Genomic DNA, 144,179 nt, shown 5'->3' with positions numbered 1-144,179 from the left:
GAAGCCAGACTATTGAAGATCCCGATGGAGGCTGGTAAGTACCCTATCCCATCCCTCTCCCCCCCTAACCCAAACCCTCCCTTAGTGGTGCCTAACCTAAACCTTCTGGGGATTGCATAACCCTAACCTGCTCCCTAGGTGCCTAAACCCTCCTTCCTGCACAGTAAACCTAACCCTCCCGGGGGGGTGCCTAACCCTTACCTTCCCCCGGGGGTGCTTAACCCTAACTCCCCCCCTCCCCGACATCGGCATTTTGCCGGACGGCAGGATTCTGCAGTTGGTATTTCGACTGCTGGCATCCCGTCCACCGGCATGTAAACTACATCCCATGTGGAAGATTAAAGAACTGCCACATGTGATGAAGGGGTTAACCTTCAGGAGATAGAATTACCGCTTTCTCATATAGAGCAAAATTGAGCCTATTTAAGGCCTCAAGCTCAGTTCTTTGTTGGCTATTGTTTGGCAAGGTTGTGATGACCTCCACTTCTGCACAAAAGAGCCTCTATATTCTTTGTACAATATATACTAAAGGTTGAGTCTCCCATATCCAAATATTCCGAAATACAGAATTTTTTTAGCATGACTGAGATAGTGAAACCTTTGCTTTGTGATATTTCAAAGTACACAAACTTTATTTAAGGCACAAAATTATTAAAAATATTATATAAAATAACCTGCAGGCTGTGTATAAGGTGTATATGACACATAAATGCATTCTGTGTTTAGATTTGGATCCCTTTCCCAAGATATTTTATAATGGAATGCAAATATTCCAAAAAACTGAATGGTATTCCAATATCCAAAATACCCCTGGTCCCAAGCATTTTGGATATGAGAGACTCAACCTGTACTACACTTCTAATACTGTGTGCTATGCTGTGGTGTGCTTTTCAATAATAAAGCTCTTTTTTTGAATAAAGATTCCCGTCTTGGTGACTTGAAACTAACCTTCAACATAGTACAGGACAAATCAAATTTGTCATGCTCCTTCCCCACGAGGCCACATCCCTTTTACAGGTATGTGCCTTATGCAGGGCCGCCATCAGGGACCTGGAGTCCCGAGCCCGGACACTCCGGGGGCCCGCCCGCTCCTCCTACCGTCTATCCACTATTTCTACCCTGCTAAACTTACTTTCACGAACAGGCTCAACCGGGAGTCCGCGGCCGCCCGCACCCACTCCTACAGTATATCCTCTCATTATCTCTCCAAACGCCCGTCGCTGCTGCTATGTATATGGCTGGCTGAGGGAGGCAGGCAGAGTGGATGCTCCCAGCCTGCTCTGTGCTGCTAGCCAATAACACAATCGAGCAGCCAGGAGCATCCTCTCTGCCTGCCTCCCACAGGCAGCCATAAACACCACAGAAGCGGCGGGCGGTTGGAGAGGTAGGGAGATGATATAGTATTGGGCGCAGGTGGCTGCGTGTTGGTAAAAGCGGACCCCCGGCCGAGCCTGTCAGTGAAAGTAAATTTAGCAGGGAAAAGTAGTGGGTGGACAGGCCCCGGGCCCCTCGATGTGCGGAGGGGGGAGGGAGGGAGATTACTCGGGGAAGGGGGGGGCCCTGGCTATTTGGCCCATCCCGGGCCCCACGATATCTGAAGGCGGCCCTGGCCTTATGTCCCATTTGAAAAATGGAAGGGCACCAATGCTCTGGCCCAGGGCACCAAAAAGCCTAGTTACGGCTCTGCTCACAAGCCAGCTCTTGTCTAGATGTTACCCTCTGTACCTCAGAGGTGAGTACATTTAGCTGCAATTTAATGGTGTGTTGGGCATATATGTTAGTGTAGGAACTTGCAGAGAATTGGGATCCCTTGACGATGGGCTGCCTGCTTAAATGTTATGATCAAATCATGAACAAAATCCCCATGCTTTTATTTGCTAGATACATACAGATTTGCAGTATATTCCATCTATCTATCTATCTATCTATCTCACTCTTACATTCGGGGGAAAAATGTGGGACCTGGTAAATCTTGTAATGAGGCTATGCCTTCTAGTAACATAATGCCATAATTCATGGTTGTATGAGACAGGGCAGAGCCAAAATTACTCCTGTGTATCAAGGCATTACGCTTCTGGGACAGGACTCCGATTATGGGCAGTCAGGGGGTGTTTCTAGGTGCCACTGCATATTGCACCAACCAATTTTTCCAAGAGATTTATTTATTTATTAATTTAATGTTGAGGTACTGGGAGAGCTGGGTTGGGTCTATGGTAAGGTGCATGAGCTGGCTGAGTGAAAAAAGCTGAACATTACCCTGGTATCCACATTAGAATACTCAAAAGAAGTTATATTAAACAACAAACTTGTAAAATTTAAGGCAGTGGAAAGTAATCCCATAAAGATACAGCATCTTCTAAATTTAGTTTTATGAATCATTTTATATCTAAATTGTTTGAAGAAATACCAGCATTACCTGTGTCTAAACTGGATTATTGGCTGAGACAAGATAAGTTTAAAATTGAATCGCAGCGACACCATCTTGCGACTGGCCGCAAGACGCCATTTTGCGAAATGGCCGCCTAAGCGCCATTTTAGATAAACTCACATTTTAGTACATGTGGCGATAATACTATTAGCATCATGCGAATGCATCTGTGACCATCACCATAAGTTACGGCGATTCACCAAAAGCCCATTTCATGACTTTACTTATTATAAAGTATATATTTCAGAAATGGCTTTACAGTATGTCAAAATTGGATTGCATTAGCTGAACAGAGCAAATGGCCATGTGACAACTAGCTTGTGTAGATAAGCTTCCAGGATAACGTCTGCTCTCACTCCAGGTGGCCCGGCTAGAATACACACCTTACTTTACTTTAGGTCTGGGTCTTGTAACTGGGCTAATTTGCATTCACACAAGAGTCTGGGAGAATAAAGGGCCTTTTCTTTTGAGCCTGGGAAAGGTGGGGGCTGCTGAGAGAAGGGGCATGTAGAACTATAAGGCTCAGCATTCAACACTGCTAGGTGTTCACTTAGTAAGTGAGATTTAAGTGCACCATTCCTCATACACACATTAATACACACAATTGCGCTGTTAACTAGTCGCATATTAGCGAATGCATAAGACCTTGTGTGAAAACACTGTTTTATTAGCTTCATGCGCACGCATCTGCCCCAAGTTAACTAGTGTCTTTACATCACACCCCGCATACTTACACATTACATATTCACATAAAAGGTTTAATAAGGTTTAAAGGTATAAGACTTAAGTTGGTTCAGTTAGTATAAATGCTGTGAAATAAAGATATTTGATAACTAAGGTTTTATACATGCTAAGAGAGCCATGTTTGGTTTCGTATTGATGCGTACTCTTTCAACAGAATTCCGGTATTATCGGTGTGGAGATCGCATCATGCATTCTCAACTTATGGACCGCAGAGACTTCAAGCAACAAAATGTATATTATGAACAACTGTTAGGATGTTGCATGGGGGCGGGAGGGCAGAGACCCCCAGTTCTTAGAGGCTGGGATGAGTCTATTTGAACCAGCCTGTTAAACACTCTGTAACAGATGCTTCCCCCCTGGGAACCAATGGCATAAGCAAGAAACTTCTCTATTGTCCTGTCTATTCTGGGGGGGTATAAATATGTGTGCTCAAGCACTGGGTTTTTAGTCTTCTTGCTGAATGCTGATGGACGAGGGCTTTCTTGCTGATGCCTAACATCTGGACCAAAAAGCGCTGCGTATGTATACTGTACTTGGGTTTGTGTAATTCCTTTGCACCGAATTGTGTCTGGATCAATAGCGTGTAACTGACTGTACTTTTACCTGAATAATACTTGTGCTTTGGAACCACAGTTTCCAGGTCTTAAGTCTTTATATACTGTATGACTGCGTACGCAAATTAGCATCATCCTTAGAGGTTTATAGGTAGGATATTAGAAGGTATAGGCAGGGGTATATAGAGGTTCATTTCAATATCATCAGATGGGGCTCATCGAGTGAAGTCACTTACCTACTCACACGGCACATACGGCTATCGATATCTCAGCAAAGGGTGGAGTGGCCACATGCAGGGTTTTCCTGCAACCGCTTTGTGCTGAAAAAACGCTATCTGTTTTTGTGTGAGCAAAGGAAGCTGACTAGAATCCAGGGACAAGAGAGGAAAAAGTTTGTTTTCCTTTGTTGATAGAACCTAATGTTTAAAAGGGTACCGCAGTATTGAGTACGTGGCTGAGTCGCAGTTTTGTGCACAGTAAAGACGCACTTTTGCGTATGCAGCTAAAAAGTTGTCATACGGTTGTGTGGTAGTCGCATTATTTTGTATGTGACTGGTCACACAATAGCGTATACGTACTTCCGGTTGTGCTGCCACGGTGTTTAAACAAAGCCGTTGAGGTTTACATTTTTCAATTGTTATCAATATCTGGGTTAACGTGTATTTTTCTGCGCAGGAAAAAGTGTGTAACAGTGAGTATTTGTTGGACAGTTAAGGGTATCGTATGATCCTTAAGGGCTAGGTGCAAGGGTTAGTCTAGCCACTCGGTAATTAGCTTTACCATTCTATACACAGTAGCAGGTGTACATGTTGTCTTTGTTGTAGAGAGGTGCGTGGAAGTGGCCGACATATAAACTTCCATAGGTGTGGAAGTTGCCTTACTAAATCTTATCCGGGTGTGGAAGTTGCCTTTTTCAAATCTTATCCAGGTGTGTGGGCACCGCCGACTTAAATCGTCCACAGGTAAGTGAAAGTATCTTGATTGTCTTTCACCAGTTTAAATCTTTATTGAAAAGCGTAGGATTTTGTCTCAGAATGGGAGCCATGCAAACAGTAGAGATGTTAGACAATGATGTGCTGCTAATGGAGGCGCCGATCGGATCGGTCCGTCGTATTATGCATACTAAGTACGGTACTTATGCAAGAAGGTATTGTGATGTATGGTTTCAAATGACGATGAAGAGTGTTAGACCGTTTCCCAGAATTGCTAGTTTTGATAAGGATGTATTAGATAATGTCCGGGATCACATCAGTTTGATGCGCTCCCGAGAGGAAAAGGTCAAATATTGTGAATGTTTAAAATTGTGGCAGCATGAAGGGGATACGTGGCTTAAAAATGTGCAAGCGATGCAAACTAGCGTCGCGAGCGCATTGCCAGAAAATACATCCGCGACGCAAAATTGCAATATGGGTGAGCCGCAAAATGGCGCACACGTGTGGCAAGGTAGCATTGTGGAGAGTATTGCCAGCAGTTCACGCTCACCTCCCCCACCTTATGTGGATGGAGGTGCAAGTACAGTTACCAAAAATACCCATAAAAATTTAACAAACAATTTGTACCCTCTCTTAAGCAACCATAAAGAAAATGTTTATGATGTGGATGATGAGCCTATTGTAATGTCTGCCATTTCCCATGCTGTGCAAATGATAGATGCTGCATCACCACAGTCACGAGTGGTGCCGCCATCTCCATCAGTAACAGCAAGGGAAGTGTTAACACACTCTGCACCCGTAGAGGAAGTTGTTAATACCATACGTAGCAGCAGCAGAATAAACCCCCAGCCAGGTAACCAGGTCAGAGGTAGCAACGCTACTGGTCTCCATCCCATTCGGACGATAACTGTTCCGAATGGAAATGCAGATGCGAACGGTATAGTGCCCACGAGGGATGTGGTAATGCATTGTCCTTGGACAAGAGCAGAACTAAATTCCATCGTAAATGATTTCCCCGTTTAAAAAAGGAACTAGCCAAATGTCAAAGATTTTTGAGAAATTTGGGTAGTTCTCATGAACCAACTAATAAAGATTGGCGAGTGATGTTATGGGCCTGTCTGCCACGCAATACCAATATGACAAAAGTTATCATGGAATGTGTATTGGATGGTGACGTTCCCTTAACAAACCAAGTAAACCAAGGTAACATTTCCCGCATTAGAACTCAATTGGGTATATATTTTCCAGTAGTAGTTAACTGGAACAAAATTTTCACCATTAAGCAAAAGGAGAGTGAATCTGCAGAAGGTTATTGTGACTGGGCTCTGCAGGCTATCACCCAGTACACTGGGTTAGAAGATATTAAAGATAGCACTCACCACAGGGGAATGATAGTCACGGTACTCATGGACGGTCTGAAAGACGACTTAAAGACTCGGGTTCAGACCTCACAACCTGGCTGGAGGGGAGTCACAATAGATCCACTCATAGAATCTGCCATAGAGCATGATAAAAATATCACAAAGAAGAGAGAGACCCAGAGCGAAAAACTAATGGCTGTCAGTATCCAAGCTCTGGAAGGAATGACAATAACATCACAGCCAACCGACACACCTGCACCCACACACACACCTGCACCTGAACAATTACACGTCCTCACCAATCTCACACCACAGAAAACACATCCTTACCCCACATATCATACACAACCACAGGCCTCATATTACCCACAAACTTCATACCTCCCACTATACCCTTATCCTTCACATCCTTACCCATACCCACCATCTTTTCCTCTTGCTCAACTCCCACAACAATCCTTTCATCCAACCCGTTCAAAAATATGTTTTAACTATCACCAAGTGGGACACGTAAGTAAGAACTGCAAAGTGAAGAACACCACACAGGAACACGGGTTTCCCATGGGTTCATAGGCAACCCCAGTATCTTCTCCCAGGCCTTATATGACTGTTTACAATCATTTCAATTTGCCAATGGATCTGTTCTAATGTAAAATGTGGACGATTTATTGTTGTATTTTAGGTCATGTTTAAGTGATATTAAACTGTTGTGCTTTATCTCCCACTCACAGGACACAAGGTTGATAAGGATAAACGGCAGCCATGCCAGGCTAAGGTCGACTACTCGGTATACTATCCATCCCAGTGGCCCAGGCATTATTTAGAGCAGTAGCTATTAATAACAAGATTTAATTGCAGGAACCTGTATGCAGATACTATGGACCTCACTCAGAGTTGGTCGTTGCGGCCGCATGGTCGTACGCCACCGATGTTCGCTAAACTGCGCATGCATAAAGTTTGCAATGTGCGTGCGCAAACTAGCTGCTACGATCAGAAATTTCTCTCTCCTTGAACACAGCCAGGTCGGTAGTTTGAGTGACAGAATGAGGCGTTTGTGGGTGGTAACAGGGGAAGGTGCTTGAAAACGGGGGAGTGGAGATCCGAACGCAGACGTGCCTAATTATGCGAACAGCGTTTTATGGGAGTGCATAATTAACAAAGTAGTGTCATGGCACACGTGACATGGGTGGTTTGTACACTGACCTGATCGTAGTGCTTAAGAGAGGGTATGGCCAACCTTAAGCTCTACGACCAGCTCCGATGGTTACCGATGGTCTCGATTAATCCTTATATGGCTGGAGATGACGTGTAATGTGTACGAGAAGGGGGCGTATTTTTTGTCTTACTGCCGCATCCTCTCCTTGGTCGGCCAGCTAACAATCTGATCTTAAGGATGCAACTTGCGAGTGCATCATTTGCATATCCGGCCCCTCTTCCCTTACGACCGTGCGGCCGCAACGACCGACTCTGAATAAGGTCCTATATCCCTAGAATTATTAAAAATGAGGGGGGGACTTATTTTACAGGTGACGTTTCCAAGAACATGTGTAAGGTGATGGGTAACAACACTAAGATTATCCCAGACTGTCTTTTCCTTTATTTGCCCCCCCTTGGAGATACTGTTCGAACAGGCAGCCTCATGTGAAAATATGATAATGAGGTTACTGTACAGGGTCTCACGAAGATGAATGCAAATAACAGAAATTGAAAGTGTTATTAACTAACATATTTAATGCAAGCTGTCATGATGTCAAACCTGGAGAATTTGTTATGATCCAAATTTTATTTAGCTCAGGTTGTTTGACTGATTGGTGGAAAGGTCCGTATCTGACGATACAACATCCTCAAAGGGTGGCCGAGGAAGATACGTGGGTCCATTCCACTCACTATAGGGAGGTTAACAAAATGGTGGAGATACAAGGCGGAGACAAGGTCGATAACGTGGACCTGTCGATTGCGAGCTTGTGCCAGAAGGATTAAAAATGTGACAGTGAGATATCTGAGCTAAGGAAATGTGTAGATCAGTGCTTCCAGCAATGGAGTGGTCTGCTGTGGTCATCCTAGTTCTTTTTTTTTTCCAGAGTTTTTGTCGTGATGATCTGTTTGGGGATACTCAGTGTCTGTGATGGAGGACCGATTGTGGAAATGGGAGCTGATGGCAGTGCTGATGGAGTGGAGTCAGGAGGAGTGCAATGCCAATCAAGGGAGTGTCTGACCAATCTTAGTATTGTAATTGTTATGTTATTTGGGAAGAATACTTCCAGAAGTTATGACCCTCACACATGCTGAAATGCTTAGTATACATAAAACATACCATCACCATATCTTCACACGCAATATGAACATAGAGGCAAAAGAAATATGATACCTGGTGACGTGCATAAAGCCACTCAGTTAATTAGTGAGACAACTGGCTTTCAAGTTTTAGTCGCACTGGATCCCACCAGAATTGCTTGGGGTACATAAAATTTTAGATATATTCAGGAATTTGCTAAATTGATAGATAATATCACCGAGCTGTACGATGACACATTCAGGTATACAGGGAGAGAATTGCGAGCGTACAAGAAAGAACTGGTGCAACACAGGCTAGTGTTGAATTATTTAACTGCTGTTACTGGAGGGTATTGCGTAACTTTAGACACCCAATTTGGAGTAAAATGTTGCACCTATGTGACCAATGATACCAGCGACCCTAAGGAGGTGATAGACCGGAGGATGGATGAAATTCTGCAGCTAAAATGGGAGTTTCGTAAGAACCATAATGCTTCAGTGGCTGAAGTAGGGGAAAAGATAGAAGGATGGGAGTCTTGGCTGAACCCAGTGAAATGGTTCTCAGGTCTAGGGGAATAGGTCCAGGAAGTGATCGCCAGCATAGGCAAATTCTTGATCCTTATACTAATTGTCATCATAATAATTGGCATATGCATCCGGTGTGTTCCTATTGTGTTGAAGTGTGGAAAATTAAAAAAATAGAGTAAAACGAAAGAACGAAATTATGATGGTGGTCAATATGAATACAGAGGTAAATATAGAACTGCATTACAACCCTGAGCTAGGAAATACCATCATTTAATGTATTATATTTAGCCATGCATAAAAATGTATTATTGAAATATTATTTTTAAAACACCTCAGATAATGTAAAGTCTCAATTCCCCTTCAAGACTGCTTTTATAAGACTGTTGCATTCCCACACCTTTCACATGATCTTCCAAAATCCGTGGTGTGCGTATAATAGTAGTTTTATGTCCCCACTCAGAGACACATTATTGATGGATTAAGAACCACCTTGTGCCATCCCATAATAACACTAAATAATATGTAACTGTAAGCCTAAATAAAATTCTAATAGCAGATTACGATAGCATGTTGTTTGCTATCAAAGGGTGGACTGTCAAAACTGGATTATTGGCTGAGACAAGATCAGTTTAAAATAGAATCGCAGCAACACCATCTTGCGACTGGCCGCAAGACGCCATTTTGCGAAATGGCCGCCTAAGTGCCATTTTAGATAAACTCACACTTTAGTACATAATACTAAATACTATTACATAGCGATAATACTATTAGCATCATGCGAATGCATCTGTGACCATCGCCATAAGTTACAGCGATTCACCAAAAGCCCATTTCATGACTTTACGTATTATAAAGGATATATTTCAGAAATGGCTTTACAGTATGTCAAAATTGGATTGCATTAGCTGAATAGAGCAAATGGCCACGTGACAACTAGCTTGTGTAGATAAGCTTCCTGGATAACGTCTGCTCTCACTCCAGGTGGCCCGGCTAGAATACACACCTTACCTTAGCAGGCTTCCTGTAATGAAATAACTTCAAAGCCAAGAGTGTTATCTTAGGTCTGGGTCTTGTAGCTAGGCTAATTTGCATTCACACAAGAGTCTTGGAGAATAAAGGGCCTTTTATTTTGAGCCTGGGAAAGGTGGGGGCTGCTGAGAGAAGGCATGTGGAACTATAAGGCTCAGCATTCAACACTGCTAGGTGTTGAATGCTGAGATTTAAATACACCATTCCTCATACACACATTAATACACACAATTGCACTGTTAACTAGTCGTATATTAGCGAATGCATAAGACCTTGTGAGAAAACACTGTTTTATTAGCTTCATGCGCACGCATCTGCCCCAAGTTAACTAGTGTCTTTACATCACACCCCGCATACTTACACATTACATATTCACATAAAAGGTTTAATAAGCTTTAAAGGTATAAGATTTAAGTTGATTCAGTTAGTATAAATGCTGTGAAATAAAGATATTTGATAACTAAGGTTTTATACATGCTAAGAAAGCCGTGTTTGGTTTCGTATTGATGCGTACTCTTTCAACAGAATTCTGGTATTATCGGTGTGGAGATCGCATCTTGCATTCTCAAATTACTGTATGGACCGCAGAGACTTCAAGCAACAAAATGTATATTATGAACAACTGTTAGGATGTTGCATGGGGGCAGGAGGGCAGAGACCTCCAGTTGTTAGAGGCTGGGATGAGTCTATTTGAACCAGCCTGTTAAACGCTCTGTAACAGATGCTTCCCCCCTGGGAACCAATGGCATAGGCAAGAAACTTCTCTATTGTCCTGTCTATTCTGGGGGGGTATAAATATGTGTGCTCAAGCACTGGGTTTTTAGTCTTCTTGCTGAACGCTGAGGGACGAGGGCTTTCTTGCTGATGCCTAACATCTGGACCAGAAAGCGCTGCGTATGTATACTGTACTTGGGTCTGTATAATTCCTTTGCGCCGAATTGTGTCTGGATCAATAGCGTGTAACTGACTGTACTTTTACCTGAATAATACTTGTGCTTTGGAACCACAGATTCCAGGTCTTAAGTCTTTATTTACTGTATGACTGCGTACGCAAATTAGCGTCATCCTTAGAGGTTTATAGAGGTTCATTTCAATATCGTCACCTGCTTCCTTATCCAATACCATATGAGTAATTGATGATAAAGTTTTCCCTTTGAGTTTGAGTTAGTCATTTTTTCTTCAAACTGGCAACAGGCCATTTTTGTCTATTTTGAATAGGAGACATAAATATACAATCAGTGTTTGAACAAGACAGTAGAGGGCACCATAGTAGAAGTTATAATTTTTGCTATCAGTGCCCCAAACAGTGAAACAGCACTGCCCCTCATACTATAACTAGCAGTTCCCTAGAACAGTATGTCTTTAGTCCCACAGGCATTATGCCAGCATATTATACTGTACAAGCCAAGAACACACCAGCAATGAAATGTTATAGCAGCAAGCCAAAACAAATGAATTCATTATTGACCTCACACTACAGTACAGGGAGACACAGGGCCTGATCCGTGATGTTCACGTGGTTGAGCAATAACTTGTCACTGCGCATGTGCGCAAAGTTTAGAAAGCCCCTGCGATGCATACGATACACAGAGTGTACGCACAAAGCTGCTGTTGTGATCGTGACAGATGGTATCAGATATGGGGCAGCAAAGTTATGGGCTCTACTGGGTGATGACTGGGACGTGGCCTGTAGAGGATGCGAAAAGGGTCAGTCTCATGGACGTGTTATGGGAGTGTCACGTGTGCGTAAGTGAAAGCGGCTTCGATCTCAGGTGCAGAGCTGCAGCCACAGGGGCCATGTTCAGACTGAGAAATTGTGTCTGCCATAGGGCTATTGCAAGTGTCAGTAGTGCACTCGATGGTGGTGTGTGGAGAATCACAGGCCGTGTTACAGCATGTAGAGGACCTGAAAGAGGGCTTCTCAGTCCTTGCTCATTCAGTCACAGGCTACTACACCAGGGAAGGCTGAGACTAGCATTTGCATGTTATCGCTCCCGCTACACTGGCACCAGACGTAAGTGAGGACTCAGCAGTGTCTGCCACTGACCAGGCCCACTAAGTCTTCTCTCTGTAAGCAGAATACTCTTTTTACCATGGGATTTTTATTTGAATTTCTGACATACATTATTAATAGGGACTTTGGTGAATGATGGAAGCTTTACGTACATTTGCTATTAAAAAAAGCACTGTGTAAGTGTATATTGACATGGTATACATGATCTCTACATGTATTCTTATAGTTCCCTAAACGTAATTTACTGCCAATTTGTAATAATTTACTGAAAGACATCATTACTGATACCTAAACCAAATCAGTCAGTGAAAGGAGTCACATCTTTTCAATGGTGAATGCTAGGCTAATAGTGTCATAATTTTGTCCAATTTTTCCTCATACTACTAACTTTGTTACTGATTATTTGTATATTTTCAGATGGATGCCAGCAAAATATGCATGATCAGAATGTATAGTCATGTTATTCTAATACCAATATTTGAAACCTTTAAAGACCTGTTATTTCATCTCCCTGTTGGTCATCAAAGGAAGACAGCTTGAATCAAAAAGTAGAAATAAATATTAACTTCAAATGTAACCTTTATTTTTGTACTGTTCTTTTGAAAAAGGCTCAATAAGCTTTGCTTTTTGGATACAATTGTGAGTTATCCCTCATGTTTTAAAAAAAACTGGCTATATGTATGGGTGCACTAATATTATCTTTGCCTTGAATATTCTAGTACGTTAAAGTGAACTTGCCAGTGTGTTTCTGGTAAAACTTTACTGTCATATACATTGCTGTACAGTGCCATTCATTTATTCCAGTGGTTTTCAGCTCCAGTCCTCAAGTACCACCAACAGGTCCCGTTTTGAGGATTTCTGTAATCATGCACAGGTGGGTTAAACTATTTTGCTGTGTCAGTACTTATCCCACCTGCTTCCGGAGACAAAAATCCTCAAAACATGATACGCTTCTCTGTGCCAAGGGCCCCTTCCCTCCCCCACTCCTTCCCCTGAACGTATACCAATAACATTGGTTTCGCAGACTTGCAAGGCATTATGTATGTGAGTAAGGGGAAGTAGGCGTCCTTACGTTGGGCTGCGACGACATTGTGATTGCAAACATTAGCATATTTTCGCAGCACACCTGCGTGCATAATCGCAGCTGAGACCGCAATAGCGATCCTTGCTGAATCAGGCCCTCAGTTGCTGAACCTATGTTCCTGAGTGTGTTTCTTATTTTTGACCCAGACTGACATTATATTTCACTGCTTTCTCCTGCCCTGATCTTAGTTCAGATTCTGAATTCTACCTTGCTACCCATGCTGACCTTAGATTTTATACTGACCTTGCTTTAACTGCTGCCAGCCCTGACCTCACATAGTTCTGTATTGTGCAATTATAGCCATGACTTTGGCCTGATCACTGCACTTTGCTATTTCCTTCTGCCTATACTCAGTACACCAGTATCCTGCACCTGGTGTACTCAATCTTACGCCGCATGGACAGGGCCAGATTAACAATGGAGCAGATGGAGCTGCAGCTCCAGGCCCCCCCATCAAAATAGGCCCACACTGGTGTTCTGCTGGAGACAGGAAAATTGGCTGCCTGTAGGTCCGCCCACTACAAGCTTGCCACCAGAAACACCCCCTTGCCGTCTGTCCAGACTGGGTGTAAATAAGTGGCGCAGTGGAAGGCTTTGCAAACCCTCACTGCACCCAATAGTGTTTCAGAATCTCCCCCACGCTGAGTGCCCCAGAGACGGATGGCAGCAGGGCACCAGCCAGTGGGTAGCTGCTGCCAAGTGATCATTTAAATTGAAGGGTGATGTTAATCAATCATCATCACCCTTCAGCAGTGCTGCGTGCTGCGGGCCATGAACCGTGTCTCTCTGTCTTCTGCCTCAGCTAGCTCTGCTTCACAGCGCAGCCACTGGCTCAGTCAGTGTGTCTGTGTGACTGACCACAGCACACACACTCGCACAGTATGAAGATGTGCTGAATGTGCTGTTTAACCATACATTCTTCTGGTGAGGAGCCTGACTGGAGCCAGTGCTTCCTAAACACTAATGGTGCGTGAGGCAAGTGACTGACCAGAGAGAGACCACTGGTATAATATGCACATCTAAATTTTAATGTACAGTAATTAAATGGTATGCATAAACTACCTGTTAAATCTAAATAATATTATATAATGAGCTTCATTAATTTAGCACTTATATATATGTATATATATGCTGCCTCCATGTGACTGTTTATCTATCTATCTATCTATCTAAATCTCTGCCAGTAGCTTGCTGTCTGACATCCCATTCCAGGGGCCGTGATGAGCGACTGCGATGTCCTCTGAATTTTATGGCAGTCACTTGGTGCATTGAAAGGTGGTTACTGATGCTTTCTGTATTTTATGGTGGTCACTGTAATACTCTCTGCATTATATGGAGGTCACTGATGCTCTCTGTATTATATGTGGGTCCCTGTGATGTTCTCTGCATTATATTGTGGTCAGTGCAATGCTCTATTATATTGTGGTCACTATGATTTTTTTACTGTATTATATGGCAGACAACTAAGTAGGGGACTACTCTCTACTGGGAAGGGCGGAAGTGGGCAACGAGTGGAGTCATTGCCCCATGGATGTGGATATAATGCACTATGGAGACCATTTGTTAATTATTTGGTTTTAGACACGATAATTCTAATTTCTTATCACTGCTTACCACGGCAATAAAAATCATGTACTTACAGTATGTACCAAGAATCACATGCAGGGACAGGGGTTCTGATAGGAGCCCAGCCCAACAATGTGTAAAAGTAAAGTGATTGCATAAGCAAACTCTTTACTTTAAGTTTCTTTGGCTGGACACACTGCAGCTCATGTATAAATGGAGAGTGTCAGATTCCTCTACCAGTACTTTTTATGGACTGTAGCCTATAGGCTATAATGACTAGTGCCATCTTTAGATGGCATTAGCTTCCGGAAGCTTAGTAACTTTGGCAATAAGCAAACCCCATAGTAACCTATGGGGGCTGCTTTTATGATCGGAAATGGGAGACTACAGCAGATACATCTGATATCTGCTGCGGACCCCTGTAGATACCTTTGAGGGATACTTAATATTTGTGGGTACCCTCTCCTGCTCTTTTGTTTTATATAAAATAACAGGTGGTGCATTCTTCATATGAGTGAAGAGGGAAGGAAGACTGATGTGGTTGAAGGTAGGTGGTAGATATGTCCTCCATGGTGCTAGCACAACGCATGACACAGGCCACACACCTATTTCACTTTTCACACCCCCGTGGCATCGGACACACCCTCTGCAGAGGCACACAATAGACTCTTCAGAAATTTCAGCTCCAAGCCCATATGGACCTTAATCTGGTACTGCAAATGGACTTTCTTCAGTTTTTGTCCATCTAAGTATCACTGCCATAATCTGAGTTAATAATATCATACTGTCAGGAGCATCCAAGCATCATTAAACATATTAAGCTTTATGGGCTTACTGTAGATGAGTATCTTGAGAAATGGTTCTAGGAAACGTATTACCCCTATACAAGTATTACCCAGACACCGTAGTTCTAAAATCACTTCAGCTATTTATAAAGTTCCTTAATACTTACTATAATTCTTCAGAATATGTTGGAGTCACTTCATAATTTATTTTTATCAAAATATGAGTCATATCAAGATGTTACATGATGCTTTGGGTCAACCACCTCAGTCAGATATGTCTTGGCACCTGCTCAGACAACCAACCACATAATTGTTATGATATTGCTAGTTATCCTGTCCATTTAAACATGAATTTCTATTACTCTATTTTCCCCTGCTTTAAGCAGGAGCAACAAAGATAACATCTTTGTATTCGTTATGAGGTCAAAATAGTTTTTTACTGATTATGAATAGATTAGAGATTGATACATGAAAAGGCTCACGCATAAATGAGTTCTCAAGAAAACAATTACAAAACTTACTTATCTAGTCCTTATTGACATTTTTGGAAACAGCGTAAACCACAGACCATCTGGTATTAGAAGATCCTGTAACAACATTAATAATACTAGCATTTTTCTTATTATTAATGATCCATTTGATTTCAGTACATTCAGATCTGTGATCATTTTACAGGGTCCATCCCTCCTCCAATGTAGCACATTGGGGCCCTTTCACCAGGGCCGGCAGCAGAAAGTTTGAGGCTGGCTTACTACTCCCCTATCCAACTGCAGAATGGTTATTGCAGTCTCTTCTCATTATATTGTTCCTGGCCAATGCCGACACACTAATAATACCCTACTACTGCCACTTGCTACCACTGGGTGTTTTGGGGTCACGGAAATATTGAGGCCGCTTGGTACCTCGGGGCCCTTGTACACATGTCCCCCTAGTCGCCACTGTCACGGAGCCAGCTTTTCAACCCCAAAATTCACTTTCATGTTATAGCAGCCATCACTTAGGGGGAGATTTATCAAATATTGGGAAGAGAGAAAATGTTGAAGTTGTTCATAGCAACTGTTCAGCTTGTCTTTTTCTCTAGCACAGTCTTCAAAATGACAGTTAGGAGCTGATTGGTTGGTACATTGGGGTCTATTCACTAAAAGGGCATACACACTAGATGATTCACTCTATGAGCGGCATTGTTTAGTGTGTCCCCAGCAGGGGTGTGCACAATATCGTTAACGACATTGAGCACACACACTGAACGATATAATTCACGGTATCGTTCAGTGCCGGGCACCCGCCCTCATCCCTGAGCATGCAACAACCTGACAATATCGTCAGGCTGGCCTGCATGTTCGGGCGATGAATGACAAAGACCAACGACCTGCAGGAGCACGCATCATTGGTCGTTATCGTTCATCGTTTTTGCGTACAAACTGGCCAATATAGTAAAAGAGTCGACTGAACGATAACTATATCGTTATCGTTCAGTTGTCCAAAATATTGGCAAATGTGTACGCACCCATAGCCTTGGAGAGAGATATCAGTTAGAAGCTGATTGGCTGGGACTTATCTTTCTCCATTTTATCTCTCTCCAAGGATTAGTGAAAAGACCCATTTATCTCACTACAGTTTATCTATCTCCAAAATTTTACAAATATCCCCCTTAAATCCAAAGAAGAGGAGGAGAAGCAAAGACATTTGAGTGCTGAAAGACATTTTCTATTCTAGGCATTTACGCCTCTAATATGGGATGTGTGTACAGAATGGGGTCTTTTTTGGATGGTCATGACTCCCACTTTCAATATACATTTTCCATTCTATACAGATTGAGGGGCCTATTTATTAAAGAACATTTGCAGTCAATCCTACAAAAATGAGGATTTTCAGATAATATATAAACATAAATATAAGTATATGTGATATTTATTATATGGGTACCATCACTGTGGCTGTCCCACAGAAGTAGTGCCCATAGCTTTCTATGTGGGCTGCAAAAATTTACCTAGCTCCAAAAAGTTCAGCTTTTAATACATCAAGATAAGTTATTTCTGTACATGAATATAAGTAAAGATCAGCTAAACTGTAGTGTGTGGTTGTGTATAACTTTATAACATTGCGCATACATTTCAAGAGTGCTGCAACTAACTATGCTGTGAGCTCCTAACGCAGGAACAAGGCTGCCGAAAAGGGATCAGCGACTAGTGCCACTGCCCAGGCAGCAAGGCTGAGGGGGCAGTACGGACATCTGTTTTGTAGCTTGTAGACTGCTTCTGGCACCAGGCAATTGCTGTATAATCTCATGATATTGTGTGCACCTTTGATGGAGGGTTGGCTCAGGGTGCCTATGTTCCCTGCTATGTATGGCAATGGACACAAATCTCTGTATTAAATAGTGCAAATGCCAATGTATGCAAGTGTAAGACTTGTATTTCACACCTGCAATTCGTAAAAAAACCTGTTGCCCTTCATGTCGCCAGTAATTGCAGTGAAATAACAAGTTTGTGAAGTAAGCATTGCATTGTGGTTAGTGAGGGGGGTTTTACTTATATTTCCAGCCTTCCACATTTTATGCTGATAACTGATAAGATACGGCTCTCCTGAGGTAAACGGTGTACTTGTGTGCTAAGCTCTTTCGTGTCCAGAGATTTGTGCCATTTTCTGCAGTTCTGGGGGCCTATTTATCCAATGTTTTTTCATAAAATTATATATAAACTGCAGTTTCTGCATAATTTTATGTACTGTTACTATGTACAAACAGCATGATGCAGGATATGTCACATAAATTTCCTGCAAAAGGCTCATTAGCGCTGCAGATTGCAGTCCCCATTATTACTAGTTAGTTAGCAGCCCGCCAAAATGATGGGACATTGTCACGCCCGTGAAAAGTCCTGTTTGAGCACTCAAATGGGTCACTTTTCGGTCATTTCTGCTCGCCAGCTCGGGGGGCAGCGAGTAGAAATGTCAGTGCCAATGGCTGTGCTGCCCGAATGGTGAATCTCGAGGTCTACATATGGGTGGAAAGATGCTGTTTTTTTCCTATTATAAATTACGCTCATTTTGTCCCCAACTGTGCATCATATGGTGCAAAAGTATATGTTTGAACTCGAGATGAGCGGTTTGGTTCTGCTGAAAACTGAACACACCCGAACTTTGGGATTTTGAGTCAAACCAAGTCACGGCTCGGGTCTTCTCGCAAGTTAGATCTCGAATCTAAAAACCGGATGTTGCGTGTTTTTGATTGCATGTAAGTCCCTCCCTCGTGATTTCAGGTGCCAAAATTGGTCAAAATTGACTGGAAATTACTGGAAATGAATTTTATTGATGTTAATAATACTATAGGAACATAAACAGGTCCAAGTTACATTTTTTTTTTACAGAAATTCAAAACCAAAACTGAACAAAAACACTTGAGGGTGGTGTTGCCAAAACACGACGATAATTTAGTTCCACAACCAAAACATGGGGTCTGCACACGTCTTTGGCTTAAATGTGACATCAGAGCTGAAGGGGAGCACAGGGTGTTATATTCAAGGTTAATTTTATTACAATTGAGGGCTAGGGGGTGTCATATTTCTTTCTTGCCTCCGGCTCCAAAATATTAAGTTACAACTCCATGCCAGGAAACGCAACATGGAGGTCTAAGATGTGTTCCATTAAAAATATAGCATGAGAACTGATCACATCTGACTTGCGTAAAATTCACGTATTTATGCAGACGGCTGTGCAAACTCTGCACAGGAAAGTAACAGTCCTAAAAATGAGCTCACAACATTCCATTATGTCATCACTACAATTTTGTTTCAAAAATGAAATCTTATTTTGCAGTGAGTCACAATACAAGGATCAATGTTGCAACTATATCGGTACATCCTCAATCTGCCAAATCCCTCCCTTCTGCATGCGTCCAGATCACAGCGGATCCAAAGCTGCTTTTACCCTGTGAACTAGCACTTCATAATGAAACTCCATTATTGGGCACAATTCAATCCACCCTCTCCCACTCCCTCAGTGCCTGAAGGTCCCAATACATCAGGCGTCCGATCTCGTGATCCTGTGATCAAATTGGAAACGGCGATCTGCCGTCCATCAATGTTCCACGACTCGATGTGTCAAGCACAATATTTTTTTGATTGTGATCGGCATATATGAGAAATCCAACATGTTGGATTTCGCCTATCTTGCGATGCCGGGTTGCAGGATCGCAGTAAAGCAGCGATGCGTCGCTGATGTATGGGGGCCTTAGGCCCCCATACATCAGGCATACGATCTTGTGGTCGGATTGGAAATGCCGATTCACCGGTCAGAAATGGCTACTGGTGGCCAACGCTGTTCCGCGAACCAGGATCAGTGAAATTCTGCATGTTAAATTTCAGTGATGTATCCAATCACGATCATTATTTGATTGTGATCGGCATATCTGTGAAATCGAAAATGTTGGATTTCACCGATCCTGTGATGCCGGGTAGCAGGAACGCAGCGATTACAGTCCAGGTTTTAAGATTGTCCATGATTTAGCCAAGTTGGTTTAATCAAATAGAAGTGCTAATTATGTCACCTGTGCTGAAGCATGGATAGCCTTAAAACCTGGACTGTAAAGGCAAAGTTGGGAATCTCTGGCCCAGGTAATACTACAATATATTAGAGCAGAGTTTTTCGTTCATGGGCACTACCATTAGAGGTTTTGGTGCAAAGACAGAACAATTGTCCACACCACTACTTCTCTTTTTCTGATATAAGTTCATTTAACTGCTGAGCCGTCAGGTGACAGTCTACACAGTTACCTACTTTTGTCTCACATACATTCCAGAGAGTAGGCATATATTGCTAAGCACACTAAAGGGGGGCATCCACTACACGATTTTAGCAGGCGATTGAACGATAACGACGTCGTTATCGTTCAATCGTTTAAAAATCGTTTATAAATCATGCAGTGTTTGGGCATTAACGATCAACGATGCGCGCTCCCGCTGGTCGTTTGATCGTCTCGTCAGTCGACTGAACATGCAGGTCAATTTCACTTGATCTATTAAAGATAGTTTGCAAATCGTTTGCAAATCGTTTGCAAATCGTTCAGACTGAAAGATAAAATTTCAAGGGAAAAAATCAAGGGAAAATCATTTACAGATTGGACAGGGAGTAGATCATCTAGTGGATGTGCACCTTAAGGAGTTGATTAATTTATGTGCAAGTTGGGTCCTGTGAGCCGAATTATTCAGTGCAAAAGAATAGGAATGATTTATACCTGAAACATTCCTATTCTTTGCACTGAATAATTTATATTTTTAACCAGTGACTATTTAGTACGTTTAATAGGTTTTATTCCCTTTTATTATGGTAATTTGGTAATTTTATGCTGTGTTTCTGTTATATGTCTTTTATTCCCTTCCATAAGGGTATTTTTATGTCTAATTGAGATTTAAATAGTTCCCTTTTTAGAGGGAATTTATGCACATTAATAAAAAGCCTTGTTTGCCGGATTGTTATATTTGCCCTTTGTCATCCATATTATTTTACCAAATTATTTTTATCGTATACAGTTGTTGAGCACCATAATATCACTCACCTTTTACATTTTTCTGTTGATCTTGGTCCTGTTTGGTGAAGAGACCTAGTGGTTTTAGGCTGCTAGATACACCTATATCCTTTATCCCTAGGAGTTCCACACCTCGAACCCTCCTATATTTATTTTATGTATGAAGAGGTGTTGTGTTAATGGGAGAGGGGTTACAGACCTTGCAGATGGGACCTAAAAGCATGTTTTCCAACTTTTTACAAACTTGTCACTATATAGAATTTTTTCATTAACCCAAAATCCTGGAAATACTTTGAAATGATGAAAAACACTTGTTTGCTATCACTTTGCCACATCCAGTACTTCCCTTATGGTCACTATTAGCATTCTTTATGGTCCTGCTCTCTTAAATGCCACTTTTTTGGTTTCCCCAGTTTTTCATGTACTTCTCCCAATTTGCTTTTTGTAGATAAGTCGCGTAACTTCTCTGCAAGTCCTGCAAATTGACATTTCTAATTGAATCTAGCATTTCTCGGGTGTGTGCATTCACATAATGTATGCCAGTTTCCTGATACAAACTCGTTTTCACAAACTCGCACCTAATTGAATTGACCCCTAAGGATTTTTTGCAATATGTATATTGATTCTAATTTTAATGATTAAAATCATAATGCTATTATGTTGTTTTTTGATATTTAATTTCAACAGTCCATTAACAGTTACTTGTTGAAGCTGTATATTTGGTTAGCGGAGGAATTTTTTCATTTGACTGTTTTTTTTTTTTAAATCTGATGGAGTTGATGACGCAGTTACAAAAATGTACACATAGTAAATACCTTAATCTCAAAGAAGATCTTTATTGTATGAATAAGCCAGTGGGAAATGTTGGAGGTGTAGTTCCTTGTTTCTTTTCAGTAGTACATACACAGTGTTGAATCACCTGCCATGGTGAAATACTTTTGAAACATTTGATTTTAGTAAAGAAACAGCCTATATATTTACAGAGGTAAGTGCCATTATTGCTTGTGTACAATAATGTAGCACTAGCAATACAGATATTCAGCTTTAGCAACAAAAAAAACGGCAAAACTACTGTCATTAATTAGCCAGACCATCAAATGTTACTGTAAGTAACAATTTGTCTAGCTGGCAAAATGAACTATTATAATAATCATTACTATTCACTCCATAAAGCAAACTGGTTGGGACACTACCAGCACTACCAGCAGTTAATCTACTGTTCTACTCTTATCATAATAAAGCCAATGACATTAGGGAGGAAACACCAGCAGGATGTAAGAAGAAATACACAATAAGTAAATAACCAATGAATGTATATTAAATGGAATGAGCATGCTGGAGACTTCCTGTCCACACACACGTAGTGATCATGTGTATGACCCTGCTAGAACAATGTGATAGGAGAAAAGTAGCTGGTATCCCAATACTGAGTAAGGTGGCAGTTTTCACACATATGAATGTACTTGAGGAGAGACAATGCAATGAGAAAAATAAATAATTGACATTGGGCCTGATTCATTACGGATCACTATTGCGATTGCAGCTGCTATTACGCACACAGGTCTGTTGCTAAAATATGGTAATGACTGCAATTGCAAAGCTATTCTAGAGACGCCCAAAGCCAGCATAGAGGTGCCCACTAACGCTTTCGTACATCCGTACATACCTTGCAATCCTGCATATACATTGGGAACATCGAATAACATCGGCCCCTCACACACAAATACAATAGGTCTGACATTGCTTAGAAATTGCTAACCGCATTGCACGCAGTGAGTACTCCAGCTGCGTATGCCGTCGCAGTGGCTAATTTATGCACGCCCATGCAACCGCGTTCAAATGGACAGGTACACCTGTGTCTCTCCTACCACTCCCATCACCACCCCAAACGCTGACGTCCTGTGCCTCTGTCTGCGATGGCTTTGTATCTGCGTAGGTGAACACAGAGCGATTTCAATGCTAACTCACGCACACACACACACTGTGATGCATACGCATGCGCAGTATACAACAATCGTCCGTCTGCGTAAGCTTTCGCAATAGCCAGGGGCGGATTAGGCCACCGGGAATTTGGGAGAGTTCCTGCTGGGCTGGATCCCTGCGGCTTGGCCCCAGGCTGCCCCACGCTGTTGCGGAGCCGGCTGCTTTGATCGGAGCTCGGCACAGATCAGGCAGCATTGGCAGTTTGGAGGAGCCCTGTCTGTAATCTCTATTAGCCGTTGCAATAAATTTTATTGCGTGACATCATGACGTCATGTGTGCCACACTGCTGAGACGCAGAGACTGCCGGAGAGGACCGCGGACAGAATAGGAGCAGGAGCACCAGGAGAAACGCTGATTACAGTGAGGCTGCAGAGGCTGCTGCATGGTGTGCTGCTTGGCTGAAGTGTGTGTGAGCTCTCTGGGGGACTTTCAAAGGCTCAGACACGCCCTCTAACTCACTCTGTATAAGAACAAGTTGTGAGGGGGGCTGGGGGGACGAGTTACAGCATCAGCTACAGTACAGTATATATAGTGAGTTCCGGCTGCCAACTTCCTCCTTCCACCAGAGCTGAATTCAGGACTGTGCCCTGCTCCTGTCACCCCTGTCCCCTCTGTCCTGGTACCTCTGTCCTGGCCCTGCCCCTGTCACCCCTGTCCCCTCTGTCCTGGTACCTCTGTCCTGGTACCTCTGTCCTGGCCCTGGCCCTGTCACCCCTGTCCCCTCTGTCCTGGTACCTCTGTCCTGGTACCTCTGTCCTGGTACCTCTGTCCTGGCCCTGGCCCTGTCACCCCTGTCCCCTCTGTCCTTGTACCTCTGTCCTGGCCCTGGCCCTGTCACCCCTGTCCCCTCTGTCCTGGTACCTCTGTCCTGGTACTTCTGTCCTGGCCCTGGCCTTGTCACCTCTGTCCTTGTCCTGTTAATGCTGTCCTGGACCTGTCACCTCAGCAAGGAATTGAGAGGGGGAAGTGTGAAAATAAAGAGGAGTCCATTTATTATAGGTCATCTCTCTGCCTTGAAGTGTTACTGCCAGCAATATACCCCGCCAGAGCAACTATTTACAAATGATTCTCTGGATGATGATAGCAGGGGCAGCTCACAGAGGGAAATGCTTTATTCATTCATTTATTTAAAATCCTTATATTTTTAATTCTATTCTTACACTTTTTTTTAACAATATACCATACCTCCCAACATTTGCTGGGATGGAGTCGGGACCTGCGCGTACCGAAGGCGCGTGCGCCGAGAAGGGGGCGTGGCCTAATCGTAACGGGGCGTGGTCAGATGACGCCCCCGTTTACGTCACTAATGGGGCGTGCCCAGCATCTCCAAGATGCAGGACAGCCCCCGGGCTTCCTCCCGTACTCTCAATAGATGCTGTACGCATGCGCACAGCGTCTATTCTACCACTGCATACACACTTCTCTGCATAGCAGAGCAGCGTGTAAGCTTCCCCCAACTTCCCCCCCACCGCGGCACACTGCAGCACACCGGCGGGACAGTCCCAGAAAAACGGGACTGTTCCGCTAAATGCGGGACAGTCGGGAGGTATGAATATACTCCCTTGTGTCAGTAACTGGTTGCTCTCTGTCAGTATACCAGATGGATGGTGAATCAATTTAGCAGATAGAAAGAGGTAGACTAATAAGCAATGCACATTGCACTTTGACTTGGCAGGGACTCAGCAAAGAATGGAAAGCTTTGCTGAATCTGGAAAGGGTTTTGTTGAGTCCCTATGGGGACTATACCGCTAACACCATCTATAGATGGCGTAAGCAATATAGTTACAAACAGTGGTAAGCTAAGCTTATTGCTGTTTGCTAAATACATGACACAGGCAACACCCCCTGTGTAGGCCACACACCCACAGAACTGGTCATACCAAAATGACGGGACATTGTTGCGCCCATGAAAAGTCCTGTTTGAGCACTCAATTGGGTCACTTTTCGGTCACTTCTGCTTGCCAGCTCGGGGGGCAGCGAGTAGAAATGTCAGCGCCAACGGCTGTGCTGCCCGAATGGAACAACAATTGAAGTGTTCCGTCGGACGCCATCTAGTGGCCGCCGACGTGCAACACACCTGAATTCCCCCCATAGAGGTGAGGAGCAGCGTTAGCCTTTTATATATATAGATGGGAACTACGTTCTGACCCTTATGTACCAAACTCCAAAAAGCGAATCTCAAAACTAGAATATCGAGGTCTACATATGGGTGGAAAAATGCTATTTTTTTCCTATTATAAATTACGCTCATTTTGTCCCCAACTGTGCATCGAACGGTGCAAAAGTATATGTTTGAACTCGAGATGAGCGGTTTGGTTCTGCTGAAAACTGAACGCACCCGAACTTTGGGGTTTTGAGTCTAATCGAGTCACGGCTCGGGTCTTCTCGCAAGGTAGATCTCGAATTTAAAAACCGGATCTTGCATGTTTTTGATTGCATGTAAGTCCCTCCCTCATGATTTCAGGTGCCAAAATTGGTCAAAAATGACTGGAAATTACTGGAAATTAATGATATTGATGTTAATAATACTATAGGAACATAAACAGGTCCAAGTTACATAAGGGTGGTGTTGCCAAAACACGACGATGATTTAGTTCCACAACCAAAACATGGGGTCTGCACACGTCTTTGGCTTAAATGTGACATCAGAGCTGAAGGGGAGCACAGGGTGTTATATTCAAGGTTAATTTTAATACAATTGAGGGCTAGGGGGTGTCATATTTCTTTCTTGCCTCCGGCTCCAAAATATTAAGGCCCTCATTCAGACCCACTCGCAAGCGGGCGCACGTACGTTAGGCGTACGTACAAAAATATTTAAATTCAATGGCTCGCTCGTATTTTCGTTCGCATCTAAAATTCCTCCCTAAACTCAGGCGACCCCTCCTCTAACTAACGAGCGTGCGAAATAGCGAGCGTACATCCCCGAAATGGCTTGAAGGGAACGCACGCACAAGTGAAACCGGAAGTGGCCTTGTCAGATGTCGATTACCTGCTCCTTTATTCAGCCTACCTCCCTCAATCGTATCATGCCAATCAATGTATCAATTAGCTTAATTTTTATTTTTTTTTCAACACAATGCAAGAAACTTTACTCTTGTCCGTGTTTGTGTTTACCCGCAGAATACGTACGGATGGAACATTCGCTTTTATTGTTCAAAAAACATGTGAACCACAATTAAACAATTGTTCTATTGCTGTGGATCCCCGCATATTTTCCGGGGTTCATTTCTTTATTTAAATTTGCAAACGCATGTCACTGCATCAAGCCTATCATAACTCTCCAGAGATTTCTGGCCCTGTTGAACACATGACTCATACACTAACCAATAAAATTGCTCCTGTTAATTTCCAAAATACATTAGCCAATCAGAAATTTTTGCCACACTTTATCAAAAATGTTTTGTATGAAAAACTCCATTGCCATCATGAGAGCCTCCGCATTCACCAGGCGCGAGCTGCTGGTGCTTACGGAGGTGATGGATAGGCGGATCACCAGCCAGCCTCCACCCATCACCAACCGGCAGAAGCGCTCCGCGTATGCGGAGGCACGGTCCCGCCTGCGGTCGATGGGTTCACGCCGCAACATCGGGCAGCTTGAGCGCAGGTGGTCAGACCTGCAACGGCGAACGCCCCGCTTGCTGGCATGCTTTCGCATGCAAATCGTTGAAAGTAAGTGTTATGTATTGTGGTTTTCATGTTTGTGTTTGTGGGGCAAACTGCGTGTGCATGTTTTCCTGTCTGTCCTATTAATTATTTGTCCTCATATCTGCGTGTGCATGTTTTCCTGTCTGGCCTATTAATTATTTGTCCTCATATCTGCGTGTGCATGTTTTCCTGTCTGGCCTATTAATTATTTGTCCTCATATCTGCGTGTGCTTGTTTTCCCTCTATTTCTGTTTTTGTCATTCTACTCCTTTTTGCATGTTTTTTGTGGCTGTTTTTTTTTAATTAATTTGTGCCCCGGATTTGCCCAGAAACTAACCTCAATTTGTTTGACATATTTTAGGAGGACAGCCAAGACTACGCCGTCACCGTCCGGCCAGACGGCGTTCCCGGCCACTATCCCCAACCCCCAGCCAACACTCCACCCCAAATATTTCCCCTATACCCCACTCCTCCCCAGCCTTCCCAGACCCTCTCCCGGAACTGTCGGGCCTCCTTCCCTTCGTCCCACTTCCCCCTCTCCTCCACCCACCCCTCTTCCAATTACCCCCTCCCCGGAGTCCATCATTACCCCTCCCCGTTCTTTGGGCAATGAAGGCTCCTCCGAGGAGGAACATGGAGGGACTTCCGGAGCTCCCGTTTTGGCTCCCGGTATGTTTTTCTTTCTCATTTTTTTTAACCACAAACTGTTTGTATGTAATCATGTGTCGTGCCTTTATTCGTGCTTGTTTGGTTTACTTTTGGTGATTTAGCAGTTTGCCTTTACCTCTTCCTGCTGATTTCAACATACACATATCACACCTGTGTGAATTTGTACATAGGCCTTGTATTTTTGCCAGCACCCCGTTTTTGTTTTGGTTTTTCTTTTTTCGGTTTAGGAGTGATTTCGTTGTGTTTTTGTTTTTTTAATGTGGATTCCCTATTGTTTTATTAATCCACACACTTTTCTCACCCACAGAGGAACAGAGGCGTCGTCAAGAGGTGGAGGATTGTGTTGGCCAGATGCGCCAACATGTAATTGGCCTTCTTGTGGCCCTTGACCGGCTGTCTGGCATCCTTCGCCAGTAGTTTTTTTTGTTTTTTTTTCGTTTTGTAAATACATTTTGTAGTTCTAATATACGTTCTGGCTCATTCTTTTTTTCTAAAACACAAATAGTTTTCCCTGACATAAGTAGACTGTTCCTGCAAGGATTTCCCTTTTTTAAAAGTTAGATTGTATTTGGTATTTGTATGTTAAACAGCCACAAGAAACACATAACAGTAACAATGTCATTTCCCTTTTTGGGTGTAGTGTCAATTAGATATTTCGCCATTTTACAGGTTCCTAGTTGGTGTGCAAGCTGCTTAGGCCAATCTTCAAAATCCAAAGGTTTGGACAGGCTTCCTTTTGGTGTGGGTTGGGAACCTGCAAACATATTTCAGTTTACATCAACTGGTGTCAGTACTGGATTACCCCTTAGTCAATTGTAAGGTGTGTTAACCTGGTTCCACTTGCTGTTAACGTCCAAAAAAAGGAAGACCATTTCACTCTCCAAACATTTATTCACAACATAAATGAGAAATCAAAGTGGTCAGTCCCAAAACAAAAAAACAGTGATAATCTCAAATACAACACATACAAATAAAATATTTAATTAAAAAAAACAATCAAGAACTGGTTGACGAAGGACCATGCCAACATGATTCCACAAACATGGCGTTGCGATATGGGTTCCAGAATATATGGACAAAATCACCAGATCCAGGTTTGGTAAGGGTAGCAGGAAGTAGTGAGCGTTGGAGTGGCAAAGATTATGTGAACAAACAGAAGATGGTGAAAAAAAATAAATAAATTAGATGTTCGCAAACAAACACAAACACATTAGGTATAAACACTGTAGTTTGGGTCAAACTTACCTAAAAAATCTGGCCACCACATCATCGCGTATGGCCCCCCCCACATACTGACCTCCGACCAACCTCGGGGGGGCCATCCTCAGGTAAGGCATCCTCTGGCTGCATTGGGACACCACTCCTTATGGCGATGTTGTGAAATATCCCACACAGGACCACAATTTTCGACACCATATCCGGCAAATACATGAGCTCGCCACCAGAGCGGTGGAGGCATCTGAATCGGCCTTTTAAAAGGCCGATAAAGCGCTCCACCACTTGCCTGGTGGCTGTAAGTGCGGAATTATACTCACTTTGTGGGCCTGGTGTGGGAGCCAAATAAGGAGTGAGCAGCCAGGACATGCAAGGGTATCCACTGTCTCCTGTGAAAAATAAGAGACAACATCAGGAACACTGTGTATCAAGCTTAACATTGTTATGTACTAAAGGTCTCCACTTACCCAGAAGCCACGCATCACCAGCTTGTAGGTTGGTTAATTTCTGCCATATCCCTGATTGCCGGATGACGAAGGAGTCATGTGCACTTCCTGGTAACTTAGCATTCAGGGACAGGATCTGGAGGGAGGCATCACATACCACCATTACATTCAGGGAGTGATAGTGTTTCCTGTTTCTAAATATTGCCTCCAGCCGTGCTGGAGGCTGAAGTGGTATGTGAGTACCATCCACAACCCCTATGATGTGTGGGAAGCCAGCTATTTGGTAAAAATTGGCCTTGGCCACACTAAGGGCACCCATATCCAAAGGCATTTGAATAAAATGATGGAGGTGCTTGAAAAGTGCCTCCATCACTGCCCTCAGGATCCGGGAAAAGGAGGATTGGGAGATGCCCGCCACTATTCCCACCGTTGTTTGAAACGATCCTGAGGCACAGAAATGTAACACCGCCATAAATTGCGTCAGTGGTGGTATTGCTGTTGGACTGTCAATTTGCCGCTCAAGATCACTTTCTATTAATGAGAGAGTGTCTATGATGATTTTGGGAGGTAGACGGTAGCGTCTTAAAACCTCATCATTGGGCATTCCAAAAAGGGTGACACGTGTTCGAAATATCTGGGGCCTTGCATGCCTACGATGCCTACGCCTGGGATGAGATTGAGGTTGGTCGGCTTCCGGGAGCATGGCCAGAACAATCCTCCCCAGATCAACCTGAAATTCCAAAATTTAAAAGTAAGTCTTTTGACCCACCCCAAAACTATATTAAAACAACTTAGCTTGATGATACCATCCATTGCTGCTTACATGCCGGGGTATTGTCATGATACGTCCAAACTGAAAATAAACAACAAAATTACTTGACACATTTCACTCTGTGCATTTTTGTGGATACATTTTGTGCTAGACCAAAGTTCAAATATGCCAAACACCCATTTAGCAAAACCGCAAAGCAACATTTAACACAGTATATCAAAACGGGTCGAAATGTTGGCTCAAAACGCGAAAGCTAAACCATCAAAAAGTTAGAATGATTATTAAGCTGTTTAAAATGTGCTAATTAGTTCGCTAATACAAGTCACAAGAGTAACTACTAAAAATGCGCTAATTAGTTCGCTAATACAAGTCACAAGAGTAACTACTAAAAATGCGCTAATTAGTTCGCTAATACAAGTCACAAGAGTAACTACTAAAAATGCGCTAATTAGTTCGCTAATACAGTCACAAGAGTAACTACTAAAAATGCGCTAATTAGTTCGCTAATACAAGATAAAAAATGGACTTACCAAGAGCAAATATCTAAGATGCAAAATCAAAAGGTCTTTGGGGTCGAAAATAAACAAAATCTAAAATAGAATAAATTAGGTATCCAAAAATTACAAAATATACGAAACACAATGAAACAACAATTGAACAAAAGTTAGACTTCACAAAACTTACCAAATCAACAAACGAGGTCCCAAAAATATAAACCAACAAAGATAACGGAAAAAAAAACGCAAATCTAACCAACAAATGATTCTCCAACCTCCAACTCCTTTCTACACAATCAATAAACTCCAGCCAAGATAACCTCCAACAATCCAAAAACGCCACCTCGACTTGAGACACACCAAGCCATAAATAGTGTTTGCATCCAGCTGGGCCCAAGTTTTGGACCCAAAGAAAGTGTATTTTTTTTGTGTAATATATATTTGTCTGTGTGCATGTTAGGCTTAACCGCACAAAATACAGCAAGTCAGTAACGCAAGCTAGTGCTGCCCGGCTCCAGTCGTCATCAATCTGTGCTCTGGGCCCAAAGTTCTGGAGCTGAAAAAAATGTTAAAGAACTTGTCTTTTTTTTCTAATAATTGTCTGTGTATCTGTGCGTGTTAGGCTTAGCCGCACACGATCTAGCAAGTCGGCAACGCAACCTAGTGCTGCCTGACTCCAGTCGTCATCAATCTGTGCTCTGGGCCCAAAGTTCTGGAGCTGAAAAAAAAAAACTTGTCTTTTTTTTCTAATAATCGTCTGTGTGTCTGTGCGTGTTAGGCTTAGCCGCACAAGATCTAGCAAGTCGGCAACGCAACCTAGTGCTGCCCGACTCCAGTCATCATCAATCTGTGCTCTGGGCCCAAGTTCTGGAGCTGAAAAAAAAAAAAATATTGTCTTTTTTTTCTAATAATTGTCTGTGTATCTGTGCGTGTTAGGCTTAGCCGCACAAGATCTAGTAAGTCGGCAATGCAACCTAGTGCTGCTCGACTCCAGTCGTCATCAATCTGTGCTCTGGGCCCAAATTCTGGAGCTGAAAAAAAAAAAAAAATCTTGTCTTTTTTTTCTAATAATTGTCTGTGTCTGTACGTGTTAAGCTGGCCACACACATGGCGATCTGCACATGATCAGCCGATGTGTACGATTTGTGTACGATTTCCCTTGAAGCTCTCCCCAGCAGCTCTACACATGATCTCCACACAATCTGCACACAATTTGGTGTCCAATCTTCAAACGATCACTCCTGCAGTCAGATTTTTTACAGTGCATCGCCTCCTAAATTGTCAGATCTGCCCTATTGCACAGCAGATCTGATGATGCGATGTGCAACCAGCGGGGACACGCATCACATCGTGATCGTGAGTGGGGACTCATGATTCACTCAGGATTTGGCCATATTTTTCACGATCTGTCATTCCAATGTGTCGGAATCGTCCAGATCGGGTAAAAAATCGCCATGTGTGTGGCCAGCATTAGGGTTAGCCGCACAAGATCTAGCAAGTCGGCAACGCAACCTAGTGCTGCCTGACTCCAGTCATCATCAATCTGTGATCTGGGCCCAAGTTCTGGAGCTGAAAAAAAAAAAAAATAACTTGTCTTTTTTTTCTAATAATTGTCTGTGTGCCTGTGCGTATTAGGCTTAGCCGCACAAGATCTAGCAAGTCGGCAATGCAAGCTAGTGCTGCCCGACTCCAGTTGTCATCAATCTGTGCTCTGGGCCCAAAGTTCTGGAGCTGAAAAAAATAAAAAAATATTGTCTTTTTTTTGTCAAATTTTTTTTGTGTGCGTGTCAGCCACACCTGGCTGTCACTTTCATCGGCGTAGGTGCGCAGGGGTGCTGTGCTCCTGTCTGTCGAGGGGCTGCTGCCCAAAATAATAACTAAACCATTTTATTGTGTGCGTGTCAGCCACACCTGGCTGTCACTGTCATCAGCGTAGGTGCGCAGGGGTGCTGTGCTCCTGTCTGTCGAGGGGCTGCTGCCCAAAATAATAACTAAACCATTTTATTGTGTGCGTGTCAGCCACACCTGGCTGTCACTGTCATCAGCGTAGGTGCGCAGGGGTGCTGTGCTCCTGTCTGTCGAGGGGCTCCTGCCCAAAATAATAAATAAACTATTTTTATTGTGTGCATGTCAGCCACACCTGGCTGTCACTGTCATTGGTGTAGCTGTGCAGGGGTGCTGTGCTGCTGTATGTCAAGGGGCTGCATGAATATTGCAATGAAAACTTTTTATTTTAAGTTATTGGGTTACAAAAAGTTTTTTTTTTAATCTTAAACATAGCAGAAATGTTATCCTAACAGCTTATAAAGTTATATGCTCTAAAAAACTAAAACCTAGATTTATTTACAAACCTATATAGAGTAGACATCCTAAATTCTAAAACTGTTCTATTCAAAAACGTAAACAAAAGCAAATATTATAAGTATAGTGTGTTATAGTTTGTTATTATGATGTTAGAAATGAATGCAGAAGGCCAAAAATTGGGTGGGCCACACATGGCTGATTGATCAACCATGGCGACTGGATTAGTGTCATTAGGAAGAGGAGGCAGCAAACTGGGTGCCATGTTATGAGTTGGCCATATGAGGTATGTTGCTGTTAAGGGATCAGGCTTGTTATCATTATCAGTGGACACATTATTGTTATTATTATTATAATTGTTGTTATTTTGGGTTGCCATATCCTGAAGGGTGTTTACCAACAGACAGAGACTACCTATCAGCTCAGGCATAGACACTTCCTGAGGAACAGAGCTCTGTTCTCTGGAGGGTAGCCAAATAGGTGGGAGCCCCTGTTCCAACATCTGAAGCTCTTCTCTCTCCACATCATCTAACTGCTTTATAGAAAACATGTGACTGAAACCTCCACACTGCAGAACATGATGGAGAAATCCCTTGAAGTTCAGCACCTAGAGTATCTTTTTTCATGTTCTCTGAGGCCTCTCCTGACTGTGAAGAAAGATTCTCCACACTGTAGTCTTCCATTGTGACTTTTTAATGGTGATTTCAATGTTGTTCATTGGCTGAGATCCATCTAATCTGAGGGTTGAGTTTTCCCCATGCAAATGGGACAATTCACATCTAGAAGGTGACTCTTATGTTTAGCCATGGTGTCAGTCTCTCTCAAACCTTTGTGCGCGAGTTTAGTCATCTGCCGCTTGTGGTGGAGCTCTTTTTCTGCTTTCTAAATGATCTCCAGACACAACGTAAAACTTAAACCTTAAACTTAAATGTTGCATTTAATGCTCTGTTCCACTTGTTCACATATCTAAGAAGTGGACAGTGGGAACAATAGCAATTTGAAGGCCACTAACTAACTTTTTTTTTTAATGTCCCTTTACAGGTTGGGAAATTCCTTTACAGAACAGAAGGTTTGCAAAGGTTTATTTAAGGCAATTGTTTATCTATTTATGGAGAGCACACTTTCTGTTTCTGGTCCCCTTCTGGGATGAAAAAAATCCACTCCCAGCAAGCAGGCATGGCGGTCAAGAAATAATTCCCAACAAAGACACAACGTAAGACTTAAACCTTAAATCTGAAATGTTGCATTTAATGCTCTGTTCCGCTTGTTCACATATCTCATATGGTTAAGTGGACAGTGGGAACAACGGCAGTTTGAAGGCCACTAACTAAATCTGTTTTTTTAGTGTCCCTGTACAGGTTGGAAAATGCCTTTACAGAAGGTTTGCAAATGATTATTTAAGTCAATTGTTTTTTGGAAGCACTCTTCATGGTCCCCTTCTGGGATGAAAATCCACTCCTAGCCGCAGAAGCAGGCACAGGATTCTCAAGAAAGACAGAACATAAGGTCTTAAATCAGGGGTAGCCAACCTTAGTCCTCGAGAGCTCACGTTTTCCAGACGACCTAGCTGGTGCACAGGTGTATTCATTACTCACGTAAACATTTAGAAAGATCCACAGGTGGAGTTAATTATTATAGTTTTAATTCTGTGAGGAGACCTGGAAAACATGCACTGTTGGTAGCTCTCGAGGACCAGGGTTGGCTACCCCTGCCCTTAAATCATAGATCTTATGCTTGTCCACATATCTGTGCTGGTTAAGTGGCACTTTGAGGCCACTAACTAACTATGTTTTTTTTATGCCCCTGTACAGGTTCTTTGGAATCAAAAAACTAAATTAAATTTACTACCAATGAACCATTCCTATCCCTGCCCTACCTTCAACTACATACATACTCCAACTCCCTCAGGCCTCTCTTGAATAAAACCAAAGTGTTTCCTGATGTGCCATGTTTGAAGTTGAACTGCTATGTGTTTGTGCCGCCCACTGCTGCAGTTTAGCTTAGTCAGCCAGCTATCCTGGTGCAAATTTTGGACCTATACTAGATGAACAAATCAATATTGTGAGCTGTGAGTTGGTCAAAATTGACTGGAAACGAGTGGAAATATATGTTATTGAGGTTAATACTGTAGGAACAAAAAAAGGCCCATTATTTGTGATTTTAGCTGTTTTTTTTTTATTTTTTAAGAAAAAATCCAGATCCAAAAACCTAAGCACGAAAACAAAACATGGAGGTGAGGTTTTCGCAAAACCAATCCAGATCCAAAACCAAGTGAGATCTAGAACCAAAAACACGGGGGTCAGCGCACATCTCTAATATTAATTCTAATTTTAATGATAAAAATCATAATGCTATTTTGTTGTTTTTTGGTATTTCATTTTCACAGTTACTTGTTGAGGCTGTATATTTGGTGAGCGGAGGAATTATTATTTTTTTTTTAATCTGGTGGAGTTGATGACGCAGTTACAAAAATGTACACAAAGTAAATACCTTAATCTCAAAGATGATCTTTATTGTATGAATAAGCCAATGGGAAATTTTGGTGGTGTAGTTCCTTGTTCCTTTTCAGTAGTACATACACAGTGTTGAATCACCTGGCATGGTGAAATACTTTTGAGTCAATTGATTTTATGAAACAAACAGCCTATATATTTACAGAGGTAAGCACCATTATTGGTTGTGTACAATAATGTAGCAATACAGATATTCGGCTTTAGCAAAAAAACAAACAAAAAAACTGACCATCAAATGTTACTATAAGTAACGATTTGTCTAGCTGGCAAAAGGAACTATTATAATAATCATTATTATTCACTCCATAAAGCAAACTGGTTGGGTCACTACCAGCAAGATGTTAATCTACTGTTCTACTCTTTCATCATTTTAAAGCCAATGACATTAGGGAGGAAATACCAGCAGGATGTAAGAAGAAATACACAATAAGTAAATGACCAATGAAAGTATAATTTTTAAATGGAATGAGCATGCTGGAGACTTCCTGTCCACACACACGTAGTGATCATGTGTATGACCCTGCTAGAACAATGTGATATGAGAAAAGTAGCTGCTATCCAAATACTGAGTAAGGTGGCAGTTTTCACACATATGAATGCACTTGACAATGCAATGAGAAAATAAATAATTGACATTGGGCCTGATTCATTACGATCGCTATTGCGATCGCAGCTGCGATTACGCACACAGGTCTGTTGCGAAAATATAGTAATGACTGAAATCGCAAAGCTATTATAGAGATGCCCAAAGCCAGCATAGCGATGCCCTTACTCAGAAATTGCTAACCGCGTTGCACGCAGTGAGTACTCAAGCTGCGTATGCTGTCGCAGTGGCTAATTTATGCAACCCCATGCAATGGCATTCAAAAGGACTGTCATGTCTGCGTTTTTCTGACCCCCATCACCACCCCCAAATGCTGACGTCCCGTCACTCTGTCTGCGATGGCTTTGTATCTGCATAGGTGAACGCAGAGCGATCGCAATGCTAACTCATGCACGCACACTGTGGTGCATACGCATGCGCAACAAATGGCAATCTGTGGAAGCTATCACAATGGCCAGGGGCGGATTGGGCCACTTCGAAGAGTTCCTGCAGGTTGCCTCCGGGCTGCCCCATATTGTTGCGGGTCCGGCTGCTTTGATCGGAGCTCGGCTCAGATCAGGCAGCATTGGCAGTTTGAAGGAGCCCTATCTGTAATCTCTATTAGCCGTTGCAATAAAGTTTATTTTGTATATTGCAGCAGCGCGCGTGACATCATGTGTGCTGCACTGCTGAGACGCAGAGACTGCCGTAGAGGACCGCGGACAGATTAGGAGCAGGAGCACCAGGAGAAACGCTGATTACAGTGAGGCTGCAGAGGCTGCTGCACGGTGTGCTGCTTGCCTGAAGTGTGTGTGAGCTCTCTGGGGGACTTTCAAAGGCTCAGACATGCCCTCTAACTCACTCTGTTTAAGAACAAGTTGTGAGGGGGGCTGGAGGGGCTGGCAGAGGCGCAGAGAGGGGGGGAGTGGGTACAATTTCCACGGGCCCGGGCTTCCATAGGGGCCCGGCGGGGGCCCGGGTCCAGCGCCACAACCCCCCTCCCTCCTCCCTCCCAGCAGCCCAGCACACAGCTTGTGCTGGGATGCAGTGGCAGATTGCTCGCAGCTGCTAAGCAGAATTCACAGCAATCTCCTATGCCTGAGGGGGGAGCGATCACACTGATCGCGCCCCCCCCTGGCTTTGCACCGGGCTGAGGGGCTCACAGCGCCTCCTCCCCGGCGCGTGCACTGCAAAAGTATGTTTTTTTTTCAAGGGGTGTGGCCACGCCTCCCGTGATTAGGCCACACCTCCTCTTTCCCGGGGGCGCTCTCTACACCCCTGGGGATGGGTTAACGGTCGCCAAGGTGCGGTGCCTATACTGAATGGCTTTCACTGAACGTCATTCAGTGCAGGAGCCCAAACTCCTATCTCTGAGCGTCGTCAGGTTTACGGGCATGTTCAGTAGATAGTCGTGGTTGGCAAGGGCCCAGTCCTTGCCGGCTATCCATTACACGACTTTGTGAACAATGTAACCAAAACCTCCTGGTTTTGGTTGGAATGTTCACAAAGTCGTGTAATGGATAGGCCCCTTAAGGAAGACTCTCACTTATGCTGGGCATATACTATACAATTATCTGTCAGATATCTGTCCAGTCTGGCTGGTTGGAATGAAAATCTGGTACTGTATGGGAGCCAATGCCAATCGACCATTTGCTCACAAACACTGAAAAACAGACAAAAATGGTCATCCAGACAAATTGGTTAAGCTAAATGAATTTAACCAATTTGACCAATCATTTTTGACAATTTTCCAGTGTTTAAGACCATATGGTTGATTGTCATTGGCTCCCACACATTACCAGATTTTCATTCCAACCAGCCAGATTGGACAGATATCTGACAGATATGCTGGCCATATACCTGCATGACCAGCATCAGATCCGATTCACCATCCGACTCCGTGGAGCTCCCTGGCAGTCCCGGCAGCATATTTGTTGTATGATCAATCCTGTGCCTCACACGCTCATTAGGGAAACAGTCATTAAAATGACTTGAACTGCCGCACGATGGATCGCATAAACAAAATAAATGGCACGATCTGCACATGATAGGATGGAACATATGGGCTGCACATCTGATCATAAGATCAGATTTCAGGAGCTGCGGGAGCGCGCATCGGATCGTATCTTACTAAAAAAATACACGATTTTCACAAGATCCATCATATGACTTGTCGAAAATCGGGCAGGTGTATGGCCAGCTATAATTGTATAGTGTATGCCCAGCATTAGGATAAATCATATAAATATCAGAAAAGTTAAAAGCTGGCATATAAAGGTCAGACAAGGCTGGTAGTAGACAGCGTGTCCAGAGGAAATCGGAAGCTTGTTTATAAGTTGAGCCACAGCACTTTCTACTCACAGGCTTGTTTGCCCCTGATATGCCAGTAATATAGCTGCATTAGCATAAAGTCACAGACGCAACTGCAGCAAAAGACGCAAGGAAGGCCACAGCTGCCTCCAACTCAGAATCAGGCCCTATGATAAGGGAGTATCCCAAAACCCCTCCACAGACCCCGCCCCTCAACAGCGCTGCCCCCATTAGGGTTGCTTCCATAAATTTCCCTGGCTGGTTTTCCATCCCAATCCGCCCCTGGCAGTAGCGATCCATGCTGAATCAGGCCCATTGGAGGATATGTGGAGATCATGCTGATAACAGGACTTTAATAATTTCTTATCAATCACTAAGCACATAGACTTCTTAGTTTAATTATGACAGCTTGAGCTGGTTGTTTATTAGATTTGTTCATCTAATTTTACTACCATCATAACAATAGTATGCAATTGGAGGCCTTTACTTCCACTCTTGTCACTATACAACTCTATACTCTGTGCTTTGGTGAAGCAGGCAAAAGCAGAGGGCCTGATTCAGACCTGCTCGCATGTTGCTGCAGCTCGCATCCTGCGTATGCCAATTTTTAAAATTGACGTCATGGGATGCGATCGCTCGCCAAGACACAAGCACACCAACTTTGGTTGTGCAGGCGATCACTCTGCGTATGCAGCCGCCCATCAGAGTATGCAGAGCCGCCCACTAGCGCACATCATCTCCTGGAAGTGTCTTAAAACATTGGTACATCGAGCACCATCGGAAGCTAACGCAGCACTTGCGGTTGCCTTACCCTACCGCAATCACTGCGAGGACTTCAATGTAAAAAACAGACAAAGTGACGTGAACTATGACGCCTGTTAATTATGCACTCCTTTAAAATGGCATTGAAACACTCAGGCACGCCTGCGTTCGCACCTTCACTCCCCCGTTTTTAATGGACTGTCCATGTTACCACCCACAAGGCCTCTCCTGTCACTCACTCTGCTGGGCTGTCTTTGCTGGGCGAGCGGGCGGTATGCGATCGCAATGTGTAGTTTGCGCACGCGCACTGCGATGCGTGTGCATGCATGTACGCAGACCATCAGGCCGCTTGCGAGAGCAAGCATATAGCAACCGGGTCTGAATCAGGCCCAGATAACACTGCGATTACCAATCTCTGTAAGTAAGTAAAGATGATTATTTTCATAGGTAAGTTGTTTTGAGCCACATAGTTGAATATGGGCCTGATTCAGACCCACTCGCAAGCGGGCGCACGTACGTTAGGCGTACGTACAAAATTATTTAAATTCAATGGCTCGCTCGTATTTTCGTTCGCATCTAAAATTCCTCCCTAAACTCAGGCGACCCCTCCTCTAACTAACGAGCGTGCGAAATAGCGAGCGTACATCCCCGAAATGGCTTGAAGGGAACGCACGCACAAGTGAACCCGGAAGTGGCCTTGTCAGATGTCGATTACCTGCTCCTTTATTCTGCCTACCTCCCTCAATCGTATCATGCCAATCAATGTGTCAATTAGCTTAATTGTTTTGTTTTTTTCAACACAATGCAAGAAACTTTACTCTTGTCCGTGTTTGTGTTTACCCGCAGAATACGTATGGATGGAACATTCGCTTTTATTGTTCAAAAAACATGTGAACCACAATTAAACAATTGTTCTATTGCTGTGGATCCCCGCATATTTTCCGGGGTTCATTTCTTTATTTAAATTTGCAAACGCATGTCACTGCATCAAGCCTATCATAACTCTCCAGAGATTTCTGGCCCTGTTGAACACATGACTCATACACTAACCAATAAAATTGCTCCTGTTAATTTCCAAAATACATTAGCCAATCAGAAATTTTTGCCACACTTTATCAAAAATGTTTTGTATGAAAAACTCCATTGCCATCATGAGAGCCTCCGCATTCACCAGGCGCGAGCTGCTGGTGCTTACGGAGGTGATGGATAGGCGGATCACCAGCCAGCCTCCACCCATCACCAACCGGCAGAAGCGCTCCGTGTATGCGGAGGCACGGTCCCGCCTGCGGTCGATGGGTTCACGCCGCAACATCGGGCAGCTTGAGTGCAGGTGGTCAGACCTGCAACGGCGAACGCCCTGCTTGCTGGCATGCTTTCGCATGCAGATCCTTGAAAGTAAGTGTTATGTATTGTGGTTTTCATGTTTGTGTTTGTGGGGCAAACTGCGTGTGCATGTTTTCCTGTCTGTCCTATTAATTATTTGTCCTCATATCTGCGTGTGCATGTTTTCCTGTCTGTCCTATTAATTATTTGTCTTCATATCTGCGTGTGCATGTTTTCCTGTCTGTCCTATTAATTATTTGTCCTCATATCTGCGTGTGCATGTTTTCCTGTCTGTCCTATTAATTATTTGTCCTCATATCTGCATGTGCATGTTTTCCTGTCTGTCCTATTAATTATTTGTCCTCATATCTGCGTGTGCATGTTTTCCTGTCTGGCCTATTAATTATTTGTCCTCATATCAGCGTGTGCTTGTTTTCCCTCTATTTCTGTTTTTTTCATTCTACTCCTTTTTGCATGTTTTTTGTTGCTGGTTTTTTTTTGTTTATTTGGGCCCCGGATTTGCCCAGAAACTAACCTCAATTTGTTTGACATATTTTAGGAGGACAGCCAAGACTACGCCGTCACCGTCCGGCCAGACGGCGTTCCCGGCCACTATCCCCAACCCCCAGCCAACACTCCACCCCAAATATTTCCCCTATACCCCACTCCTCCCCAGCCTTCCCAGACCCTCTCCCGGAACTGTCGGGCCTCCTTCCCCTCCGTCCCACTTCCCCCTCTCCTCCACCCACCCCTCTTCCAATTACCCCCTCCCCGGAGTCCATCATTACCCCTCCCCGTTCTTTGGGGAATGAAAGCTCCTCCGAGGAGGAACATGGAGGGACTTCCGGAGCTCCCGTTTTGGCTCCCGGTATGTTTTTCTTTCTCATTTTTTTTAACCACAAACTGTTTGTATGTAATCATGTGTCGTGCCTTTATTCGTGCTTGTTTGGTTTACTTTTGGTGATTTAGCAGTTTGCCTTTACCTCTTCCTGCTGATTTCAACATACACATATCACACCTGTGTGAATTTGTACATAGGCCTTGTATTTTTGCCAGCACCCCCTTTTTGTTTTGGTTTTTCTTTTTTCGGTTTAGGAGTGATTTCGTTGTGTTTTTGTTTTTTTTATGTGGATTCCCTTTTGTTTTATTAATCCACACACTTTTCTCACCCACAGAGGAACAGAGGCGTCGACAAGAGGTGGAGGATTGTGTTGGCCAGATGCGCCAACATGTCATTGGCATTCTTGTGGCCCTTGACCGGCTGTCTGGCATCCTTCGCCAGTAGTTTTTTTTGTTTTTTTTCGTTTTGTAAATAAATTTTGTAGTTCTAATATACGTTCTGGCTCATTCTTTTTTTCAAAAACACAAATAGTTTTCCCTGACATAAGTAGACTGTTCCTGCAAGGATTTCCCTTTTTTAAAAGTTAGATTGTATTTTGTATTTGTATGTTAAACAGCCACAAGAAACACATAACAGTAACAATGTCATTTCCCTTTTTGGGTGTAGTGTCAATTAGATATTTCGCCATTTTTCAGGTTCCTAGTTGGTGTGCAAGCTGCTTAGGCCAATCTTCAAAATCCAAAGGTTTGGACAGGCTTCCTTTTGGTGTGGGTTGGGAACCTGCAAACATATTTCAGTTTACATCAACTGGTGTCAGTACTGGATTACCCCTTAGTCAATTGTAAGGTGTGTTAACCTGGTTACACTTGCTGTTAACGTCCAAAAAAAGGAAGACCATTTCACTCTCCAAACATTTATTCACAACATAAATGAGAAATCAAAGTGGTCAGGCCCAAAAAAAAAAAACAGTGATAATCTCAAATACAACACATACAAATAAAATATTTAATTTAAAAAAACAATCAAGAACTGGTTGACGAAGGACCATGCCAACATGATTCCACAAACATGGCGTTGCGATATGGGTTCCAGAATATATGGACAAAATCACCAGATCCAGGTTTGGTAAGGGTAGCAGGAAGTAGTGAGCGTTGGAGTGGCAAAGATTATGTGAACAAACAGAAGATGGTGAAAAAAAAAAAAAAAATTAGATGTTCGCAAACAAACACAAACACATTAGGTATAAACACTGTAGTTTGGGTCAAACTTACCTAAAAAATCTGGCCACCACATCATCGCGTATGGCCCCCCCACATACTGACCTCCGACCAACCTCGGGGGGGCCATCCTCAGGTAAGGCATCCTCTGGCTGCATTGGGACACCACTCCTTATGGCGATGTTGTGAAATATCCCACACAGGACCACAATTTTCGACACCATATCCGGCAAATACATGAGCTCGCCACCAGAGCGGTGGAGGCATCTGAATTGGCCTGGTGGCTGTAAGTGCGGAATTATACTCACTTTGTGGGCCTGGTGTGGGAGCCAAATAAGGAGTGAGCAGCCAGGACATGCAAGGGTATCCACTGTCTCCTGTGAAAAATAAGAGACAACATCAGGAACACTGTGTATCAAGCTTAACATTGTTATGTACTAAAGGTCTCCACTTACCCAGAAGCCACGCATCACCAGCTTGTAGGTTGGTTAATTTCTGCCATATCCCTGATTGCCGGATGACGAAGGAGTCATGTGCACTTCCTGGTAACTTAGCATTCAGGGACAGGATCTGGAGGGAGGCATCACATACCACCATTACATTCAGGGAGTGATAGTGTTTCCTGTTTCTAAATATTGCCTCCAGCCGTGCTGGAGGCTGAAGTGGTATGTGAGTACCATCCACAACCCCTATGATGTGTGGGAAGCCAGCTATTTGGTAAAAATTGGCCTTGGCCACACTAAGGGCACCCATATCCAAAGGCATTTGAATAAAATGATGGAGGTGCTTGAAAAGTGCCTCCATCACTGCCCTCAGGATCCGGGAAAAGGAGGATTGGGAGATGCCCGCCACTATTCCCACCGTTGTTTGAAACGATCCTGAGGCACAGAAATGTAACACCGCCATAAATTGCGTCAGTGGTGGTATTGCTGTTGGACTGTCAATTTGCCGCTCAAGATCACTTTCTATTAATGAGAGAGTGTCTATGATGATTTTGGGAGGTAGACGGTAGCGTCTTAAAACCTCATCATCGGGCATTCCAAAAAGGGTGACACGTGTTCGAAATATCTGGGGCCTTGCATGCCTACGATGCCTACGCCTGGGATGAGATTGAGGTTGGTCGGCTTCCGGGAGCATGGCCAGAACAATCCTCCCCAGATCAACCTGAAATTCCAAAATTTAAAAGTAAGGCTTTTGACCCACCCCAAAACTATATTAAAACAACTTAGCTTGATGATACCATCCATTGCTGCTTACATGCCGGGGTATTGTCATGATACGTCCAAACTGAAAATAAACAACAAAATTACTTGACACATTTCACTCTGTGCATTTTTGTGGATACATTTTGTGCTAGACCAAAGTTCAAATATGCCAAACACCCATTTAGCAAAACCGCAAAGCGACATTTAACACAGTACATCAAAACGGGTCGAAATGTTGGCTCAAAAAGCGAAAGCTAAACCATCAAAAAGTTAGAATGATTATTAAGCTGTTTAAAATGTGCTAATTAGTTCGCTAATACAAGTCACAAGAGTAACTACTAAAAATGTGCTAATTAGTTCGCTAATACAAGTCACAAGAGTAACTACTAAAAATGCGCTAATTAGTTCGCTAATACAAGTCACAAGAGTAACTACTAAAAATGCGCTAATTAGTTCGCTAATACAAGTCACAAGAGTAACTACTAAAAATGCGCTAATTAGTTCGCTAATACAAGTCACAAGAGTAACTACTAAAAATGCGCTAATTAGTTCGCTAATACAAGTCACAAGAGTAACTACTAAAAATGCGCTAATTAGTTCGCTAATACAAGATAAAAAATGGACTTACCAAGAGCAAATATCTAAGATGCAAAATCAAAAGGTCTTTGGGGTCGAAAATAAACAAAATCTAAAATAGAATAAATTAGGTATCCAAAAATTACAAAATATATGAAACACAATGAAACAACAATTGAACAAAAGTTAGACTTCACAAAACTTACCAAATCAACAAACGAGGTCCCAAAAATATAAACCAACAAAGATAACGGAAAAAAAAACGCAAATCTAACCAACAAACGAATCTCCAACCTCCAACTCCTTTCTACGCAATCAATAAACTCCAGCCAAGATAACCTCCAACAATCCAAAAACGCCACCTCGACTTGAGACACACCAAGCCATAAATAGTGTTTCGTTTCCCGCACAAATTAAGGAGGGATCATAGGGACGCACAATCAATGATGCGGCCGCAAAATAAGGACGCATGTATAAATACGTCATGAAAACACATTAAAATTCTGGTGTATTTCTTGTTTGGATCTCAGACATGGCGACAGACCAGGAAAACAATGCCCAAGAGTCAGGCGGTAAGTCTTTCATGCATTTTGTATCAATGATTAATTTGAAACATAAGATTGGGCAAGTTGTGATTTTGTGAATTCTGAAAATTTACACAAATAGGTGAGGAGGATGACATGGAAGAGGCTGCTGGGCCGAGTATTCCGGCCAAAGCGGCCAAAAAAAAAAGGCAGCCACATTTCACAAGAAAGGAGATGGAGGTTTTGATCCAGAAGTGTGTGGACATCCTGCCACAGGCAGACAGGAATATGAGTCTAAGCCAGAAGTGGAGAATGTGGGAAGAGGTAGCCGTTGCTGTCAATAGAGTGGGTGATTATGTCCGTCTAGCCCGGGATGTCAAACGGCGGTAAGTAAACCCTTGCCCCCCCTAAAAACAAACCCCATTTTAAACCAAAGGATAATGGCTTCCATTTTTCCCCACAGATGGGCCGACTTCAAATATCGCCTAAAGCAAAAACTCGCGGACAGGGCTAGGCATGCAAGGGGGACAGGTGGGGGTCCCACCCCTGTGTCATTGGAGTTGACGGATTTAGAAGAGCTGGCACAGGGGTGTGTGCAGCCTGTGGAGGTGTTTGGCGTGTCCAACATGGATACGGACATGCCAGACTTTGCGGCTCCTCATGTTGGCCCAGGTAAGTATTGTGATGTCACCAACTCTGAAATGCTATTGTGCCAATATGTAGATTCTAATGTGAGTCTTTTCTCATTTTTCCAACAGAGACACAGGCGGATGAGTCTGCTCCAGAGGGAAGCCTTGGCCGCAGAATTTCTGCTGGCTCTGCAGGGGAGGAACCAGTACATCCGGCTGAGGACCCTGCAGAAGCCAGTCCAGGGCGTGCCCCCTCGCAGGCAGTGGGCCTCCTCACAGAATTGTTTGTGATAACCTTTACCATGGATTGCTATTCACTGTTTTAAAAAAGTGCAATGTAATTTCGTCTGTCAAACTTGTTTTGCTGATGACAACAATAAATACAATACAATACAATAGAACTCAATTTCAAATCGGATTTCCATACGGAGATTCTGCAGAGGATGGACGCCAGTCTGCTACGGGTGGCTGAGGCCCTGGAGCAAAATGCTGCGGCCAACGTGACCATTGGTCAGGCCCTGGCAGAAAATACCAGGGCCAACATCCGCATCGCCGATGCCCTGGAGCAGCTCGTTCGCCAGCACATGGTGGAGCCGACCTCCCTTCCTGCCGGAACATCAGGATCCTCCACCTCTGGCACAACATCAGCCAATCCTCCAAATGTGCCTAGCCCTGTGCCTAGTCCAGAGGCCACAACATCTGCCTCTGGACAGGCCAGCTCGATGGCATCCCGGACCCGGTCTGGCGCCCACCCTCCCCCATCCAAACGGGCGAAAAAACGGTGACAGCAATGGCGACTTTTCCCACACTCCTTCTGTGCTTGGCTCATATTCCTTTCTGGTCAAAACTTCCCTCTCCTTTCTTGTGAAATGTTTTTAAGTTATTTTTGTACGTTTATGTTATCAGTTATTGATTATTTATTTTTGATAAAAAGTATCTTTGGCATAAAAAAAAAAATATATATTATGCCAATTGGTTTGTGTTTAAACAATAAATTTATGAAAAAAATCTGACATTGTATTGTGACATTATTGTACAAATGGGTTACATTTAATCCTGGCCCTAAAGGCAAAAAAGGACACCAAAAACCATTTCATTTGTATAAAAAAAAGGCCTCTTGAAGGAACGTTTAAAAAATCACATAACGATGCAAATTGCACATTAAAAAAAAAAAGGGGAGCTAATTAAAACATAATGACATTATTGTCACAATAGGCCATAAACAACAAATTGAGGCCAAAAAAACCCCCAAAAAATGTACGCCAATTGATTGTGTAATCCTGACATTAGCAGGTATGATTTCCACCTGCGTACGGTTTTGTGCTATCCCAATAAACTGCTTTCCAAACACATACCAAGCCGGTTTTCAATACAACACTAATTGCTTTTGTGACCACCCGCGATTAATCGCTGCAACATCGTGGAGTCCCGGGACGGAGGAGAAGGCCATCGCCAATGTGGTCGAGTAATCCAGACCCTAAACTGTGCGAGCATTTTGAAGGGAAAGAGGATGTTCCAGTGACGTATGTGACGGTCCGAACACATTTGACGTTCGCATCTGCTAATGTATGTACGCCCCAAAAACGCCTCGCCACGCCTGCGTTTTTCCATCTCCACCCCCGTCAACACCCAAAAAACGCCCTGTTCTGTCAATCACATTTGACATGTCACTTCCTGTACGCTATTTTAGGAACGACAGAACAAAAGCTCGCAATCTGCCGTACGCACATGCGCAGTGTAACACCGACGCATGCGTGGTTAGTCAACATCGGAACGCAACGAGCGTACTGCTGTTTGCGAGTGGCTCTGAATGAGGGCCTATATCCTTTAACTGAGTTATCTATAACAGGAATAATAGAAATCAGTTAATTGACAGAAGGTCAAGGCAGACAGTGTATAAACTATAAATGCAGTCAGGTAACAGACAGAAGGTCAGCACAGGCACAGATCAAACATGATCAGAAATGACCATAAAAGAAGCAGAATACAATTAACTGAGGGCCTGATTCAGCAGGAACGCAGTTGTTATATGCACGCAATCGGTCGATGACTTTGCACTGCGAATGCGTATGCACCACAGTGCGTGTGTGCAAGCCAGATGCTACAGTACATTTGGAACTGCGATCACAGAAACCACACAGACCCATGGCAGAGTGATTGACAGGAACTGCCGTTTATGAGTGGTGATGAACGCAGGTGTGCCAGTGCGTTTCAACGCCATTGCTGGGGCATGCATAAATTATCCACTTTGATACCAGATGCCGTCTGAGACGTTATAGCATGCGCAAAAGTAAGCAATTCCTGATTAAGGTCTGGACTTCCTTACCTGTCCGATGTTACTCGGTGGTAACGATTGTTTACTATGTTGTCAAAGTATACGGATGTGAGTAAGGGGAAGTGGGCGTCTTTATGTTAGGCTGCGATTGCAATGCGAATGCAAACATTTATAAGTTACCGCTGATATTAGCAACATATAATCAGAATACCGATCCATAGTAAATCAGGCTCTGCCGCCTGATTCATAAAGGATCGCAATTGCGACAGCGTACACAGATCGGCCGATGGTGCATACTGCGCATGCATATGCTCCGCAATGCGCGTGCATAAGTTAGCATTGCGATTGCACTAGCATTGTGATCACTCACGCAGATACAAAGCCATCGCAGATCGAGGGATGGAACGTCAGCGTTTGGGGCTGGTGACAGGGGAATGGTTGGAGAAACGCAGGCGCACCTGTCCATTTGTTTCCTGTGCGTGCATAAATAAGTCACTGTGACGGCATACGCAGCTTGAGTCTCACTGCGTGCAACGACAGTTGCAATTTCTGAGTAAGGTCAGACCTGCTGTAATTCTGCGTGAAGGTCCGATGGTACCAATGTATACGCAGTTCTTACGAATGTGAAGTAGCGGAAGTGGGCATCACTATGCTGGCTGTGCGTTTGCAAACATTAGCATATTTTCACAGCAGATCTGTGATCGCAATAGCGATACGTAGTGAATCAGGCCCAATAACAGTGGAGGTAAGCCCTTATAGAAAAGGTGCTGAGTGCTAATCAGGAAGCTCCATTAGGTCATGTGACTGTAAATCAGGTCCAATCCAGCTGTCCAGCCACTCGTGAATGTCCCTGAAGCCGAAATCTACATGTAGACTTGGTCATACTTGCCAACTCTCCCTCATTGTCAGGGAGACTCCCTGAAATAGTAGCAATCTCCCTGTCTCCCTGAAGAGACCAGCAATCTCCCTGATTGCACCTTAGCCCCATTATGAAGCTATTATATTAAAAAAAAAGAACAGATGCATACATTCAACTAGGATCATTAGTATAATTTCCCTGCATTAGTTATAAGGCACAGTGATCCCTATGGCTACATGCATTTTCTGGAAAGTATTAGTGTGTTTTCATTAACAAATAGTTCTTACTAACTGCTTTGGGGCTCATTTACATTTGATGTAAATCTATTTTATGACATGTACACGCCCACTTTAACGCACACTCATTGGTGCTGCTTTCACAATCTCCCTGAAATGCTTTTTCAAAAGTAGGCAAGTATGACTTGGATGCAGGTTTCACAGAACTGACTGATATTATTTAAAGTAAACAATTAAAAGAAAAGGGCAGCATTAATCTGGTCCCCACAGCCCTGGGACCTTTTAGGAAGAGCTAGTGGGAGGTATGTACTAGCCTCAAACATGCTGTCAAACCTTTTCCGCAATCCTCAAATGTATTAATGTGGTCAGTAGGTGATATCATAGATATCTGCTGTGGCCCGCCGACACTGCACACCCCAGAGAATGCTAATTGGCTGTGATGTGTCAGTATGCTGAAGGCTCCAGAAAGCAAAACTTTCGGGAGCTTGTGCTTAATAGGCAACTCCTATAGATGGAATTCTTACCGTATAATTCCCCTGAGAGTGATCAGGATGATCCCTCGTGGTTTACGCATGCGCTGGTCAGTGGCCGCACGTGCACAATAGGACTCCGGTTCAAAAAAAACAGAAGTCTTCTTTTCACAAGAGACTGCTTTTATTCGGAAGAGCTGTCCCTTGCATTTAATTAGTCATGCATTTGGCATTAATTAACGCCAGTATGCAAGCAATAAAGGGCGGGATTTATCTCAGTTCAGAGCATAGCAAGTAACATCTGGAGTGGGGTCATGCTCTTTAAGCACAACCCATTGAGGCAACAGTCCTGCGCTGACAATCCTATTAAATAACAAATGAAAAAACTGTTCATAGAGCACACATTCGATTAAAAAACAAAGATGACTCTGGGGCGAATTCAGCATTGCACACAGGTTATCATCGATTATTATTGGGAAATTACGCGTGCGCAGGACCCGTTCTGAGATTATGCAGAACAAGTACTGCGTGATCGCATGCAGCCCTTTCTAAGCGTATGCCTGATTGACAGGCAGAGGCATTTAAGGGGCGGTGCGTTGAAAAAGTGGGCATGGCAATATGCTACAGGGACATGGTCACTGAAAAATGGGGGGGTGTCAACATTACACACCACCGTTTCTCGTCACTCTATGAACATTCCTTTCCATTCCAAATGCACCTTAATGCCCCCAGTAGTAATGCCCCCAGTAGTAATGCCCCTTATGCAGTGCCCCTTGTAGTAGTGCCCCTCTTGCAATGCCCACTGTAGTAGTGCCCCTTATGCAATGTCCCTAGCAGCAGTGCCCCTTATGCAATGCCCCTGTAGTAGTGCCCCTTATGCAGTGCCCCAGTAGTAGTGCCCCTTATATACCTCCTGTTGTAGTTTACATTATGCAGTGTCCCTTATGCAGTAACCCCAGTAGGGCCCCTTATACAGTTCCCCCAGTAGTGCCCATCATACAGTGCCCCCAGTAGTGCCCCTTATGCAATACCCCCTTATACAGGGCCCCAGGTGTGCCCCTTATACAGTTCCCCCAGTAGTGCACCCTTTTACAGTGCCCCAGTAGTGCCCCTTATATAGTGCCCCCAATAGTGCCACTTATTCAGTGGCCGCAGTAGTGCCCCTTATGCAGTGCCCCTTATGCAGTGCCCCATATACAGTGCCCCAAGCAGTGTCCTTTATACAGTGCCTCTTATACAGTGCCCCAGTAGTGTCCCTTATGCAGTGCTCCTTATACAGTGCCCCCAGTAGTGCCGCTTATGCAGTACTCCAGTAGTGCCTCTTATAAAGTGCCCTCAGTAGTGCTCCTTATGTAGTGCCTTCTGTAGTGCCCGCCCCTTATGCAGTGCCTTATGCAGTGCCCCCAGTAGTGCACCCTTATGCAGTGCCCCTTATGCAGTGCCCCAGAAGTGGTCCCACCTATGCAGTGCCCCCAGTAGTGACTCTTATACAGTGCCCCTGGCCAGTAGGGCCCCTTATGCAGTTCCCCCAGTAGTGCCCCTTACATATATAACACAAAGATACACACAAAATAAAACACTATACTTACCTGAATCCCTGCTCTTGCGCCCGCCGCGGTCCGCTCCTCCTTCCTCCCGCTTGGCACTATGGGAGAGTCATCATGATGTCATGAAGTCTCTCCCTTCACCTACTGCAGGATCTGGAAGGAGGCTCCTCTTTCTTTTTAAATATTAATAATGCAGCCCCTATATATTTAGAATATTAATAATGTACCCGCAGATGTACCATTGATGGGGGAGTGCAGCAGATATCTCCAAGTGATAGCCATACTTGCCTACTTTTAAAAAAGCATTTCAGGGAGATTGTGAAAGCAGCACCTATGAGCGCGGCGGTAAAGTGGGCATGTACTGCTACATCCGAGAGGCGTGTCATAAATCTGACTTACATCCAAATGTAAACAAGCCCCAAAGCAGTTAGTAATATCTACATGTTGATGAAAACACACTGATACTTTTCAGGGCTTGCTCATATATTGTGTTTTACAAATGGTGCCATGTAAGTGGCCACGGGAAACCTTATATGAAAATGAATGTGGCCATAGGGATCATTATGCCTTATAAATAATGCGCAGAAATTGCACTGATTATACAATTTGAATGTTAATATCTCTGATTTATTTTTTTCCTAAGTATATAACAGCTGCATAATGGAAGTAAGGTGCAATAAGGGAGATTGCTGGACTCTTCAGGGAGTCAGGGAGATTGCTACTATTTCAGGGAGTCTCCCTGACAATCAGGCAAGTATGGCAAGTATGGTAATAGCTTAAGCCAGTGATTCCCAAACTGTGCGCTGTGGAACCCTGGGGTGCCTCAGGTTGGTGGTCCAGCACCAAATAAAATTATTTATGGTCAATGTAATGTAAAAATGTGCACAAACAGAAGCACAAACCTGTCCACCACCACATAACTGACCCTAAGGATAACAGGTAAGCTTCATTTTTTTTTCTGAATTTTTAAATAACAAACTTTTGGCTTAGGGGTGCCGTGAGAGCAATGCTGTTACTCTGGGGCGCCGTGATTCAAAAAAGTTTGAGAACCACTGGCTTAAGCTGTCTCCCGACAAGAGTTTGTTACTAAATTCGCTTGAAAATTAACATTATCACATTGTGAATTTGGCGTAAAATATTTATCACATCTGCATTTAAGATGTGGATTGTGATAAATATGCCCCTTACACCCATACCACAGGTAAGACTTAAATCTGACGCTCATTATCTGAAGTTGTTTCCCCAACAAATGAAAATGGCTGACGTCCATTGAAACGTTGGTATAAAAGTTAACTTTGGCTTGTATTTATACCATGGATGTGGTATAAGAGATAGACCAGTGGTTTCCAACCTGTAGCTCGCGGGCTACCAGTTGCTCGCAGTCTTAATTTTGGTAGCTCACCTAGCTACAGTACTGCCGAGTCAACTAGAGAAAGTGACTGATGTGTGCTCCCCCGTGGCATCAACGCCATGGGTGGAGCCACAGGGAAGCACATCTGGTGATTGCCGCAGCCTCTACAGCAATCAACTGATGTGCTTCCCCGTGGTTGCACCCACGGCGTCTACACTACGGCGGAGCAAGTGACTGCCGCCCAGCCCTGCTGGAAAAATCACACAGTAGCCCTGCCGAAAACATCACACAGTAGTTCTGCCTATATCTTTTGCTCCTCTACTGCACGTACCTCCTTGCAGCCGGTAATTAACAGTGAAATGTGCCTGTTCTTAAATTTTATTTACAAACTACAACAATATCATTGTAATAATTAAATGCATTTTTATTTTCTACGAAACATTTTTTTTTTCATTTTCATTAAATTACCTTCAATTATTCAGTTATTAGCCAGATTTTGTTTTTTGACAATTTTAGTACAGTAGCTCTTGAGGAGGTTTCATTTTTCTAAAGTACCTCACACCCTAATTAACGTTGGAGACCACTGAGATAGACAGTAATTAGATAGAAACCAGATGTTAGACAGTCAATAGTTAGACAGGGACAAAAGGTCGACAGGGACAAAAGTCAGACACACTAAAGTTAGACATGTAAAAAGGTCGACAGGTAAAAAAGGTCAACAGGGTCAAAAGTTCGACATGAAAATGGTCAACACAAAAAAAAAAATATATATATATATATTGCCCTAACCTTCACCCTAACCCTAACCCTCCCCTTGGTGCCTAACCCTAACCCTCCCTCATGGTACCTAACCATAACTGTCTGGGTAAGTGCCTAACCCTAACCGTGGGGGTAAGTGCCTAACCCTAACCCTAAAAATTTTTTTGTGTCAACCATTTTCATGTTGAACGTTTGACCATGTCGACCTTTTGTACCTGTCGATCTATTTACATGTCTAGCTTTAGTGTGTCTGACTTTTGTCCCTGTCTAACTATTGACTAACATCTGGTGTCTATCTAGACATTGGGCAATATTCAATTTGATGCGAAAAGTTCGTTACTGGCAATAATTTATCGCCAATGACGTCATTTTCGCCTATTTCAATTATCCCCATATTCAATTTCAAAGACTTTTCGCTGGTGCAAAAAGTCTTTGTTAAAAAACGGGGATAACTTTTCTCCATGTAATACATGGTGAAAAAAAGTGCAGAAATTGGATTTAGGGGTGCAGGCTTAAAAAAATAGCCTGCATCACTGGGAATGTCCCCTAAAAGTAATGTGTTTAAAAAAAAAAAAAAAAAACAATCAGGACACCCCAAAAAACAATAGGGGACAAACTTCTAAAATAGCGAAATTGATTTTGGAGGGGTTCCCAAGTATGTGGCAGGTGTTTTCTTCATTGTGGGTGGTAGCGGCAGGTGCATTTTTGAAGAAGTTTGAGTAAACATTTTAAGGACTTAAAAATATGCTTGCTCCCATTTTCATGTACCCCAAATTTGAAGGGCATAGTTATTTTTAGCCCCAAAAAATTGCTAAATGCTTTTCTTCATCTGTTCTTCACAGGCACATTTATGCACCTGCCGCGGCTATTTAAACCCCCGACCAAATCGGGGTTACCCATAGTGATCCCCCATGTCATGACATCTTTAGGGGCGTGCCAGGATGATTTCCCGAAAGTTGACAGGACTTTTTGCCTGTTCCAGTTTCGCCGGGTCCCGTTTTCGCGTCCTTGCAAATTGAATACGAGGATAAGCGGGGACGTGCGCGATACTTTTCCACCTGCAAAACAGACGAAGGAGGCGAAAAGTCCGGACTTTTCGCCTCAAATTGAATACGGGCCATGGTCTATCAAATTACTGTCTATCTATAGTCCGGAACCCTTATGCCACTGAACGTTTCTAAGTGCCACCTCTTTTTCATATATATATATATATATATATATATATATATATATATATATATATATATATATTTATATATATTTATATATATATATATATAGTTGCATTTCGCGTTATCTAATAAAAAAAAAACTAAAACCTTTGTACTAGCTGTCTGCTTTTAGTCTGCAGGGATTGTCTTAGTTGTAACTTTCAATCAAATACATAAACATTTAATTTATTACAATGCATTTTAAATGTAATATGAATGTTTCCAGAACCATGAAAGTGCTCAAGACAAGCTCGAGTACAGTGTGTGTGATTATCGTGTATGCAGCTCTGTGTGTACTGTAGATATTCCATGTGTTTATCACTGGAGTTTTGTACTTACTGATAATATAACTACTGCTGAGTAAAGTTTTTTGAAAAAAAAAAAAAGTCGACAGGGAAGTCATGAAATATTCCCTGATGGTGTTTGCTGCAGGAAATAAGGGATCAGTAGCAGCAGCTTCATCATAAATACTGTAAGTGAATCATGGTTTGTTATCGCTATGCAGATCTAACAGTGGCCTGAACATAGGAAACTTACATATGATACTAAATGCAAATATGCATAGCAGCTGTGACAATATGCAGCATTTTGTTCTGAAAGTATGCAGTTTTTCTATTACGTGCTGTAATAGAAAATAAACCACAGCCCTACTTCACATTGACAGTGCTAAAATGATTTATATATATATATATTATTGAAGTAATTCCATATTTTGTTTGGGGAGCAACAGCAACTTTCATTGTCTTAATAAAATAATCAGCCATACTTTTATATGCTGTCATTTAAACAATACATCATGTGATAGTACATAGCCCAGCTATGTACTATTCTGCCCTTCATTTACCCTATATTTCCAGGGCTCATTCACACATATGCAATGTGGGTACAGTAAGATGCATGAAAAGTAACATGTGGTTTAGTCATATTTTGTTTGTGTTTTCCATGTGTTGCACTTTTCCCAATACGTTTTATTGTGCTGTTAGCTTACATGAATGTGTCCTATAGAATGTAAGCTTGCGAGCACAGCTCTCTTTCCTCTCTGTCTGTTATTACCCAGTCTTCATTTATTACTGTTTTGTTTCTATGGGTCCCATTTATCAATAATTGCATTTGCAATGGCCATGATGACATTACAGGATGCGATGATAGCGCAGAAATGTATGAAATGTCACACGCAGGGACTGGAGTGTGCTCGGAGTGGAGAGACTGTCTCTCTCCTTCTGTGCCGGACTCCTGCGTATGAGTGAGCTAAGACCCCCCATGCGTGGCGGCTATTGCCCTCTCCCTTCCAACAATATTTGTGAAGTGTGCACCCATAGGCTACATCAGCACAAGCTGCGGGGTACAAACTTCGGAATGCATCACATTTCGGAGTAAATCTGACAGCATAGCATCCCTCATATGGGGGTTGTGGCTGCTGTCGGAAATGGAGGGACCACTGCAGATATCTGCGGGACCCCCATAATACATCTGGGAGATGCTAAATATAAGGATCCACCGAAAATGGGCGTTTTCCGGGAATATGCCGCAAATATTTAATGATAAATAGGCCCCTGATTGTGAAGTGCAACAGAGTATAGTAGTAACTACTGGTACTTTAGTAGTAACTGTAAATAAAAAAAAAAAATTAGAACTAGAGGTACTTGATAACACTATGCCAGCCTGCCATGCCAGGGAGGATTCCTTTACCTTGAAGAAGCGAACTCGGACTGTTGACCAAATTTCCACCTTCCCCTAAGTGTTTAAAGTACAATTATACCATTTTCAGACAGACAGTGGCAAAACCCCCGGATTTTTCCCGACATTTGCATACCGGGTTGTTTTGCCATTCTCTGTCTGTACCCCCCGTCAGACAGAAGCGCAAATTACCGGGTCAAAAATTTCAACCCGGTAGTTGGTAGCTGATTTACACGGGTATTTCTTCTGTCTGAAAGGGTCAAATCGGGACTAAATTCCTGTGTCTCCGACCCTGGTAAATTCCTGGGTCGAAGTCCTGGGAATTTAGACCCAGGTTGACCCCTTCAGACAGAAAAAGGACCAGTGTAAATCACCACATTACCGGGTTGAAATGTTTAACCTGGTAATTTGGATTTCTGTCTGAAAGGGGTATGACTGATCAACTGTTTTCACTGCCAAGCTGTGCTATGTGTTCCCTTTTCGCAGTTCTCCCTGGCAGTGGTTACAGCTAGGATGGCAATAAAACACTAGACAAGGCAGCACAGAGAAAAACAATTCTGATAGTGAGGTATGCACTAATTATTCAGCCATGGATACACTATGGAATTAGAAATATTTATTAAAATCATAATATCCACTATAAATGTGCCCTTGCACGGTGCAATTTTTTTTACACGATTTGCCCATTTTCGATTGATCGTAACGACCAATCGTGGCGTTTTCCTGGACGATTACTATGGCGATGCGTGTCCACGGCGTTGTGTATCGGCATCGTTGATCAACTGAACCTGCAGAAAGATTTCGACCTATCGTGCATGATGTGACACACATTGTTCGCTGTTTTGCTTGATGAACGAACCAATGTACGATGTGTTGACAATTCCCTCACCATTCCCCTCCTCCATACATCCATACATCTATATCTTTTGCTTGTTTGTACAATCTTTTCATTTGTTGGCACAAATCGTTAAGAATTTCAAAGGAAATCGTAAGCGAGATCGGATCGTTTACAAATCGCACCGTGTACAGGGGGGTTTTAGATATAACAGTTGACCTAAACCGTGAACTCATCAGCAAAACATGTACAAAGTCCTATATGATTCTGATATAGAACCATACGAAAATAAATATTGCAAAGTTCATAATTTCAATAATACCACTGCAGTTGGTGTAATACACTGATCGATATTAGGCTAGTGTATCTTGAATCTTAATTCCTCATATATCCAGGTTGTTATTATTCAGTGTGAACAGCACAAGAGGTGAATGTACTAACAACACAGAGGTATGTTATACTTGCATATATTGGCATAGTATGTATATCAAAACTTATTCTCATGAATAGGATAGTGACGCTGTAATACCCACAAGTTTGCTAGTGCATAGGTCCAAAAACTAATCCCATAAATAGAGTTGTTAGTTGGCAGCTGATAGTATGTCCAGTACCGCCATACATGCATTGTACGCCTAGTAGTGACTGGTAGAGCAGAGCAGCAATACCAGATCGTTTTCCGAAAGAATTTAGGGAGGCCAGCTGGGAATTGCAATTGTAAACAAAGGAGATATTGAGTGTATTTATTTAAGTTTTGGCAGTAACAGTGTGAGGTACAGTATGTGCAAATGTTCTTAGATGTTTGATACAGTATGTGGAGAACAATGGACCATTCTGAGTCAAGAATCACACCTGGAAGCAAGTTTGAGGGATATGGTTTATTTTCTTGTTTTACAAAGAAACCGAGATATTCAATAGACAGCATCTCTGGCATGAGTTCATCGAAGATGAAGTGTTAAGCTGCATACACACACAACGATTTTTTGAACGATTATCGTTAAACGATATCGTTTAACGATAATCATTTGAAAATATCGTTCACTTTCTGAGTGAAACGATGAACTATAATAGTTCATGCGCGTTCACGTTTGTAGTTTGTAGTTCCGTCAGACTTGTCAACTCAACGATTTTCATTAAGGGAATATGCAAAAATCTTTGTAGTTCAAAAAACTCGTTCATTACACTTTAAAAAATCTGACAGATAATGTGACAGAAAATCGTTCCTAAAATCGTTGGCAACAAAATCGTTGTGTGTATGCAGCTTAAGAAAGACATTCATCTATTCAGCACAGCTGGTGAGCGATCCAGAGACTATAGATATATTTAAATACTATACAAAAAATAGATGCTTTTGAAATCCAAAGGAACTTACTCATTTTTCATGAGAAGTGTTTGAGAAGAGCAGAGGGCCTAGCACAGAGCTTTGTGGTCCTCCAACTGATAGAGGAATCGAAAAGAGTAGTTTGATGGACCCCAGGTTAAGAAAACATGTGAGAACAGGATTGTATCATTTAGTCTTGTATGCTAGCCATGATTTTAGAATAATTTATGACTTTAAACTTCATTATTAGCCCTTTTAGCACAAGCTATTTCAATGCGAGGCAGGGGTGTATCTAGGGGTCTGAGCGCCCCTGGCAAAGTAAGGGACTGGTGCCTCCCCTTATTTGAAATAGGGAAGGTGCGCGTACCGATAAAGGGACGTGGTCTTGCAATGCGTATGCAATCGCAGTGGCTAATTTATGCATCCCACATCCGTTACCACCCCCAAACACAGTCCACCTGTCACTCATTCTGCGATGTATTCCTTTGTGCGTCCGTAGTCGCACTGTGATCTCTGCGCACCTGCAGTGCAGCTTATATGCATGCGCAATGACAAATAATTGATTGATCTGTGTACGTAATCGCAATTGTGCTCAGCTCTGAATCAGGCCCTGAGTGCATACCAGCTAAAGTGGTCCTGATGTGCAAATTTCAGTAATCTAACAATAATACAGCCTGAGTAATATTCTAATTCCAATGTATAGTTATTGACACACAAATCATTACTGGGAAAATCAGCTACAGTATGTAGCTATACCATCCCTGTTGTCATAGGTGCCGTATCATTACAACTGTATATTTGTGAAGGACCGCTGAAAATATAAATGTCACTTAATTAATATAGAAATATAAGCAATATCAATGAAAACAGGAATAAACACCCGATTTAAGCCCGTATTCAATTAGGGAGCGAAAAGTCCGTGATGGACTTTTCGCTCCACATCGGAGCTTTTCTGGGGATAAAGTATCGGGCGCGCACCCGCTTTATCCCCGTATTAAATTTAAAATGAGCGAAAACGGGAGCCGGCGAATTGGGTTCAACGAAAAAAAATGGGAATTTTCGGGAAATGTGCATGGGACCCCCCTAAAGATGTCCAGACATGGGGGGATCACTATGGGTACCCCCATTTTTGCCTGCAGAAGAAAGTCAGGTTTTTAAATAGCCGCGGCCGGTGTTTTTTTCCCGACATTGAAGAAGTGTTGCAGAAGAGCACTTAGGTTTGTTTTTTTTTGTTTTTTTAAGTGGTCCCATCAACTTTGGGGTATATGAAAATGGGTACTAGTTATCCCAGTTTTTTCTCAAAGACTTTTCGAACCTGCGTAAAGTCTTTCAAATTGAATACGGGGATAATTGAAAGAGGCGAAAATTATGTCATCGCTTAATTGAATACCCCCTTAGAGACAAACAATTTACCAATACACAAATGCAACATATATATTTTTTTTAATTCTTGTAAAAATATATTTAACATTATTACCAAACACTACACTTGTACAGAAAGCCTCCCTCAGGCACTTTAGTGCTGCAGTTCATGCACTGTTACTAGCACCGATGTCAATGGTTGGTGACACATGAATGTTAAAAGCAGAGGACCTGATTCAGACCCGTTCGCTAGTTGTGGCCGCTCGCTCCCAGCGTATGGAAATTCAGTGACGTCAAGGCATCAGCTCGCACAGCAAGACATAATCACGCCCACTATGTTTTGGCGAGCGATCACTTTGTGTTTATAGACACCCACCAGCCTGTCTTTAACCGCCCACTTGCGTACGTCATCTCCAGGAAGTATATACAACCATCGGTACATCGGGAACCATCGGATCAGACAGCAGCGCTTGCGGTTGACTGTACCCTACCGCAAGCACTGCGAGCAGTTCTGTGTAAAAATCTACCAGGTGACGTGTACTATGACGCTGCCTGTTAATTATGCACGCCTCTGAAACGGCGTTGAAACACTCTGGCACGCCTGCGTCCGCAAATCCACTCCCCCGTTACTACTGCCCTGCCCCTGTTACCACCCTCAAACGGCCTCTCCTGTCACTCATTCCACTGGGCTGTCCAGGCAGGACGAGCGAGCACATTCTGATCGCTCTTACTAGTTTGCGCACGCGCACTGCAAACTATACGCATGCGCACATTAGCAAACATCGTCTGCAACGAGCGGCCGCTTGCTAGTGAACGGGTCTGAATCAGGCCCAGAGTGTGCAGCTTTCAATAGACACTGCAGATCTTTGTGAGAGGAGCTTTTCAATGTACGGACGGTCTTTATTACGTGGGTAGCCATACATGCAATTGCATTCTTAACTGACCAGCCAAAGATGGGCCACATGTTGCTGAAGCTGAGGGCCTACACAACGATAGGACAGGTTTAGATATGGTGAAGGAAAGTTTGGTAAAACACTTGTCTTTTAACATCAGTTACACAAGTTAACCCATGCTCTTTCAGATAGAAAATGAGTTGAAAAAGCAGAAACAAAGTATTGTATCATTGTGACATCGCAGGTATGTAAAGGGAGCATAGATAGAAATGATAGCAGAGTTGGTGACTGGGAAAAGCAGTCCACTTTATACTTTTTTTTTTGGCACCAAATAAAGTTACAGTTGTAGGAACCTATTTCCTGTAGACACATCAGGCGTCTCGATTCCTACAAAATAAGCAGTAGTTAAAAGTGCACGATCACAGGGAAACTGGGAGTCATGTACATTGCCTTTTCCTGTGTATGAGTAGATAGCCTTGCTTCTCTTCCACATGTACAGTAATAGGGATTAATTGACGTTTCCTGGTGGGTTTGAGCTCAAAATTTAAAACGGCACTGATATTAAGTGTAAAACATGCCAGGCTTTGCACTTAATATTAAAGTGGCTTTACATTTTTAACTCAAACCTGCTGAGAAGCAGCTGCTGGTGCTTTGCAAATATACCCCATAGACATAACAAGATACTTTCTCCAAGTTAGTAGGTATTACCACCGGCCGCCTTCCCGACAGCGGAAGCCCGGCAGGGGTGAAGATCCCGATCGCTAATTAAGGTAAGTGCTGCTAACCCTACTCCCTACCGTAAACCTAACCCTCCTTTAGGGGTGCCTAACCCTAACCTCCCCCCCCTAGTGCCTAAACCTAACCCCCCCTTCCCCTAGCCTAAACCTAACCCTCCCAGGGGGGTGCCTAACCCCAAGTCCCCCCCCGGGAGCACTAAAACCTAACCCTCCCTCCCCGTGGCTGTCCGCGCCCGGCTTATCTTTATTCGGTAAGCCGGGCGTCAGCCTCCCGGCGTAGGTCTAATGACAGGTGTCGGGTTTTCGCCGCCTGTCACGAGTACCGTAACAGGATTTGACAGTCGGGAAGCCGGCAGTCGGCATTTAGACGGTCAGCTTCCTGACTACATCCCCTCCAAGAGGATGAACCAATAAAGTATCATGCTGGATAGGTTTGGCCAGTTAAAAACATACAACTTATTTCAGGGATCTTGTTTTAGCTCAGGGATGGCACAATTATAGGTGATTTCACATATGTCTGATGTATTGTGCTGTGTTGTGTTTGTGGAAGCAACTTGAGCAAACCTGAAATAATGATCAATAGACTTGCTGTGCTTTACAAATATTTAACAAAGCGGAGGCAGACCTTTGATCAAGCCTTTAGTTGTTTGTTAATAGTACATTGTATCTTCTATGGAACCTTGTCAGTACTCATTTATCATCAGGTGAACACAGGGCCTGATTCAGCAAGGAATGCAGTTGCTAATACGCACGCAATCGGCCAGATGTTGCTTACTGCGCAAGCGCGAACTAGCCATGCGATCAGGACTACAATCGCAGTGACTACGCAGACCCATCGCAGAGTGATTGACAGGAAGTGCCCTTTGTGGGTCTTGACGGGAGGGGGGTAGTTACACTGGTAGGCTTGCCAGTGCGTTTGAATGACGTTGCAGGGGCATGCATAAATTAGCCACTGCGATGGCGTACGCAGCTTGATTACTCATAGCGTGCGATGAAGTTAGCAATTTCTGAGTAAGGTCAGAGCTTGTGCAAGTGTACACGAGGCTGCGATGGTACTCGATTGTACCAATGTTTTCGCAGTCTTGCTAAACATTACAGATGTGTGTAAGGTAAAGTGGGCGTCCTTATGTAGTGCTGCGGCGGCATTGCGATCGCAATTACTTAGCATACTATCGCCGTTGAACTGCGTGCATAATTGCTATTGCATTCACAGTTGTGTTCCGTAGTGAATCAGGCCCACAATATGTACATTATAATTTTTCAGCAACTGCGATGGCATACGCAGCTTGATTACAATCCATTATGTGCTTCTTGTTCTGCGCTGTATCCTTTCAGTTTGACAATGAGGCTGTTTAAAAAATCAGATCTGTACAGTATATATTGTTTTGTATGTATTTATTATATATTGGTTCAATGCATTAAATTGATAATTCGCATTATGCAGACTGATCATCTGATCATGAAAACTAAACTATTTGCATATACAGCAATTGCAATTATTTTGTGTTTTTTTTTTTTTTAATGGCTAACATTTGTGTAGCTATATTGTAGCTAGAGTAATGATCAGTGTGTCATATAGCGTAATCAATTGTGTCACAATGTGTCTTAATCGCCTCACCTACCTTCTTTTGTATAAATATCCTTTTTGCTGTGTGTGACTCCATAGCAGGTTTGTGAAATTATCCTTAAAGATGTCATTACTGATGATTTAATTAAACTTATCATTATATCAATATTATGGTATTGTTGGCTAGGAGTTTTTGTGGGCAAGTTCCAGAAACTGTAGGCAAAGACATTACAAGACAAATTATTGTACCTAGGTAAAACAGTAAATTTCACATACTTGCAAAATTGTCATTATAATAATTGTCATAGTAATTGCTACTACTTTATGCGTTCATTGGTGATTCATCATCCATGTTGATTTAGTAACTTCACCATGGACCTCATTCAGAGTTTGACGTGAGCTTTATTTGTCCTCAACTTACTCTTTTTTTTTGTTTAGTGCACATGCATGTCTTTTCGCAATGCAGATCTTTTTTTTCCATAGCAACTCAGATGAAAAATCAACTTATGACTCCCTGCACCAAAAGGACAGAGGCCCTGATTCAGAGCCGGACGCTCTGACAGAGCGCTCGCTCTGAATCAGGGCCGTCCCTCCTCCTTTTTGGAGCGGCCTCCAGGCCGCTCGCATAGCTGTGGGTGACCACCCACAGCTATAGCGAGCGGCCAAACTGATGATCCTGATGGTGAAGACCATCGCGACCATCAGGCTTGCGACGAGACCCTTTCGGTAGGGTCTCGCTGCCGCAAGCCCTGGAGTGCTTTTGGCTCTATCAGAACCAAAAGCACTCCCACTGACATCACTAGTGATGTCAGTGGGGCCGGCCGCAGATGGTAGGCGTTCCAATGGGAACGCCTCCGTCTGGGCAGCCACGCCCCCGACATGCCCACCAAAGGGGGCGTGCTGTCAATCACCATCGACAGCACGCCCCTTTTGGTGCGAGACCCATAACAACGGCTTGGCCGCCGTTATTCGGGTCTCGCGCATGCGCACGACGGAGCTGCCTCCGTCGTGCGCATGCGCACTTGGGCGACATCAACCCGCTTGCGAGCACTCAGCGCTCGCGAGCGGGTCTTAATCAGGCCCAGAGTGTTGGAGGGGTGCAGGGAGGGCCTATCAGTGCGATGTCTGCTAAAATAGCCATCTAAAAGACCCCTGTTAGGAGGGAGAAGAATTTCAGGTTCTCAAACCCTGGTGTAAATTGCGAGCTGATGATGATGTTGGCCGCTGTCTGCGTCTGAGACACACCCAATTGTGCTTACCTTGTGAAACTGTTGGAGCTGTGATCTAATAGCAGGATTACAGTGAAACTACACCTCCTGTTGGTTGTATTTCTTTACTCTGCAGTAGTAACAAATAGGTTGCATTTTACTCTTGCGCTTAGATGCATTTGTGTCCATCTCAAGTTCAATTCAGTTATGAGCAAGAGGGGCGAATTGCTGTTGCAACAGCGTAGAATCACAGGCAACGAATCCCCCTCCCCCCCCCCAGTGGCCCGATTTCGCCTTGGACTAATCTCACTCTGTGGCTGCGAACTTAAATCCACGAGTCCAGCGGTACCGAACTCACAAGCGTGACTGCGTTGCATCTAATTGAATTGGGTTGAACCCTCTGAATGAGGTCCTATATGTGTTGAAGTTCTGGACCATTTTAAAAACACTGAGGTGTACTTTTCCTGTGTCTTCAGAGATTAAGGGCTTGATTCTGTGTCGGACATACTGATGTGTCCACATACATCTATCCTCAATGCGCTACAAGTGGCACGACACATAACGCGGGAGCTCCGTGTGCCTCGGTAGCGCTGAGCATTTTTGTGCGACTTTTTACATTCAAATGCGTCTTATTTACACAGGGACGCGAATAGCTAGCATAAGCATCTTATGCTGATTAAAATGATATGCAGCATGCCTATGTCCTCTGTGCGTCTGCGGGTGTATCTGCATGCAAAACGCTGTGTTACATTGTCAGTGGCTGTAACACTGTAACATAGCGCTTTACATGCAGATACACGCACTCCATGGTATGGCACAATTAGAAGGGCTGTTTAATGCGCAAGGAGGCTAGATGTATGAGGACTAGGGATGTGCAGGCTTGGATTAGTTCGGATTTTCCCGCCAAATTCTGATTTTTCCCGGCAAAAATTGGGTTTCAGAAAGAGGCAAAACGTAATCTTTCATGGACAAACATCATCTTTCATGGACTTTTGTCCAGGAATGATGATGTTTGTCCATGAAAGATGACGTTTTGCCTCTCTTTGAGACCTGATTTTTGGCGGGAAAAATCCGAACTAATCTGAGCCTGCACATCCCTAATGAGAACACATCTGTAGCGTCAATGTTGGACACAGTGGAGCAATGTTTTTCATATGTGCATGCCTCCCGATGGTGTTGGTACACAGGCACAGTCCATATTTTGATGAATGGTCTCTGACAGATATTGGTTGTTTCTGGGAGCAACTGGGTGTTAGTAGAGGAATGGCTAATCACACACATGCAGATATTGCGTTTAATGAGAGTGTCACGGGCGTGTTGCTGATAGTGGTTGAGTTCAGAGCTGCAAAGCTGCTTGCATAGGAAGCCATATTCAGATGAATAATCTGCACCTTTACATGGGCTGGTGCAAGTTTAAATGGTGCATCTGATGCACCGAGCGGTATTTCGGAATCTAAGGGCGCTGACAGTGGGCGTCTCCGTCTTGCACATTCCGATGCACGGATGTACACCAGGGAAGGGCTTTGTCGCATCATTAGCATAACGTAATTAGTGTATACACAACTGCGGCAAAAGATGTAAAGATGGCCCTGTCTGGGTCCAACTCAGAATCAGGACCTTAATGTATTATTTTGTGGTGAATCTTCTCTTCTGGTCACTCTGTTACAGTAGTTGATTAACTATAATTTTGCAAAGAGAACATAGAATGGTTATAAATATTAATACTCCGTTCTTGTCAATGATATATTTGTCTGACTAAGCAGAAGGGAACATGCCAAATACTCTCTCTATTTCTCTGCAGGGTCAAAAGCTGAATGGAAATCTGACAAGCAGAAAGAACAGATAAAACTTTAACCTGACACTCTGATGTGGAGCAAAAACAAGTGCAGCAGATACAGCGAGGACACATTCCCAGGGACAGTCGAGTGAAACAACTATGGCAGCCACAAAGCTGGGGCTGTCTGTAGAGAACCTGTCCGTGGTGGTCCATGGGGTTGGAGACCTTCGTTTGGTATGCCTTTACCTATCCATTGTGTGTTTTACCATATACAGGACCTAAGTCACATTTCATTTCCTATTTACTAGCATACTTTCTAGCCTTTTAAATAGACACTCTTTAGCATGTTTACTATGTGCAGAATAAAATACAATAACTTTAGTACTGCAAACATTAAGCTAGAAGAAAATAGTAAAAAATTAAACATGACTATTTTCAAGTAATTTATGTGTCCATAGAAATGTCATTAAATGGGTTTCCCTTTCCTGTGTATTTTGTTACCTAATTAAACTACAGTTTAGGGGCAAGCAGGGCCCGTGTGGTCTTGTGATCATCAGGGGATCCTGGTTCACAATGGTTGCTCTTTAGAGGCAGCCGGGCTCCAGGTGTGCATTTGCGCATAGCAACATACAGCAGCCACTCCTACTTGTCCTGACAACATGATTATAATATAAAAGGCTCTGCCTGCCCAAGGAAAAAAGGTATTGGGCTGGTGGTATTGGCTTACTAACTAGCAGCAAATAGAACAGGGCTTGACAAATTTTTCTAACATCTAGGAGCCAGGATGAAAGTGCAGGAGCCAGATCACTGCCCCCCCCCAAAAAAAATTACAGGAGTGAGTGAGGAGCACAGCTGTGTGTGTTATGCAACTGTTATACACACTATACTAGTCCACAAAATGGTCACAGTTGAATGGTTATAGTAACATGGAGGCCCCCTCACTGCTCTGCACAGCTCCTCTGCTCCACCCCCCACCCTAATAACAGACCACATTTCATATAAAACAATGGTGCCAGAAAGTACAACAGAACCCCCCTCCCCTCGTGGTCACACCACTATCCCTCTGAAGCCGCTCTACAATCCCTGGCCATGCATAGACCCTATTACCGGGGAGCTCTATGCAGCCAGAGATAGGAGACAGTAGACAGCAGGGACTTACAGGAGGATCAGCGTAGACTGAGACAGACAGCATGAGTCAGAGCAGGCTGGGATGGAGCGGAGTCGTCAGCGCAGGCTGGGATGTAGAGGAGGAGTCAGCGCAGGATGGGACGGACAGGAGGAGTCAGCACAGGCGAGGATGGACACAGGCACAGCAGTCACCGCAGATGACACTCAGCACATGCACTCCTGTGCATGAAATGAACGCTGTAATACTATAGGCATGAATCTCCGCGGGAGCTGATGAGGATCTGCTTCCTCCCTCACTGCAAAATCTGGTAGCCAGGCAGCAAAATCTGGTAGCCATGGCGACCTGGCCCCTGGGATTTGTCAAGCCCTGAAATAGAAACTATGTGCTGTTGCCTACAGTGACAATATTGTATAAAAAGAATCCTTGACATTACTGCCAAAGCTCATTTCAATATTTTGTTTCGAGGTATTCTTAGCAGTAAAAAAATATCTTTTCATGTGCTAAAAAGTTATGTATACCAAAACAAATAAAAAAATAACAGCCTAATTTTTTCTGATACAGTAGAATGAACACATTACTAGTACACATTATACATTATTGTTGCATTGTCTAACAAGTCGGATATACTGTAGATGTAAATTAAAATGCAAACCCTGTAATAAACGTATATATTTTAGCTTTGATACTAGTATTATGCATTAGACAGACCTGTTATCTATCAGTAGTTAGACTTGGGTCAGGTGTCTGTGACTTTTCTTTGTAATAATTGACTAGTAGTCTTTTGTTCAAATGTTGATTATGAAATCAAATCTGAACAGAGTTTCTTTGTCTACACCTATTTAATGTTTTTTTTTCTTTAGTAATACCCAGTCCAGTTTGTATAGAAAAATAAATATTGTTAATAGTGTAAATTCATATTTTTATGTTTTATAGTTGCCCTACTGATTGTGTTTATTATTATCTAGATCTTTAGCTACTCCTATAGAATGTAAGCTTGCAAGCAGAGCCCTCTTACCTCTATGTCTGTCTGTTATTACCCTGTGTTGTTCTATAAATGTTTCCAATTGTAAAGCGCAACGGAATATGCTGCGCTATATAAGAAACTGTAATAAATAAAATAAATACTCTGATGTTTGTTTATTTTTCTAGTCTACAGTACATTATTGTTATTGAAATAATTGCATTTAACAAGTAATTAAAGTTTATTGTGTGAAAATGTATAACAAAAATAAAAAATAAGCATTTTCATTCAATCAAAACAACATTTTTAAAGACTGTTCCGTGTCATGTGTATAAAGATGCTGTGAGCACAGCTACTGTTGGCTTAATAACTGTAATGATGACAAGGTTGCAATGTATAGTTAAATGATTAGAATGGAAACAATAAATAAGATACTGTGAAATAGTTACATTTTACATGTTGGAGCTATGAACATTTAGGGGGGAATTAAATTGTTATTTTGGGCGCCTTAACTAATGAGTGTCCGATCGAGCAATTCAATTGTTGATCCGTTCGGGCGTGGGAGCCGCCAGTGCTGACATTTATGCTCACAACCTCCTAAGCAGGCGAGCAGAAATGTGCAAAACATCAGTGGTTTGGGTACGGTGCCCGAGCCAGGACTTTAGTCAGGTTTAGCCACTTTACGCAACTACAAGCCTGATAATGAACAGCCAAAAGAATTTAATTGCTCTGTCGGGCGCCCATTGATTATCGCCGCCAAAAAAAGCTATTTCACCCCTATTTTGAGTTCACCCCTTATAGAGGCTTTTAGTTTATATAATACTCATTAATTCTGTACAGGGCACTATTACTCTCAGCAAACTGACCTTTTCCCCCATAGCTTTCACTTATTTGAATTTAGTTATTAGACCTACTGTGAAAATGCCCAGTTACTAACATTGTGATGCTCTGGCTGTAGAAATGCAATCTGCAGTTAGATTAATTTGCATTCACATGAATAGTAGGACAATGCCCTGTTCATAATTTGATTTTAATTTTATTATTACTATTATTATTATTATTATAGATTTTTTTCATGTTTTCTTCTAGGAATATCGACCAATTCCTGAGCCGAGTCCAAATGGTGAGTTTTATTTCATATTCGATGTGACCCTAGCTATAGCATTCATTTACTGTGGCTGTATATATAAGTACATATTCTTTTTGTTATGCAGATAAAAAAAATTGCATTCATGCTTTATATAAATAACATGATCATGAGATGATTTGTGTAAAGTTAGTATCCTCTTTGTTACTTACACAGCACATTTCACTGGCAGTACTTGCCATGACCTGGTCCATCCACAGGGCAGTTTGGAAGCTGATGCTGGCAACACAAATACATACAGGTCACGATTTCCCGCTGTGTAGAGCATCTCTGAAAGATCATAAAATGGCTGTTTACACACAAAGGACCTGATTCAGACCTGCTTGCTAGGATACATTCTCTGGAAGCTGGCCGATATCTGCATTTTGCGCATGCGTATGCATCGCGATGCGCATGTGCGGACCACTGCGAAAGATTGGGAAGTGCTCGCTCGCCCAGCATAGACAGCCCAGTTGAATGAGTGCCAGGAGAGGCCGTTTGTGGGTGGTAACGGGCTGGCCACTAGAAACGGGGGAGTGGATGTACGAACGCAGGCGTGCCTGTGTGTTTCAACGCCGTTTCAGAGGCGTGCATAATTAACAGGCAGTGTCATTGTACACGTCACCTGGTTGTATTTCACACTGAAGTGATCGCAGTGCTTGCGGCCAGGTATAGTCAACCTCAAGCGTTGCGAGCACAACCGATGGTGGTCGATGTACCAATGTTTTCATGCTCTTCCAGGAGATGACGTGCACAAGTGGGCGTCTTATGAATTGCTGGTGGGCGTCTGCATACACAAAGTGATCGCTCGCCAAGACATAGTGGCATGCTTATGTATTGCCGTGCGATCGCCTGCCTTGCTGGGCGTGCACTGGATTTGCATACGCTGGGAGCGAGCGGATCTGAATCAGGCCCAGAGTGTCTTCCTCTTGGATAAAGCAATGTAATGGAGAGCTTCAGAGTCTGCTTTGGCAAGTCTACAGGTGCTAACATTTTATTTGGGCTACAGATGTATCCTCATACAGTATTGCTGCAGTCACGCCAAACAGCCCTTCTTGGCGTGCCAGGTCCCATGTCACTCAGTTTGTGTCCAGTGCCTTTTTCATCTTAGTCGCAATGCAGTGCGAATAAGATGCACCAGGAGACTGCATTGTAGCAATTTGTATACATATTCAAACAAATGTACAAGTGTTGCCTATCAAATGAATCAGCACAGTCTCCTGGTGCGTCTATTCACATCACATTGTGACTAAGATGCATTTTTGGCTGGAAAAGATCCTCGGCACAAGCGAAGTCGCGTGGGAACTGGCGGCTCACTCATGTCTGGCATCTCACGCTGCATGGTGTATTGAGGTTAGGTGTTTCTACATCAGGGTCCATAGGGTATCCACAGGATACCTTGGGGTATAGGTGATGACGTCAGGCATCGGGCACCATAGAGTTAAGTTTTCAGCCTCCCAGGATGCACTAGGGTCCCCCTCCTATACCCCGCCCCCAAGCCAAGGCATCTCAGTTTCGTTTGGTGCCCGGCCGGAGTCGGATGCACCTGTTAGAGGGGGGCTAAGAAGAGCCCCTGAAGTTTTCTTCAATGCAGCTGTGGCTACACATCTGGAAGTACAGCATGGACAGTCAGTGCTGAATTCCATGCTATCTTCCCTACACCCCCGCCGGTACCAGAACGCCGGTACCGATCCGGGGATGCTGGTAAGCATCTGGGGTCACAGCTAGCAGTGACCCCAGATGTTTGGGACCATGGCCGGATCCAAGGGGGGCAGCAGGTAAGCAGCGGGGTCCTGCGGTGGGACCCTGCTGAAAGATAGTCCAGAGTCCTCAGGCAGGGGGCTCCCTGGGTGACTGGCTGCAGCGTGGAGCCAGGTACCTAACCTGCGCTTCCACTACCACCCTGGGACAGCGGACCACGGCTGAACGTTAGCGCTGCGGCGTCCCAGGGGTTAATTGCATGCCAGGGGAACGCGCCTTCCCTGTACGCAGCCGGCGCCTCCCTCGCTGCACATAGCCCTCTCTGCACTGTGCTGACTGGCCCTGTGGCAGTGCTCATCCCCCAGGCCGGCCTCCTCTATGCTCCTCGGTGGCCATCTTTACAAGCGCATGGTGGAAGCTTGGAAGCGGTGGCATCGCGGTCTGGGTCCCCCGGCATACCTCTCCTCCGTCTGGTTCAGGTCTGTATATGCAGCACTGTGTCCTACCAGGCTCTGTGTCTGCGTAGTTGAATATCAGCGCTGTTAGTGCAGGAATTGATTTCTTTGCATTGTATGTGACTTCTGCTAGCGCTGCTGCCTGTACTTTCATTTTCTACTGTCAGCCTTTTCACTGTCCCTGATCTTTTTCTGCTAAAGCCCTTGCGGTGCGGTGATTGCAGGGTGGTCTCACACTATACTACGAGTATCAGTGAGAGGAGTCACATACTTACCATCATGTCTGAGAGTGACTTTCCTCTCCAGCTTACGTGCAAGGTACCTATAGCGGAGGGGGAGAGTAGCGCGGAGGGGCTATGTCGGCAGTGTTATTTATTGGCGCGACCAATTACTGTCACGGCCCCCGTACAGGAGCCACCCTGGGCTTGTTTCGCTAAAGCACTTACAACCCTCGTGGGCCAGTTAGCTCCGCAGCCTGCGTTCACACAGATGGGATTGTCCCAGCAATCAGTGATGTCGTCACCCATGCAGGGTTTCCCGAGACAATTGATGGTACCACACAGTCTCCCTATTTCCCCTGCCCAAGTCTCTCAGGAGCCTGCGTGGGTTAATTCTCTGACAAGTTCTGTACAGCACTTGTCGGACGTGTTACAAGGGGAGTCTGTGTTGAGGCCACATAAGCGGCTCATGGCGTCTCTGTCCGCTCCTTATGAGGATGACGACGTGACGTCTGATGAAGGGGAGATTCTGGATCTTTCTGACCAAGAACCTCTCCGTACTAAAGAATCGGACGCTAGGTCCAAGGTATATATTCCTGGACTTATTCGGGCGGTCCGCACAGCTTTAGTGATTGAGGATGAAGATCCTCCGGTGTCCAAGTCTAAATATGCCTTTTTTAAGGATATTAAGGGTGACGCCACAGTTTCCTCTTTCGGGTCAGTTAGTGGACTATTTAGAGGAGGCGTGGAAACATCCTGGCAAACAGTATCAGCCTCAGAGACGCTTGGCGGTGGCTTATCCGTTTGCGGATAATTATTTTTCTAAGTGGGAATCCCCTCCACAGGTGGATTCTAATGTGACACGCCTAGTCCGTAGTGCCACATTGCCCATGCCCTCCATGTCTTCCCTGAAGGACGCTACGGACCGTAAGGTGGAGATCTGCCTAAAGTCCGTTTATTCCCTCGCGGGGGGGGGGGGCAGCTAGGCCGGCTATGGCCATTTGTTGGGTAGCCAGAGCTATGGAGCGCTGGGCTGATACTTTGGAGGCGTCTTTCGATTCCGACTGTTCGGCTGAACAGACCGAGTTGATAGGCAATCTCCGGGATTCGGCCACTTATATCAATGAAGCGGCCTTGGATATCAGTTCCCTGGCGTCTCGAATTTCTTCGGCAGCTGTAACTGCTCGTCGCACCTTATGGTTACGATCTTGGAAGGCGGACACTGATTCCAAAAAGGGCTTGGAAGCTTTGCCATTTAATGGAGAAGTCCTATTTGGTCCTGACCTGGACAAAATTATAGCCACGCTGGCGGCAGCCAAATCTGCATGTCTCCCGTCTGCTGCAGTTCCTTCCAGTTCAGGTACGTCATCCTTTCGGCCTTATAGGGCCCAGGGTAGGCCTAAAGCACAGTCCTTTCCCCGACAGGCTGGCCCCAAAAAATCGGCCATGCCCCGGAAGCAGGCCTGGAGTACCAGACGTCCGGCCCCTAAGCCAGATGACAAGCCTGCGGCCTGACGGTCCGGGCCTCCCTTTGGGGGATCCCAAAGTGGGAGGCCACCTGCTGCAGTTCGCCCAGTGTTGGTCGGTTACCACGACAGACATTTGGGTTCTCGAGGTGGTTTCTCACGGGTACGCCCTCTCCTTTCGGCACAGGCCCCTGTCTCGATTCTTCACCACGTGTCTTCCATCAGACCGGAACAAAGCCTTGGAGCTGCGGAAGGTTTTGCACACTATGATCCAGGCTGGAGCTATAGTGCCTGTTCCATTCTCCCAGAAGGGCCAGGGTTTCTATTCCAATCTGTTTTTGGTGCAGAAACCCAATGGGTCGTATCGTCCGATCCTCAACCTCAAAGCACTCAACAAGTCTTTGCGGGTGCCGAGGTTTCGAATGGAGACCCTACGGTCCATCATTCTGGCGCTGGAACCTGGGGATTACATGGTGTCGTTGGACATACAGGACGCTTACCTGCATGTCCCTATTCTTTTACGCCATCAACAGTTCCTCGGGTTTGCAATCCGCAACGACCACTTTCAGTTCCGGGCGTTACCTTTTGGGCTGGCGACAGCACCACATGTTTTCACCAAGGTGATGACGGTCATGGCGGCTTCCCTGCGGCTGCAGGGAGTCCGCATGTTACCGTACTTGGACAACCTTCTGTTGATGGCAGGATCTCCAGAGCTCCTTCTAAGCCACTTGGACCTGACCATTGCGGTACTGCAACGGCACGGCTGGTTGATAAACTGGCAGAAGTCCACCCTGATCCCGTCTCAGCGGATTCTGCACCTCGGAGCCTTATTGGACTCCGGACAGCAAAGGATCTTTGTGACGGGGGAAAAGATCTCTGCCTTGCAGTTGAGGGAGCGCAGTTGTCTCTGCACTCGGCGATGAGGTTACTGGGCTCCATGGTGTCGGTATTCGACATGGTGGAATATGCCCAGTTTCACTCCAGACCTCTGCAGCACTTGATCCTGTCCAAATGGAATGGACTGTCTCAGAGTCTACGGTCCCAGACGATGGTACTCACGCCGGAGGTTCGCCTGTCCCTAGCCTGGTGGTTGCAGACGACCCATCTCAACAAGGGTCGTCCGTTTTTGGTGGCGAATTGGGTCCTGTTGACAATGGACGCCAGTCTTCGGGGCTGGGGAGCAGTCACGGGTCCACACTTGTTCCAGGGCAGGTGGACTCGGGCGGAAACAGAGCTTCCAATAAACATCTTGGAGCTCCGCGCGGTGTTCAATGCTCTCCAGCAGGCACATCGGGTTCTCCAAGGTCACCCAGTGCAGGTCCAGTCGGACAACGCTACCACCGTGGCCTACATAAATCGGCAAGGAGGAACCCGAAGTCGGGTGGCTCTCGTAGAGGTGTCCCGAATCCTGGTTTGGGCGGAGCGCAATCTCCCGGCCATATCAGCAGTATTCATCCCGGGAGTTCTAAACTGGGAGGCGGACTTTCTCAGTTGCCAGGACGTTCATCCGGGGGAATGGTCTCTGCAACAGGACGTCTTTCAACTGCTGGTGGACAGGTGGGGTCTTCCAGAGATCGACCTCATGGCGTCACGGCACAACAAGTTGCCGGTGTACGGGTCTCGCACAAGAGACGAAAAGGCGTCTCTGGTGGATGCTCTGTCCGTCCGTGGACGTTCCGGTTTGCTTATCTGTTTCCTCCGTTTTCCCTTCTTCCTCGGGTAATCCGGAAATTCAAACAGGAAGGAGGGACGCTCCTGTTGATAGCTCCCTCGTGGCCCCGGAGGCACTGGTTCTCAGACCTCCAGGGACTGTCAGTGGATATTCCTCTGCGGTTGCCGTTACGCCCGGACCTCCTGTCACAGGGTCCTTGTCTTCACCCGGACCTGACTCGGCTGTCTTTGACGGCGTGGCTGTTGAGACGGCCATGTTAAGGTCCAGGGGGTTTTCCAGCTCTGTAGTGCAAACTATGCTAAGAGCTCGGAAACCATCTTCTGCAAGGATATACCATCGTGTGTGGCATACGTTCTTCCAGTGGTGTCGGCCGAGAGGTTATGCTCCTCGGGAGTTCCGTCTGTCTCGAGTGTTAGCTTTCCTACAGGCGGGACTGGACCATGGGCTTCGCCTTGCGTCCCTGAAGGTGCAGGTGTCTGCCCTGTCCGTCTGGTTCCATCGTAGGATTGCTGCAATCCCTGATGTGCGCACCTTTATGCAAGGTGTTCTCAGAATTCAGCCACCTTTTGTTCCACCGGTGGCGCCTTGGGATTTAGCTGTGGTCCTTAGGGCTCTCCAGGGACTGCCGTTTGAACCACTGGGCTCAGTGGACCTCAAATGGCTGACAGCAAAGACAATTTTCCTTCTGGCCATTGCTTCAGCCAGACGTGTTTCTGACTTAGGGGCTCTCTCATGTAGAGACCCCCTTTTCTGATTTTTCATAGGAACAGGGCGGTGCTGCGCACTCGTCCTGGTTTCCTTCCTAAAGTTGTTTCCAGTTTTCACATCAACAAGGAAATCGTTGTGCCGGCTTTTAACTCACTGGATCTTTTGGTGGGTGAGGCCACTTTGGACGTTGTGCGGGCCTTAAGGATTTATGTTGACCGCACTTCTTCGTTTAGGAAGTCGGACGCCTTGTTTGTCCTCTATGGCTTCCGTAAAAAGGGTTGGCCTGCTTCAAAGCAAACTTTGGCAGGCTGGATTCGTATGGCCATTTCAGAAGCTTATCTTCATGAAGGACTTTCGGTTCCTTCCTCTGTGAGGGCTCATTCCACTAGGTCTGTGGGTCCTTCGTGGGCTGCTCAACGTGGTGTCTCTGCAGTCCAGATCTGCAAGGCTTCCATTGGTCCTCGGTCCATACCTTTGTGAGGTATTACGCGTTTGACACCTTTGCCTCTCAGGATGCTTCCTTCGGGCGGCGGATTCTCCTTTCAGCACAGGAGCGTCCCCACCCTTGAAGGATACTGCTTTGGGACATCCCCAAGGTATCCTGTGGATACCCTATGGACCCTGATGTAGAAAATATGAGATATGGTAAGAACGTACCTTTGTTATCTCTATTTCTACGAAGTCCATAGGGTTCCACAGGACTCCCGCCCTGTCACACCTGTGCTGCAGATGGGCTTTACTCTGGTCACCGTTTTTTTCGTCTCCCTCTGGTGAGAATGTGATTCTTGTGTGTGTCCAGATCTTTTTTCTCTCTCTTCCTTCTCCTCCTCCGGCCTATGGCTTGGTACGTAACTGAGATGCCTTGGCTCGGGGGCGGGGTATAGGAGGGGGACCCTAGTGCATCCTGGGAGGCTGAAAACTTAACTCTATGGTGCCCGATGCCTGACGTCATCACCTATACCCCACGGTATCCTGTGGAACCCTATGGACTTCGTAGAAATAGAGATAACAAAGGTAAGTTCTTACCATATCTCATATTATAAGGACATCTGTAGTTCATGCTTAGCCAGGATAGAAAAGTAGTTGGTAGTATAAATTAGTAAATAGCATGTGTGCCTTCCTCTCTACTGGGGTCTACTTCATGACCCACAGAGCCAGTACTGCTTAAATGAAGGTAGAACTTCTGGATTAAACATTTCTACTACACTTCATACAGAGAATATAGGTGCACACCTGAAAGTACAATGAGTATAGCCCTAGTGGATAGTCTATACTTATGCCTTTTTATGGGATTATTGTGTACATTGCTGCATTGCATTGTGCCATCACAATAGATAATTTGTTGTTGGATGACTTTCTGGTAGCTGTGGTTCATCAGAATTTTTTTTTTTTTTTTTTTATATGGCACCACAAGGTGCCCACAGCCCCTTACAAAGTAAAGAAACAGTATGAACAAAACAAGAGAAAAAAAGAGACAGTACAAAACATTGTGGAATATAGACTATAAGGTTTATAAAGATTGCTGTATCAGCAGTCATAATACCCAAATATGCAGCGCTGACTGAACTTAAAGGTTTGGTGGTGTTGTTGAAAGTGAAAAGGATGTGATGGTATAAGTGAGGGAAGCAAAAGCACATGAGGAAAGAGGGCCCTGCTCATGAGAGCTTATAATCTAAAGGGGAATGGCAGATAGGAGTGACTCAGGGGAATGACAGTGAGTGTATATGATTGTGAGGAGTTTGAATTAGGTTCAGAAGGGGAAAGGGACCCAGTGTACTGCCTGTAGGAGATGGGAGGTAGACGCAGTATGTTTGGAGAGGAAGATGAGCCGGGCAGCAGCATTGAGGACAGATTGGAGTGGAGAGAAGTGACACAGGGAGGCCAGATAAGAGGAGATTACAGAAGTCCAGTCTAGAGATGACCAGTGTGTGGATTAGGGTCTCAGTTGCCTCCAGGGTGAGAAAGGGTCTGATCCTGCAGATATCTTTGAGGTGGAAACAGCAGGACTGCAAAATATACTGAATGTGTGATTTGAAGGAGAGGGTGTGTCACACATCGGGATCCCAGTCTCCGTTACCGGGTCCAGCTGTATTACATCACGACCTTCCGTGTCCTCCCTGGCTACAGGTGGCATCCCTGAGAAATGTTTTTGCTCAACTGCATAAAAATTGTGTCCATCTCTGAATCAGACCCTCATTTACCTATCCCCTGTGTGGCTATATAGCATTCAGACTGGCATCAGTCTCCTGCTTTGCTAAACAGCATTACGACTCAAACATCACCTGCAGCCTGCTTTCATTGTGCATTGCTGTCAAGCAGCTTCAAACATTACCTGCGGCCTTCTTTCATTGTGTAATGCTACCGAGCAGCTTCAAATATCTCCTGCAGCCTGCTTTCATTGTGCATTACTGCCAAGCAGCTTCAGACATCACATGCAACCAGTTTTAAATGTGCATTACTGCCAAGATGTTTCAAACCTCATCTGCAGTCTGCTTTCTTTGTGCACAGAATTCTGCTTCAAGCATCATCTGCAGATGGAGCCGCCTGCGTCTTGCGCATGCGCACTGGGCCAACATCGACCCGCTTGCGAGCGCTCAGCGCTCGCGAGCGGGTCTGAATCAGGCCCTCAGCTTCAAACATCTCCTGCAGCCTGCTTCAATTATGCAAAGCCCTCAATTCCGATACTATCTGCAGTCTGCCTCCTGCGTGAATACCATCCAACTTCTATTTCAGCAGCAGCCTGCCCACGCTGTACTACCTATACTCCAGCCCTCTTGCATATTGACTTTGTCATGCTTCCAGTACTCACTCCAGTGATACTCAGTCTGCTTCCTCTTCAGGATAAACACAAGAAAGAGAAAAAGTAATTCCTTTGTGGGGCACTCGCGGATCAAGACTATACAAGATGGCAATAAGTATGTCAACTAAATCGGGGAAGATTCTGATATATTAAAATGTAACTTTTATTTGTCCAATCTAAAATAATATGAACTCACGAAATATAAAGGAAAAAACCATACATTAAATAAAATTGTGTGACCACTATTGGTCTGACTGTGTTATACCCTATTGTTTTTTAACACATATACTCATCATCATATAACCAAATGGTTTATTCTGAGTTCATTTAAGTTAATTTAACTGGGTGTCTGCAGTACACGGGGCGAAAATTCAAACAGGAAGGAGGGATAGCTCCCGCGTGGCCCAGACGGCACTGGTTCTCAGACCTTCAGGGTCTGTCCGTGGACATCCCTCTGCGGTTGCCGCTACGCCCAGACCTACTGTCACAGGGTCCTTGTCTTCACCCGGACCTGACTCTGCTGTCTTTGACGGCGTGGCTGTTGAGACGGCCATGTTAAGGTCCAGGAGGTTTTCCAGCTCTGTAGTACGCACTATGCTGAGAGCTCGGAAACCGTCTTCTGCAAGAATATACCATCGTGTGTGGCATACGTTCTTCCAATGGTGTCGACCGAGAGGTTATGCTCCTCGGGAGTTCCGTCTGTCTAGAGTGCTAGCCTTCCTACAGGCGGGACTAGACCATGGGCTTCGCCTTGCATCTTTGAAGGTGCAGGTGTCTGCCCTGTCTGTCTGGTTCCATCGTAGGATTGCTACAATCCCTGATGTGCGCACCTTTATGCAAGGTGTTCTTAGAATTCAGCTGCCATTTGTTCCACCGGTGGCGCCTTGGGATTTAGCTGTGGTCCTGAGGGCTCTCCAGGGACCGCCGTTTGAACCACTGGGCTCAGTGGATCTTAAATGGCTGACAGCTAAAACAATTTTCCTTCTGGCCATCGCTTCAACTAGACGTGTTTTTGATTTAGGGGCTCTCTCTTGTAGACCCCCTTTCTTGATTTTTCATGGGAACAGGGCGGTGCTGCGCACTCATCCTGAGTTTCTTCCCAAAGTTGTTTCACGTTTTCATATCAACGAGGAAATAGTTGAGCCGGCTTTTAACTCACCTCACCTGTCGGTGGGTGAGGCCACTTTGGACGTTGTGCGGGCCTTAAGGATTTATGTTGACCGCACTTCTTCGTTTAGGAAGTCGGACGCCTTGTTTGTCCTCTATGGCTTCCGTATAAAGGGTTGGCCTGCTTCAAAGCAAACTTTGGCAGATTGGATCCGTATGGCCATTTCAGAAGCTTATCTTCATGAAGGCCTGCCGGTTCCATCCTCTATGAGGGCTCATTCCACTAGGTCTGTGGGTCCTTCGTGGGCAGCTCGACGTGGTGCCTCTGCAGTCCAGATCTGCATAGCTGCCACGTGGTCCTCGGTCCATACATTTGTGAGGTATTACGCGTTTGACACCTTTTTCCTCTCAGGATGCTTCCTTTGAGCGGCGGATTCTCCTTTCAGCACAGGAGCATCCCCACCCTTGAAGGATACTGCTTTGGGACATCCCCAAGGTATCCTGTGGATACCCTATGGACCCTGAAGTAGAAAATATGAGATATGGTAAGAACTTACCCTTGTTATCTCTATTTCTACGAAGTCCATAGGGTTCCACAGGACTCCCGCCCTGTCACACCTGTGCTGCAGATGGGCTTTACTCTGGTCACCGGTTTTTTCGTCTCCCTCTGGTGAGAATGTGATTCTTGTGTGTGTCCAGATCTTTTTTCTCTCTCTTCCTTCTCCTCCTCCGGCCTATAGCTTGGTACGTAACTGAGATGCCTTGGCTCGGGGGCGGGGTATAGGAGGGGGACCCTAGTGCATCCTGGGAGGCTGAAAACTTAACTCTATGGTACCCGATGCCTGACATCATCACCTATACCCCAAGGTATCTTGTGGAACCCTATGGACTTCGTAGAAATAGAGATAACAAGGGTAAGTTCTTACCATATCTCATATTTTACTAAAGTGTGGATTTTCAGAAGTGGAGTTGTTGCACACAGAAACCAATCAGATTCTAGCTATTATCTTCTAGAACAGTGGTCTCGAACCTTAATGGGAGCTACTTGAGAAAAATGAGACGTTTTGAAGTGACACATTTTAATTTTGAAAGCTAAAATCTGGCTTACCAAATTTGTCAAAAAATGGAGGTAAAGTGCCACCCAACCAGCTCCTAACTGCGATTTTTCAAACACAGCTTGTGACCTGGAAGTTGGGAGCTGATTGGCTGGAACTTTATCTCCATCCAAAGCTTAATAAATAGACCCCTTTATCACTGTATTAATAAATGCATTGTTGTTTTTCTATGACAAATTTGGCTATTAGCCAGATTTTCGCTTTCAAGAATAAAATATGGCAGGCAGAACACAGTGAATGAACAAGTCCCACAACCCCCTTTCAAAGTGCCCGATCTGCACCTCTGATGCCTGTTGAAAGCAGTCAATGGGGATCAAGGTGCTGCTGGATAGATTATGCAGGTGTGGCAGTGGATAGCCTGGTCCCACACCCCCTTTTCAAAGTGCCCAATCTGTACCTGTTGAGAACTGTCAGCTGGGAGCAGGGTGCTGCTGGATGTAATATGGCTGGAGGTGGGACAGTGGATGGCCTGGTCCCACACTCCCACCAAACAAGTGTCCGGTCAGCGCTGCTCTAAAATGTTGTCAGCGCTGCTCTAAAGAACACTAGCAGTGCTGTCCTAACTCTGTCAGTGCTGCTCTGTCAGTGCTGCTATAGACGTGGTCAGCAGAGAGCTTGCTGGCAGTGACTGTCGTGCACTGCCGCCGGCCGCGTATGACGTCCTATGCGCGGCTTGTGCACCTTGCCGTAAGGTGTGCTTCTGTCTCACTGCCCCACTCACTGTAAGGAGAGCTCCAGTCGCATTGCTCCATTCGGTGTAAGGCACGCTACAGCCCACTGCGCCCGCGAGCTACTTGGATTGCAGCTGCGAGCCACCCATCGCTCGCAAGCGACAGGTTGTCGACCGCTGTTCTAGAAGGTGCTAGATATATGTTAAGTAGAATCTGATTGGTTGCTATGGGCAACAATTCTACTTCTAAAAAACTGCACTTTAGTAAATATACCCCCAAGACAGCACACTTGTGGGCTAGAAGAAATGGTGGTGCTGTCAATACATAATGAAATTGAAGGAGGTGAGGCTATTCGGGACTGTGAAAAGACTATCAGCTCCATTTTAGACATGTTAATTTTTTTTAAAAAGGGCTGGAACATCGAGGAGGAAATTGCAGAGAGACAGCTGGAGATGCGAGAGAGCAAAGAGGGGAAAAGTCAGGGGAGGAAAGGTAGATCTGAGTGTCATCAGCATAGAGATGATATTGGAGGCCAAAAGAGATGAAGAGCCCACATAAAGAGGACATATAAAGGTAGAGTAGACGAGGGCAGAGAGTAAGGAGGGGGGAGTTGAAAGTGGCAGAGAGACGACGGAGGTTGAAGGATTGGGTGGAGACAAGGGTTTTGAAGTAAGTTTGTTTAGAGAGGGAAAGGACAGCACTGCGGTTTGAGAGCCTAAATTTGAAATGGAATAAGTCTGCAGCTCTCTGTGCATTTGGAGATGATGTTGCAGTGGGCTAGACAGGTGCGTTGTTGATTATGTTGTTTTTTTTAAGCATATCTGTGTACTACAGAAATTAAGGGCCTGATTCAGACCCGCTCGCGAGCGCTGAGCGCTCGCAAGCGGGTCGATGGTGCCCAAGTGCGCATGCGCACGACGAAGGCGGCTCCGACGTGCGCATGCGCGAAACCCGAATAACGACGGCCAAGCCGTCGTTATGGGTCTTTCTCCAAAGGAGGCGTGCTGTTGATGTTGAATGACAGCACGCTCCCTCTGGTGGGCGTGGCTGCCCAGACGGAGGCGTTGCCATGGGAGCGCCTACCAATCTGGGGCCGGCCCCACTGACATCACTAGTGATGTCAGTGGGAGTGCTTTTGGCTCTGATAGAGCCAAAAGCACTCCTGGGCTTGCGGCAGCGAGACCCTACCGCAGGGTCTTGTCGCAAGCCCGATGGGCGCGATGGTCTTGACCATCGTGACCATCATTTTGGCCGCTCGCTATAGCTGTGGGTGGTCACCCACAGCTATGCGAGTGGCCAGGAGGCCGCTCCAAAAAGGAGCAGGGTCGGCCCTGATTCAGAGCGAGCGCTCTGTCAGAGCGTCCGGCTCTGAATCAGGGCCTAAGTTCACACAACCAGCTTTTCCGGTTTTTCATTGCCTTCAATGAACAGTTAATGTGAGTGGGGTCAGTATGATGTAATCCAGACAGAATACTGTATTTGGTTCATTGACTCATTAGAGTCCTCTTTTACATCAGATATGGACATAAGAATGTAGAATTCTGGCGCAAGACCCTAAGACCTAAGAGTCAGGGGACATATGCAACCGTTGACCTCAATTGAAAAAAATATATATTGTGCACCAGCAATCATTTTTGAAAGGAGGACACAGCAGCTGCCTAGATCCTGGGATTTGTTTGTCCAGTGATAGTATGTGGGAATTAGGCACTTTTAGTCTCCCCCCTCCCCCCCAAGATCGCTGATAACTCATAGCTTTCTGCAGTGTAGGGTAGTGCTGGTCATATCTGTCCTTGGGACACACTAACTGTACGTGTTTTCCCATAACTCCTTGCTGGAGCACAGGTGTATTCATTACTGACTGACACATTTTAAAAGATTCACAGTGGAAAATAAAAAGAAGGTCTTAATGGAGTGCACAGAATTCTATAGGGGTGATTCAATTGTTTTTTATGTTGCGGTAGTTAATGGGCGTCAATGTTGCGATTCCATTGTTTTGGTCACCCATTCATTATTATGCTCTTCGCATGTAATTACAGTCCAGGATAGTGCGTCCAAAATGGAATCGGTATGTATTACCGCTGGACCTAAGCCCGGCGGATGAAATCCCGACACCGGAAGGCCGGCAGATGAAGATCCCGACTAAGGGAAGAAAGTACCCTATCCCCCCCCCCCAACCCTAACTCTCTCTTAGGGGTGCCTAACCCTAACCAGCCCCTAGTGTCTAACCCTAACCTCCCCCCATGGGTGCCTTGACCTAACCCCCCTACCCGCACCATACACCTAGCCCTCCCGGGGGATGCCTAACCTGTCCCTAACCCTCCTTCCCCTAGCCTAACCCTCCCGGGGGGGACCTTAAACCTAACCCTCCGCCCCTGCGGCTATGAGCTCCCGACGCCCGGCTTACCTACGTTCGGTATGTTGGGATTTCGGCGTGGGGCTAATGATAGGCGTCGGTGTCGGGAAGCCGGCTTCCTGACTACATCCTGTCCAAAATACTGAAAACCAGGATTTATCGCACATTTCTGCTCACCTCGTCACAAGGGGCGAGCAGAAATGCTGGCACTGGCGGCTATTCACATCCTAACGGAGCAACAATTGAATTGCTCCTTTGGGTGCCCGGCATTACCAGCCATTGGTGAAAACAATTTAATCACCCCGTCTAACCTGAAATTGGTTTAAATACATCTTTACTTTTATGATATCAATTAAAATGTACTAATAGTACAAGCGAAAATAGTATAAGAGAAAATATTGATAAAATAAATAGGATATGAGTGTAGAAAAATATACAGTGATTAAAAACAGTGTGTGTCACATTGGCTGTCCTCTTATTTATTTATTATTACCAGTTATTTATATAGCGCACACATATTCCGCAGCGCTTTACAGAAAATATCTTACCATTCTGATCTGTCCCGGTCCCGATTACGATGTCATAATAATTCAAGGTCCCGGTGGAGGTTACAGTCTATATTCCCTACCACATGCTTATAAATATACACACTATAGTCAATTTTGTGGGGAGCCAATTAACTTACCAGTATATTTTTGGAGTGTGGGAGGAAACTGGAGTACCCGGAGGAAACCCATGCAAAAGCACAAAGAGAATATACAAACTCCACACAGGGCCATAGTGGGAATCGAACCCATGACCTCAGTGCTATGAGGCAGTAATGCTAACCATTACACCATCTGTGCTGCCCATGTGCTCTTATCATTCAGAATATATCATAGTTAGGGTAATTGTATCCACATCAATTTTTATTAATACGAGTACTGTACTTATTGCTGGGTACAAACCTTTGCGATCACTCTTTCGATGCAATGGTTCGATTGACTTCACTCCCGGTCGTAAGTCCCGACCACAGTGCCGATACGCAGGTACACAATCATACTGTCGACCTCGATCCCCAGCTGCCAAAATATCGTAAGAAAATGATTGTACCACCCACAAAGACAGCGCTGCTGCTGGTGTAGAATCGCAAGAACGGTCGATAGTGCATACACACTGCACTTTTGGTCTGATCTCGCCCGGTCGATTCGGATGAACATTAAACTGCACATAAGATGCGATCCTTTGATTCGACCACTTTTCTTCAAACATAACATGATCAAAGGTGCATACACACTCTTACGATATTGCATGAACGGGTCAAAATCGAAAGAATGGCCTAATGATTGAATATTGTAGGTGTGTACCCAGCTTAAGTGGTGATTGGTTCTACAGTATATGTTAAAAGTTACTAAAAAAGGTGCCTACACACTAGACAATGTGCTCCCGATGCGATATCGTGAACGATTTCCTTTGAACTCTCCCCGGCACTCCAGGGCACGATATGGCGCTAAAAAGTGTCCAATGTGACCAACGATCTATCGCTCGTCCTTTAACGATTTCCAATGCATCGTGTATGAGATTGGCAGATCTTACCTTCTGCAGGTAAGATCTAAAGATACGATGGACAACCCACAGTTACGCACATCGGCATTGTCAATGGACACTCACGATTTGCACGATTTGTCGTTCCGATTCACTGCGATGCCATACACCGTCTGAGGTCTCATAGCGTGCGTGGCTTACTCAATTTCTGAGTAAGGTCAGAGCTTGTGCAACTGTGCGTGAGGCTGCGATGCTACTCTATTGTACCAATGGTTTTGCTATTCTGCTTAGTATGCAATGTAAAGTGGGCATCCTTATGTAGTACTGAGTTTGCATTGTGATCGCAATGTATTAGCATACTATCGCAGTTGAACTGCGTGCGTACGCAATATTGCTTACCGTAGTGAATCAGGCCCATAGACCTCTGGCGCATCTGGCTGGATAATATTACCTACCAACTGTCGTCTTGTAGAGAATATAGAACTAGATAATTAAGTATAATACAAATAGTCTGGTGATATTCGTAACATCCAGTGTTATAATTGTTTTATGTTGTTCTTCAGTGCATTAGGTAATATCTTGTAAGCTCTACAAAAACACGGAGGTCACAGTATACCAGATTGACTGTATATTATAATGATTTAATGTGTATTAGATCACAATTACAGTGGTGTTATACACTATTAAGTATTTAATATAAATATTGTTTCTATACACATCTAAAGGCCCCCATACATCAGAGATTGATTGTAGCAATCGTGCAATTTGCAAGCGATTGTGTATAAAAATCTTTTCCTTTCAATCGATTGCAGATTGCAGAATTGCCATAATCGATTGAAAAAGGGAAAGATTCTTATACACAATCGATTGCAAAATTGCACGATTGCTGCAATAAATCTCTAATGTATGGGGGCCTTAATGTTCAGACAGGATTGATGAAATAAATAGAAGTAGCTGCAGTCCCAGGATGATATGTTATGTGCAGCTTTCTATCCTATTAATTTGCCAGATATCCTGGATCTTAATTTGCGTACAGTATCTTAATATGGTAAAACATACTCTATACATCAATTGCGATGATCTTCTAATGTTGTAATAAGTGTCTGTTATGTTCCAGCATAAGGGATACTATTGGTAGATGTGAAGGGATTGTAATACACTCAATCAGCAGTACAGAAGTTGCAGTGGCATCATTCCGTGTCATTTGTTTAAGATAAGGTTTCATTTACTGCACATTCAGTATTTAGGATAGAATCACTAGAGAGAGCTACACTTTTTAAAAGTGCTGTAATTCTAGTAACCATCTGTACCAATAGTTTGCTTAGGGATGTAGTTGACAGCTGTCGAGATGCCGGTGCTCAGACTGCCGGTGCCAGAATCCCGACACCAGTCAGAGTCCTGGCGCCAGCATCACGACGGTAAGTATTGGGGATAGGGGGAGGATTATGGTTAGGCACTAGGGAGAGGGTTAGGGTTAGGCGGCATCCTGTACACAACCCGATTGCTTAGTATCCTGTCATCGGTGCAGATTTAGCCAACATTCTGGCAATATATAACTGATCTTTGCAAATGTGTGATTAATTGCTTAGAACATTTATTCATTACTCTGTGTAGGAGTTTGTATGTATTATGTTATATCACATAAATGTGTTATTCCCTAAGTTTATAGTGCAACTAGAGCTAAATCAATACATCTAATACATATTGGTGCTTTTTGCACTATTTAGATAAAGCCTGCCTATTCCAGAAAGGAGTGGTTTTCTATTATTAAGTCCTCTCAGGCTAAGCCCAACTCCTGAGACCCTAACTATCGTAACATAAAAGTGAAAAACAGCGGCATGGACACCTAGCAAGCACCAGACGTGCTTCACTGTGGCTTGAGATGTATAGTGAGAAATAACACTATTTATTTGTATCTGTCATATCCAAGTTCTCTTTAGCCCTGTGGAATTTAGAGTGGAGGCTAATTTCCACTTTTTTAGCCTTTCAGGTGCAGTTTACGATGCAGTCCATACCGGTAACATATGTGTTGGAATTTATAGTTAAAGCAAGGCATCAAATTCACCAGTATGAGTATTTGAGATCCCAAAGCACTACAGGGTTATTCACTCATGACAATGTTAAGGTGCATATCCACTACACGAGAGTGGAACGACTGTATGATTACAACATTGTAATCGTGGAACCGTTCATCATCCTGTGCAGTAGGTAATGTGCCCACACTGAACGATATGTCATTCAGTGCAGGCACCCTCCCTCATTCCCAAACATTCAGAACTTGTTGATATTGACAGGTTGGCTTGCATGTTCAGACGATGGCAAATGCTGACAACGATCAGCGGGAACAGGCATCGCTGGTCGTTTTCGACATTTTACTGCACGATTAATGAGTGATTGAACGATTACGATGTCGTAATAATTCAATCGCTAATTTTTCTCGTCTAGTGGATACGCTCCTTAAGAGGAGCAAAGAATATGGATCACCGTATAAATAATGTTAAGCTAATGGTGGGACTGACAGAGGTGGATAAAGTGCACACACTGGGCTGATGCAGACTGGGAATAAAGCATAAACAATTATTTAGGACCTGCCACTAGCAGTGGTGTATTGCAAAAAGTGTCACATATGTGTATTTTTGTATTTTTATTGTGACATTATGATTAAAATAGGATAATAATCCTTACACTGGTTTGTGTTTGTTAAGCGCCACCTCATACTAATTTTTGTTCTGGGAATAAACCATGTTGCACTGCAGGTGGGGCAGAATTAAAATGTGTAGTGATCCAGGAGGAGCAATTCATATTGAAACTTTAGATTGCAGGGTAAAAATAAACCTGTCCGGTATTTGCGGGCTACATGCAGGCAGTCCAAATGCAAAAACAAAATGATTTGCACCCCATGCATTACATTACATCATGGTTTGTCCAGATGCAACATTGCTCCTTTTTGTGCTTTGATCCCAACTCTGAATCAGCCCCTCTATATACCTTGAAAGATGTAAATCAGGGGTGGGGAACCTTTTTTCTGCCGAGAGCCATTTTGATATTTATAACATTATTCGCGGGCCCGGTGCAGGCCATGCCCCCTCCGTTTGACGTCACATACACAAGGACGGGGTCACAATTGCTGGTGATTACAGCAATGCCCGGGGCATCCTGTGGATGCTCCGGGAAGCTGTAAGGGCAGCGGCGTGACCGTCTGAAGCTTCCTAAGGATGCTCCAGGTGGCATTACTGCATAGATTCTGGCTGCAGGGTGCCATTCTAGGCACCCTGCTAGCCAGATGAGGCTAGCAGAAAAAAAGCTCAGAGGGCCAAGCTAAATGGTTCAGAGGGCCTTATACTGCCCCCGGGCAGGAGATTCCCCATCCCTGATGTAAAGCAACACTCAAATTCTATTCGATTTTCAGACACATTGTTTTTAGGTGCATTCTATTAGAGTACCGAAGTGCAAATGGCCTTTTATTTACAGTGATAATGCACCATGTACCTAAAATAATGACATTTTGCAATGAAATCAGCTTAATGCATTAATGCATTTGCCTTGCCTTTTGACTGATATCAATCCAGTCAACCATCTGTGGCAGCAGATGGAACAAATTATCCATCACTAATTAATTTATTTCTGTGGGACTCATTGGAAGTAATTTTTTAAGCACTCATAATGCCTTGATTTTGCACATGAATGGTCTGGCAGCACGCGCCAACTTACATGACTACCCTCCGCTCAGGAGATGCTGCCACAGGTGTGTGATGTGACATTTACAATTGTGCACAGTGTACATCTGCAGATTCTACAAATCCTAACCTCCTACTACTTTGTAACATCCCTTTTAATAAATTCATTCTTTTTCTATATTGCTTTTTTACACCGTGGCTTAACCTCATACTTACATGTCTCCTAAGAATAATGGGGCAATAGGGTAGTCTATTTCTTGTGGCAATTTTATGTGTGTAAAGATTTCTTATTCTACATTGCTCAAATAGCTCCTGGAAATGAACCTCTTGCTGAAGTGCAACATACAGATGTGTCCTTACCCATCTTTGCTGCAGTAGCGTTACATAGCCCCTCTCGGTGAGCTAGGTCCTGTGAGACTCTGGTAGTGCCTGGTTTAGGGTTGCCTACCCTCCCGATTCGGGCGGGAGCCTCCCGATAAACGGGTGCAGCTCCCGCTCCCCCGGAAAGGCAGGCAAGCCTCCCGCCTGCCGCCGATCCCCCGTCTCCCCCCCCGCCAGTACCTGTTTAACCCCCGCAGCGGGGGGGCAGCTGACGCGATTCGCGTCATTTTGGCCCCTCCCCCTGTTTCACAATGCCTGGTTTTTGCCATTGTGGGGCGGGGCCAAAATGACGCGATCGCGTGGCCCCGCCCCCTGTCACACCCGCAAACTGCCCTCAGCCCATCCAGCCACGCCCCCTTTTGCCGGCCACGCCCCCTGTTCTGCCGATCTGGCTGCTCCCTCCCGGAAGGAGCAGCCAGATAGTCGGCAAGTATGGCCTGGTGTCTTTTTTTTTATTTTATTTTTTTTGCCGAAAATGTGTCTGAGTCGCAATATGATGTGAGTAGAACACTGTATTGATTAATTTGATATGCAACACTTGTATATCTGTGTGCGACTTATGCTTGGTACACACTGGCAGATATATTGGCTGATCAATTGCGTCGACCACTGCGTACCAGCGAAATGTCTGTGAATGACGTCGTTCACACACATATCACTTTGGTTGTGCAGCACAGCCGATGGTAGATATGTCTGCACATCGTGCTGTGTGTACGAGCAGTCATCTGCCCGCTGCACACTTGCTGTGGAGGCTGCGGGGAGGGGAGTGCGACGCGTCCCCTGGCCAGCGAGACCCATGGCCAGATGACAGACGATGGAGGTTCAGTGTGTATGAACAACCATCATCTGAAGATATATCTTTTAGGTGTGTACCCAGACAGTGGCGTAAGTTCATCCCAGATGCCCGGAGGCAAGTTATCATTTCGTGCCCTCCCTATCCCCCATATTTACAGCCCTAAGTTGGTTGAATATATTGTGGTTGATGGAAGAGGTGCTCCTTCCATGCTGGCGCCCGGCGGCAGGCACCTCCATTGTCTCCCATACTTCTGCCCCTGTACCCAGATTTAATCTCTGTGTCATAGTTTTGTCAGTTTATTGAGTTCATGACCTGACAAATTCTGGCTGTTCTGAGAAGACTGAGGAAACACATGTTGCTTAAACATGAAATCTAATTTTATCTAATGACTCTGCAGTTGATTAAGTGAACCTTACCATTTTAAGTTTGATGGTTTTTGAAGTGCAATAAGATTCTAGATGGTAATATTGAAATGTATAAAATCTTTTCAATTCATGAAAAAATTTACAATACGTTTTAATATGATAGTGGCCTGTATTAAGTATTACTATACATGCTCTCACTTAACGTGTGCTCCTGATTTTATTTATTAAAAATGGTAGGATCTCTATAATTCTGTGTTATGAATAATAACATATACAACTCCAGTGCTAAAGACAGGTGGAACTTGTCCGTCACGTATACCTTTAAAGCACTAAGGATGAGTCCCACAAGCTCATGGGGTTTAAACTTCAAAAAATAAATACTCGCCATTCATGTACAGTGTCAGGTTGCGGCCTGGGATCGGCCGCCTATCAACTATGTACTGGCATCATCAGTCTCTGAGGCGGTCAGACGCCAGGCGCCCAGGTGAGTAGTGGACTGAGTATTTTTCCCAGGGTCTTCTAGGACTTCCATACTGCGTCTCCGTGACGCTATCGCGTTCATGGGCTCAGCCATGTTGGTCTGTGTCATCTGATCAGGCCCCTCCAAGTAGTCTTGCGGTCACTCAGCTGATCTCTGTATCCAATGACCAGCTACCTAAGGGTATTTAAGTCCAGTTTTGTGAACAGGAAATTGCCTGTGCAACTTCACTTTCTCTAGTGACTATGAGACTGCGTCCTAGGCTCCACACTATTCTTTAGTGTTTTCTCCGTAATCATTCCTTGTGTTACCCATCGCTATTCAGTGTCTGGATACCTAGTTACCTATCCTCGCTATACAGCGTCAGAATCACCGGAGCTGTTACCCATCGCTATTCAGCGTCTGGATACCCAGTTACCTATCCTTCGTTATACAGCGTCAGGATCACCGGAGCTGTTACCCATCAATATTCAGCATCTAGATTCCCCAGTGCAGCTACTCGTGACAAACAGTATCTGGATCTCCAGAGTAGTCCCCATCGCTAATCAGTGTCTGATTCATCATAGCAGATACTCTTCCAGTACATTCCTAGTTCTTCTGTCCCTTGTCTTCTTGCTTCTCTCATATACCTACTGCCGCGACCTGTTCACTTGGTGCAGCGAAACCCATATATCCGCTTGGAGGGGTACCCCTGGTGAATACCATCAAGTGGATTAGACTCCGCGCCTCACAGTAGGTCTCGTCAACATCTGAGAGTAGCCTATGAGGAAGACTTATATATTGCCTCCTCATTTATTACTATCACCTCACTATAGCCCACTGGCCACTGCACCTGCAACTGAGGTCGATCAACACCAGGACCTAACATACTGAAGGACTAGTGAGTATGTAAGAAGATGTGATACATGAGATGCCAATCATGCGTGCGCACAAGGTACGCTGCGCTTAGTCCCACTACACTATAGAAACACTTGGGGAACCAGGGCATGAAGACTGGTACTGAGAAATAAAAGAGAGTTTAACTTGTCACCAGGCAAACATGCAATTGATGGCAAATGAGGTATTAAAACCAAATATGAAGCTGAGAGCAAAGTCTGCAGATTGAAGGTAAGATTAGTGAAAATATACTGTGATGCCGCTTTTGCGTCCGTCACTACACATAGTAAATTTAGGACCACTGGTGGCCACGTCAGTTGAACAGAAATTACAATGAGACATCATGACATCAAAATATCAATGTTTAGAACACCGCAACTTTGATTTCCTTAGCAGCTTCCAGGTACACACTGGGTGGTGGTTAATTTACATTTCCCCGGTGGCTGCTCCTCTCTGCAGTGATGAGCAGCATGGCAGACACTGGGGGAGGGTGCAGAGATGCAGAGGGAGCAGAAGCTCGCTCTGCTATTGGCGGCTGCTGGAGACTATCTTCTGGCAGCCGCCCACTGTGCATTTCTGACAGGTCACGTCGTTTGTGACCATGTCATTAATGCACAGCCTGGTGTGGTCGTTAACGTTATGAAATAAAAGCATCATCTTTTACTTCATAATGCCTGGACAATATGCTGAATGTTCTGCTTCTAGCCGTTTTATACAGGGAATAAAAGGAATGTAATTTAGCAATAAACTAATCCTGATAATGGTTAAAATAAGGACTGTTGCTTTGACACTACGGCAGTGGCATCACAAGGGGGGTGCAGGCCGCACCCAGGTGTCACCCGCCGAAGGGTGACACCAAGGTGCAGACTCCCCCTCAGTAACAGGAGCCGGGTGCTGCACCGTATAATTAAGTGCAGCACTCGGCTCCTGACAACTGTGACACAAGGCAATCCGCATCACCCTGCCCCTCAGTAACAAAGGGAGTGGACCACGGGGGTTTGGCCATGAGGCCACACCCCCTTCCCAGTAGGCCACGGATATGTCTGTGGTCACACCCCCTTTTCGGGCATATCGTCCCTCCCCGCACCAAGTGACACCGCGGGGAGGGACGCCACTACACTACGGCAGACTTCTGGGACTAAAAAGTGTATGCAGAGGCCAATCTTCTCCTTCTCAAGAAAATAAATATTTGAAGTGATGGTGTCAATGTGTTCTGTGTCACTAAAACTGATTTAGAGTATGCCTATGAACAAGAGGGTATTTTGTTTGTTTAGAAGCAACACATTAAGCTAATTTTAAAAATATTTATTTACAGAGGTGTTGCTAAAGATGCATTCAGTTGGCATATGTGGTTCTGATGTACATTACTGGCAGCATGGTCGCATTGGAGATTTTATTGTGAAAAAACCTATGGTTCTTGGACATGAAGCATCCGGGACAGTGATTAAAGTGGGAGCTGCAGTAACTCATCTTAAACCAGGTACCTATCCAGGAAGATTACTATGTGGCAACCTTAATATTCAATCATGTATATGGAAGAGTACAAATTTATAACCTGTTTTTTTGTGTAGAGGAATATGTATTTACTTTGTGCAGATCTACTTTCCTCAAAAAAAAATCCTCTTTTCTTTTTTCTTTCCCCAAGTAGAAGAACTGCTGGACCCATGTTTAGATGTCACTATTTGCAACATATCTCCTCTGTTGTTCTTGCAGCTAATTAACATCTCCTGTAGGTGGCAAATGAGCTAACACCCACTTGTCACAATCCTCTAGACCAAGGGTCTTCAAACTTGGCCCTCCAGCTGCTGTGGAACTACACATCCCAGCATGCACTGCCACCATTTTGATATAACAGCATGCTAAAACTATGTGCAGTGCATGCTGGGATGTGTAGTTCCACAGCATCTGGAGGGCCAAGTTTGAAGACCCTTGCTCTAGACCCTCAGATCCCTACAATTAGTGCAGATCACTGGAATCTCCAAACAGCTGGCAGCCTATTTTAATTACAGTCACTTATTAAAGGTTTGGCACAGTAGAAGGTTAAGAGGGCAGATAGGGTTCCTATGTGCATATAAGATGATTAATAACTTGAGTATTCACTAATGTGAAAATGGGAATCTGTATGTAATGGCACAGGATTTATTCCCGGCAGATGGAAGCATGAAGATCCTGTCCCTAAGACCCCCGGGGGTGCCTAAACCTGACCCCCCCTCCCCGCAGCCTAAACCTAACCCTCCCGGGGGGGGGTGTCTAACTCTAACTTCCTCCGATGGTGCCTAACCCTAAAGCCCTTCCCTCTAGCCTAACCCTCTCCGGGGGGTGCCTAACCCTAAGTCCCTCCAGGGGTGCATAAACCTAACCCCCCCCCCCCCCTTCCCCACGGCTACATGCCACGATTCCCCGCTTACCTACGTTCGGGATGCCAGCCATCGGGATTTAGACTCCTGTCTTTAGTACCAGGTCGGGCTTCTAGTGTCAGGATTCCGTCAGCCGGCATTCCGGACGCCGGTGAAGACTGCAGACCCACATTTGTAGGGTATATCACACATTGGAAATGTATATCTTCATTTCTTTATATGTAAAGCAGTGCAATCTGACTGAACAGCTGCCTAACTAATATCATGTGCAAACAGTGCTTCAGCAGAGACTGGTTTACCATACACTAGCAATGGCTTATGTCAGCTTTGCAAGGCGGCTTTGACTGTTAGAGTCCAAAGGTAATTAATGCTAACCAAGCCTTATTTAATAACTATTGCCATTTGGCATTCATCGGTAAAAGCTGATGATCATTATGGGCTTTGGAAAATTTCATCATAGTAAATCTACCCCCAAATTGGAAGATTTTATTGACATGCTTAAGATTCTAACATTCATCACAGAGGTGCACAACCCTAGCTCTATCGATAGTACACATTATGTACATTTTGTATTTTAGTAACTATTTTGTATCGGTCACTGAAACATTAGTTGTCAAACTTTTGATTAACTGGAGCTTGAAACCAGAATAGGAGTAAAAGATTAGCAACAGGCCAGGTTTTGTTTCAGTGTGCTCACCAGAGACCCTTTTAGTAAATAATATTTATGTGACTTCATGAGGCCCCTAAAAAATATATACAATATGAAAGACACAGAGGGCATGATTCAGAGGTGCATACACAGAGACGCCCACATGCAGCTGCACTAATCTGTCTTTAGACACCCCATTGGTACACCATCAAAGCTTGCATCAGCCCTGCGGAAGGTGCTATTTCTCTGTCTGAACATGGCATCCTGTGCCAGCCCTTTTGGCTATCCACCCTTGTGTTACATACCAGGAACGCCCATTCTAATCCACAGCTCTTGCATTCAGATTTGTTCTGCATCTCCGTGCGGTAACCATCAGACGCATGCACAGTACAGTCAACATTGGCCAACTGCATGCATGTCTTTATTGTATGCAGTTAGTGTGCATCTCTGAATCAGGCCCAGAGAGTGATCAGGAGAATAGGACAAAAAAATGAATTCAGCATTTATAAATGAATAGAAATGACTGTCACAAAGCACTGTCATTCTTATTTATACCACCCATATCTGCAAGGAGAGCTACAGAGCTAGTTCTTTACTCACCTGCCGGAAATGAGCTGTTCCATGCTTTCAGAAGGCCGGGCTGCAGAAAGAGGTGGGCCATGCCACCCGGTTGCCAAGCAACCTTACTGCAGACTTCGCAAGCCTGCAATGGACAGATAGGCATCAGGCAACAATGCGGCCCTTCTACTCCCCCAGAATGTGACAGCAGGCACTTTTCTCCTTGTGGTGCCAGAGTGCAGCACTTTAAATGTGACAGAAAAAAAAGTCTGACTATGGTGGGCCCCTTACTATCATACCCCTTGATGGTGGACCTGCAGTCACCCATACAAATGTGAAGAACTGTTGAATATATCTTTTCTTTTGACTTTGCAGGGGACAGAGTGGCTATCGAACCAGGTGTCCCAAGAGAAACAGATGAATTCTGCAAAACTGGCCGCTATAACTTATCTCCCACAATCTTTTTCTGCGCTACGCCACCTGATGATGGAAATTTGTGCAAATATTACACACACAATGCCAACTTTTGCTATAAGTAAGAAATATGGCAATTTGGGAAATAGTTAGCATGTTTTACTGAGTAGCTTTGGACATTATAATTAAGTGTGCAACCATGTTGTGATCCTAGACTGGATGCAGTCAGGATACCGGCGGGCACTATCCCGCCTGCCGATATCCCGACACTTACATCCCGACATGAGACTAAAGATAGGCATCGAAATCCCGACGCCTATCATTAGCCCCACTACGGAATCCCGACACCCAGCATACCGAACAAAGGTATGCCGAGTGTCTTAGCATCTAGCCGCGCGGGGGAAGGGTTAGGTTTAGGGACCCCCGGGTGGACTTAGGGTTAGGCACCCCCAGGGAGAGTTAGAGTAGGAGAAGGGGAGGTTAGGCTTAGGCACCACTAGGGGGGGATAGGGTTAGGCACCTTCCCAGGAGGGTTAGGTTTAGGGTGCGGGGAGGGAGGGTTAGGTTTAGGCCCTAATGGAGGGAAGTTAGGGTTAGGCACCCCTAAGGGAGGGTTATGGGGGGGAGAGGGGAGGGTTAGGTTACTTACCTTCAGCTGTCAGGATTTTGTCCAGCCGGGCTGCCGCAGTCGGTATTTGATCTGGCGGCTAAACACGCTCTATGGGCTTGATTCTGTGTTGGATGCAGAGGCGGCTGTGTCTCTTGCAGAGTCCTATCTGTGTCTTTTACTGCAGTCGCGTCTGTATCTTTTGCTAATGCTGCGAACGATGTTGTAAAAACTGAGATGCCCACTTGCAGCGTGTTTAGACGGTGCATTTACATCTCGGAGCGTCTTTATACACCTCATCAGTGCACCATCAGTCACACCATCCAGCCCTACGGCAGGTGCAGTTTCTCCGTCTGAGTATGGCCTCCTGAGTGAGTGACTGTGCATCTTTGGATGCAGGCGCTTTCAGTGACATGCCCAGTTTGGCTCACCCACCCCCCTATTATCTAACAGGTACACCCACTAAAATCCACAGACCATGCATCTGATTCTGTACTACATCTCTGAGTGGTAACAATCGGGATGCATGTGCTCTGTGACTCAGACACAGGAGCAGACTGACAACATTTGCCAACTGCGTGCGGCACGGACACTGCGTCCATCTCTGAATCAGGCCCTATTGGTGGCACAGTTCTGATTATTGCACTTGTCAAACATCATTACTGTCCATAGGTGTAACCAAATGCTTCTGTACCCAGTGGTAAATCCAAGTGGCAGTCTCATGAATAAAACATGCACATCAGCCAAATGCAATGTAAAATCATTTACCTTATATCGATACACATTAATATTACATTACAACATTTCATATTCATTTAATAACATTATTATTGGGGACTTAATTTCTTTATCAAGGTTTTTGTTAATAAAAATAATCAACATAATGAACTAGCTGACGCTGGTAAAAACTTGAGAAAACAAGCAGCATACATATACCATAGTAATAAAGATTATACTCATCCTTGGAAGTCACATTGACGCCGGGAACTGAAGGCATGACATGAAAAGGCTCCATATCACCAAAGTAGTCATAAAAACACTATGGGGTATATTTACTAAAGTGAGAATTTTAAGAAATGGAGATGTTGCCCATATCAACCAATCAGATTCTAGCTATCATCTTCTAGAAAGGTGCTAGTTCAATGTTAAGTAAAATCTGATTGGTTGCTATGGGCAACATCTCCATTTGTAAAAACTCTCACTAAATATACCCCTATATGTTTAGGTTCATGGAAGACACTAAAATATATTCTTTATAAAGAAACCTAAATTACAACTAATTATCATTATGCAAGTATTGAAAATGGACCACCACACACATTACTACCAAGCAATCACTGGTTACGTCTATGAGATGCAACTTTATATAGATGTTTACAAATGTTTGTCTGTTACAGGCTTCCTGACAATGTAACGTTTGAGGAAGGAGCTCTGATAGAACCTCTCTCAGTGGGAATCCATGCCTGTAGAAGAGCTGGCGTTACACTTGGAAGCAGAGTGTTCATCTGCGGAGCAGGTATGGATGAAGGTCTAACATACAGCTTCGTAGATTGTTTGTTTTTACTTTAAATGTACATTTTTATTAAATCACTTGGGCATAAGACATTCTGCACAGATATAATTCGTGTGTGGCCTAGTTGCATTTATTATTACGATTGAATGTGAGAAAATTATGTACTGTAGATCGTCCATAAGTTCAATAGTACAATGCCCAGACTTGCCTTATAAACATGAACTATTAAGTGTTTGTTTCCCATACTTTTATTTAAAAAAGAAGGCCTCTAAGATATATATATATATTTTTTATAGTAATATTTAAATATGGTGTACATTACTTTTTCATATCATACTGTATCCAGCACCTAAATCAGTTAGAATCAGAACTTTTCCTAATATTTTTATTTGTAACATTTATTACTTAGGACCTATTGGCCTGGTTTCTCTAATTGTGGCAAAGATGATGGGAGCTTCACACGTAGTAATAAGTGGTAAGAAAATGATATGTTTATGCACATGTATTTATATAATAATTGGCTAAGGTTTGTCCCTTGTCCAACATGCTCAACGACTGGGCACAACCGCCAAAGGGGAAAGGACCACTCTGAACCGGGAACTGGGTAAGTATACGGGGGATAGACCAAGGTGACCGAGCATATGCTGTGTCTCTTTACTGGTATAGATCTCATGTATTTATTCCGTCAAAGCAATCAGTAATGTCTCATCATAGTTACTAGTCCTATTGAATGCCATAAAGTATTTTTCTCTGCTGTGTATATGCCCAAGGAATTATGTTTCTCTGTACATAGCTCTTACATGACATGTAAATTAATATATTTGCCTCTACACACTTAGGACCTCATTAGTTATGAGCATGAGACCTTGCGATCCAAAATGCTGTCGATCGTACGGCTTATGAGCAGGAAGTGGCTTCCGGGAGTTGATTGACCTGAAAGGCCGTTTGTGGGTGTTGACAGGGGTGGTGGTCTAAAAACGCAGGCGTTCCTCACCGTTTTAGGGGCGTACATAAATTTCCTGCTACGACTGACATAGAAGGTCGGAAGTAGTAAAACGTCACTCTGCGAGCAGGTTAGAGGCCTGGCTGATCGTACAGCTTGAGGTTGGGTATGTGCTCTCTCAAGCACCAGAGTACAATCAATACTATCGAATGTGACTGATGTTATGTTTGATGATTCTATTTTGTGCCACACAATGCAAGCAGCTAATAATCGTTTGTTGTTGCAAATAACACTGCTAATTGGCTTGTAATTGATTCAGTTGCGTTTGCATTAGAGAATAATAAGATTAAATAAATTTCATGGAGATGGCTTATTTTATGCGTTTTTTTGTTAATTTTTGGTGTAATTTGCACACAACACAAGCGGCCACAACCAGCAGAAGAAAATTAACATACAGCGACTGACAACGATTGACTTGATCGCTAGCTGCTATCACTCATTGGCTAGAGGAGGTGCTTTGTTCATGTATGGGCGTCACCTTGGTTGCGATCGCCCGACCGTGCGATTGTTTTTTTTTTCAGATTTTTGATCGTTAGGCATATGACCGAGCGACCGCTTACGACCGACTCTGAATGAGGGCCTTAGTCTTGTGGACAAAATGCCAATTCCCACCTCAACCAGAATCAAGAGTGAAGTATTTTTATTTACAAAAAACACAGCAAATGTGGGTTTAAAATGTAATTTATAAAATGTTCTTGGCAGATGTAGCACTGCAGAATCTCTAGGATTAATCTAACTGATGTTAGTAGTTAAAAGTATACAGCATTATTTAGTTTCCAATTAAAAATTTGCGTATTTTCAAAAATGGCCTACCTTATATACTAAATGCATAAATGGGCCTCTTTAGTTTTAAAAAAGCATATTATTTTGTGTAATTTGCTTTAAAAGAAACCAACAGCGTTAAAACAACATGCTTTATTTGCAAATAAAGTAGCCATTAAATAATGAATTATGCTAGATCACAGTTTAAGGGCATACAATGTGTCTTGAGAGATCTCCATTTTGTAAATGGTGAATCTTATTTAAAATTGACAGTCCCAGGGGTACTATATATGCTTGCAAACCATAATTGGCTAACACCCAAAACAGCTTCCACACATCTTATCCTAAAATCTGTTTTGTGATGTCATATGCCATTACAAACGGTTTAAATTTGGCTTGTCACTTCCCCATATTAATTGCTCAATCATCAAGATTTATGTATTAATAACTGGAGGCAGCTATGATGTAAAGCAGGGGAGTGAGACATGGCCCTTATATCCTCATTTTAAAATGTGCATTCTGCAAATGTTTTAGATGAAATCATAGTACACAATTACCCCATGAGTAGGACTTTCTTTCAACAGTTGTTGAGCTTAGGGACAATCTGCATAAATGGGATAACCTATTTCAGCATAATATACATTCATTCTACTTGTCAGAGGTGGTAGAGAAGACTAGAATGGGAATTTATTACTAAGGGAATTCAGTCACCATGAATCATGCATAGCTATCAATGCAGCATTGGAGGTGTTCTATGGGTTGTGACCGTTTTCACGCTAGTCTGGCTGACTAATGCGTAGGTGTAACAAATGATGCCACAATTATTGCTCAGTTATCAGGGCAGAGCAAATGATTACCGCTTTATACTCATTAGAAAATGAATTTGGTTTTCCTCAGAAACAGTACTTGCCAAATACAATAAAATGTTTCTGAAAGGGTAAGGAAATTATATGTAGTCATCCTCTTTAACATAGATCAATGCTGGTGTTACCAAATAGAGTTAAGATCATTATTTATTAAAGGATTTTGTATTCATTACCAATTGATTGTTTTCTAAAACAGTATGTGCCATTGTATATTTTGGAAACCATTAACTCCAGCATTTGATAACATTTTATTTTTCCTGCCTGACATTTCAACCAGTTCTTTCTTGGTATTTTTCTGTGCATTCAGCTGGAGGTTCCTGGGAAGGTAGAGGTAGTGAAAAGTCCTCCAGTAAACAAAAAAAATGATTGTTTTTGCAGTTTCACCTATATTTTCCAGACTGGAAAAAACAATTAAAATGTAACAAACTTCAAAAAAGCACAAATGCCATATATTTGCAGAAAATGGTTTATAATATGTGCAGTAAAAAGCGGTGCATGTTACACTGAATATTGGTGATGGGCTATGATTTGTAACAAACCTTAGACCAGACCTGGCCAAAAGGTAGATTGCGATCTACTGGTAGCTCACAGGGCTTCTGCAAGTAGATGGCAACCAACTGAAGTAAATAAACCCGAAACGCCTTCTGGATCCTCAGAAGCCCAGCTCCCAGTAGTGCAGCGCCTGTGTGACATCATGACATCACCTACACTCTGTAAGGAGCCCGCCGCTGCTGCTGTCCGCCTGCCCGGCCCCACACAGCTGAGTGTCATGGGGAGCTGCTGTCCCACCAGCACATATGCTTCTCACAGCGCCAAGCACATCCAAGGACTGATAGCAACAAACTTTCTGCCAGTGCCAGAGTCACTCCTGGAGGTAGGGTGTGGTGAGTGATTGTGTTATATATGCGGTAAAGGGGCTGCAGGGTGACGCTGCCAGGGCACAGCATCCACCTGCTGTGGTACCATGTCACCTCACACACCGAAACTGAGTGACTGATTTATTTATTAAGACAACCCCTTATATTATTCAGCCGTGGAGATAATTACAGTTTATTACAAGTTTATGGTATGGGGGGAATGTAGAGATTGCAGATTTGTGGCAACTCTGTACACTGCAAAATCACTGTATGTATTTTTTATGTTTTATCTTTTGTGCTTGACTTTTTTGTGTCATACTACTGTATTTTATATATGTGAGAGCTGTTGGGAAAACAAAACCAGTGCGCTTGTGTGAAGCATAGTGCCTGTGAGCCTGATTCAGAGGAGGACTGTATCTATGCGCTGTTGCCATTTCTTACGGATTTACATCTGCAGAAATATGCAGTCACCTGATGTCAGCGATCCCATCAGCAACTGCGATTGCCATTGCACAGTTAGAAGATTTCGCAGTAACAAAAATAAATTGCTCAAAGCGCAAACATCGGCATAACGTCCACCTTTGAATAAGGCCCATTGACGCTGGTAGATCACCGCTAAGTAAGTGAACAAATAGTAGATCTCAGGTCACAAAAGTCCGGCGACTCCTGTCTTAGAATAGTAAACGTATAGAATTATTTTATTTTTGCTACTTTGATTTTAACAGAACATGCATTCACTGTGATGGGATGAGCATATAAAGTAGTTCAGTATTGTATGCAACTTATACTGAATATGTTTAAACTATTTTATAATGTTTACTTTCACTCAGTTTGTTAGTGTGACGCAAAGTTGGCTGTTTACTAGCTGGGAATTATGGAGACCTGCAACGTTTATGACTCAATGCACTATTGTTGTTTTAGGTTTTTATTATGTGTAAATAGTTTATATGATGAATCTGGAAAGGGAGTGGCATTGTTCTTCTTCTTTTTCAAGTGGATCTCTTACACACAGCGGAAGCATATTGGTGGATGAACTCACTATGCAGAAGACTGCTTATCGTCTCACTAGGAAGCAGTAACATCACAAAGTCATGAGGCTCTTCGTGTCTTTGCCTCAGTGATGTCACCAGTTACTAGCAAATGAGTAGGCTCAATATAGGTACAGTCCAGAACATGACTGCCTTCTCTATGTGTAGGGACTGCTTTACATGTAAACAAACTACCCATAGTTTCAGAGAAAGTAAAATATTTGGCATTGAATAATTGAATAATGGGTTCACAGTTCTCTCACTTATAAATTCCTGATGAGTCCAACGATGCAGCAGCCACAGCTTTTTTTTTTTCCAGGCCAAGTTCTGTTGTGTTTCGTATACAGATAGAGACTCAGTCGCACACAGATAGTGTCGCTTGTCAAATTAATTCGTGCAGTCTTGTGAAGCAGTTTGTCGCATCCGATTGCAACTAGGCACATTATCGGGTGAAAAAACATGCAAAAAAGACACTCTGCGCCAGATGCGTCACCGGGTCTGGTGACACTCGGTGCGCACTCCGCATCCCTGTGAAAAGGGGGCGTGACCTAACAAAAAGGTTGCGTTGCCTCGCTGGATATCCCTCTGGACGTGTGCCCAGCATCCCCGGTGACTAGTTCCTGCACTGTTCGCTCCTCCTCTGTGACAGGAGCCAAGTGCTGCAAGAGAATATCACACTCTATCACCTGGCTCCTATCACTGAGGAGGAGCCGGCAGTTGAGTGTCAGCCCCTAATAAGGTACTCCCGGTGCGGCCCGCACCCTCTGATGCGATGCCACTACACTGCGCAGCTCACTCGCACTGCATGGCATATTAAGGATAGGTGTATGAGGACACATTAGTAGTCGATAGCAAAGTTTGTCAGCCGTTTACAAAGTGGCTGTGCAAGCTAACATGTGCCTCTTCCTCCCTGGCATATCTCATACTTGGTATTACAAGTAAATTAATACTCTTTGTTAGAGTCACTTTTTCTGTATGAAAATGGTTAATATTTTTATTAAAAAAAACAACACTTTTATGATTAGCAATAAAATATATTTTTCAATATTGTAGTCTAGCTGGGATACCCGGCGTTGTCTGGGTTGAAGAATGGACCTTGAAGTACATCTGCAACCTTAATTTTTTACATTGCAGACCAATATTGGAGAGTATGACATATGAAAATGTGCTTGGAGGAAATTAGTAACTGCCAGTGCAGGTGCAGTGTGACAGTTGATTCTCCTACTCACTGCTCTTCTGTTGGAGCTCTGCCTGGGGGCAGCCGCCGGTAAAATGTAATGCAATCAGTGTGCTACCCCAGTATATATATCCGGCGACTGCAGATTTTTTTCCCCCTCCCTTGTTCTATTATCTTAGTCATACCGGTTTGTTAGATATATCTCACAGGCAGAGTCTCCTTTATGATATATCGTTAAGTGATCGGCTATTACTAGTCCTTTATGCATAGGTTGGACAAACACCTAGTGCGCAGCTATGCAAGTCTCTGCAAATCTAAAATGCTAGCTGCTGTGCATAAAATAGCTACTGAAACATTCATACATTTTGTGAATTACAAAATATACCTTTATCAAGGTTGATGCAGCATTGATTGCAAAAATAGGATATTTCTGCCCATATGCTGAGCTGTAAGTATCTCAGAAATGTACAGTTCTGCATTGGCAAACATACACTCCAGTTATACATAGCATATACTTATGCCAATGTTTTTATCTATTGGTTTTGCTTATGAAATCTGCTAATTAAACATCATTGAACATCAAAAAAACTCGAAAGCTGCGTACACACGTTCAGATAAAGTAAACGATTTAAACAATAACGATAAAGATCTTATCGTTATTGTTTAAATTGTTCACTTTAATCCCCCATGCAAACGATGGTCGATGCGCGGGCACGAATGGTCGTTATCAACCATCGTCCGTCTCCCGGGAAAACCGTCATACATGGTCGATTTTGACCATGTTAGCCTGTTTACTATAGGGTCGTTATAGGTTAATGCATGTGTTGGATGTTCGATAATGATCATCCGACACATGCAGAACGATCGGTATCATTATCTGATCGTCGCTGTGTCTGAACGTGTGTACGCACCTTAATACAGCAGAGACAACTCTCCATCTCATATATAAAGAAAAATATTTATAAAATACACACGAAAGCACAATATTTACCCAAGCAGTAAAGAAAGCACTTTTAAAGTATCAGTAGTGCAATCACAAACAGCTGTCACAATAGGTCCGCTAGTGCTGATGACCATCGTCCTCATCATCCCATAATACGGCTTTCTTAGGCTTAAATGGTCATCCTTACTCTAGTCATCCTATTTTAGAATGCCCTTTGTCTCAAATCCCATGTATAGGCAAGTGTCAAGTGCCAGAGTCTTCACAGGTGCATGTGTCTGCCTTCTGGGTATGCAAAAAGTGATTTCACGCATGATTTGCTATGTAAGTTTGCTATGTAAGTAATGCATACTGCAACTGACCCACTTTATCTATATTTAGTTTAAGTTGAATTTCTGGTTTGTGGTTTTATGTTTGAACTTCCTAGATTATTGTTTGATTATAATTTGATTTGATTTCTCCATACATTGGCAGTCACTACTATTGGATCTTCTTCCAGATTTGTCGTCTTCGCGACTAGAAAAAGCTAAAGAAGTAGGAGCAGATTTTACTTTCCAAGTGACCAGTGAGACCCCTGAGCAGACTGCACAGAAAGTTGAAGACTTATTAGGGTGTATGCCAGAAATCACTATTGAGTGCACTGGAGCTGAATCCTGCATTCAGACAGGAATCTACGTAAGTAGACTGAACAATTATGTGGGGATACGTCACTTTATGATGTTTCTTGCTAACACTATCAGTGCGCACACACCTTTTGGATGAAATGATGCAACTGTATGCCAGATTGATAAACAGAACAATATAAAAAACAGCTGACGGATTTCACATAACATATTATGTTAGCTATTGCTTTAGGAAGAATTGTACAATTTACATGAATAGACCAAGAACAGACGTCAAATAGCAATTTAGTATATGGTTTATTTGGATTCTTGGCTAATACATAGTGTTTGTCATAGTGCTGGAAGTTTTACAGAATAAATATCACTGTACAAATTGTGCCACAGTTACTTTAATATTGTTTAGATAGATAGCAACATGACTTGTTGATCAAAATATTGTAAAGACGTAGCTTTGCTCAACCAATGCTAATAGTGTAATAAAGAATGGATGTGGAATGCTGGTTTGCTTTTATTTAGTGCAGAATTTCTTTCAAGACCTTTCAAAGTGCAAAACTAAATAAGTTTTACATCAGTCAAAGAAAGTATTGCACTCATGAATGATACAAGGGTTAGAAACAGATGATGCTGGTATTTGCACCTTGTACGGAGTGGTTTTAAGATTTTAACAACTTAACTGGCTTATTTTTCTCAAAACCACCCAGAAATTGTCAGGCTTTTATTTAATTAAGTTTAGAACATGTTTTTAAAGATATATTTAAATATTTTATTGAAAAAATATATCCTAAAGTGTCTATAGGCCTCCATTGTAATTGTACCTCCCACCTGCAGTGTGAATAGATCCTAAAATGGTTATAGGTTTCCAATGGCAGTATACCCACGCCGCCCAATGGTGTTAGATCATCAGTGGCAAACCCCCCCCCACACACACAACACTGTCCATAGGCCCACTGTGTTAGTACCAACACACACACCGCCTCCAATGTGTTCACCCCATCCATCATGCAGAGCGTTGGTAAGGGGGACTGATCAATGGGCTTCCCTTCTGCAGCTGATCTCTGCACTCGCAGAGATCAGCATATCAGTACTCCGTGCACTCTTAGTACTTTCTGGGGTGCATTTTTGGCAATGATGTCAGAGTTCACTGACTGCTACATCACTAGGGGAGCAGTAGAACGAAACATGTGCAGAATGGATTTCCTCATTGACAGCCAGGAGACAGATAAGGACAGCACAAAATCAGCAAAAGTCCAGCTGGCTGCAGTCCCATCCCATGGGACCGTGCCAGGTAACTGGTTAAAGGATGATTTTAAGAACCTCTGAATAGAACCACTGAAAGTTTATACTTACAGTACATTGTTACAAAGTATCCTGTTTCTCCAGCTTTTTCATTTTAGAAATATGATCATATTTGGGCAGTGCTCCCTAGATTTGTGGACATATGATTTGAGCCAATATTTCTAATTATTTGGAAGGATGGAATGTAAATCATCATAATATTTGTATATATTAAAATTAACTACAGATGGGTCCACATACATCTAGCCTCCTGGTGCGATAAACAGCCCTACTAGTCACGCAATGTTGTGGTATGACTTGGTAGAGATGAGCGTCTTTTTGTGCATCTTTTTACCTTCAAATGCATCTTATTCGCACAACGTGGGTGTATCTGCATGCGAAATACTACGTTACAGTGTTACAGCCGCTGACACTGTAATGTAGCATTTAGCATGCAGATACACCCGCACTCGCTCAGAGAACATAGGCATGCTGAATATAATTTTAATCAGCAGAAGCTGCTTGTGCTATCTATTCTCGTCTTTGAGCGAATAAGACGCATTTGAAGGTAAAAAGATGCACGAAATACGCTCTGCACTACTGAGTCACACTGAGCTCCTGCGTTATGTGTGGCGCGACTTGTAGCACACGGAGGATAGATATATGTGGGCACATCTGTACTTTCCCTGTTGTTTCCCATACAGCTTCATTAGCCAAAGAATAACGAAAAGTTATCAGCTGACTGATGGAACAGTGCTTCCATTGGTCACATTTCCAGGAAACGTCATGGATTGCTTTCTTGGCTATAGCATCTTCTGCACAAGACACCTCACAAACATTTGGAATGTGTATTTGCAGTCAGTGCACAGGGTTTTATAAGAATCCATCATTAAATTACCATGGCTTTATGACCTGAACATCTTTCTAGCCACCTGTGCTTTTTATCTCAGAGGGATAAAAACAATTTTCTTATGTAGGAGTTCATATAACGAAAGCAATTATTAACCATGGTGCAGGAGCTACTAAACTGAAAATAGGCGAAAGGGAGGGGATTTGCTGTATACCTAGTGCTCAAATCATGCCAAAATAAATAAAAACAAGAATTTGTTGCTTTAAAGAGATTAGGGGAGGGAGGGGGCAGGCAAACGAGCAAACGCTTCTTGATATTTAAATGAAAAACTACCCAATTATTGGTTGTCAAAACAGCTTGTTAACTGCTTAGTTAACTGCACATTCCTGAGACCCCTATTTAATAACATCCTAATAGCCATATGCCCCAATAGAGATAAGTATAATATATGATCAGTATTCCTCAGCCAACTTTAGCACCAGTCGGTAGTGGAAAGCTCCTGACAACAGGGTGAGAGGGCTGGCTATTTGTCTCTTTGGTACCCACTGTACTGTGGGAAGAGGGAACATGAAGACTACACAAAGGCAATCAGACAAGCACTACTGTATCCCACCTCTCTATAGCACTGGAAGGGAGAGAGAGGTGCTAGACATTTCTTTCCACCCTTCCACAGTTCTACATGTACAAAGTAGCCTCACAGCCACTGGCCTGGGACTGATTCTTTATTACCCTGGCTGGTTTTTTAAGTAAATGGCAAACACACATCCAGCAGATATAAAATATTCTTCAGCTTTTAACCACTATATCTATAGTTAACACAGTAAAGTCAAATTTTTTTTTTTTTTTTTTTTTACTGGATACATTTTTTTTAACCAAAATGGTCAAATTTTTTTATTATTTTCAAATTATGTAAATAATAGCTATTTAAAACTTATTCAATGTAAATTTTATTAACAAATCTACAAATGTGCTAATCAAATTATACTGAATCAGATTTAAATAGGTATTATATGCTTAATTTGCTAATAATAAAAAAAAACATTTTGGGGACCTTTTTTGTAAAAATAATATTAGCCAGTTATAAAGGGTTTGTCTACCTTTTGGACAATTTTAATGCAATAGTTTGTGCATGCACAAATGCGCAATTGCAACTATTACTAAATAAATTGCTTTATTGTTTAGGCTTCCATCTTGTTCTTTTAAGCTATGTCTCTCTATCATAAGTCGGGTTTTATTCCTGCTATCTCACATACACCATCCATGCTGTGCTCTTCTCTCGATACAATGTTTTCCAGAGGATCCTTTATATTGTAACCAGAGGCATCAATAAGAAGACGGTCTCATAATATAATGACGTGAATGCAAAGCACAAAAAAAAAAAAAACAAGATAAAGCAACAATGTAGTACAACTTGGAGGACATGTACAGACCAATAACTTACAGCTATCTGAATGTGAATAAAACAAAAAAAATCTCTAAGATTGATATTAACAAAAATGGTGTACTGCCTTTCTACTCCTTGTTATCATTGCAACATGGTTACAAGAGGGAAAAATATGTTGTGCACATGGATCATGGATTTATAGTATCTCGAATTTGTAACACAAAGCGCCAATCCTTGTTTTCATTTTATTACTTATGGCACAGTAGATATAATGTTCCCTCTATAAACCACTTCATAAGTCAGTGCTAATTCTGATATTATTCCACAGGCAACGCGCTCTGGTGGGACTTTAATACTTGTTGGTTTGGGTCCTGCTATGGTCAATGTGCCAATTGTAAATGCAGCTGTACGGGAGGTTGATATAAGGGGCATATTCAGATACTGCAATACGTAAGTACTATCTAACATATCTTTAAATATCTAGTGCCACTATATATTTAGTTTACTCTTTATATTGAATGGTGTAATAATGATTTCTTGGTTATTGCAGATGGCCAATGGCTATCTCCATGCTGGCTTCTAAGAGAGTGAATGTGGCTCCTTTGGTTACACATCGGTTTCCTTTAGAAAAAGCTCTAGATGCATTTGAAACCACAAAGAGGGGCGAGGGAGTAAAAGTGATGCTGAAATGTGACCAGAATGATCAGAACCCATAAAACAAGAGGCTACGTATAATAATGTAGAAAGCCTTTTTATCATTTTTCAATACTCTTGTCCATTCTGTTCTGGTAATTTAGAACAACAAAGTTTTACATTTCGAATTGTGTCTACACTAATGTAAGATGATGGCTTGTCCCAAAATGCATATCGGAATGCCTGGGCTGTTTGATTTTTCTTCATTAATTCCATAATTGTTTTTAATTCATTATTGAAATATGTGTTTACATGTGCATTGCATTCAACATCCTTATTTCTGTCACGACAATCTGCCTTTATTTCATTTTGTTTAACAAATATTCTTATATTAAAATTACTATTTGCAAAAGGTTGTTCTTTTTAGTCTCTTTATTTGCATTATAATTCTTAATAAAATAATCAATATATCTTTCTGTACTGTAAACTGGCCTTTAACATCCACCATCGACAAAATATTATAAATGATGCATCAATACTTATGAGCTCAAGAGTTACAATTTACATTGTGTTCAGGAGCAAAAATAATGTTCAGATTTTAATGCACACATGATATTAAAGTTTGTCAAATATACACATCGGAAAAAAGATATTTTGGCGGATTTACACCCTGAATTTAATGTGACAGTATTATTGACTGCAGAACAATGGCATTTAATATTATATTACCACAGGGATTGCATGCAAATATGAGGAGAACAAATATTCTCTACATGGTGTGTCCTGCATGAGCTCATAATATTGAGATCACTGGTGAGGAGTCAGGGTTCATGTGAACTGCTATAAATGTATTTTGTGTTACTCTTTCACGTTTGCCTTCAGTCTTTATTAGCACCAATTTAAGTGGTGCCTGTAGCAGACGGGATAAAATGGCTCAAGGTCTACGCTGCATCAATCCACTTGTTTTTAACAAAGGTATCACTGACAGCTGGTAATGGAAAGTGTACAGCACTGCTGTATTGGAAAATAAAAGAATAAATAAATGTTGTTATATGTGAGCAGAGATAGTTGACAAGTCCAATACTCTTGTTTATGAGAACGAGGAAGATCAGAAAGACCTCAACAGTCTCTTACATATAAATATTTGAGGAAATATGTTTGCTTAACGAACAGTCAGAAAGATGCGCAGTAGTTAAGGAAAGAAGTAGTAAGTAATGTCCAATACACAGTACCCCCATACATACAAGATTATAACTGTGCTGGGTAACACTTGCCTCAGTAGCAGAAATGTCTGGATGTTAATAAACAATGCACTTTGGCAAATGCTGCATGTCTAACGAGGGGGAAAATGGCTAGACTATGACAAATGAGAGAGTACACTCCAAGTCGAGAACAGTAACGATGTCATAAAGATAAAATTAGATACGAGAGCAAAGTGTCTTGTCACTAAACCTCCTACTCATATTGAATCCAAATGCCCACATTGACTTTACAAGTTCAGTGAACCTTGTGGCATATGTAGGTCAGATAATGCCTCACAGCACTGAGGTCATGGGTTCGATTCCCACCATGGCCCTACCTGTGTGGAGTTTGTATATTGCGTTTGTAAGCTTGCGTGGGCTTCCTCTGGGTACTCCGGTTTCCTCCCACACTCCAAAAATATACTGGTAGGTTAATTGGCTCCCCCCAAAAAATGACCATAGTGTGTCTGCATGTGGTAGGGAATATATATTATAAGCTCCACTGGGGCAGGGGCTGATGTGAATGGCTAAATATTCTCTGTAAAGCGATGCGGAATATGTATGCGCTATATAAATAACTGGTAATAATAATAATAAAGACTCTGGTCCTGTCTATGGTTGAAGTCATGTGTTGCTGGCTACCTTTGTAAAATCATAACCGATGATATCCTTGTTTGGGTGTGTACCACACATGGACATGAGGAGCATCTAAGCCTGGTCCAGGTGCACTTACATGCTCAATCCTGACAATTGTCATATTGCAAATGCCACCACCAGGGAACAAGCTTGTAATACAGTGATTCTTGGGTATGACCAGTTACCTGGCCAGATTTATTCTTTTACAGTGAATTGAAAGCATCTTTATGGCAGTTGCTACATCAAGGTGCAGAATGGTGTTGGCAGTATCGCCACAATACAGAAGTCGTGAAACTCAAACACGTTGACCAACCCTTTTTGTAAAATAGTTTGATATATGACTACCAGATATGTTAACTTCAGGTGCAGCTGTTTGTCTTCAACAAGACAAGCCTGTTGTGTTTGCATATGTCAGTGAATGAATACTGGTATGCTCAGATTTAGAAGAACTATTAGACTTGCTGTTTGCCAGCAACAAATTTCACAACTTCATTTATAGTTGTCCGTTTACAGTTAAGATCAATCATGATCCACTCAAGTAAACCATACTCTACAAGCCTCTCCACAATGATACTGAAATTCCAATAATTTACATCTGATATACAAATGCAGCTTTGAACTGTTTGTAGCTGACAACCTGTTCCATGCCCACTTACCTCTTACTGACAAGACAATTCAAGAAAACATATTCAGTGTCATGTCCGTATGGGGCATTCCATCCAACAGGATGCCAGGGTGACCTCTGTCTCATAAATCCCTTTTAGACAGCCAAAAGCCCAGGAATTTGCTGGGGTACGCTGAGTCGACCCGGTTCCTGCTTATGTCTGAAAGGATCAGACCTCGGTTGATAGTCCCGTGTCAGCGGCAATGCACTTGATCAGGGTTATTCCCGGGACTTGCAACCCAGATCAGTGCTCAGGCTTATGTCTGAATGGCGCGACACAGGTTTTTAGACCTGGGTCGCACCAAAAAAAGAAGAAAATTGGCTGCTCGGGCTGTTACAGATGACCTCATCAGCGGCAGAAGGCAGAGCTTGGAAAATTGCGCATTGGAAAGATGAAGAGGTGAGCTAGCTATTGTCATAAATTGCTCCCTTCTCCTCCTGAAGCGACACTGTGCAGTGTAGTACAGTGGGAAAAGCGGCATCAAACTCTCATTTTCTGTGTAAAACAGCAAGCAAACCCTGAAAACAAGGAACTCTGGGCTACACATGTACCTCGTTGGCCATGATTACAGCATTGCAGTCTCCACCCTTCCCTAAGCACACAAGTCACCACCCAGTTTTCAAGACCTAATTTGTGTGAGCCAAAAAAGCATCCCCTTTAAATAACTTCACACTGAATGACAGGGCAAACACAGCTTATGTGTGAAAGGGGTCGACCCAGGAAATGATGTAGTCTGAAAGGGGTTCTCCAAGCTGGGAACCCAGGTTACACCCATGTTGAAAACCCGGGTCAGAACCATGTATTTGCTGGGGCCTATATCTGAAAGAGGTATTGTTTACATACAGTATATATACACCTGTGCACCAACTAGTATATTTGGAAAACATGCACTGTCAGGGTACCCCGAGGACTGGAGTTCAGAAACATTGCTCTATAGGTTACAGAAAAATATAAAAAAAAATTATATTGTATACTAAAAAATAACTTTATTTCCTATTGGATTCCTTGCCCCAAAATTTTAACATTGACCTACTCATGAATGGAATTAACTGTCCAGTCATTAAGTGGTTAATATATATTATGTTACCTTTGGTTAATTATTTAGCTTAATTAAATATATGGCTGAAAAATCTGAATATCAGTATCGAGAGTTTATTACTTGCGTCATAGACATGGTATTGACTTACAGTAGTGTAAAGCACATAGACACCACTCATCACTGAAAAATACAATGCTCCCTTTCATATATTATATAGCAGCACGCGTTAGCATAATGATAAATATGCAGATGAGGTTTGGAGGAATTTAAAGCAGGGGTGCAAAACATATTTCTAATTATTATTGCTTGAGGGCCACATAAGAATATAGTTGTCATTGGAAGGGGTCACCATAAGTTCTGCCTCATCATATAAAGTTGGGGCTCAACTAATACAAGCAGCCAGCATGTAAGTGTTTCTTGTTATGATCTGTTACAATCCATATCTATTGGCAATGCATATTATTTGGATTTCTGCTCCTGCTGAGCTATAATGTGCCTCTTAAAGATGCTGATAATGATTTTTGCGGTATATCCCGAGATATTTAAACTTGTGACCTTGCCAGAGAAATTTAAAATGAGCTGATATTAGATTTTTCACTTGCAATTTTAATGCTAGAGACCTTGGCAGAGAAGCAGGTATTCTGCCCTAGATTAAGGAGGTTTTGTAAAGTCAGTAGAGAATTTTCTCCATAAAGTGCAACCTTGTGCCTCCAGGGACCACAAATTTATACTGGGATCTATTGTGGGATGTGGACAGCTCCATCATGAGCACAAAGGTTTCATGTAGGTCATGATGGGTAGTAGAGTTACAAAGGCCCGTATTCAATTTGGAGCTAAAGTCCGCTGCCGAACTTTGCCGTCATCGCGGGTTTTGCTGGCGAAAAAGTATTGCATGCTTCCCTGCATATCCCTGTAATCAATTGCAAGTGTGCAAAAACAGGACCCAGCGAATTGGAAATCGGCGAAAAGCTCTAACAGTTTTGGGGAAATCAGCCTGACACCCCCCTAAAGATGCTCTGACATAGGGGTTCATTATGGGTACCCCCGAATAGCCCTGTTAAAGGTATTTGGGATTTTTAAATGGCACTATTTAGCGTCATTGAGCAAGTGGTGAAGAGCAGTTTGCAAGTTTTTTGGGGGAAATTAAATAGTCCCATCAAATTTGGGGTACATGAAAATGGGTGCAAACATAGTTCTAAATCACAAAAAAAAGCTTTAAAGTGCACCAAAAAATGCACCTTCAGCAAGCATCTGCAATAAAAAAAAACTTCCTGCATACTTCCAGACGCCCCCAAAGGCTATTTCGCTAGTTTTTGAAGTTGTACCCCCACTTGTCCTTTGTGTATTTTTTTTTGCGTTTTTTGACGCAGTTAGCGTCAGGGGGGCTGTCCAAAGGGTACAGGATGGCTCCTGCAACGTTGCACCCCAAAACCCCAATTCTGCACTTTTTTCCGCCAGGTATTTATAGGCAAAACTTTATCGCCTATTACATTGCATTGCGTTATCGCACCGGCGTAAAGACGCTGAAATTGAATACGGGGATAAATGAAATCGGCAAAAATTACGTCATTGGCGAAAAAGTATTGCCGAAACGGTCTTTTTGCTCCAAATTGAATACGGCCCTATATATTTATACCCATGAGAAAGCTTTTCCTAAACTCCAATTGGAGCAGTGTTCTATGCATGTATGACATATTCAAGACTGAGGACTGTGAAGGCCATTTTCACCTTATGATTAATTTTGAGATATGACTTGGATTGTTGTCTTGTTAAAATATCCAACCTCTTTATAGCTTCATCTTTTTACGGACACTAGGACATTGGCAACTAGGATTTGTTATCATTTAGCTTAATCCATTTATCCTTACACACATACGATTTGTTCTTTTCTTTGACTGCTTCACAACTCATAACATCCACCTCTAAGCCTAATGGTTCATAGGTTAAAAGACTAATCTGTTTTTGTTTTTTTTGTATAATGTGTATGTAATGATTTTAATTATTGTTTCATAAGACCATGGTACTTTATTCCAAAAGTTTGTGATATTGTTTTCTTTGTTTCAGATATTGACTTTTGTTATGTGATTGTAGGAAACATTACCTTCTAATAGCTACTTAATGCAAATAATTGTTGCTTACGCAAAACTGCTATGGACTGTAATGAAACAAAGGGATAACCTTGCTCCACCATTGTTGCACCTAGTTTCTCAAAGAAAATGGATTGTGGACAAAATATTTTCTACCCCTTTGCACTTCCCATTTACCCCATGTATAAGGAGAGGTGGGTACTTGGCATATTCAAACAGAGGATACAGTAAACTCTCTTCTCCAGTTGGCAACCTTATGTTTTCTCCCCTGTATGAGTATGTAAACTGTAATTATATATAGGTACCATATAATATGTCACTTAGTTGTAGTCATCCTAGGGAAGTTAGACATCACACATTTTTGAGTGTAACCTGGCCTGCTGCAGTGTTAAAATAAGTTAAAGCTATTGTTGGTTCTGCTACCAGGGTAATGTACTTAATGGTGGTCAGACTTCACTGGTAGTGTCATTCAACACAGAGCCTGCAAATCTTTGAAAAAACAAGAGGCTGGTTAATCCAGAAAGGATGACATTGTTCATTTAATCTGTAGTGAATAGGCTGTTTTGTTGATATCCATTGTTGTAGGAACAGTTATCGCGGAGATAAAATGGTAACCACCACTGGCAGGAAGTCCTAAAGAAGCATATGCCCACAGAAAGCACGTTGACACTGAAATTGGGGTGTGGCCTTGCCAGCATTAGGGGAGCAATTTCTTAGTACTACTGGACTGTGCCTGATGTGGACATCCCAGGGAATGGTAATAGAGTCTGATATCGTATTGTTCTCTTGTGTGTTATTTTACAAATGTTAAAGTGTCTTTGTTAACACTTCAATTAAAAAGTATAGAGCTATTGGTGAATATTTTTGTTAAATAAACTTAGCATTCTATAATCAAGTACTGTATTTGTCAGGGTCTAAAAATATTTTCCATCATCCATGTTACTGAATGCACATGATGGGCTGAAAGGTCACCTGGTGGGTACGGACTTGGTTGCATGAGTCGCTGCTGGTACTCTTGTGTCAGCAAAATCTTTCGGTATGACTTATACAGTGAAATGTGCATGTCTCACTTTTATGCACAATTTTCCACAGCAGAATGAATTGAACATTATCATTAAGCTTTTCAAAGACCTGTTTTACCTAACATCAGAAACCAAATGAAAAAGCAGTTACTTTTATAATAAAATAAATATAGCAGACATGTGGCCAAATGTAATAGGGTGAGAGTTTAGAAAATGTGAGCATTTAGCAGTAAACTCTCACACTTTTTAAACTCAGCCAGTGTAATAGAGACTGAGAACATACAAGCTCGCACATTTTTAGACTAAAAAAACTCACGATTTAAAATCTCATCCAGATATTTTCCCATTTTGAAGATAAAACTCGACCAATGTGAGAGGTTACTGCTAAACTCTCACATTTTCTAAACTCTCACCCTATTACATGTGGCCCCCGATGTTCTCAAATTGATATTTTCATTATGACCTAGAAATACACCCCAATAACTAGGTTTCCTAGCTAATCATGTTCCAGTCACACATGGCTAGTACATAGGTTTCATTTCACTTGAAGGACAGGAAATCAGGGGTGTATTTGATAGTTAAATCCTTATTTGTATATTGTACTATAAACATAAAAATGTTGTAAAAAAAGAAAATTACATACAAATTATAGGGTTCTTTATGTATAAAAATACTGATTGAAATTGTAGATATATATTTCTTTACCACATAACATAGGCACACATTAAAATCCCAGACATGTCTTTTTGGTTTAAAATTGTTGTTTGACAGGTAATATCATAAAATCATATACACCTAATGATGTTCCTATAGCATACTGTTATGTTGTATAAAAGTCTGTCATTATAATAAATATATACTCATATATCCAAATACGTATAATTCTATAGAAATTGAAGTGGTTTAGATGAAAAGCTGGCAGCAACAAATCAGCAGTCATACTGTCCTGTGGTATCATCCATACTGTGGGTACTGTATATATGTACTTTTTCTGTATAAATCTGTTTTTCTGGTACAGAATAACTTAGCAGTTCAAGGTATGGTACACTAAAAATTCTCATAGTGATGCACAAAATACGACTCGTCTCTTTTGTTAAGCTTCCGGCAAGCGTGCTCCACGTTTTTAGTCATTCCAGGGGGGCCACAACTAAACACACCGATTTTCTTTACCTTTTAAAATATGCAAAACAAAAATTCAGTACAATTATAGGGTTCCAAACAACTTGTTATATAAATATAATAAAATAACACCCCTCCCCTAACTGATAGACCCACGGAATTTCCAAGATCCCAAAGTTCAGGAGATATTATCCTCACTAACTGACACTTCTCCAAGGCTAATAGCTGGGAGAAGTTTGAAAGTAAGACGCAACCATTTAAGTGTCCATGGAGCTCTACTGACAACTTTTCAACGCTTGCAGAGTACCTCTAAACAGGAAGTACACAATTCAGAAATGGGGATCTATCAGGACCTCTGTGATTCTTCTAGATCAGTGTTTTACAAATGCAGTCCTCATGCATCTCCAAAAGCTCATGTTTTCTGCATCTCATTAATCATGCACAGGCAACTTAGGGCCTGATTCAGCAAGGATCGCTATGTCACGGTCCAGTGCAAGAATTCCTCTGTGGAGGACGGTGAGCCGAGGGGTTCGGGTGACTAAGGGAGTGACTAGACTAGGTCTCCTAGTTGCGGCCAAACCCAGGTTTGGCTAGACCTGCCCAGAGGCGCGGAGTCTAACTCACTTGGTGGTTTTCTCCAGTGACCCCTCCAATTGGGATTTGGTTTTCATCTGCACCAAGTGAGCAGGTCTCGGCCCTCTGGACAGGTACCTGGGAATGGCAGAAGACCGGAAACTATAATGAATGCAATAGCACTGGAGGTGAATGGAATGAATGAACTCTGGAAATGGAACTGAATGCTATAACACAGGCATGGACTGGAAACAGTTAAGTATGCAGAAAAACACAAACATATACTGGGGATTGCAAAGGCAAGAGCAGAGTGGACTCAGGGAATATATGGGAATGCTAGAAATGATTGGAGCTGATTACCAGATACAAGACACTGAGCAAAGAACACAGACATATACTGAAGATTGCACAGACAAGAGCAGAGTGGACTCAGGGAATATATGGGAATGCTGGAAATGATTGGCAGAGACAAGACACAAAGAGAAGTCAGGCATACACTAGGAGAGTGCTAAATGCAAGTGCAGATTTGCACTGACAAGACACAGGTAGACACAGATATGTGCTGGGAGGTCCAGCTGTGAGCTAATTAATACCAGCAGGTAATCTGACACCTCAGTGACACAAGGAAGCTGCAATACTAGCAGCACATATACAAAGACACACAGACATAGAAAACAAAACAGTCTGGATACTGGGAGAGAACTACTCTCAGACTAAGAATAGCTTGGAAGCTAAAACTGGAGAACTGTGAACAGGCTGAAGTAACTCTCTGAAAGATTAGCACAGAGCAACGCTGGTATCACTGGAACAGAGAAGAAGTTGAACAGCAACTTCCTGGAGTTCTGGAGGCAGATTTATACTCAGGGGTAGCAGATTACTGGAGCACAGCATCAGCTGACTGAAATCATGCTACCATAGGTTAGGAGTACTGTCACATGAGAGGAACTGTCATGGCGGCGCCCATGATGGGAGCTCCGATCCCCAGCACACACAGCCGACCATGGAAGCTCGCAAATCGCACCTAAGGCAGAATACTCAGCCCCACATCCATCACTGCACCAGACGTCTGACCGCAAGGCAGTCAGGGGAAGCCGGCAAGGAGGTGAGAGAGGCCGATCCTAGGCTGAACCCTGACACGCTATTGCGAATGTAATAGCGATTACACACGCAGTCCCACTGCGATAGTATGCCAATCTACTGCAATTGATATTCTGCCGTAGCAGCACAACATGAGGATGTCCACTTTCCCTTACACACATCCATAATACTTAGGAAGACTGCAAAACCATCACGCACACTTGCACAAGGTCAGACCTTACTCAGAAATTGTTAAACTTCCTGTACGCAGTGAGAGCTCAAGCTACGTATTGAATCGCAGTGGATAATTTATGCACGCCCCTGCATTTCTCTGATACCCCCCCCTGCCACCATCCCCAAACGTTACTTCCTGTCAATCACTCTGTGATTGGTCTGTTTGGTCTCTGCGATCCCAGTCCTGATCACAGTGGCTGGTTCGCGCACTGCAATGTATACGCATGCGCAGTACGCAACAATCAGCCAATTGCGTGCGTATTAGCAGTTGCGATCCTTGCTGAATCAGGCACTTAGTCTATTGGCCGTATCAGTAAGACAGACATAAATTCTCAAAACATGAGTTGGAGGGACGTGAGGACCAGACTTTGAAAAAATATACTAAAGAATACATGAGAATTGAGAGAGATTTATTTCAGTTAAAGGACTGTAATTAATTTACCGGCATGTGGTATTTCCTATTTTCATGTAGTTACAAATTATGAAAATTTAGACTCGTCTAGTGGTGATGCATTGGTTAAACTAAGGACTAAAATTGGACTTGCATTGATAATTAAATATTTGTGCATTACTCAATTTTGTGTTGAATAAAATTACTAATTTTATATTTAATTGATAATGGAAAATCAAACATATTTGATCTATTGGTGCCCTCTAAATTTGTAATATTAATGTATATAGAATCTTCTACACATACCTTAGGATGAACTTCTTGTAAGGAATTCAAAAATCCCAGAAATGGTGGTCTCCCAAAATGTGTGGTGGATCTCAGGCCAGTCATTATACTCTGATTCTGGACTTTCTGGAAGTGTTGCTCACAAATGTACTAAAACAACCAAGATAAGATTTGTTATGTTTATGAGGCCTATGTACAAAAGAAAAGAAGTCACCTTCTATAACGCGCTGATGGCAAATATGTTAGTTTCAAATATAACTTATTGTTCTTTTAAATGTATGATTTCTGTTACTGAATTTAAAATCATCAAAATAAAATGGTAACAGATGGCGTCATAACTCAATACCAGGGTTGTCAAACATGGCACCCCAGATGCAGTGAAACTATACATCCCAGCATGCACTGCCACAGTTTTGCTATTAGGGCATGCTAAACCTGTGGCATGGCATGATGGGATATGTAGTTCCAGAGCAGCTGTTTAACACCCCTGCTCTAGCCTAACCATGCAAAGTTGAGTCAGTTAAGTACAGTTATTTATAAAATAAAGAAGGCACAGTGGTGTAACTATAAATTTTGCTGCCCCCTGCCAAAAAAGTTTCAGGACCCCTACCGCCCAAAAACTAAACACACCCAGAGACGACGTTTAAGGTGTATGGTTTCATGATACAGTAATGTCCCCTACACATTATGACACACTAAGTAATGCCCCTTATAACACATTATGCCACACATTATGCCCCTTAAAACACTTAATTCCACACAGTGCCCTTTGTAGTTGTGCCCCTTATGCAATGCCCCTTATGCAATGCCTCCTGTAGAAGTGCCCTCTCTAGCTGTGCCCATATGCAGTGCTCTTGTAGTTGTGCCCATATGCAGTGCCCCCTGTAGTTGAGCCCATATGCAGTGCCCCCTGTAGTTGTGCCCATATGCATTGCCTCCTGTAGTTGTGCCCACATACAATGCCCCCTGTATTTGAGCCCATATGCAGTGCCCCCTGTAGCTGTGCCTATATGTAATGCCTCTTTTAGTTGTGCCCATATGCATTGCCTCCTGTAGCTGTGCCCATATGCAGTGCCCCCTGTAGTTGAGCCCATATGCAGTACCCCTGTAGCTGTGCTCATATGCAGTGCCCCCATAGTTGTGCCCATATGCCATGCCACCTGTAGTTGTGCCTCTTAAAGTAGTGCCTATGAATCCACGTGGCCATCGTCCAGGCTGTCGCTTCTGCTGCCACGCTGACTGGAACTAACTTGATGCAGAAGGTGCTGCCGAGCAGGCTCACTGGGATGCTTTAGCCTCCGATCACTTCAGAGGCCAGCGTTCACAGTCGCAGTGGCGGAGCTACGGCCCCCAAGCCACCACGGGGGCCATAGTTATGCCACGGAGCAGGCAGCAAGATTAGAGCCTACACATTATTTGAATACACTTGATTTGCTTTCTAGCATTACTTTTCAATTACCATTTTGTTTTGCTGCCTTTGAACCCCGTAACTGAAGTCATGAAGTTTAAAAGAACATAAAACGTTACGTTTTACACAATAAGTCAGTTTGACAGCACCACTCAGAAATAAGAAAGGGGTGAAATAATCAACTTTGTCCAAGATATTACAAATTGTAGGGTGAGATCACTAAATTATAATATATTTTTAAGACATCCTGGAGCATGTTTATGAAGTCAACATAAATATTTATGGTGTTCAATAGCCCTTGAAGTATTACAGCAAATGTACCAACCCATGATGAAGATTTATGGTTTGCATTAATAATATAGGGAAATGATTTGATAATGAGTTTTAGCATAAATGCTGAGATGTTCCTTTGTCATCAGTAGAATGTACTAATACTATGAGCAACGTGGGTGGTTTCTGCAAAGAGATGACACCACTCATTCTACAGTAAATTAAGGCATTCCCCATTTTAGTACTACTCTGTAATCTAAATAGTTATGTAAAGTGTATAATAATAGCAACTGGTATTATGTTATCTCATTGACGCTAGAGATGTGCTGTTCAGATTTGTTGAAAACCGAACACACCCAAACTTTGGAGTTCTGAGTCAAACCGAGTTCTGGCTCAGGTCACTTTGAAAGTTTCGAGTACAACCGAGTCCTGGCTCAGGTCATACCGCTTGTTGGATCTAAAAACCGATCTTGCATGTTTTTGATTGCATCCAAACAGGTCCAAATTACATAAATTTGTTGTTTTTATCAATTTCTAAAAAAAATCCCAAACCGTAAGAACCAAACTTACCAAAACACTGGGTCCGTGCACATCTCTAATTGACACCAACCCAGCAATGATATCATGCTATACATTTTATTATCTAGTGAGGAGGAGAAAAGAGAAATGGATAGCTGTGTGATTACCAGCATGGCGGTGCGGAAGTCAAACTTTTCAGTCAGTTGCGTGATGTATATGTGGACTGACAGGAGCTCATGTTTATCGTTTTCCTCTACCTCTCGAATGATATCTGTCAACCATTCAAACTGTCTCTGAGTGCGTGTCACCCATATGAAATAGACCTGTGCAAGGAAAGGACATTTTTAGCCATGTAATGTAAATTTTTTAGACTTTGTTTTATCCATAGACAACTAATTATATTAGTATTATTGTGTTAAATTAGAATTATAAATTGCCTTTGAGAAAAATCCTGTATTTTTTTTTTTTGTTGTTGATAAGAGACATCAGGGAAAATGTTCCTGTTTTACAAAATCACAATCGCATATTTTTAGGAATTTTGCCAGCTTTTTAAAATATCATTGTTATAAAAGGCATTTTTGAAAAGTTGGCAAACTTACTGAAAATATGCGAAATTGCAAAACCGGAATTAATTTCCCACTACTACCCATTTACTAACTAATGGTTACTTTTTAATGCTTACAAATGTCACCTTGTGTTACTACCTCAACAGGAGCATATTATCAAAGTCTTAACAGTGGAGTAGTTTTCTTTTATATTTTAAAGTGCAGCTTTAAACATCTGATTAGGAACAATGAGCTACTCTTACTTTCTTGCAGTGGATCCTTGCATTGACTGATGATTTGAAAACCAAATCCTTGAGAATTGAAGCAAAAGGTGTAACACCGATTCCTCCACCAACTAAGACGGATACTTCATACTTATTCCATTCCTGATGCCCTTCTCCATATGGCCCATCCAGAAAAAGCTGTAAAATCAGTTTAGAAAACAGTGGCCATCATTCAGAGCCGTACGCTCTGAGCAGAGCGCACGCTCTGCATGAGGGCCGGGCTCCATTTTCATGGAGCGTCCTCCTGGACGCTCGTATAGCTGTGGGTCACCACCCACAGGCTATACGAGCGTGCATTTTGATGGCCGCGATGGTCGTGACCATCGCGACCATCGAAATTGCGAGCCGGAGCCTGCGGTTGAGGTTTTCAACCGCAAGCTCCGGAGTGATTTTGGCTCTATCAGAGCCAAAATCACTCCCACTGACATCACTAGTGATGTCAGTGGGCCGGCTTCTGACGGGAGGCGTTCCCGTGGGAACGCCCCCATCAGGGAGGCACGCCCCCGGCACGCCCACCAAAGGGGGCGTGCTGTCAATCAACATTGACAGCACGCCCCCTTTGATCGGACACAACGAGCGAAGGAAAGTCCTTCGCTCGTCGTGTCTGGCGCATGCGCACGACGGAGCTCCCTCCGTCGTGCGCATGCTCAGTGCAGACCATCGACCCACTTGCGAGCGGACAGCCGCTCGCGAGTGGGTCTGAATCAGGCCCAGTGTTCTTTAGGAAAGCCTGGATGTTATAATGAGTAGCATACCCACTACTGTAAATTAATATGGAGACCTATATTAAACCTTTAAATGATTGCGGCACTCATCAGTGATCTATAATATACTTATCTTTTAAAATAGGGAAGATTGTTTCATATGTTATGCAGCCATTCTTATATAGACTTACTGTATAACAATACATGTCAAATATTTAAGATACATGAGTGCATCAAAGGATAATGGGGTTTTAGAGAGAGATGTTTTTCCTCTCTGTGCTTGATTCATTATTCTCCATATGACTATATTCATTCTAAAATAAAATAGTATTTCCCGTCTATGACTAGCCATGAACCTCTATGCCTAACACTATTCAAGCAATACAGTACATGAAAATGCTAGATACACCTTGGGGTATTTCATCTCTACCACGTTATGAGGAGAGTAAAGCTCTCTTAGTCGTGTTGTCCATGGCCCCACAGCTCTTATATGTAAACTTAATGTGTCCTCATGGGGTGCAGAAGTCAGTGTGAAAGGATGGTACTCGTCTGTGGCAAGAGATAAGGAGGCAATCCTAACCCATTGGCCAGACTTGTAGTCAAATTCGGAAGGACGCTGGAACTTCAGATATGTTACACCTGGGAAAAAGTTACAGACACTGTGAGGGACATTTTTGTAAACTGGTGCAGAGGAGCCAGGTTATATAACCCAGAGCAATCGATCAGATTATAACTGTCATTTTCCCCATGCCGTTTAGACAGTGAACCTGATTTGTTAGAGCACTTGTGCAGGACGTTTTAGAAATGTTTTTCATATACTTGTCATATAAAAGCCTTTCCCTATTGTTATATGTAAAGGTCCAATATTGATATCTCTGGATATGTCAGTTCATTTCTCGATGGATGTTAGTGTTTAAGATATAGCAGGTTGTTAAAGGGCAATATAATATACAGTATATTAAGGGTATGTATGACTACGCCAGTACATACTGTATACAATACGTATTCTTCATACCATTAATACATTTCTCAGTTACAGATATGAGTCTTCTCAGACACAGCTTTTACCTAATAAACTGATTTACAATGTCATAGTATGTGATTGTCATCTTTCAAAAGCTTTTTATTTTCAATAACCGGTCATATTTAATATTTCTTTGTTAGAATAGATAAGCAGAACTGCTATAAAAATCTTTGTGAATAAAATTTTGTGGCATAACATTATTTTGCACAGTTGTGATAATCCACTCATGTTTCCCCATTCTGCGGATGCCATTCTCCACTATATGTATAAATTCACATTTCACGTAGTTTATAGTTTTTGACTATAGCAGAGGTGGCAATGGTCAATTCATTCTGCCGTGTGGTGTGTATCGTTCAGTCATTTGAACACTTAAAGCTAAATTCTGCTTCCAAGTCTGGGATGAGGGAAATATGTTGATGGAATGTTTTGAATATTTTTTCTAGGTTTTACAGTACTAATAGTTTCACACTTGTATAATGTAAACTCCAGAAATGCTTAGTTTCTTTTCATATCTAAGTTTTACATTGTGCAGTCAATGTAAAATGCACCAATGTACAATACAGTATTAAGTCTTACCAGAAGGAAGTTGCTTCACATATAGAAAATCAATTTCTGTCTTCTTTCTGCTTAAACTAATTAGTTTATCGACTACAAAGATAATAGCTGGCGCAATAAAAAAATATGTAAAACCGGGGTTGCTGGATGAGTGCAAAACTGCCATGAATCATAGTCTAAAAAACAGACAAAAATAAAATGATAACAGTTATAACTATTGAGCAATATGAAGTCAAACATCTTATCAAGTGCAATTAAGCCAAGCCTCAAGTTTCTTATGACAGCTGACAACCATTGATAATACTTTCATTGGCCGCTCTAACATATTAAGCCCAGTGGTGAATGGCCCAAGGGCTGGAATCTGTGTGTTTGGGTATGTTGTGAATTACACCAAAACCTGAGGACATTGGCAGATGTGTAATGGGTATGTGACCTTGTGGACTATGCACCTTTCTATTTTCTCCATCTGGGGGACACTTCTAGACCATGGGGTGTAGTAAAGATTGTGGATCTAGCAATTAATAGGTTAACTTTTTCAACTATTAATAGCAGAGTCTCACGGGACCTAAAATTTATTTATGTGGCTGCAGAAGCAGCTTTAAGGCCCAATATTGTTTCAGCTTGGGTAGCTATGGCAATGGAGAAGTGGACTGACCTTTTAATAGAGAAGGTCCAGTCAGACAGTTCTATGTCTCAGCTATTATCTATTGCAGAGCAGCTCAAAGGAGGAGCAGATTATTTGGGGGAAGCCACTTTATTTTGTGGCTAGAAACATTCTATGGTTAAAATCATGGAATGGAGATTCTGAGACAAATACCTGTACATTTTATTTAACCAAGAGCTAGATAATATAATTTCTTAGACCAGGCGAGGTAGAAGTTGATTTTTACCTATAGGAAAATTGTCTAAGTTTAAGATTCGGTCTATTCATCCTTTAAACAGGGGCAGTCATCCATATCCTTTTGGGCCAGGGGACAAGCACATTTGTTCTGAGGTTTTTCAAGTAAAGGATGAAATATTAGCCAGGAAATCAGGTGCTTAGACTCCAGGATAAATCAGTATGACAGGAAAGGCATACATCTAGAAGTGCCTGTGGTGGGTGCCTGTCTTCTGTCAAACAGGGACCCGTGGAGAAGGTCCTCTTCAAGCAAATGGGTATAATAGACAGAAGACAGGTATAATAGAAAGAAGTTACTTTCTCAATCTTTTGGTGCCACCACCAAGAAGGTACTTTACAACAGTGTTACCACGGGACAAGACAGAAGTGTCTGGCTTTATATCATGCAATTATGGCTCTTCTTAATTCGGGTGTGATTTTTACATTACCAGAAAGTCAAAGAGAAATGTGATTTTATTCCAATTTCTGTTTAGTCCAAAAATCAGATGAGTCACAGACCCAGTTTTATTTTAAGGTACTTAAATACAAGACTGCAGGTAGACACATTCAGGATGGAATATGTAAGAACAGTGAAATGAAATGGAGGTAAACACATGTTTGGCATGTATAGACATCAAGGATGCCTACCTTTATGTCCCCACTTGGGAAGGCCATCAATGTCTTTAATAATTGCAGTCAAAGGAATACAGTCAGGGATTTTCCCTTCAGATTAACAATAGCCCTGTATTATTTTCTAAATTTATGGCAGGCCTACTAAGATCTATGGGTATAATGATTGTTCCCTATTTAGACTATTTGCTTTTCAAAGTAGATTCAAAGGATGCTCCTCAGGTAGATCTGCTAAGGTCCTACAGTCCAATGGCTGGGTTATCAAATGGCAAAAGTACAAGATAATTCGTAGTCAATGCATGATATTTTTAGGCTTTGTGTTCAATACCCATCTAGCCACCAAGAAAGATCAGAGACATAAAAAATCTAGGTAGAAAACTTTCTCACATGAAGTTACTAGGAAAGATGGTGTTCTCCTGCAAAGCAGTCTAATATGCAAGACTGCATTTCAGAATGTTCCAATTAAACATTCTAAAGGCTTTGTTTCATTCCAGTCATCTGTTATTTGCTCAATTCATCATCCTTTCACCAGAGACAAGACAGTCTTTCATCTAAAGTACCCGCTAAGAAAACTTGAACATAGGCACTTTGTCATCCAGATGTGGTTGGTCATCTTAATTGATGCCAGTCTCAACCGATGCCATTCCTTTTCAGGGACTCTGATACAGTAGGAAACAAGGCTCCCAATTCTTGTGCTGGAGCTAAGAATGGTTCTAGACAGATTGTAGAAAGCACAATCATAAATTGCTGGCTACCTTTGTAAAATCATAACCGATGATATCCTTGTTTGGGTGTTTACCACACATGAACATGAGGAGCATCTAAGCCTGGTCCAGGTGCACTTACATGCTCAATCCTGACAATTGTCATATTGCAAATGCCACCACCAGGGAACAAGCTTGTAATACAGTGATTCTTGGGTATGACCAGTTACCTGGCCAGATTTATTCTTTTACAGTGAAATGAAAGCATCTTTATGGCAGTTGCTACATCAAGGTGCAGAATGGTGTTGGCAGTATCGCCACAATACAGAAGTCGTGAAACTCAAACATGTTGACCAACCCTTTTTGTAAAATAGTTTGATATATGACTACCAGATATGTTAACTTCAGGTGCAGCTGTTTGTCTTCAACAAGACAAGCCTGTTGTGTTTGCATATGTCAGTGAATGAATACTGGTATGCTCAGATTTAAAACAACTATTAGACTTGCTGTTTGCCAGCAACAAATTTCACAACCTCATTTATAGTTGTCCGTTTACAGTTAAGATCAATCATTATCCACTCGAGTAAACCATACTCTACAAGCCTCTCCACAATGATACTGAAATTCCAATAATTTAGATCTGATATACAAATGCAGCATTGAACTGTTTATAGCTGACAACCTGTTCCATGACCACTAACCTCTTACTGACAAGACAATTCAAGAAAACATATTCAGTGTCATGTCCGTATGGGGCATTCCATCCAACAGGATGCCAGGGTGACCTCTGTCTCATAAATCCCTTTTAGACAGCCAAAAGCCCAGGAATTTGCTGGGGAATGCTGAGTCGACCCGGGTCCTGCTTATGTCTGAAAGGATCAGACCTCGGTTGTTCGTCCCGGGTCAGTGGCAGTGCACTCGATCAGGGTTATTCCCGGGACTTGCAACCCAGATCAGTGCTCAGGCTTATGTCTGAATGGCGCAACACAGATTTTTAGACCTGGGTCGCACCAAAAAAGAAGCAAATTGGCTGCTCGGGCTGTTACAGATGACCTCATCAGCGGCAGAAGGCAGAGCTTGGAAAATGGCGCATTGGAAAGATGAAGAGGTGAGGTAGCTATTGTCATAAATTGCTCCCTTCTCCTCCTGAAGTGACACTGTGCAGTGTAGTACAGTGGGAAAAGTTGCATCAAACTCTTATTTTCTGTGTAAAACAGCAAGCAAACCCTGAAAACAAGGAACTCTGGACTACACGTGTACCTCGTTGGCCATGATTACAGCAATGCAGTCTCCACTCTTTCCTAAGCACACAAGTCACCACCCAGTTTTCAAGACCTAATTTGTGTGAGCCAAAAAAGCATCCCCTTTAAATAACTTCACACTGAATGACAGGGCAAACACAGCTTATGTGTGAAAGGGGTCAACCAAGGAAATGATGTAGTGTGAAAGGGGTTCTCCAAGCTGGGAACCCAGGTTATACCCATGTTGAAAACCCGGGTCAGAACCATGTATTTGCTGGGGCATATATCTGAAAGAGGTATTGTTTACATACAGTATATATACACCTGTGCTCCAACTAGTATATTTGTAAAACATGCACTGTCAGGGTACCCTGAGGACTGGAGTTCAGAAACATTGCTCTATAGGTTACAGAAAAATATAAAAAAAATTATGTTGTATACTAAAAAATAACTTTATTTCCTATTGGATTCCTTGCCCCAAAATTTTAACATTGACCTATTCATGAATGGAATTAACTGTCCAATCATTAAGTGGTTAATATATATTATGTTACCTTTGGTTAATTATTTAGTTTAATTAAATATATGGCTGAAAATTCTGAATATCAGTATCGAGAGTTTATTACTTGCGTCATAGACATGGTATTGACTTACAGTAGTGTAAAGCACATAGACACCACTCATCACTGAAAAATACAATGCTCCATTTCATATACTATATAGCAGCAGGCGTTAGCATAATGATAAATATGCAGATGAGGTTTGGAGGAATTCATTCTAGAGCAGGGGTGCAAAACATATTTCTAATTATTATTGCTTGAGGGCCACATAAGAAAATAGTTGTCATTGGAAGGGGTCACCATAAGTTCTGCCTCATCATATAAAGTTGGGGCTCAACTAATACAAGCAGCCAGCATGTAAGTGTTTCTTGTTATGATCTGTTACAATCCATATCTATTGGCAATGCATGTTATTTGGATTTCTGCTCCTGCTGAGGTATAATGTGCCTCTTAAAGATGCTGATAATGATTTTTGCGGTATATCCCGAGATATTTAAACTTGTGACCTTGCCAGAGAAATTTAAAATGAGCTGATATTAGATTTTTCACTTGCAATTTTAATGCTAGAGACCTTGGCAGAGAAGCAGGTATTCTGCCCTAGATTAAGGAGGTTTTGTAAAGTCAGTAGAAAGGTTTCATGTAGGTCATGATGGGTAGTAGAGTTACAAAGGCCCGTATTCAATTTGGAGCGAAAAGTCCGCTGCCGGACTTTGCCGTCATCGCGGGTTTTGCCGGCGAAAAAGTATTGCGTGCTTCCCCTCATATCCCCGTATTCAATTGCAAGTGTGCGAAAACAGGACCCAGCGAATTGGAAATCGGCGAAAAGCTCTGACAGTTTTGGGGAAATCAGCCTGACATCCCCCTAAAGATGCTCTGACATAGGGGTTCATTATGGGTACCCCCGAATAGCCCTGTTAAAGGTATTTGGGATTTTTAAATGGTCTCAATGGGCACTATTTAGCGCCATTGAGCAAGTGGTGAAGAGCAGTTTGCAAGTTTTTTGGGGGAAATTAAATAGTCCCATCAAATTTGGGGTACATGAAAATGGGTGCAAGCATAGTTCTAAATCACAAAAAAAAAGCTTTAAAGTGCACAAAAAAACGCACCTTCAGCAAGCATCTGCAATAAAAAAAAACTTCCCGCATACTTCCAGACACCCCCAAAGGCTATTTCGCTAGTTTTTGAAGTTGTACCCCCCACTTTGAATTTTTTCACCCATTTTTTCAAAGTGCTTTTTTGGGGTGACGTTTGTGTATTTTTTTTGCGTTTTTTGACGCAGTTAGCGTCAGGGGGGCTGTCCAAAGGGTACAGGGTACAACATTGTACCCCACAACCCCAATTCTGCACTTTTTCCGCCAGGTATTCATAGGCAAAACTTTATCGCCTATTACATTGCATTGCGTTATCGCACCGGCGTAAAGACGCTGAAATTGAATACGGGGATAAATGAAATCGGCGAAAATTACGTCATCGGCGACAAAGTATTGCCGAAACGGTCTTTTTGCTCCCAATTTAATACGGCCCTATATATTTATACTAGGGATGTGCAGGCTCGGATAGGTTCGAGTTTGCACGTGGAGTTCGGATTTTTCCCTCCAAAAAAACGAACATCATCATTCCTGGACAAAAGACCAGGAATGATGATGTTCGTCCATGTAAGATGACGTTTTGCCTCGTTCTGAGTTCGGTTTTTTTGGAGGGAAAAATCCGAACTCCACGTGCAAACTCGAACCTATCCGAGCCTGCACATCCCTAATTTATACCCATGAGAAAGCTTTTCCTAAACTCCAATTGGAGCAGTGTTCTTTGCATGTATGACATATTCAAGACTGAGGACTGTGAAGGCCATTTTCACCTTCTGATTAATTTTGAGATATGACTTGGATTGTTGTCTTGTTAAAATATCCAACCTCTTTATAGCTTCATCTTTTTACGGACACTAGGACATTGGCAACTAGGATTTGTTGTCATTTAGCTTAATCCATTTATACTTACACACATACGATTTGTTCTGTTCTTTGACTGCAACACAACTCATAACAGATCCACCTCTAAGCCTAATGGTTCATAGGTTAAAAGACTAATCTGTTTTTGTTTTTTTGTATAATGTGTATGTAATGATTTTAATTATTCTTTCATAAGACCATGGTACTTTATTCCAAAAAGTTTGTGATATTGTTTTCTTTGTTTCAGATATTGACTTTTGTTATGTGATTGTAGGAAACATTACCTTCTAATAGCTACTTAATGCAAATAATTATTGCTTACGCAAAACTGCTGTGGTCTGTAATGAAACAAAGGGATAACCTTGCCCCACCATTGTTGCACCTAGTTTCTCAAAGAAAATGGATTGTGGACAAAATATTTTCTACCCCTTTGCACTTCCCATTTACCCCATGTATAAGGAGAGGTGGGTACTTGGCATATTCAAACAGAGGATACAGTAAACTCTCTTCTCCAGTTGGCAACCTTATGTTTTCTCCCCTGTATGAGTATGTAAACTGTAATTATATATAGGTACCATATAATATGTCACTTAGTTGTAGTCATCCTAGGGAAGTTAGACCTCACACATTTTTGAGTGTAACCTGGCCTGCTGCAGTGTTAAAATAAGTTAAAGCTATTGTTGGTTCTGGTACCAGGGTAATGTACTTAATGGTGGTCAGACTTCACTGGTAGTGTCATTCAACACAGAGCCTGCAAATCTTTGAAAAAACAAGAGGCTGGTTAATCCAGAAAGGATGACATTGTTCATTTAATCTGTAGTGAATAGGCTGTTTTGTTGATATCCATTGTTGTAGGAACAGTTATCGCGGAGATAAAATGGTAACCACCACTGGCAGGAAGTCCTAAAGAAGCATATGCCCACAGAAAGCACGTTGACACTGAAATTGGGGTGTGGCCTTGCCAGCATCAGGGGAGCAATTTCTTAGTACTACTGGACTGTGCCTGATGTGGACATCCCAGGGGATGGTAATAGAGTCTGGTATTGTATTGTTCTCTTTGTGTGTTATTTTACAAATGTTAAAGTGTCTTTGTTAACACTTCAATTAAAAAGTATAGAGCTATTGGTGAATATTTTTGTTAAATAAACTTAGCATTCTATAATCAAGTACTGTATTTGTCAGGGTCTAAAAATATTTTCCATCATCCATGTTACTGAATGCACATGATTTGCTGAAAAGTCACCTGGTGGGTACGGACTTGGTTGCATGAGTCGCTGCTGGTACTCTTGTGTCAGCAAAATCTTTCTGTATGCCTTATACAGTGAAATGTGCATGTCTCACTTTTATGCACAATTTTCCACAGCAATATGAATTGAACATTATCATTAAGCTTTTCAAAGACCTGTTTTACCTAACATCAGAAACCAAATGAAAAAGCAGTTACTTTTATAATAAAATAAATATAGCAGACATGTGGCCAAACGTAATAGGGTGAGAGTTTAGAAAATGTGAGCATTTAGCAGTAAACACTCACACTTTTTAAACTCAGCCAGTGTAATAGAGACCGAGAACATACAAGCTCGCATATTTTTAGACTAAAAAAACTCACGATTTAAAATCTCATCCAGATATTTTCCCATTTTGAAGATAAAACTCGACCAATGTGAGAGATTACTGCTAAACTCTCACATTTTCTAAACTCTCACCCTATTACATGTGGCCCCCGATGTTTTCAAATTGATATTTTCATTATGACCTAGAAATACACCCCAATAACTAGGTTTCCTAGCTAATCATGTTCCAGTCACACATGGCTAGTACATAGGTTTCATTTCACTTGAAGGACAGGAAATCAGGGGTGTATTTGATAGTTAAATCCTTATTTGTATATTGTACTATAAACATAAAAATGTTGTAAAAAAGAAAATTACATACAAATTATAGGGTTCTTTATGTATAAAAATACTGATTGAAATTGTAGATATATATTTCTTTACCACATAACATAGGCACACATTAAAATCCCAGACATGTCTTTTTGGTTTAAAATTGTTGTTTGACAGGTAATATCATAAAATCATATACACCTAATGATGTTCCTATAGCATACTGTTATGTTGTATAAAAGTCTGTCATTATAATAAATATATACTCATATATCCAAATACGTATAATTCAATAGAAATTTAAGTGGTTTCGATGAAAAGCTGTCAGCAACAAATCAGCAGTCATACTGTCCTGTGGTATCCATACTGTGGGTACTGTATATATGTACTTCTTTTTCTGTATAAATCTGTTTTTCTGGTACAGAATAACTTAGCAGTTCAAGGTATGGTACACTAAAAATTCTCATAGTGATGCACAAAATACGACTCGTCTCTTTTGTTAAGCTTCCGGCAAGCGTGCTCCACGTTTTTAGTCATTCCAGGGGGGCCACAACTAAACACACCGATTTTCTTTACCTTTTAAAATATGCAAAACAAAAATTCAGTACAATTATAGGGTTTCAAAGAACTTGTTATATAAAAATATAATAAAATAACACCCCTCCCCTAACTGATAGACCCACGGAATCTCCAAGATCCCAAAGTTCAGGAGATATTATCCTCACTAACTGACACTTCTCCAAGGCTAATAGCTGGGAGAAGTTTGAAAGTAAGACGCAACCATTTAAGTGTCCATGGAGCTCTACTGACAACTTTTCAACGCTTGCAGAGTACCTCTAAACAGGAAGTACACAATTCAGAAATGGGGATCTATCCGGACCTCTGTGATTCTTCTAGATCAGTGTTTTACAAATGCAGTCCTCATGCATCTCCAAAAGCTCATGTTTTCTGCATCTCATTAATCATGCACAGGCAACTTAGGGCCTGATTCAGCAAGGATCGCTATGTCACGGTCCAGTGCAAGAATTCCTCTGTGGAGGACGGTGAGCCGAGGGGTTCGGGTGACTAAGGGAGTGACTAGACTAGGTCTCCTAGTTGCGGCCAAACCCAGGTTTGGCTAGACCTGCCCAGAGGCGCGGAGTCTAACTCACTTGGTGGATTTCTCCAGTGCCCCCTCCAATTGGGATTTGGTTTTCAGCTGCACCAAGTGAGCAGGTCGCAGCCCTCTGGACAGGTACCTGGGAATGGCAGAAGACCGGAAACTATAATGAATGCAATAGCACTGGAGGTGAATGGGATGAATGAACTCTGGAAATGGAACTGAATGCTATAACAGAGGCATGGACTGGTAACAGTTAAGTATGCAGAAAAACAAAAACATATACTGGGGATTGCAAAGGCAAGAGCAGAGTGGACTCAGGGAATATATGGGAATGCTAGAAATGTTTGGAGCTGATTACCAGAGACAAGACACTTAGCAAAGAACACAGACATATACTGGAGATTTCACAGACAAGAGCAGAGTGGACTCAGGGAATATATGGGAATGCTGGAAATGATTGGCAGAGACAAGACACAAAGAGAAGTCAGACATACACTAGGAGAGTGCTAAATGCAAGTACAGATTTGCACTGACAAGACACAGGGCAGATTGACACAGATATGTGCTGGGAGGTCCAGCTGTGAGCTAATTAATACCAGCAGGTAATCTGACACCTCAGTGACACAAGGAAGCTGCAATACTAGCAGCACATATACAAACACACACAGACATAGAAAACAAAACAGTCTGGATACTGGGAGAGAACTACTCTCAGACTAAGAATAGCTTGGAAGCTAAAACTGGAGAACTGTGAACAGGCTGAAGTAACTCTCTGAAAGATTAGCACAGAGCAACGCTGGTATCACTGGAACAGAGAAGAAGTTGAACAGCAACTTCCTGGAGTTCTGGAGGTGGATTTATACCCAGGGGTAGCAGATTACTGGAGCACAGCATCAGCTGACTGAAATCATGCTACCATAGGTTAGGAGTACTGTCACATGAGAGGAACTGTCATGGCGGTGCCCATGATGGGAACTCCGATCCCCAGCACACACAGCCGACCATGGAAGCTCGCAAAAAGCACCTAAGGTAGAATACTCAGCCCCACATCCATCACTGCACCAGACGTCTGACCGCAAGGCAGTCAGGGGAAGCCGGCAAGGAGGTGAGAGAGGCCGATCCTAGGCTGAACCCTGACACGCTATTGCGAATGTAATAGCGATTACACACGCAGTCCCACTGCGATAGTATGCCAATCTACTGCAATTGCTATTCTGCCGTAGCAGCACAACATGAGGATGTCCACTTTCCCTTACACACATCCATAATACTTAGGAAGACTGCAAAACCATCACGCACACTTGCACAAGGTCAGACCTTACTCAGAAATTGCTAAACTTCCTGTACGCAGTGAGAGCTCAAGCTACGTATTGAATCGCAGTGGATAATTTATGCACGCCCCTGCATTTCTCTGATACCATCCCCAAACGTTACTTCCTGTCAATCACTCTGTGATTGGTCTGTTTGGTCTCTGCGATCCCAGTCCTGATCACAGTGGCTGGTTCGCGCACTGCAATGTATACGCATGCGCAGTACGCAACAATCAGCCAATTGCGTGCGTATTAGCAGTTGCGATCCTTGATGAATCAGGCACTTAGTCTATTGGCCGTGTCAGTAAGACAGACATAAATTCTCAAAACATGAGTTGGAGGGATGTGAGGACCAGACTTGGAAAAAATATACTAAAGAATACATGAGAATTGAGAGATATTTATTTCAGTTAAAGGACTGTAATTAATTTACCGGCATGCGGTATTTCCTATTTTCATGTAGCTACAAATTATGAAAATTTAGACTCGTCTAGTGGTGATGCATTGGTTAAACTAAGGACTAAAATTGGACTTGCATTGATATTTAAATATTTGTGCATTACTCAATTTTGTGTTGAATAAAATTACTAATTTTATATTTAATTGATAATGGAAAATCAAACATATTTGATCTATTGGTGCCCTCTAAATTTGTAATATTAATGTATATAGAATCTTCTACACATACCTTAGGATGAACTTCTTGTAAGGAATTCAAAAATCCCAGAAATGGTGGTCTCCCAAAATGTGTGGTGGATCTCAGGCCAGTCATTATACTCTGATTCTGGACTTTCTGGAAGTGTTGTTCACAAATGTACTAAAACAACCAAGATAAGATTTGTTATGTTTATGAGGCCTGTGTACAAAAGAAAAGAAGTCACCTTCTATAACGCGCTGATGGCAAATATGTTAATTTCAAATATAACTTATTGTTCTTAAATTTTAAATGTATGATTTCTGTTACTGAATTTAAAATCATCATAAAATGGTAACGGATGGCGTCATAACTCAATACCAGGGTTGTCAAACGTGGCTCCCCAGATCCAGTGGAACTACACATCCCAGCATGCACTGCCACAGTTTTGCTATTAGGGCATGCTAAACCTGTGGCATGGCATGATGGGATATGTAGTTCCAGAGCAGCTGTTTAACACCCCTGTTCTAGCCTAACCATGCAAAGTTGAGTCAGTTAAGTACAGTTATTTATAAAATAAAGAAGGCACAGTGGTGTAACTATAAATTTTGCTGCCCCCTGCCAAAAAAGTTTCAGGACCCCTACCGCCCAAAAACTAAACACACCCAGAGACGACGTTTAAGGTGTATGGTTTCATGATACAGTAATGTCCCCTACACATTATGACACACTAAGTAATGCCCCTTATAACACATTATGCCACACCATAATGCACTTATAACAAATTATGCCACACCTTAATGTCCCTATAACACATTATACCACACATTATGCCCCTTAAAACACTTAATTCCACACAGTGCCCTTTGTAGTTGTGCCCCTTATGCAATGCCCCCTGTAGCAGTGCCCCTTATGCAATGCCTCCTGTAGAAGTGCCCTCTCTAGCTGTGGCCATATGCAGTGCTCTTGTAGTTGTGCCCATATGCAGTGCCCCCTGTAGTTGAGCCCATATGCAGTGCCCCCTGTAGTTGAGCCCATATGCATTGCCTCCTGTTTTTGTGCCCACATAAAATGCCCCCTGTAGTTGAGCCCATATGCAGTGCCCCCTGTAGCTGTGCCTATATGTAATGCCTCTTGTAGTTGTGCCCATATGCATTGCCTCCTGTAGCTGTGCCCATATGCAGTGCCCCTGTAGCTGTGCCCCCTGTAGTTGAGCCCATATGCAGTACCCCTGTAGCTGTGCTCATATGCAGTGCCCCCATAGTTGTGCCCATATGCCATGCCCCCTGTAGTTGTGCCTCTTAAAGTAGTGCCTATGAATCCACGTGGCCATTGTCCAGGCTTTCGCTTCTGCTGCCACGCTGACTGGAACTAACTTGATCCAGGAGGCGCTGCCGAGCAGGCTCACTGGGATGCTTTAGCCTCCGATCACTTCAGAGGTCAGCGTTCACAGTGGCAGTGGCGAAGCAACGGCCCCCAAGCCACCACAGGGGCCTTAGTTATGCCACGGAGCAGGCAGCAAGATTAGAGCATACACATTATTTGAATACACTTGATTTGCTTTCTAGCATTACTTTTCAATTACCATTTTGTTTTGCTGCCTTTGAACCCCGTAACTGAAGTCATGAAGTTTAAAAGAACATAAAACGTTACATTTTACACAATAAGTCAGTTTGACAGCACCACTCACAAATAAGAAAGGGGTGAAATAATCAACTTTGTCCAAGATATTACAAATTGTAGGGTGAGATCACTAAATTATAATATATTTTTAAGACATCCTGGAGCATGTTTATGAAGTCAACATAAATATTTATGGTGTTCAATAGCCCTTGAAGTATTACAGCAAATGTACCAACCCATGATGAAGATTTATGGTTTGCATTAATAATATAGGGAAATGATTTGATAATGAGTTTCAGCATAAATGCTGAGAATGTTCCTTTGTCATCAGTAGAATGTACTAATACTATGAGCAACGTGGGTGGTTTCTGCAAAGAGATGACACCACTCATTCTACAGTAAATTAAGGCATTTCCCATTTTAGTACTACTCTGTAATCTAAATAGTTATGTAAAGTGTATAATAATAGCAACTGGTATTATGTTATCTCATTGACGCTAGAGATGTGCAGTTCAGATTTGTTGAAAACCGAACACACCCAATCTTTGGGGTTCTGAGTCAAACAGAGTTCTGGCTCAGGTCACTTTGAAAGTTTCGAATACAACCGAGTCCTGGCTCAGGTCATACCGTTTGTTGGATCTAAAAAAACGATCTTGCATGTTTTTGATTGCATCCAAACAGGTCCAAATTACATCATTTTGCTGTTTTTATCAATTTCTAAAAAAAAATCCCAAACCGTAAGAACCAAACTTACCAAAACACTGGGTCCGTGCACATCTCTAATTGACACCAACCCAGCAATGATATCATGCTATACATTTTATTATATAGTGAGGAGGAGAGAAGAGAGATGGATAGCTGTGTGATTACCAGCATGGCGGTGCGGAAGTCAAACTTTTCAGTCAGTTGCGTGATGTATATGTGGACTCACAGGAGCTCATGTTTATCGTTTTCCTCTACCTCTCGAATGATATCTGTCAACCATTCAAACTGTCTCTGAGTGCGTGTCACCCATATGAAATAGATCTGTGCAAGGAAAGGACATTTTTAGCCATGTAATGTAAATTTTTTAGACTTTGTTTTATCCATAAAAAACTAATTATATTAGTATTATTGTGTTAAATTAGAATTATAAATTGCCTTTGAGAAAAATCCTGTATTTTTTTTTTTTGTTGATAAGAGACATCAGGGAAAATTTTCCTGTTTTACAAAATCACAATCGCATATTTTTAGGAATTTTGCCAGCTGTTTTTAAAACATCATTGTTATAAAAGGCATTTTTGAAAAGTTGGCAAAATCACTGAACATATGCGAAATTGCAAAACCGGAATTCATTTCCCACTACTACCAATTTACTAACTAATGGTTACTTTTTAATGCTTACAAATGTCACCTTGTGTTACTACCTCAACAGGAGCATATTATCAAAGTCTTAACAGTGGAGTAGTTTTCTTTTATATTTTAAAGTGCAGCTTTAAACATCTGATTAGGAACAATGAGCTACTCTTACTTTCTTGCAGTGGATCCTTGCATTGACTGATGATTTGAAAACCAAATCCTTGAGAATTGAAGCAAAAGGTGTAACACCGATTCCTCCACCAACTAAGACGGATACTTCATACTTATTCCATTCCTGATGCCCTTCTCCATATGGCCCATCCAGAAAAAGCTGTAAAATCAGTTTAGAAAACAGTGTTCTTTAGAAAAACCTGGATGTTATAATGAGTAGCATACCCACTACTGTAAATTAATATGGAGACCTATATTAAACCTTTAAATGATTGCGGCACTCATCAGTGATCTATAATATACTTATCTTTTAAAATAGGGAAGATTGTTTCATATGTTATGCAGCCATTCTTATATAGACTTACTGTATAACAATACATGTCAAATATTTAAGATACATGAGTGCATCAAAGGATAATGGGGTTTTAGAGAGAGATGTTTTTCCTCTCTGTGCTTGATTCATTATTCTCCATATGACTATATTCATTCTAAAATAAAATAGTATTTCCCGTCTATGACTAGCCATGAACCTCTATGCCTAACACTATTCAAGCAATACAGTACATGAAAATGCTAGATATACCTTGGGGTATTTCATCTCTACCACGTTATGAGGAGAGTAAAGCTCTCTTAGTCGTGTTGTCCATGGCCCCACAGCTCTTATATGTAAACTTAATGTGTCCTCATGGGGTGCAGAAGTCAGTGTGAAAGGATGGTACTCGTCTGTGGCAAGAGATAAGGAGGCAATCCTAACCCATTGGCCAGACTTGTAGTCAAATTCGGAAGGACGCTGGAACTTCAGATATGTTACACCTGGGAAAAAGTTACAGACACTGTGAGGGACATTTTTGTAAACTGGTGCAGAGGAGCCAGGTTATATAACCCAGAGCAATCGATCAGATTATAACTGTCATTTTCCCCATGCCGTTTAGACAGTGAACCTGATTTGTTAGAGCACTTGTGCAGGACGTTATAGAAATGTTTTCATATACTTGTCATATAAAAGCCTTTCCCTATTGTTATATGTAAAGGTCCAATATTGATATCTCTGGATATGTCAGTTCATTTCTCGATGGATGTTAGTGTTTAAGATATAGCAGGTTGTTAAAGGGCAATATAATATACAGTATATTAAGGGTATGTATGACTACGCCAGTACATACTGTATACAATACATATTCTTCATACCATTAATACATTTCTCAGTTACAGATGAGTCTTCTCAGACACTTAGCTTTTACCTAATAAACTGATTTACAATGTCATAATATGTGATTGTCATCTTTCAAAAGCTTTTTATTTTCAATAACCGGTCATATTTAATATTTCTTTGTTAGAATAGATAAGCAGAACTGCTATAAAAATCTTTGTGAATAAAATTTTGTGGCAGAACAGGTTATTTTGCACAGTTGTGATAATCCACTCTTGTTTCCCCATTCTGCGGATGCCATTCTCCACTATTTGTATAAATTCACATTTCACGTAGTTTATAGTTTTCAGACTATTGCTGAGGTGGCAACGGTCCATTCTTTCTGCCGTGTGGTGTGTATCGTTCAGTCATTTGAACACTTAAAGCTAAATTCTGCTTCCAAGTCTGGGATGAGGGAAATATGTTGATGGAATGTTTTGAATATTTTTTCTAGGTTTTACAGTACTAATAGTTTCACACTTGTATAATGTAAACTCCAGAAATGCTTAGTTTCTTTTCATATCTAAGTTTTACATTGTGCCGTCAATGTAAAATGCACCAGTGAACAAATACAGTATTAAGTCTTACCAGAAGGAAGTTGCTTCACATCTAGAACATCAATCTCTGTCTTCTTTCTGCTTAAACTAATTAGTTTATCGACTACAAAGATAATGGCTGGCGCAATAAAAAAATATGTAAAACCGGGGTTGCTGGATGAGTGCAAAACTGCCATGAATCATAGTCTAAAAAACAGACAAAAATAAAATGATAACAGTTATAACTATTGAGCAATATGAAGTCAAACATCTTATCAAGTGCAATTAAGCTAAGCCTCAAGTTTCTTATGACAGCTGACAACCATTGATAATACTTTCATTGGCCACTCTAACATATTAAGCCCAGTGGTGAATGGCCCAAGGGCTGGAATCTGTGTGTTTGGGTATGTTGTGAATTACACCAAAACCTGAGGACATTGGCAGATGTGTAATGGGTATGTGACCTTGTGGACTATGCACCTTTCTATTTTCTCCATCTAGGGGACACTTCTAGACCATGGGGTGTAGTAAAGATTGTGGATCTAGCAATTAATAGGTTAACTTTTTCAACTATTAATAGCAGAGTCTCACGGGACCTAAAATTTATTTATGTGGCTGCAGAAGCAGCTTTAAGGCCCAATATTGTTTCAGCTTGGGTAGCTATGGCAATGGAGAAGTGGACTGACCTTTTAATAGAGAAGGTCCAGTCAGACAGTTCTATGTCTCAGCTATTATCTATTGCAGAGCAGCTCAAAGGAGGAGCAGATTATTTGGGGGAAGCCACTTTATTTTGTGGCTAGAAACATTCTATGGTTAAAATCATGGAATGGAGATTCTGAGACAAATACCTGTACATTTTATTTAACCCAGAGCTAGATAATATAATTTCTTAGACCAGGCGAGGTAGAAGTTGATTTTTACCTATAGGAAAATTGTCTAAGTTTAAGATTCGGTCTATTCATCCTTTAAACAGGGGCAGTCATCCATATCCTTTTGGGCCAGGGGACAAGCACATTTGTTCTGAGGTTTTTCAAGTAAAGGATGAAATATTAGCCACGAAATCAGGTGCTTAGACTCCAGGATAAATCAGTATGACAGGAAAGGCATACATCTAGAAGTGCCTGTGGTGGGTGCCTGTCTTCTGTCAAACAGGGACCCGTGGAGAAGGTCCTCTTCAAGCAAATGGGTATAATAGACAGAAGACAGGTATAATAGAAAGAAGTTACTTTCTCAATCTTTTGGTGCCACCACCAAGAAGGTACTTTACAACAGTGTTACCACGGGACAAGACAGAAGTGTCTGGCTTTATATCATGCAATTATGGCTCTTCTTAATTCGGGTGTGATTTTTACATTACCAGAAAGTCAAAGAGAAATGTGATTTTATTCCAATTTCTGTTTAGTCCAAAAATCAGATGAGTCACAGACCCAGTTTTATTTTAAGGTACTTAAATACAAGACTGCAGGTAGACACATTCAGGATGGAATATGTAAGAACAGTGAAATGAAATGGAGGTAAACACATGTTTGGCATGTATAGACATCAAGGATGCCTACCTTTATGTCCCCACTTGGGAAGGCCATCAATGTCTTTAATAATTGCAGTCAAAGGAATACAGTCAGGGATTTTCCTTTCAGATTAGCAATAGCCCTGTATTATTTTCTAAATTTATGGCAGGCCTACTAAGATCTATGGGTATAATGATTGTTCCCTATTTAGACTATTTGCTTTTCAAAGCAGATTCAAAGGATGCTCCTCAGGTAGATCTGCTAAGGTCCTACAGTCCAATGGCTGGGTTATCAAATGGCAAAAGTACAAGATAATTCGTAGTCAATGCATGATATTTTTAGGCTTTGTGTTCAATACCCATCTAGCCACCAAGAAAGATCAGAGACATAAAAAATCTAGGTAGAAAACTTTCTCACATGAAGTTACTAGGAAAGATGGTGTTCTCCTGCAAAGCAGTCTAATATGCAAGACTGCATTTCAGAATGTTCCAATTAAACATTCTAAAGGCTTTGTTTCATTCCAGTCATCTGTTATTTGCTCAATTCATCATCCTTTCACCAGAGACAAGACAGTCTTTCATCTAAAGTACCCGCTAAGAAAACTTGAACATAGGCACTTTGTCATCCAGATGTGGTTGGTCATCTTAATTGATGCCAGTCTCAACCGATGCCATTCCTTTTCAGGGATTCTGATCCAGTAGGAAACAAGGCTCCCAATTCTTGTGCTGGAGCTAAGAATGGTTCTAAACAGATTGTAGAAAGCACAATCATAAATTGCTGGCTACCTTTGTAAAATCATAACCGATGATATCCTTTGGGTGTGTACCACACATGAACATGAGGAGCATCTAAGCCTGGTCCAGGTGCACTTACATGCTCAATCCTGACAATTGTCATATTGCAAATGCCACCACCAGGGAACAAGCTTGTAATACAGTGATTCTTGGGTATGACCAGTTACCTGGCCAGATTTATTCTTTTACAGTGAATTGAAAGCATCTTTATGGCAGTTGCTACATCAAGGTGCAGAATGGTGTTGGCAGTATCGCCACAATACAGAAGTCGTGAAACTCAAACACGTTGACCAACCCTTTTTGTAAAATAGTTTGATATATGACTACCAGATATGTTAACTTCAGGTGCAGCTGTTTGTCTTCAACAAGACAAGCCTGTTGTGTTTGCATATGTCAGTGAATGAATACTGGTATGCTCAGATTTAGAAGAACTATTAGACTTGCTGTTTGCCAGCAACAAATTTCACAACTTCATTTATAGTTGTCCGTTTACAGTTAAGATCAATCATTATCCACTCAAGTAAACCATACTCTACAAGCCTCTCCACAATGATACTGAAATTCCAATAATTTACATCTGATATACAAATGCAGCATTTAACTGTTTATAGCTGACAACCTGTTCCATGACCACTAACCTCTTACTGACAAGACAATTCAAGAAAACATATTCAGTGTCATGTCCGTACGGGGCATTCCATCCAACAGGATGCCAGGGTGACCTCTGTCTCATAAATCCCTTTTAGACAGCCAAAAGCCCAGGAATTTGCTGGGGAATGCTGAGTCGACCCGGGTCCTGCTTATGTCTGAAAGGATCAGACCTCGGTTGATCGTCCCGGGTCAGTGGCAGTGCATTCGATCAGGGCTATTCCCGGGACTTGCAACCCAGATCAGTGCTCAGGCTTATGTCTGAATGGCGTGACACAGATTTTTAGACCTGGGTCACACCAAAAAAGAAGCGAATTGGCTGCTCGGGCTGTTACAGATGACCTCATCAGCGGCAGAAGGCAGAGCTTGGAAAATGGCGCATTGGAAAGATGAAGAGGTGAGGTAGCTATTGTCATAAATTGCTCCCTTCTCCTCTTGAAGTGACACTGTGCAATGTAGTACAGTGGGAAAAGTGGCATCAAACTCTCATTTTCTGTGTAAAACAGCAAGCAAACCCTGAAAACAAGGAACTCTGGGCTACACGTGTACCACGTTGGCCATGATTACAGCATTGCAGTCTCCACCCTTTCCTAAGCACACAAGTCACCACCCAGTTTTCAAGACCTAATTTGTGTGAGCCAAAAAAGCATCCCCTTTAAATAACTTCACACTGAATGACAGGGCAAACACAGCTTATGTGTGAAAGGGGTCAACCAAGGAAATGATGTAGTGTGAAAGGGGTTCTCCAAGCTGGGAACCCAGGTTACACCCATGTTGAAAACCCGGATCAGAACCATTTATTTGCTGGGGCCTATATCTGAAAGAGGTATTGTTTACATACAGTATATATACACCTGTGCTCCAACTAGTATATTTGTAAAACATGCACTGTCAGGGTACCCTGAGGACTGGAGTTCAGAAACATTGCTCTATAGGTTACAGAAAAATATAAAAAAAATTATGTTGTATACTAAAAAATAACTTTATTTCCTATTGGATTCCTTGCCCCAAAATTTTAGCATTGACCTATTCATGAATGGAATTAACTGTCCAGTCATTAAGTGGTTAATATATATTATGTTACCTTTGGTTAATTATTTAGTTTAATTAAATATATGGCTGAAAAATCTGAATATCAGTATCGAGAATTTATTACTTGCGTCATAGACATGGTATTGACTTACAGTAGTGTAAAGCACATAGACACCACTCATCACTGAAAAATACAATGCTGCCTTTCATATATTATATAGCAGCACACGTTAGCATAATGATAAATATGCAGATGAGGTTTGGAGGAATTTAAAGCAGGGGTGCAAAACATATTTCTAATTATTATTGCTTGAGGGCCACATAAGAATATAGTTGTCATTGGAAGGGGTCACCATAAGTTCTGCCTCATCATATAAAGTTGGGGCTCAACTAATACAAGCAGCCAGCATGTAAGTGTTTCTTGTTATGATCTGTTACAATCCATATCTATTGGCAATGCATGTTATTTGGATTTCTGCTCCTGCTGAGGTATAATGTGCCTCTTAAAGATGCTGATAATGATTTTTGCGGTATATCCCGAGATATTTAAACTTGTGACCTTGCCAGAGAAATTTAAAATGAGCTGATATTAGATTTTTCACTTGCAATTTTAATGCTAGAGACCTTGGCAGAGAAGCAGGTATTCTGCCCTAGATTAAGGAGGTTTTGTAAAGTCAGTAGAGAATTTTCTCCATAAAGTGCAACCTTGTGCCTCCAGGGACCACAAATTTATACTGGGATCTATTGTGGGATGTGGACAGCTCCATCATGAGCACAAAGGTTT

General features: G+C 42.7%; 1 protein-coding gene and 2 pseudogenes across 1 annotated transcript; 1 reads left to right on the top strand and 2 right to left on the bottom strand.

Moving 5' to 3' along the window:
* Positions 1–53,925: 53,925 nt before the first annotated feature.
* On the top strand, positions 53,926–108,340 carry SORD (sorbitol dehydrogenase). The gene is made up of 10 exons (XM_088443520.1): positions 53,926–54,011; positions 64,938–65,147; positions 68,093–68,126; positions 91,808–91,972; positions 94,432–94,591; positions 96,475–96,593; positions 97,000–97,065; positions 103,723–103,898; positions 107,684–107,805; positions 107,906–108,340. The coding sequence occupies exons 2-10, from the start codon at positions 65,073–65,075 to the stop codon at positions 108,069–108,071; spliced, it is 1,083 nt and encodes a 360-aa protein (XP_088299646.1). The 5' UTR covers positions 53,926–54,011; positions 64,938–65,072; the 3' UTR covers positions 108,072–108,340.
* A 7,385-nt stretch (positions 108,341–115,725) lies between these two features.
* Positions 115,726–125,994, bottom strand: LOC148540361 (dual oxidase 1-like; annotated as a pseudogene).
* A 5,969-nt stretch (positions 125,995–131,963) lies between these two features.
* LOC148540360 (dual oxidase 1-like) lies at positions 131,964–141,818 on the bottom strand (annotated as a pseudogene).
* Between the last annotated feature and the right edge of the window lie 2,361 nt (positions 141,819–144,179).

Source organism: Taudactylus pleione, unplaced genomic scaffold, assembly GCF_031769625.1.
Source record: "Taudactylus pleione unplaced genomic scaffold, aTauple2 ptg000019l, whole genome shotgun sequence".
Taxonomy (NCBI): domain Eukaryota; kingdom Metazoa; phylum Chordata; class Amphibia; order Anura; family Myobatrachidae; genus Taudactylus; species Taudactylus pleione.
Note: the sequence above shows the minus strand (reverse complement) of the source record. Positions and strands in the feature narration are given on the sequence as shown.

What these genes read in the sequence shown, in the direction of transcription:
- SORD (XM_088443520.1), top strand. Translation starts at nt 65,073, where the DNA reads ATGGCAGCCACAAAGCTGGGGCTGTCTGTAGAGAACCTGTCCGTGGTG. An exon ending in TCCTGAGCCGAGTCCAAATG is followed by an intron (nt 68,127 to 91,807) that starts GTGAGTTTTATT and finishes ATTTATTTACAG; the next exon opens with AGGTGTTGCTAAAGATGCAT. An exon ending in GCATTCAGACAGGAATCTAC is followed by an intron (nt 103,899 to 107,683) that starts GTAAGTAGACTG and finishes ATTATTCCACAG; the next exon opens with GCAACGCGCTCTGGTGGGAC.